The sequence below is a fragment of the Dromiciops gliroides genome, chromosome 1 (genome assembly GCF_019393635.1).
Source record: "Dromiciops gliroides isolate mDroGli1 chromosome 1, mDroGli1.pri, whole genome shotgun sequence".
NCBI classification, from domain to species: domain Eukaryota; kingdom Metazoa; phylum Chordata; class Mammalia; order Microbiotheria; family Microbiotheriidae; genus Dromiciops; species Dromiciops gliroides.
In genome coordinates, this window is record NC_057861.1 from 503,282,941 (window position 1) to 503,427,119 (window position 144,179).

The 144,179-nt window shown below is 41.3% G+C and overlaps 1 protein-coding gene and 1 pseudogene across 1 annotated transcript; one reads left to right on the top strand and one right to left on the bottom strand.

Moving 5' to 3' along the window:
• Nucleotides 1-21,266: 21,266 nt before the first annotated feature.
• PEMT (phosphatidylethanolamine N-methyltransferase) lies at nucleotides 21,267-110,789 on the bottom strand. Its single transcript, XM_043981980.1, has 5 exons — nucleotides 110,676-110,789; nucleotides 71,572-71,717; nucleotides 50,726-50,837; nucleotides 28,475-28,549; nucleotides 21,267-21,621 (listed from the first exon to the last, which is right to left on the bottom strand). The coding sequence occupies exons 2-5, from the start codon at nucleotides 71,702-71,704 to the stop codon at nucleotides 21,564-21,566; spliced, it is 378 nt and encodes a 125-aa protein (XP_043837915.1). The 5' UTR covers nucleotides 71,705-71,717; nucleotides 110,676-110,789; the 3' UTR covers nucleotides 21,267-21,563.
• On the top strand, nucleotides 57,127-58,752 carry LOC122740121 (annotated as a pseudogene).
• Nucleotides 110,790-144,179: the final 33,390 nt, after the last annotated feature.

The following is a 144,179-nucleotide window of genomic DNA, read 5'->3' on the forward strand; positions in this document are numbered from 1 at the left end:
CCAAAATATAGAGTTTCCAGGTCAAAGAAGAAATATTGTCAGACAGTTTAGGTGTCAGGATGACATAACACTATGCTGCAATTGTTATAAAGGAGAGGAAATCTTTGAATATATTTCAAAAGGCAAAAGAAAAATGGCTTACATTTATAAATAACTTAACCTGCAAAACAGAATATAATCCTATAAGGGAGGGAAAGTCCCTTTAATAAAATAAAGGATTTTAAAGTCCTCTATCAGTATTTCCAATGAAATCACTAGAGAAGGGTAGAATTTTTGAAGTGCAACTATAGGAGATGAGAAAAACCTAGAAAGAAACAATTGGAAGTGAAAGAAGATTAAAAAATGATAAGTGCTCATGTTGTAATAGGAGGAGAATAAAGTCTTCCTTTAAAATCCCACTGTCTTCAGAGTCACAGAGGGAGTAAAGAAAGATAAACACAGATCCTGAGGATTATTTGTCTCTGTTTTGTTGATTTTAAGAAAGGAAAGAAAAGGGTGGGGGAAAGAATACACTAGGGGAAAATGAAAAAGGGGGAGAAACTCATTTCTCACAATTGGCCTGAGCCAGAAGAGTATGCAAACATGGAAGGGGGAGGTGAGGGTGTGGGCATCTCATGAACCTCGATCTTATCTGAACCAAGTAAAGGAAAATTGAACACACCCTCTCTTCCCTCCTTCCCTCCCTTTTTCCTTCCTTTCTTCCCTCCCTCTCTCCTTCCTTCCTTCCTTTCCTCCCTCTCTCAACTATATATGCAAAAGGAGAGAGAGAAATAGCCTCTCTAACTGCTGGAAATGCTAAATGTGAGCTCAAGCTAATACAAAAGCAGTTTTCTGATAAGATGAGGTGTGGTATGTGAGTGGCATTCAGCCCTGTCAGAGGTAGTGGTCTCAAGCATCTTTCCCTGCTATTGTTTCTCAGGAAGAAGGTTTTTAGAATCCACTACCCTTTGGGAGAATCTGAGGATGGTAACTAGAGAGAAAGCCCCATCAGAAGAGTAGGCAGTAATAGTGCTGCCCATGAGAGAACAGGGACCAGAGGAAGGGAGAGTGACCAGTTCTCCTCATCTTAACCTTCAACAATGCTAGAAGTAGAAATTTATCTTGGGATTTTTTCCAAACTTTTTATTCAGAGTCCATATACTGTTTTAATTCTTTCTTCTTTTAAGTTTAATTTTCTGGCACTACTGCTGCAAGCCTTGAAGATACCTGTAATATGAAAATCTTAGTTTTGCTTTTTTGCTTTTTTTTTTTAGTGAGGCAATTGGGGTTAAGTGACTTGTCCAGGGTCACACAGCTAGTAAGTGTTAAGTGTCTGAGGTCGGATTTGAACTCAGGTTCTCCTGACTCCAGGGCCAGTGCTCTATCCACTGTGCCATCTAGCTGCCCCCTTAGTTTTGCTTTTTTAAATGCTCTTTATGTTATTTCATTTTTTTCCTTTGATGCTTTGAGTTTATAACCTAATTTAGCTCACTGGCCTTGCTGTCCTCGGGAAGACTTGTTAATTGTGGAATTTTTTATTTTTGACACACAATTTTGTTTCCTTTTGAAGTACGATTTTGATTCCTTTTTATACTACTTTATTTCCTTTCTCAATGGAATTTTCAGTTTGATTTTTGTTTTGAATCCTGTTTCTATTTCTTTTTCATTGGATTTTATTTGTGTTGTATTTGGTTTTTCAGTTTCCCATGGGTAATTGCCTCCATTGCAACAGCTGTGCTTTGTCTCTGTGTTATATTTGCATATGAAAAGCTGTTATTTAATAATGCTAACTGCAACACCGGTGTTGCATTGAAGGGTTATTTAGTTGCCTGTCAGGATGGGAATGGAATGTTGTTACTATCATTACTGCTAATTTGCATATTTGCTTTACTGTTATTTACTATGTATCAAAGAGAAGTACTTTCTATTATCATTGTGGTATGATACTGCTTAGCTAGTCCATTTTCACACTGTAGTCAGTCAAATTTTATCATTACAGATCAGCCTTTTGAAAATTTGTTGCTTATCAGACATTAATACCCATAGGGACTACTGATATTTGGAGTAAACTATATGTATGGGGCTAGATAGATGGCTCAGTGGATAGAGTACTGGAGCTGAAGTCAGGAAGTTTGTTGTCATCTTTTTTTCAGCCTTGTCCAATTCTGTGACCCCATTTGGGGTTTTCTTAGCAAAGATATTAAAGTAGTTTGCCATTTCCTTCTCCAGTTCATTTTACAGATGAGGAAACTGAGGCAAACAGGGTTAACTGACTTGCCCAGGGTCACACAGCTGGTTAAGTGTCTGAGGCCAGATTTGAACTCAGGAAGACTCATCTTCCTGATGCCAGGCCTGGCACTCTATTCACTGCACCACCTACCTGCTCTGGACTCAGGAAGACCTGAGTTAAAATCAGACATTTACTAGCTGTGTGATCCTGGGCAAGTCCCTTAACCTCTGTTTTCCTTAATCAACTGGAGAAGGAAATGGAAAACCACTCCAGCCAGTATCTTTGCCAAGAAAACCCCATGGGTAGTATGGTCCATAGGGCATGAATAGTTGGACATGACTAAATGATGAACAACAACAGCAACATTTGTGTGGAGCTGCAGATATTACAAAAATAGTGAAGAACACAGCAAAAGAAATTGGGATGGACTACTGTCGAATAATTTACAGTAAAATGAGAGCAGCAGAATCCACTGAGGGCATGCCCTGTGACTTCACAGGTCTATTTGACCATTCAGCAATTCTTGACAAAATTGACGTGGAAAAGTGAACAGGAATTAGCTCCTATCTGAAGTGGAGAAAATCTGTTCTAAAAACTGCAAAACAAACAAATAAATGGGGTGACAGAGTACAGCAATTGAAGGGCAGACTTAGGTCTATGATAGGGGTCTCCTCGGAAAGAGACTTCATTTGTGGGTGAATCTGATTCTGTATTTTCTATGCCAGACAGGAGGGCTTTTTTTTTTTTTTTGGTGAGGCAATAGGGGTTAAGTGACTTGCCCAGTGTCACACAGGTAGTAAGTGTTAAGTGTCTGAGGCTGGATTTGAACTCAGGTCCTCCTGACTCCAGGGCCAGTGCTCTATCTACTGCACCACCTAGCTGCCCCGACAGGAGGGCTTTAATTCTGCAGAGAAAGGGTTAGTTCCCCTAAGCCATACAGAAGAGCATGTCCTATGGAAGGGTCAAGGCTAGATCCCTTGTGGCAGAAAGGGGCAGCTCACCTATGCATAAGGCGAAGCCTAGTTCCCTTGAGGCTGGAAGCTCTTCTGTAAGGAGAAGTACGTCTTGTGCTTTAGGTAAGAGCTAGATTCTTCTTCTTCTTCTTCTTCTTCTGCTGCTGCTGCTGCTGCTTCTGCTTCTGCTTCTGCTTCTGGCAATGAGAGTTAAGTGACTTGCCCAGGATCACACAACCAGCAAGTGTCAAGTGTCTGAGACTGGATTTGAACTCAAGTCCTCCTGAATCCAGGGCTGGTGCTTTATCCACTGCACCATCTAAGTACCCCTAAATTCTTTTTTGACTAGGTAAAAGAGGCCTTTCTTTGCCTCATTTCTTAGCTAGGCTTAATCACTGAATGGTTATTGCCCCAGGTTGACTGAGACCTGGAAAAGACCTTAGCTTAAAAAGGTCAAGGTCTCCCACTGCATTGGGGCCATCTCTAGTCCCCTTGTCACTGGGCTCAGATGGCTCCAGAGGAGAAAGTGAGGCTGATGACTCTGCACAGACAGCCCTGCCCCACTTAAGTCTAGTTCACTGAAAGTCATGACAGCACCCTGATGTCACGGTCCTCCTTGAGACTCAGTAGACTAAGTATAGGAGGATGGTATAACTTGTCAGGGTCTCGAGTTCAATTCCCTTGACTGAGGTTAAGGATTGGAGACGATCAATCATTGACACATCAGCACCACATTATGTATGATTAACTATGTGCGATTTATTATTCAGGATAGCCCAGTATTTATGACAAAAAAACCCACAAAGTAATCAAATAAAGTCTCTGCAAGAATAATTCTAAGAGAATAAGAGTAATTTTTCAACCTTTCAGCCTTGACCTGTCAGAACCTGTTCTAGGCTTAAACACAGCAAGGTTTGTACAGCTGAGTCTCTCGGACCCCCGGGAGATGGCCAAGCATTGTCTCTGGAATTCAGGCCTATCTCCTAGGAGATGTGCTGCCTCAGGGACCACAGCCCAAGCATGGGGAGGGGGAACTCAGTCAGAGGGGCAACAGAGGGCCTCCTGGGTTCACCAACATAACCAAAGGGCTGCTGGTACCTAACAGGGACATGATGAATTGTTTGATGGGAAGTACCAGAAGCCCTGAGTTTGAATATGTGCTACCTTTTATTTAAAAAAAAAATAAACATTTTTATTTATTGTTTTGAGTTCCAAATTTTATTCCTCCTTCCCTCCCTCCTCCCCCCAAGGTGGTGAGCAATCAGATATGGGTTATATATGTGAAATTATGTAAAACATTACCATATTAGCCATTTTGACTTGATACCTTTAAAGAAAAGAAACTTTAGAACCACACCTCAGGTATGCTTTCAAAAGCTTTAATAGGGGCAGCTAGGTGGCGCAGTGGATAAAGCATCGGCCCTGGATTCAGGAGTACCTGAGTTCAAATCTGGCCTCGGACGCTTGACACTTACTAGCTGTGTGACCCTGGGCAAGTCACTTAACCCCCATTGCCCCGCAAAAAAACCCCACAAAAAAACCCAAAACCAACCAAAAAAAAAAAGCTTTAATAGTTCCGTGGCCCTGGTCTAATGGCTGAAATGGTCTTTACTGAGTTAAAACCCAACCCAAACCAAAATAAAACCCATTCAGTTCAAAGGAAATTGCTATCCAAATTTGTGTTGCAGGCGGATGGACACATATCGAGACCAGTAGGAAGAGAAGACATTGACCTTGAAAGAGCATCTATGATAGAATGACCCAAGTAGCCAAAGGCAAGGAGGGAGAACACTCCAGGAATGGAGGACAGCCATGGGAAATGCCCAGAGCTAAGAGATGAAGGGTCTTGTTCAAGGAAAGGCCAGAAGGTCGGCATCACTTGGCTTGTTTCCTCCGCTGTAAAAGGAAGGAGCTGGACTACATGGTTTCCAAGACCTCCTGGAACTCTAAATTCGCTTTTGCTTTAAGTACCCACGTTAAGGGAATTCTGGCTCTGTGGAAATAGAGAAATGAGAAGTCTTTTTTTTTCACCTCCAGGAGAGGCCAGCTGGTGATCCCCAAGGTGATGCTCACTAATGGCTCCAAGTGCCTGGCCATGATACTGAGCAGAGCCTAGCACAGGGACGGTATGATGTAGGGAGCTTACCTGCAAAAATTCATTTGTTCGGGGGCAGCTAGGTTGCGCAGTGGATAGAGTACTGGCCCTGGAGTCAGGAGGACCTGAGTTCAAATCTGGCCTCAGACACTTAACACTTACTAGCTGTGTGGCCCTGGGCAAGTCACTTAACCCCAGTTGCCTTACCAAAAAAAAAAAATTCATTTGTTCTTTCCCACCAAGTTGGGCAGAGCTAGGGGAAATGGACAGAGGTTGCAGTGGGCCAGGCTTCAGCTTAAGTAAGGCAACCCTTCCCAACAAGCCTAGCTTTCTGAAAGTGGAATGGGCCTTTGTGAGGTGGTTTATTCCCCTCCACTGGAGGACTTCAGTAGCTGAAGGACTCCTTTTTGGGTACAAGTCTGCTATGGATGCTGGAGAAAGGATTCCTATTCTAGCACATGTTGGACCAGAAGCTTCCAACTCTGACACCCTGATTCTGTGATGCTGCTTTTCTTTTCTTTTCTTTTCTTTTTTTTTTGCGGGGCAATGAGGGTTAAGTGACTTGCCCAGGGTCACACAAGCTAAGCTAGTGTCAAGTGTCTGAGGCTGTATTTGAACTCAGGTCCTCCTGAATCCAGTGCTGGTGCTTTATCCATTGCGCCACCTAGCTGCCCCTGCCCCTTAAGTTTTTGGGTTTTTTTTTTGGTGAGGCAGTTGGGGTTAAGTGACTTTCCCAGAGTCACACAGCTAGTAAGTGTCAAGTGTCTGAGGCTGGATTTGAACTCAGGTCCTCCTGAATCCAGGGCTGGTGCTTTATCCATTGCACCACCTAGCTGCCCCTGCCCCTTAAGTCTTTTTGTTTTTTTCTGTGAGGCAGTTGGGGTTAAGTGACTTGCCCAGAGTCACACAGCTAGTAAGTGTCAAGTGTCTGAGGCTGGATTTGAACTCAGGTCCTCCTGAATCCAGGGCTAGTGCTTTATCTACTGTGCCTCCTAGCTGCCCCGCCCCTTAAGTTTTAATTGAGAGGAAGAACGACAGAGAAGCCCAGAGATAGGCACAATCTAGAGGGAACAACATGAAAGGGCTACTTTTTTTTTTTTGCGGGGCTATGGGGCTTAAGTGACTTGCCCAGGGTCACACAGATAGTCAAGTGTCTGAGGCTGGATTTGAACTCAAGTACTCCTGAATCCAGTGCTGGTGCTTTATCCACTGCGCTACCTAGCTGTCCCAGGACTACTTTCTTAAGAGAAAAAATAAAGGGGATGGGCTCCAAGGTTATACTATTTCTTCTTCATAATTTTGCCTTGGGATATTCCTCCTCACAGGGATCATATGCCACCTCCTCCATGAAGCCTTCCTTGACCCCTACAACTAAACATCCAGAGATTCATAGATCTGGAGTTGGGAAGGGACCTTAGAAACCATAAACTCCTCTTTCTCTGAAACCCTCATAACTGCTTTGTTTGTCTCTCTCAATATCTCATTTGGCCTTGTATATATATGTGTGTGTGTGTGTGTGTGTGTGTGTGTGTGTGTGTGCTTGTATTTATCTCCTCTACTAGCCCCCTGAGGGCCAAGTCAATAACAAGTATTTATTAAGGGTCTGCCTTGTGCCAGGTACTGTGCTAAGTGCTGGGTTATAATTATGTTTTCCTCATATTGGGGGAAGGGGGAAGCTAGATGGTGCAGCAGATAAAGCACTGGGCTTGAAGTCAGGAAGATCTGAGTTCCAATCTGTCCTCGGACACTTCTTAGATTGTGTGACCCTGGGCAAGTCACTTAACCCTGTTGGCCTCAGTTTCCTCATCTGTAAAACAAGCAGGAGAAGGAAATGGCAAACCACTCCAGTATCTTTGCCAAGAAAACCCCATGGATTGTGGGGTCATGAAGAGTTGGACACAACTGAACAACATCGATTCTCCTTGGTACTTTTCATCCTTTTTGAAAACAGGCACTGTGCATAGCAGGCTTGAACAATCAATATTGAATGGAACTAGACAGAATAACACCCAAGAGAAACAAAGTATTTCCTCCACAAAGCTCTCAGGGAGGTAGGTAATACAAAAGGTGCTTCAGGTTGGAGGCTTTAGTTTGTCATGGGCCTTCAATAACCCACCATGATTCCAGAGGACTGATGAGATGATGAAGGATGCTACCCACCTCCTGAGAGAGAAGTGATGGACTCAGGGTGAAGAATGAGATGTCTCTTTTTTCCACACATAGCAAATATGGGGATTTATTTTGTTTCTCTATGTATATTCGCTACAATTGTTTTTGGCTTTCTGTTCTATTTTTTTTTTCACTGACGGCAGTGAGTAGTAGTGGGAGAAAACATTGATTTTTTTGTTCAGTGAAAAAAATTAATTAAAAAAATGGGGCTCTAGTTTCTAGCCTCGTTCACACCCACCAAAGGGGAAAAAACAAGCAATGTTTCTATGTAAGAGACTCTCTCTCTCTCTCTCTCTCTCTCTCTCTCTCTCTCCTCCCCCCCCCCCATTACTGGAGTACAGCAGCTCCCGAGGTATGGCAAGTGTCCAAATAGTCCCCTAAAAGAGTATCCCCATTATGTGACATGTGTGGGTGTGGGCTCCTTTGGCAGGAAGGGGCCCTGGGTCACCGACCTAATAGGAGCTCCTCAGCTTCCAAGAGCATCTGGTCCTAGTGGCTAATGGAACTAATGGATGACCGTCTGGTCTCCAGACTTTGCGTCCAAATTGCCCCAGCAGTTGATCTGTCACTGGGAGCATATGAATAGCACTTAAAAGACTGCAAAAATAGTCTGGCCCAAGCCAGTTCTCTCAAGCTTGCCTGGAATAATGGAAAATGCATTTGCCTTCTCCAATGACAGAGGAAGCAGATGCTTCTAGGACTAGGAACCTAGACAACCTGCTGAGTTGGCAAAACATGTCTGTCTGAATTGGGCTCAAGAGCTTTCTACCAGAGACCTATATCCAAAGGGTTAATTTAAATCTCAAGGAAAAGCTCAAGGAATGACATCGCTTGTTCTAAAACACAAAAACAAACTGCCTTACTGAAAAATTGCTGATACTTTATCCCTTGAAATGAGTTCATTTAAATGTAAATAGTTACTAAGCAACTTTAGTTGGTTATATGGATGCTCAGTGTTGTTTTTAATAAAACATTTAATTTAGAAAATACACTAATTTTGCGCAGTCCTTTATACTTTTCAGAATATTTCCATGTGAGACTGTTCTCATCTTTTCTTCCTAGCACCTTGGACACTGATTTTCACATTTTGTTGTTGTTGTTATTTAGTAATTTCCAATTTTGTCTGATTCTCCCTGACCTCTTTTGGGAGTCTTCTTCGCAAAGATACTAGAGCGGTTTGCCATTTCCTTCTCCAGATCATTTTACAAATGAGGAGGAAACTGAGGCAAACAGGACTCAGGATCAACAGCCAGTAAGAGTTGGAGGACAGGGGGCAGCTTGGTGGCACAGTGGATAAAGCACCGGCCCTGGATTCAGGAGGAACTAAGTTCAAATCCGGCCTCAGACACTTGACACTTACTAGCTGTGTGACCCTGGGCAAGTCACTTAACTCCCACTGCCCTGGGAAAAGAGTTGGAGGACAGATTTGAACTCAGGTCTTCCTGACTCTAGGCCCTGAGCTCTAACCACTACGCCACCTACCTGCCTCTGTTTTTCATATAGTAGGTACTTAATGCCGATTAATAACTATAATCCTCTTGCAGTGTCAGTCTTTACTATTTACAAAGCATTAGTACACACATTATCTCACATCATTCTCATGACAACCCTTGAAATAGATAAGGAAGGGGTAGAGCTGGGAACAAGAATACCATTGTCCAAATTCCTGATCTGATATGCTCTTTCCATTATACCATACCATTTTCTCAACTTTATGAACTAGGTAGAACAAGTATTACTATCATTATCCTTTTACAGATGAGGAGACTGAAATCTGGAAAAGGTAAGTGACTTGGCCAAAGTCTCTCAGCAAGATAATGGTAGAGCCCAAACTGGAACCCTAGTGTTCTTTTTATGTACCAAGGCTACCTGGATGGATGTCTGGATAGCTCTCTCCTGGGACAGGGCTTAAAGGTTGGAGGAATGCCAGAAATCGGCTGTCATCCTCTGGGACCTCTTCCCTGGGTCCTATGGTTCTTATTTTCTTCCCCTTGGGCATCCCACCACATAAGAGAAACTTTCCTTCCCTTGCTTTCCTTTCCCCAAGAAAGAAAGAGCGTCCCCACCCCAGCTTCCAATTTCAGCTGTGAAGTAAATCCCATTCTCCCATCCTGTTTCCTTCTTCTCTTGCAGATTGCTTCTCCAAGGGCTGCTCAATTTGGGTTAATTGGCTCATCACTAATTTGTAAGAGATTTCTTCCAAGGAAAGAGCCTGGGAGGATACAGATGCTAACGCAGGTGCAGATTGGAAAGGCAACAAGGCATAGTAGAAAAAAATGAATACTGAATGGGGGAGCAGAAAAGCTAGATGGGAGGTCTAGTTCTGCCATGTACTAGCTTTGTGACCCCAGGCCAGCCACTTGTGCTCTAAGTCTGAGTTTTGTCTCTTGTAAAATGGGTGTATCCATCTTGAAGGGTTGTTATTATTATGGTGGTATATTGTTGTTCAGTCATCTCAGTAATGTCTAATTCTTTGTGACCCCATTTGGGGTTTTCTTGGCACATATACTGGAGTAATTTGCCATTTCCTTCTGCTCCTTTTAGAGATGAGGAAACTGAGGTCAACAGGGTTAAGTGACTTGCCCTGGGTCACACAGCTAGGAAGTGTCTGAGGCCAGATTTGAACTCAAGAAGATGAGTCTTCCTGACTCCAGGCCTGGTGCTCTGTCTACTCTACCACCTAGCTGCCCTATACCTCATAATGACAGGTATCTAAAAGGAAGGGAAAGGAATAAACATTTATGAAGCACCTGCTAAGTTCCAGGCACATATATCATCTCATTTGATCCTCACAACAACCCTTCGAGGTAGGTACAATTATAATCCCCACTTTACAATTGGGGAAATTGAGGCAAACAGGGTTAAGTGACTTGCCCAGGATCGCACAGCTAGTAGGTCAGATGAGTTTTCCTGTCTCAAGGCTCAGCCCTCTATCCACTAAACCACTCACCTCCCTATTACATGACAAATATGATGAATATGGAGAAGCATGGAATGATCCACCTGAACTGATGCAGAGGGAAATGAACAGAGCCAAGAAAATAGCACACACAATGACTACAACAATAGAAATGGAAAGAATAAACACACACACACACACACACACAAAATCCATGACCCTTGCAAATGACAAAGAACAACCCCACCCTTTTGTGGAAGTGGGAGATACATGGGTGTGGACTGCTTTATTTTTTTTCTTTTTCAGATTTTTTTTGTGTACTGATCGATGATGCTTGTTTCCCCCCCCCCCCTCTCTCTCTCTCGGTCTAAAAATCCTTTTTGTTATATGGGATGACTCTCTGGGAGGGGCAGGGATACTGGCAGAATTTTTGGTGATATAAAAGAACATGTGTCATCCATAAAAACTTATTTAGAGAGAAAGATCCAGCAGGAAGCAGTAACACCAAAAGGTCGCCATTACTCAGCTGTGAAACAATTGTAAAAACAACCATGGCTGGACAACTTCTCATCTTAATGGATGCAGTCACCAAAATAAATGTGCTTTACAATATCACATTCAAGGACCATTTAGTCTCTACTCCACTGAACTTTGCATCTCTCTTTCCACACACGATAACATTTGGGTCACCTGGTTGATTTTATGAGATCGTGTTTGTATAACGGGGCGGGCATTGTGTGTTTCAGAAATCGTGGGTGTGTGAAAGATGTCATCTAGTGCCAAACAAAGCTAGGTGCAAAGCAACACGTGCTAAGTGGTAGGGTGAGGTTGGGGGGGGGGGGGGAAGGAGGGGGATACAGCCTCACCAACTCCCTTATCAGCTCTGTTCACAGGCTCTTTTCCCTGCTTAAGTTTCTCTCTGGGTTCATAAGCAGTCTAGTATATGAATTTGATCAAATTTACCCCAAATCCAGAAACCTTTTTCTCTGTTCTAACCTTTGCCACTCCCTTTTGGAACTGAGGAAAATGTGATCTCCTTTTGGGTTCACTTCCCCTCTCACAATCCTGAATTGTACAATTATAGGCTTGGACACATATTATAGTTAATTGGTCATGTTCTTTAATTGCATTATCAAATAGCATAAAACCACAGATAGGTATTAAACAAGTTAGGGTTGGTTATGAAATATGGCTTGCGGGAGGAGGGATGGTGGTGGTAGGCCTCTTTTCTCCTCCTCACTAGTCAGAGGGGAAAACAGGAAGAAAAATAGCTGGAGAAAAGTTTCCTCAGGCAGCCAAGGGAAGGGTGTGGGAATGAGAGGGGTGGAAATGAGCTGTGGGCTGTGCTTCATTCTCATCAACTGCCAAAGTTGCTGGCTTCTGGTCAGTTCTGGTCTAGTCTGTACTTTGTTTCCACTACTGGTCTTATTTCTCTGTTTTTCTGCTTTCCTGGGCAAAGGGCCAGCATGCCCACCCCAAACTTCTTGCTGAGCTTGGAAGAAGCATGGAGTTAGTTGTGAATTATTCTTTAACTGTCTCCCATCTGCCTCACTCTACCATAGTCTCCTCAAGGATAGGGACAATGTTCTGCTTTTCCAGCCTCTATTCCTCATGCTCGTCCCCCAGCTCCCTTTAATGCCTAGTGCGGGATTACCCATGTAACAAATAGTCGGCTGGTGCTATTGGCCGGAGTTGAATTCCTTGGCCCTGTGGACCCCTGTTCTCCAAAGCAGAGAGTAGAGGCCTTGGCTCCTCTCTGTCAAGGTCCAGAGTGGTGAGGCTAGGAAGCAGGATTGAAAATCTGGGGCCTCAGATACTTCTGGAGGGACTGGTGCTAAAGAATGTGGGACTAGCAGGAGTAAGAAGACCTGCTGTTTGAGGTCAGGCTCTGATGTTAATTAGCTGTGCAATATGGGGCAAGCCATATCTGAGACTTAGAGGACTTTGAGTTGGAAAGGACCTTAGAAAGCATCCAGTTCAACCCATCAGGTAGTCATCAAGCATTTATTAAGCACTTTTATTTTATTTTATTTCATTTATTGCAGGGCAATGGGGGTTAAGTGACTTGCCCAGGGTCACACAGCTAGTAAGTGTCAAGTGTCTGAGGCTGGATTTGAACTCAGGTCCTCCTGAATCCAGGGCTGGTGCTTTATCCACTGCGCCACCTAGCTGCCCCCTATTTTATTTTATTAAGCATATTTATATCAGGTGCTGTGCTAAGTGCGTAAGCTCTCAAAGAGCTTGAGATCTGAGGAAAGTAAGGACCAGAGAAGCGAGGTGACCTACCCAAAGTCACATAGGTTGCAGGTAGCTGAGCAGGACTCCCCTTTGTATTTACTTTGTATGTATACTTGCTGATTCCCCAATAAAATAAGCTCTGTGAGGTCTGGGGCTGTCACATTCTCCTCTTTGTATCCCCAGTGAATCCACATAGTAGATTCCCAATCGAGTGAGTGCTATTTCCACTCTACTGCATCTGCTTTTCAATTCATTGATTCTATCCCCTGTAGAGAGCAGGGACTTGGGTTGGACTAGGCATTGTGAACAGGGCCTGATGGGGTCCAGCCCCTAAAGTCCCTGGACTCAGGGTGACTAGTGATACAACATCAGTGATATAAGAGAAAGAGTCGTGGTCTTGGAGTCACTTTGTCTCTGTGGCCATTTCCTCATCTGTTATCTGGGGATAGGAATGCATGATACCCAGCTCATGAGTTGTTTGTGTAAAGGACTTTGTAAGACTAATGATATTGGTCATAATTGTTAATATTTGCAGATTGCAAAGTGCTTTAAATATATTTTCTCATTTTATTTTCTGACAGATCTGTGGGGGCATATATGCCACCGGGGCTATTATTTCCATACAGAATAATCAAATGAATTGTCCAGTATCACAAAACCAATTGGTGTCAGAGGTAAGATTGGGACCTGACTCCAAGTCAATCAGTCAACAAGAATTTATTAAGTACCCACTAAAGGGGAAGCTAGGTGGTGCAGTAGATAGAATGCTGGGCCTGGACTCAGACCTGAGTTCAAATCTGGCCTTACTAGCTGTGTGACCTTGGGCAAGTCACTTAACCCTGTTTGCTTCAATTTTCTCATCTGTAAAATGAGTTGGAAAAGGAAATGTCAATCCACTCCAGTATCTTTGCCAAGAAAACTCCAAATGGGGTCACAAAGAGTCAGACACAACCGAAATGACTGAACAAGAACAATAACAAGATGGGCCCGGTCTTGTGCTAAGTATTGTGGTTACAAATATAAGCAAAAAGAAAGATAATCCTTGCCCTCAAGGAGCTTACATTTAGTGAGGAAGCCAATACAGAAAAGGGAGGTAAGAAGTTGGGGAAAGAGGATGAAGGAATGGGAGTGCAAGCCGGTGAGAAATCCAGGCCAAATCATTGTTTAAATGGGAATAGTATTATTCTAGCTATTATTATTTTTTTCCCTGTGTTGATGAAGGATGATAGTGCCAGGGAGGAAGGGAGTGGAGGAGAGAAAAGGGGACACCTTAGTCTTATCGGGTGTGCTGTTGTGTTCCTTTCGAGGCCCTGAGCAGTCACACGTTCTGATATAGTTTAAAGGCCTGTAGGTTGTTCAGGATTAGGGAGGAAATGTCACTGGTAACCAGAGATGGGCTCAGCCTTGCAGCTGATTGTGCTGAAATACAGGGCACAGAGAGTACTGAGCTAAGAGCGCCTGCCTAGCCTGTCCCTGCGGGCCCCCCTTGCCTCTTCTGCTCAGTTATACCCAGCTCAGATTCCGCTCTCACTGGAGAGCATCATCTGGTAACTATATCCCTGGTTAATTTTTTTGTTTTGTTTTGTTTTCTTTGTTTTCATTTTTTTCCTGATCACTTATTGTACTTATTATTGGCTCCACACACTGATGCTTGGTCTGCCTTGAATTGCTTTCTTAAGGTGTGCTGTGTGTATGAGACTACTGTCTCCAACCAACAATCATCATAAGGGCACAGACTCTCATCTCTCGCAGTATCTAGTATGTAATAGACATTCACCAAATAGAACCTATGATGTTGGCACTGGAAGGCACCTTAAAGACCATCTTATCCAGCCTCCTCATTTGACAAGGTGGAACTGGAGCTTAGAGATGGTAAGTGACTTACCCAAGGTCTTACAGCTTTGTCAAGTCCCAACCTGGCTGGCTTCACCAAACACTGTGGCGGTTAATTAATGATAATCAAGGAAACAATCCAAACAACACAATTCAGTAGCAGGGCAGGCATAATAAACAAGTCAGTGGACTCCCCAGTCAGTCCAAAGACCCTGAAGACACTGAGGCAGATTTTTTTTAATGTATTAAAGACAAATAAAGCCAATTCATTATAAGAAAACAATCAACCAGGATACAAACCATATTAGCTAATCTGATTTCTAATTTGAGGAAAGATTAGGGACTTTCCACATTGGGAGGAGGAAAGAGTGAGTTGCAGTCAAGTTGGGAGAGGAACAAGTAGATTCCCAGAATTGAAAGATACTGATCAATTGAATCCACCTGCATTTATGAAATAGTAGATGACTTATACCATCTAGTTTTCCATAAATGTTTTGTAGAAAAACAAGATGGAGGAGACTACATATGGCAGCACAAGATGGAGTTGGTGTTCATGAGATAGAATCTAGTTTCTCTTGATTCCCACCCCAAGCTAACTCCATTTTGTAGCTGGCCTTCACTCTATCTCATCAATGGGAAATGACTTCCTCAAGGTCTCATAACCTTTCTGACTTTGTTTTCTCTCTCTCTCTTTTTTTTTTAGTGAGGCAATTGGGGTTGACTTGCCCAGGGTCACACAGCTAGTAAGTGTTAAGTGTCTGAGGCTGGATTTGAACTCAGGTACTCCTGACTCCAGGGCCGGTGCTCTATCCATTGCACCACCTAGCTGCCCCCCTCTCTCTTTTTTTAAAGAGGAAGAAGCTAAAATTAGGTAATCTACCATAATATATCTAAGTTCTAGCCTCTAAGTCAGGAAGTTCTGGGTTCAGATACAATCTCTGACACTCCCTAGCTTTGTGATCCTGCCAGAGCAAGTCATTTAATTTCTCTGAGCCTCCAAGACTTGTCTACTAAGTTCTAGATGAGTTGGAGGAGTTCCCACACCAAATGAAATCACAAATCATTGTTGTATTGGTGGAGAGCTCCAGAGAGTCCTCATGTCATAAGATCCTGAGCCTGGGAGCGTCATTCAATGGTCAACCCATCCATTTCCCTACTTCCATGCTTTTGACCCTAGGCTAGAAGGAACAAGGTGAGAATAGTCCTTGGGTCAATTGGGTTTTGGTCCTGAGTAGTGGGAAGAGGGTGACCAAGAAGCACCTGGAGACAAAGATTTAGAAGAGTGAATTCCATGGCCCTGTTGACCTTTGTTCTTCAAGGCTAGAGGGGGCAGCTAGATGGTGCAGGGGCTAGAAAACTGGTCCTGAAGTTTGGAAGATCTGAGTTCAAATCTCACCTCAGACACTTACTAGCTGTGTAACCCTGGGCAGGTCACTTAACCCCAATTGTCTTAAACATCCAGGGCCATCTCCAGTCATCCTGATGTAAATCTTGCCACTGGACCCAGATGGCTCTGGAGGAGAGAGGCTGGTCACTTTGCACAGCCCTCCCTCACTTAAATCTAGTTCACTGCAAGTCATGACATCACCTCCTAATGTCATGGTCCTCTTTGAGAATGAAGGACAAACAAGAATAATCAAGCCTAGAAAAGAGAGGTCCTGGCTCCTCTCTGTTAAGGGAGAGAATGGTGAGGGGATAGGAACTCAGAGGGTGGAGATGTTCCAAGGCATGCTAGATCATACCAAGGGGCCAGGGCCTCATGAAATAATAGGTCAGGTAGCCACCTATATGCTATGTGGTTCCCTCAGTCTTATAACTACTTAGAAAGTACCCTATAAGTAACCTCCTCATCTATTAGCTGATACTTGAAATTCCATCATTTCTTTTTTTTCCCCTTTAAGGTTTTGTCCTTTGATTTAAAAAAAAAATGCCCCTGGGAGCACACTGTAAACAATGATTAGTACCTCAGTGCAAATGACTTTCTGAGAGCAGATTTTGATAGGCAGGAGGGGATGGGGGCAGGGAGAGAGCAGCTGGTAATAGTACTTGACATTTATATAACTCTTTAAAATTAAAATGCAAAACACTTTACATATCTTCTCCCAGTTGAGCCTCACAATAACCTTGGTATTCCCAGGTGGCTCTGGGTACTATATCATGGGAGGTTGGAAGTATCAGAGACAAATTCTGCCAACCTGAAAATTCTACAGCGCATCATGGGATCTGGGAAGGCTTCAAGGAGAAAGTGAGTTGTGAACTGGACCTTGAGGGGTGGCAAGGATCTGAGTAGCGAGAACATTCCAGGCCTGGGCAATCTAGGACTTTTTGACATTCAAGAAAGACTCAGCTTATATTGAATTCCTCTTTACAGTGAGATGTATCACAAGGAAAGTCCCAGTCATCTCACATGTTGCTAAGTCGTTTTCCAATCTTGTCCAACTTTCCATGACCCCATTTGTAATTTTCTTAGCAGAGATACTAGAGTGATTTGTTTTTTCCTTCTGTAGCTCATTTTACAGCTGAGGAAACTGAGGCAAACAGGGTTAACTGATTTGCCCAAGGTTACACAGCTGGGAAATGTCTGAGGCCAGATTTGAATTCAAGAAGATGAGTCTTTCTGACTTCAGGCCCAGCATTCTATCCACTATACCCCTATTAAAAGTCTATGACAAGGGCAGCTAGGTGGCACAGTGGATAGAGCGTCGGCCCTGGAGTCAGGAGGACCTGAGTTCAAATCCAGCCTTAGACCCTTGACACTTACTAGCTGTGTGACCCTGGGCAAGTCACTTAACCCCAATTGCCTCACCAAAAAAAAAAAAAAGTCTATGACAGGGGTGGCTAGGTGGCGCAGTGGATAAAGCACTGGCCGGCCCTGGATTCAGGAGTTCCTGAGTTCAAATCCGGCCTCAGACACTTGACACTTACTAGCTGTGTAACCCTGGGCAAGTCACTTAACCCCCATTGCCCTGAAAAAAAAAAGAGTCTAAGACAGGGGGCAGCTAGGTGGCACAGTGGATAAAGCACTGGCCCTGGATTCAGGAGGACCTGAGTTCAAATCCAGCCTCAGACACTTGACACATACTAGCTGTGTAACCCTGGGCAAGTCACTTAACCCCCATTGCCCCACAAAAAAACAAAAACAAAAACAAAAAAGAGTCTATGACTAAGCAGCTATGTGGTACAGTGGATAAAGCACTGGCCCTGGATTCAGGAGGACCTGAGTTCAAACCCAGCCTCAGACACTTGACACATACTAGCTGTGTAACCTTGGGCAAGTCACTTAACCCCCATTGCCCCACAAAAAAACAAAAACAAAAACAAAAAAGAGTCTATGACTAAGCAGCTATGTGGTACAGTGGATAAAGCACTGGCCCTGGATTCAGGAGGACCTGAGTTCAAATCTGGCTTCAGACACTTGACACTTACTAGCTGTGTGACCCTGGGCAAGTCACTTAACCCTCATTGCCCTGCAAATATTTTTTAAAAAAGGGTCTATGACTGCTTCCCATAACCTTGACCACAAGTTACTCCTTCAAACCCCAGCCACAGATAGAGCCCTAATTTAGGGCAAACTATTATTCTATTTGTTCATTGGTATCCATCTGCCTTCTAACCTTGTTTACACTAATGGGTTAATGGAGCCCTAATCCCTGTCACTCAACTATCATTCATTAAGTGCCACAGTCTGAACCCCAACACCAGCAATAGATCAACTTGATCACAGACCAACCCCAGTCATGTTAGCTTTTTGTTTTGTTTTGTTTTGTTTTAGTGAGGCAATTGGGGTTAAGTGACTTGCCCAGGGTCACACAGCTAGTAAGTGTTAAGTGTCTGAGGCCAGATTTGAACTCAGGTACTCCTGACTCCAGGGCCAGTGCTCTATCCACTGCGCCACCTAGCTGCCCCATGTTAGCTTTTAAACACAAGGGAGGGGGCAGCTAGCTCAAGGGAGGCAAACAGGATCAAATGACTTGCTAGCAAGTGTTTGAAGTTGGATTTGAACTCAGGTCGTCTTGACTTCAGGCCCAGAGGTCTATCCACTGTGCTACCTGGTTGTTCTATGTTAAACTCTGGCCTCAGACACTTACTACCTGTGTGACCCTGGGTAAGTCACTTAACTTTTTTTTTTGTTTTTTGTTTTTTTTGCAGGGCAATGAGGGTTAAGTGACTTGCCCAGGGTCACACAGCTAGGAAGAGTCAAGTGTCTGAGGTCAGATTTGAACTCAGGTCCTGCTGAATCCAGGGCTGGTGCTTTATTCACTGCGCCACCTAGCTGCCCCCTTAACTTCTTTTTTGGCCTCGGTTTCCTCAACTGTAAAATCATGAAAACAGTACCTACCTCCCAGGGTGGTTATAAGGATCAAATGAGCTAATACTCTAGCACAGTTCCTCATACATAGTAGCTACTTTTTTTTTCTTTTCTTTTTTTTTTTATGGGGCAATGGGGTTAAGTGACTTGCCCAGGGTCACACAGCCAGTAAGTGTCAAGTGTCTGAGGCCAGATTTGAACTCAGGAACTCCTGAATCCAGGGCTGGTGCTTTATCCACTGTGCCACCTAGCCGCCCCCTGTAGTAGATACTTAATAAATACTTATTTCCTTTTTGCCTGATTAACTTGGGAAAGAGGGAATTGAGCCTAAAATACTTCTGACTGCTTTGAAAACTTGAATCCTTTCTTGGCTTTTTAAATTGCCCAAGAAAGATTAAATTACTTCCTTCCCCTCAGTCTCACTGTAAACAAAATGGTTCCCATGGTGATGGTGGTGTTATAACGTAGAGAACCCTGGATTTGGAGTTGAGACTCCTATCTCTACTACTTATTACCCAAGTGACCTTGGGCAAATCCCTTCCCCACTCTGGGATTCAGTTTACTAACCTGTAAACTAACTTCTTCCTGACTCCCTGGCAGGGCTTTTATTCGGGTAAAAATCCCTTTCCTTCCTTTGCTTGCATCTCAGTCTGGGGCACTGTCTGTTATCATTTTGTATAAAAGTTGGAGAGGGGAATAAAAGTGGAGGGAAAGAGGATAATGGCTGAGGATCTACCTGATGTTAAAAGATGAGCCAATAAACACCTGAGCATGGTGTGTGTGTGTGTGTGTGTGTGTGTGTGTGTGTGTGTGTGTGTGTGTGTGTGAACTGGATGCCCTTTGGGAATAATCACTTTCCTGTGGTCCCCAGGAAAAGATGGCACTTCTTCCCCACCCTACATCACCCTAATGTAATCTAGAAGAGTTCAGCCTGTAGTATATTTCACTGTTCAGCGCTGTGACTGACCATAGAGAATCTTAGGTTTAAAAAAATTATTCAGACCCTAATTCAATCTCTCACCTAGTGCAGGGACCCCCTTTATGGTTTCCCTGGCAGTCGATCACCTATACTTAGCCCCTGCTGCCATACTTTCAAAGTGGACATGGTCTTCTCTCCCTCTAGAAACTGCTTTTCCTATTGTTGAACAGCTCTCAGAAGCTTTTTCCTTTAATTGACACAAATAAGGGGCGGGGAGGGGTTATTTCAAGGTGGATGCCCATCCTGAGGTCTGAAAATAATGGGCAAAATGGGTGCATGAATGGCCTGGGAGCATCAGATTTTGCTCTTTCATCTTTGGCAAAAGGTGGAATGTCATCTGTCCCCAAACCAGGAGTTCTTCTGACTTCTTTACCAAGGTGACCCCCTCAATGGGTACCTCCCTCCCCCCATTCATTGCTTTTTCTTTTTCCCAGGGTCACACAGCTAGTAAGTGTCAAGGGTCTGAGGCTGGATCTGAACTCAGGTCCTCCTGAGTCCAGGGCCGGTGCTTTATCTACTGTGCCACCTAGCTGCCCCCTCCATTCATTGCTTTTTAGCTTCCTTTTGTGTGTTGTTTGTCCCCATTAGATTGTATGCTCCTTGGGGGCAAGGTTTTTTTTTTTTTGTATTTGTATCCCCAGCACTTAGTGGGCATTTAATCAATATCTATTGATTAACAGAGCTTGTTTGATAAATATACACTATTTGATAAGGACCAGAGAGTGGGGAGGTGGGTGCAAATGATGGTGGAAACCAACAAAAAGCCTCATTCAGTGAGATAAGACTCAACCCAAGTCATTAGGTGTTGACTAAAGCCTTCTGTCAAGTGACAGAAGGGGGCAAACATCGAAGGTTTGGGAAGGGTAAAGGACAGGAGGACCCCAGGTTGGGTTTGAGAGACAGTGGTTTCCTCTACACCCTGGAAGTTCTGTACTCGTCTTTGGCTTTGGCCCAAACATTAGGCTGGAAGACTTCACCTATCACCTTTGTTATTGTCAGCTAGATCCTGGCACAGAATTATCCGCTCATGGAACAATTCCTAAAGGCTTCCATTCTCTGTGCTGGGGGGTGGGGGTGTAAAATGTCAGGGGAGCTCTTCACCACTTTCCTGCACTGCCTCACCTAGCCCTGGTAGCAGAGGCATCTCACCTCGGTCTCCTGTCTAGTGGAACCAGACTCAGCCAATCATTGCCTATAGATCCTCAAACCATTCTAGGCCTGACTTGTCTGTGGGGGGACTCATCATTTGGCCAGAGGGTATCCAGGATTTTCATGCAGTGCAAGATGTATCCAAATCTGTCCCACCCACAATGCAGCCAGTCTTCCAGTGGCTTGAGAGCTTTGGTTTAGTGGAGGTAGTAAGGTAGTAGTTCTAGAAACACCCCTGATTCTGTGTGTGTGTGTGTGTGTGTGTGTGTGTAGGGGTTTCCCCTAGCAACACAGTCTTGCCTCTCCTGGCCTACCTTTCCCCAAGACATATATTACTCAGCAGGGTTTTACCCTGTGCCTGCTGGTTATTCAAGACACCAAGAATCCCCACTCTTACTTTATTAACGGATGGAAAGATGAATGGAGACGTAGATATGAATTAGGCTATTTATTATTGAGTTGGGAAGTTGGGGGGGGGGGAGTAGTGAGGGCATGTACCCAGTGGTGAATCCTCCCCACCTCCCAGGCAGCAGTTTCATAAGGCACCTTATGTGATCACCCCCAGCCCCTGGGGGGTGGGGAGGGACTGGAGCTGAGTACCCAGGTGGTCACCAAACATTTTGCTTGAAATTATCCAACACATGAAGTAGGGGCCAGAGCTTGGCTTCCAGCAATGCAGTCAGTCAGAATCCCTCCTTTACCCATTCTCCAACACAAATCCTGCTGGCATTTATTTATTCTTCTTTGACTTCAGCGCTTTTTGCCGGTAGATCTCCTCAGTGAAAGGCCTGTATAGATTTTGGCGGGGCGGGGAGGGGAATGGAGGAAGAGGGAAGGAAGGTTTGGAGAAGAGAGGGCAGAGATGAGAAAAAAATTATCAGCCAATTGTTTTTCAAGATCTTCTCTTCTCTCTCTTCCCAGCACCAAGGTTTGGGGAACAATTGCTCTCAGATCACCCAGATACTAGTAGTGCAGTAGGCAACAAAGCCTTCTTATCCAGATGGCCTAACTAAGCCAGAGCCCTCCAGTCTCAGGAACCAGGAGTTGCAGACTGTTTCCTCATGGAACGGAGGATCTCACAGGCCAAGGGCTTGCTTGCCTCAGGATCCAAACACTCCACTTTGTATTTGTCCACTTGTTTTCTTACTCGTCCTCTATTTGGGCATAGGGGTCTGATGCAGTCATTCGGCCGAGGAGATCCCAGTTTCCTGGAAGCCTTATCTGCCCTTTCTAATCCTTTTCTTTGCCACCAATTTGGGGGATGATACAAAACACTGGTAAAGGGGGAACATAATAACAAATTTTTTTTGAATGATCCCCCACAGCCTGCGGGATTATGCCCAAATTCTTTAGAATGACCCTCCCGGATAAGGTCCCCGAAATCTACCTTTGTGGCCACATTTCACATTATTCACCTCACCTGCAGACACTCTGCGTGTCCTGACTTGCTCAGGATGTTCTCTTTCCCTGGAATATCCTCACCCTGCATCTCTATTTACTGAAATCCCATCTCTCCTTCCAAGGTCCAACTCAGATCCCACGTCCTGTGGGGAGGCTTCCCCAGGCATGCATTGAGGAAGGAGAGTCTGCTGGATTTGGAGTGCTGACTCTGCTACTTATCTGACTTAGAAAAATCACTTGCCCAGTTTTCTCATCTGTGAAATGAGGAGGCCGGACGCCATGAGCTAAGAACTGAAGTTCTTTCCAGGTCAGAAGTCTTTGCAGACCTTTAAGTACTTACTGCATATGTGCTACTTAATGTGGCATTAGCACATTTTAGTAACTTTATTAGTTACTTGTGTCCATGTCTTGGTTCCCTTATAAAAAGCTAAGTTCTTTAAGACAGGAACACTGTCTTATACATCTCTAAATCTCCCTCAGGATCTGATGCAGGGTTTATACTTAGGCTTCAATAGTATTTTTAATACGTTTTAATATTTGCTTCTATGTCATAGTCATTTCATGCTTGTCTCCATTTTGAAACTTCCTTTGTGACAAGGAAAAACAATTAAGTAAAAATATCTGATTCATCCTCCATTTTTTTTTTTTTAGTGAGGCAATTGGGGTTAAGTGACTTGCCCAGGGTCACACAGCTAGTAAGTGTTAAGTGTCTGAGGCCGGATTTGAACTCAGGTCCTCCTGAATCCAGGACCAGTGCTCTATCCACTGCATTACCTAGCTGCCCCTCATCCTCCGTTTTTAAAGAAGATCAATGATATCATAAGTGATATCTTGACAGATGCATGAATTGGATTTAAGTGAGGAAGAGCTGAGCAAAGTCATCAGCCCCACTCTCTTCCAGGAGTCACTGAAGTCAGAAGCAGAACAAAGTTCAAGACACCAGGATGAGGTGGATGACCTTGGCATCTTGGATGTCTGACCCAAGCTCTAAGGGACTCCATGGTGTTTGCTTTTAGCTGCCTTCATGGCCACTGGAACAAACTGTTCTCATCTCTCCATTTTGTAGGGAAAAGCGTTCACATGCCTGGATAGACCCTCCCCAACCCCCCTTGCCACATACACACACACATTAACCAACAGATTTGAGACCTGCTGATATGATTTTACCAGGGTGTGGCCATTGTGCATGCTATAGCTTTTTGGAACTACATATCAGATATAGTGACAACAGCCAACAAGTATACAGTATTCAGTCCTAGTAGTCCCCCACCTCTCTGTAGTAAGAAAGTATATTTCATTATTTGTTCCTTGAGATCATTGTTGGTTTTTCAATTATGCATGGTTTGACTTCCTTTTAGTGATCATTTTTATTTACAATGTTGTAGTCACTGTGAATATTCTCATTATTTGGCTTATTTGTTTTTATTTAGAAATCTTTTTCCTTTTTTTTACTTTTTTAAAATTAATTTTTTTTATTTAGAATTTTCCCTAAGTTACATGTAAAAAAACAACAATTTTTTTCACGTTGATTTTTTGTTTGTTTTTGCAGGGCAATCAGAGTTAAGTGACTTGCCCAGGGTCACACAGCTAGTAAGTGTCAAGTGGCTGAGGCTGGATTTGAACTCAGGTCCTCCTGACTCCAGGGCCAGTGCCCTATCCACTGCGCCACCTAGCTGCCCCTTATTTTTCTTGCAGAATTCCAAATTCAAGTCCAGAATAAGTAATTGGCTCATTCCACCTACAGTGGAGAATTTTACTTTCTTCCTATTGTCTCATCTCTTCAACAGTGACCACTGTCATTTTTGTCAACTGGTCGTTAGCTACAGAGGTTCTTTTAATCTGCATTTCTATTACCTATTAGTCACTTGGGAGCATGTTTTCATGTTGTCATTTATAATTGGCAATTCTTTTGAAAACTGTTTATGGAATGACTGTCCATGTATATTTTGCATCAGACTTTAGGATATCTGATGCAGGTGGTTTCTTATCCAAGTACTAACCAGACCCAATCCTACTTAGCTTCTGCTCAGCCAAGATCTGGTACATTCAGGCTGGTATGGCCATAGACCATTTTCTATTTAGCTAACATAATCCCTTTTAGCTTACTGTATCACAATGGTATAAGGCAGTGATGCCAAACCCAAATAGAAAATGGGGGCTACTTAGCCATATCGACAGATTCCTGAGGGCTGCATATTGATTTAGAAAATCACACATGAATAATACCTATGTTTTACTGTAATTTTATGTTATTCTGTTCAATATTTCCCATTGCATTTTTACATTTTATCCCCTTTTTTGGGGCAAGGCAATGAGGGTTAAGTGACTTGCCCAGGGTCACACAGCTAGTAAGTGTCAAGTGTCCTGATGCCAGATTTGAACTCAGGTCCTCCTGAATCAGGGCCAGTGCTTTATCCACTGCACCACCTAGCTGCCCCTCCAATTGCATTTTAATTTGGTTCCAGTGCCATTGGGAGTGTGGCTTTGATGGGGCTGCAGGCCGTTTGTTTTAATACTTATCTGTAAGGTGTTCATGTAAACCTAATTTCTGCCAAATTGTTTCCAGTTTCTCAGCAGTTCTCATAAAAATAGAGAGCCCCTTCCCCCAATAACTTATCTTCCTCGGTTTATCAAATATTGGGCTACTCTCTCCCCATTGCTATGACTCTTGCTTAATTAAATAATCTAGTTCACTGATCTACTTTTGTTTTTTTTCTAACCCAACTAGTTTTGATGATTACTGCTTTATAATTTAATTTCAAGTCTAGTAATAACTATGCCCTCTTCGTTCATACTTTTTTCTAATTATCTCCCTTGAGATTCTAGGCCTTTTGTTCTTCTCAGTAAATTATTATTTTACCTTTTCATCCATCCTCAAACTTTCCATAACACCTCCTTCCTCAACTCTCTCAGCTATATACAAGTTGTCTGCATGTTGTCTCCCCCATTAGACTTTGGAGCTTCTTGAGAGCAGAGACTGTGTTTGTCTTTCTTTATATCCCCCATGCTTAGCACAGTGGTTGGGACGTAGAAGGTGTTAAATAAATGCTTTTTGACTTAATTTGTCTAGTTCTAAAAAAAGCATTCCCACAGTAATCCAATTGGTATAGCGCTAAGCCTGTAAATTAAAGTAGTATTGTCATAATTATAATAATAATAATTATTATTATTGGTGAGGCAATTGGGGTTAAGTGACTTGCCCAGAGTCACATGGCTAGTAAGTGTCAAGTGTCTGAGGCCAGATTTGAACTCAGTTCCTCCTGAAGGCTGGTGCTTTATCTACTGTGCTACCTAGCTGCCCCCTGTTATATTTATTATATTGGCATGGCCCAACTGTAAGTGGTGAATATCTTTCCAATTATCTAATTATTTAAGTCTCTATTTGTGTCAAGTACTTTGCTTTGCTGTTGTATTTATATAATTTTTCAGTGTCTCTAAGTTAACTCCTATATATTTTATATATATTTTGTAGTTATTTTGAATGGAATTTTCTCTTTTAAAATTTCATTTTTTCTTCTTTCTTTCTTTTTTTTAGTACTGTAGAGAAAGCCGCTGTTTTTTATGTATTTATTTTGTCTTTGCTACCTTGCTATATTAATTAATCATCCAATTTAGGGCGGTCTTGGGATGATAGTTTTTTTTTTTACAGGCATATTATCACACTTTTGAAAACAGTTTTATGTTCTCTTTGGGAGTTATCTATACCTTCAACTTGTCTTATTGCTACAAGTAACATTTCTCTAATTCTGTCAAATAATGGGGAAAGGGTGCTGTTTTTCCAGTTTAATATTATCTTAGTTTTCTAGAGGCACTCATATATTCTTTAAATCTTCTTTAAAAAATTGATTCCACTAGGTCTCCTTCTGCCTCTGCATTTTTGCATTCCAATTCTGCCAGACACTCTACAGATAATTACTCTTGGATTAGACTTGCTAATTTTTTTCCTTTAGGGTTCGAATTCCTTATTTCTCTGCTCTTTTTGCTTAATTCTGATTGCTCTTTCCAGCCATCCTTGAATTGTGCCGTTGTTGTTACTGAGGCCTTGCAGAGTTTGGGGTGGCATCTTCACTTTCCTTTGCAGACTGGGTTTTTTCTCCTGAAAGCTTCCCCCGCCCCCTTTTCAACCAACTTTTGTCATTCTTCATCAGTCTGTCTATTTTGCTACTTTGTCCTGGCTAAAAAGTTGCTTTTTGCCAATCTTTGTCCATCCCCAGGTCTGGCACTGGCCCTCGCTGCCTGTTCTTTCAGACTAGCAACGTTGGAAGAGGCTGAGCAGGCGGGACACTGCTATACAATGTAGGAAGGCTTGCTCTAAGCCTTTACTGTGCTACCATTCTCTCTGCAGTTGACTTTCTGGGCTGGTTGTAAAAGGATCAGAAGAGGGGGCAGCTAGGTGGCACAATGGATAGAGCACTGGCCCTGGATTCAGGAGGACCTGAGTTCAAATCTGGCCTCAGACACTTAACACTTACTAGCTGTGTGACCCTGGGCAAGTCACTTAACCCCAATTGCCTCACTTTAAAAAAAAAAAAAGATCAGAAGAGAGTCTCCAAGAATAGAAGGTAGAGAAGTGTTCTAAGAAACCTTGGACTTGGGTCTCTTCACCTCTCTCCCTCCCTCATCTGGCCTCCTGTTTCTTCCCATCCCATATTAATTAATTCTAATCAGTGCCACATTGGTGGTGTCTCCCTTCCTCCACTCTCTTGTCCCCCAGGCTCCTCAGTTGTGCCCCCTTTTCCTTCTCTTTGAACCATTCATTGAGCTCTTCTGATTCATGGCCTTTAACTCATCCTGGCAGAAGGAAATGCTCTGCTAAAGGGTTAACTCCCAAAGTCTGGTGGATAAAACTGTTTAGTCATTCAGGTCATATGGCTGTCCCAGGCCAGTATATTGACAGTAATGGGGGAATGAAGGGAAGTCAGTGAACAAGGGGACCGATACCCACTTTGGCTATGGGGATCCCTAGTAGATTGCCAAAAGAACTGAAAGATTCTGCCTAAAATTGTCACAGCCACAGGGCAAATTGTCACAGTCAGAGGGTTTGGCCTAAGCTCCAATGCTGGGGGGTGGGACAGAAGGGAGTTGGGAAGAGTGGGGGTAAAAGTGATGAAAACCATAAGAGTTACAGTCTTCAGGGATTTGGGGTCGTTTTCTTGTCATTGCTGAGTTTGCTGCATTTTGGGTCTCATACTATTTAGTTTGCCAAAATGGACATCTTTCCAGGATTTTTTTGCCCACCTGATCCTAGGTCCCAGTTTCTTTTCTTTTTTTTTTTTAATGGGGCAATGGGGATTAAGTGACTTGCCCAGGGTCACACAGCGAGTAAGTGTCAAGTGTCTGAGGCCAGATTTGAACTTAGGTACTCCTGAATCCAGGGCCGGTGCTTTATCCACTGTGCCACCTAGCCGCCCCCGCTAGGTCCCAGTTTCTAATGACATTTTTGCAAAGGGACCAACTCTTTTGATATGGACTCTGGGATAAGGGTGTCCTTCTTCCATGAGGTTCCAAGGTCTGGAGGTGTCAGTGGGACTGGTCAGTACAAACCATTTCTCTTTGCCTTCTTCTCTGCTGGGATAGGGTCATGGACTAAGGGAAATCAGAGGAGAGTCCCAGGACTGGTAAGAACTCCCTTCCATGTTGGATTTAGAGTCTATTCTGTGTATCTGTGATTATCTGACTTGTAAACTGTCCATATTCTCATGGTTCTCATTGCCTAAAGTTTCCCATTGACTGGAAGTAAAGCAATGTGCCCTGCACATAGGAAGATTGGATTGAGTAGTTTGCTGGTAGAATGATGGGAGAAAGAGATGTAGGGGGGTTAAGGGAGGTAGAGAAAGGCAGGGAGAGTTCACTCCTGAGATGACACCTAAATAACAAAGCCTTCACCCAAAGGCAGGAGAGAAGCCAGATATGTAGACAGCTGTGTCCTGCCCCAGGCAGATACTAAATCCCCTTCTTCACCACCAGTAAAAATGCAGTTATCAGTGATACTGACTGCAGTTAATGAATCTATTGAGGGCACCCCAAAGGTCAGGCTTGTTCCCTGGGCCATGAGTAAGTTCCCCAACTGTCCTCCTTAGAGGAAGAACCACTCATTCCTCTCTGAGTCAGGAACTAAAAGTGGGCCAGTGTTCTGTCTTGTCTCCCTCCTTCTCCCCTCCTCCTTAGGCCAGCATCCCAGACCATGTTATGTGATCTATGTTTTTTCACACTAAGATTCCATGTTTCAAAGCTACTTACTCTTCATACACAATGGCGACTGTGTAGGTGAGAGCCACAATGACTGTCAGCAGGAGGCCTGTAGGGCTGGCATTCCTGGAAAAGAGAGATGGGGGAGAGGAAGAGGGAAGGGACAGGGGGAGGAAGAGAAGGGGAGGAGAGGAGAGAGAATGCTTGAGTAAATACTGGCATAAAATTCTAGACCTGCCTCTGACTCTAAGTAGCTACATAACTTTGAATGGGGGGGGGGGGGGGGCAGCCTAGGAGCGCAGTGGATAGAGCACTGGCCCTGGAGTCAGGAGAACCTGAGTTCAAATCTGGCCTCAGACATTTGACACTTACCAGCTATGTGACCCTAGGCAAGTCACTTAACCCCAATTGCCTCACTAAAAAACAAACAAAAAACCACTTTGAATGGATCACACTGCTCTAGGCCTCAGTTTCCACACGTATAAAATGAAAGAATCAGATGAGATGGTCTTTAAGACCACCTAAGGTTCCTCATAATTCTGATGGTCCATGATTTCTATATGTCATTTTTAAAGCATGTGAATTTAGGGTAAAGGAGGCTCCTCCCCACCCTCCTCTTTTTAGGAAGCAAGCTACCTTGTTTTTATTATTTTGATTTCACCATAGACATTTACCTTAAAAAATGAAAGAAAAATAACTTTTGTGGCTTTCTTCACTCTGAGGCAGTCTTATTACACCCTAAAATCACTGGCTTTGAGAGCTGGAAGGGAACTCAAGGATTGTAAAAGAAGAAACAGCTCAGAGGGAAGTCATTCAGCCACGTTAAGTAAGGGGTAGAGCTGGATTAAAAGCAGGGTCTTTTGATTCCAAATTCAATGCTCCCTTCCCAATGCTACCTCCTCACACTTGATTCATATCCATAGAGTTCATATGTATTCTGTGACACTGGAGGAGATCTGAGAGGTAGCAGATCATATGATAGGTTTTGGTGCTGGACAGGACCTTGGACCTTGCCCATCTAGTCCAACCCTCTTTTTTTGTTTGTTTGTTTGTTTGTTTGTTTTTTAGTGAGGCAGTTGGGGTTAAGTGACTTGCCCAGGGTCACACAGCTAGTAAGTATTAAGTGTCTGAGGCCGGATTTGAACCCAGGTACTCCTGACTCCAGGGCCGGTGCTCTATCCACTGCGCCACCTAGCTGCCCCCCAACCCTCTTTTTACAGATGAGGAAACTGAAGCCCAGAGAGGTTAAGTGATTTGTCCAGAGTCATGCACTAATAAGCATCAGGGGTTCGATCCCAAGTCCTCAGTACAGCCAGTGATATTTCCACTGTACCTGGATTGCCTCCAAGACGGCTTTCTCACATTCATAACAAGGATGGGGGCAGGGGGGACCTCAGACTCAGAGGCTGAGAGGTTCATCTCTTCTCTAGGTAAATCACTGACAACTTTTGGCTACTGGTCACTGAGAGGCAGATAGGCTGCAGGTTGAGAGGAAAAAAACACTAAATCTGAACATAATAAAAATGTGAGGTGGTATTATTATTGTTGTTGTTGTTGTTATCCTCCCTTGCCAAACTGCTTAGGCTATGGATGACTGGACCACCATGAACTTGCCCAATCTCCTACACTAAATAAGGCCAGTTCAGATTAGTACATAGAGCCAGAAATGTGGAGTAGTTTTCTTTTCTTTTTTTTTCTCCATAAAAATATTTTATTATTTTCCAGTTTCACATAGAGATAGTTTTCAACATTTGTTTTTATAAGATTTCTAGTTTCAAATTTTTCCCCCTCCCTTCCCCCTCCCCCAAGACAGGAAGCAATCCAATATAGGTTATATATGTACAATCACATTAAACATAGTTCTGCATTAGTCATGCTATGTAAGAAGAATCAGAGCAAAAAGGAAAAACCTCAAAAAAGAAAAACAGAAAAAAATAGACATAGTATGGTTCAGTCTGCATCTAGATTCCATAGTTCTTTTTTTCTGGATTTGGAGAGCATTTTCCATCATGAGTCCTTTGGAACTATCATGGACCATTGTATTGTTGAGAAGAGTCAAGTCAATCACAGTTGATCAACACACAATGTTGTTGATACTGTGTACAATGTTCTCCTGGTTCCACTCAGCATCAGTTCATGTAAGTCCTTCCAGGTTTCTCTGAAATCTGCCTGCTCATTGTTTCTTACAGCACAATAGTATTCCATTACATTCAACTTGTTCAGCCATTCCCCAATTGATGGGCATCCCCTCAATTTCCAATTCCTTGCCACCACAAAAAGAGCAGCTATAAATATTTTTGTACATGCGGGTCCTTTTCCCTTTTTTTATGATCTCTTTGGGAAAAAGACCAAGTAGTGATATTGCTGGGTCGAAGGGTATGCACAGCTTTATAGCCCTTTGGGCATAGTTCCAAATTGCTCTATGGAATAGTTTTCTAAATAGATCTTAAGTTCTTTGAAGGCAGGGACTGTGACTGACATTTTTGATGTTTTTGCATTTATAAAGCACAGAACTTTGCATACAGTAAGTGATCTATAAATGTTTATTGGTGGTGATCATTGCACTTGATTTAGTCCCAGTATATTCCCTCAGTCTACCACAAGTAACACCTGTGTACCTGAGAGTTCTCTGGTACCCAATGTCTGAAGTTCAGGCATGACAGGAGTGAGTCAAAAAGAAAATAAGATACTTATCTTCTACTGTATATCTTGTACCTATTTACTAAAATATTTTTATTCTTTCATTTATTCATTGACCTCATTGTGTGCCCAACCTTGTGCTATCATAGGGAATATGAGAGAAGAAAATGACATGGTTCTTGACCTCAGAAAATTTAATCATAATTCATTCATTCATCGATCCTACTAATCTTACTAATGTACTAGACACTATGCTAATTGAAAGGAATACAAAGAAAAAAATGAAGTGGTTGCTACCCTCAAGGAATTTACTTTCTATTGCAGAAAAACAACATGTAGACAGCCTCTCTGAGAGCTGTTCATGTCTAACAGAGGGGAAAAAAGTGCAATAAAATTAAACACACACACACACACACACACACGCACACATACACACACACACACACATACACACACCTCTGACATTACATGCAGTGTTACAAACCCACTTTAAAAAAAATGGAGAAAAGTAGCTTCTCATTGAGGCCAAGCTTGGTTACTATCATTTCAGAGCATTCCATTTCTATTGTTTTACTGTTGTCATTCTTTCTGCTTATGCTGGTATAGTCATTGTTTTCCTGGATGTTTGTTTTGCAAAAAATTGATAGTGTTTTCTTTCTCATTTTGGGAGAATAATTTGCACAGCATAATCATCCATTGTTCTTTAAAAGGTTGATAAAATTTTCTTGTAAATTCATCTGAACCAGTGTTCCTCGCTGCCTTTGGTAGTTCCTTTATAAAACTAGTTCAATTTGTTTTTCTTAAATTGGATTATTTTAAGATCTGTCTACTTAGGGGCAGCTAGGTGGCACAGTAGATAGAGCACCGCCAGCCTCAGACACTTAACACTTACTAGCTGTGTGACCCTGGGCAAGTCACTTAACCCCAATTGCCTCACTAAAAAAAAAATAAAAAAATAAAAAAAAATAAAAAGATCTGTCTACTTAGTATTAATTTGGACATTCTCTCTCTCATATTCATATTATATATATGTATATATAGTGTGGGGGGATGACAATGAGGGTTAAGTGACTTGCCCAGGGTCAAGTGTTTGAGTCTGGATTTGAACTCTGGTCCTCCTGAATCCAGGGTTGGTGCTTTATCTACTCCACCACCTAGTTGCCCCCCGGGCATTCTATATTTTTATAGAAAAATCCCTATTGCTATTGAAGATACCACCCTGGCCTCAGTCATCCAGGACTTGCAACTCAGGAGATGTATCTCCTTGACTCCTCACTTGCCCTCAGCCCACTCTATCCAATTTGTTGATGAGTCTCGTTGACACTTCAGTCTCTCTCATAAAATGGCTCCTTATCTCCTCTGAACTGCCACGCCCTAGAATAGACTCTTATCATCTCATGCCTAGATGATTGTAATAGCCTGCTAGTCAGTCTCCTGGATCTAAGTTTCTCCACTCAGCTGTCAGAGTAATTTTTCTAAAGGTGTAAGCATAACAGCGTCAGCCTCCCTACCCAATAAATTCCAGGGGCTCCCTATCACCTCTAGGATCAATTAGAAAAGGCTCTTCATAAAGTGTCTCCCTTCTAATCTTCTTATACCATAACCCCCCACCCCAGCTAACCACCCCATGTCCTCTTTGATCCAGGGACACTGGCTGCCTTGAACTACAGACATTTCCTCTCTCCCCATGCCTGGAATGCTCTCTCTCCTCCCCTCTGTCTCTTGGATTCTCTGGCTTCACCTTCTGCAAGAAGCCTTTCCTTGTCCCCCCCACACCCCTTAATGCTAACTAAGTACCTTCCTTCTGAGGCACTTAATTTACTCTCTGTGCCTTACTATCTGCTTATCCTCTGCAGGTTCTTTCTCCTCCTCCAATTTATCCTCTGTATAGCTTGTTCTCCCACACTTGGTTTGCATATTTTCTCTCCTATTGTGAGACTGTGAACTGTGATAGGGATTGTTTTTTGCTTTCTCTTTATCCCCAGAGTTTAGCACAGAGCCAAGCATATATTCCATGCCTAATAAAGGCTTGTTAATTGTTGCTCAACTGCTCTATCAAACTATGTATATTTTGATAATGATTTTTATTTCTGTTTGTTGTGATTTTACTTTGTTCATTTTTTATTTTGCAAAATTGATTTTCCTCTCTCATACGTCAGGTTGGCTGACATTTTATGGATGTTGCTTAATCTTTTCAAAGAATCAGCTTTCAGTTTTTATCAGTCTTGTGTTTTCTGATTTGTCTCCCTAAAAAAAAAAGGGCATTTACAATTTGCTTTGATTTTCAAGATTTCTCTTATTTTGTGCATTTTGGGGTTGGTTTTCTAATTTTTAAACTGTGTATTCAATTCAACAAACCTGCCTTGTTCTAGTTTGTTACTCAGTGTTCTCAGGGATATAATTTTTCCTCTGAAGCCCATTTTCTTTATCTCAGGAATTTTGATACATTGTCTCATTGTATTTTATAATGTTATTGTTTATATGTTTATATTGTTCTTTTACCCACTCATTATTCAAGATGTTATAAAGCCTTCTAGGGTAAAAGTGCCTTAGGAGCTATAAGGTACTAGTGGGCAACTAGGTGGTGCAGTGGATAGTGCTGGTCCTGGAGTTGGAAGCCCTGAGGTCTGGTCTGGCCTCAGACAGTTACTAGCTGTGTGACCCCGGACAAGTCACTTAACCCTGTCTGCTTTATTTCATCTGTAAAATGAGCTGGAGAAGGAAATGGCAAACCACTCCAGTATCTCTGCCAAAAATACATCAAAGGGGATCATGAAGAGTCAGACATGACTGAACAACAACAAATGTAAAATTATTACTTTTATTCTTTTATTCCAAGGTAAGATATGTCCCTTCAAGGCATTCCCTTACTATAAGGATTCATACTTTATAGAATGACTAGTTGCTGAGAAATTATAATAAAAGCATTTACTTTTAATCCATCGGGGGAAAAGAATGTTGTTATTAAGTCTTCATTTAACTCTTGTCTTTTATTTGTGCTCCCTGTATTAATTACTGTTTTTATTGTGTTATGGTCTGTAAAGGATATATTTAGTGTCTTTTTTTTTTTAACACTTAATTTACTCTCTGTGCCTTACTATCTGCTTATCCTCTGCAGGTTCTTTCTCCTCCTCCATCCCCATTTGACTACCCTTTCCCTAGTTTTTGTATCTTGTTTTTATGATTGATTTTTTTTATTTGCTTAGTTATTTATCTCCTTCCCTATATTGTTTCTTCTTTTTTACCTCTTAAACAGTTAGTTAAAAATCTCCCATCCTGTCTCCTTTACATGTCTTAATTTTCTTTTACTCTACATTTTAAAAAGAATTTTTCCTTTGTTTTTTCTTTTTTTTAAATTTTGGTGCTCTCCCAGTTTATTCCGATTTTTCTTTTATTAACATGTTATACCTTTCTTTGTTCTCTCTTATTTTGTTTATGGGGTTAAAGCTTTTGAGTTACTGAATTTGAGTCCCCTCTTTTTTTTTTTTTTGGGTGAGGCAATTGGGGTTAAGTGACTTGCCCAGGGTACACAGCTAGTAAGTGTCAAGTGTCTGAAGCAGAATTTGAATTCAGGTCCTCCTGACTCCAGGGCTGGTGCTCTATCCATTGCACCACCTAGCTGCCCTGATTTCCCTCTTCTAACTAATTTCTATATTATTGCCTTAATAGATCTTACCTCATCATCCATTTCCCTCTTCTTTCTTTCTTAGACTTTAAGTTCCTTGGAAGCAGGGAATTCATTTTATTTTTTTGCCTTTCTTGGTATCCCTAGTGTTTAGCAGAGTTTTTAACACACAATAGGCACTTAATTAATGCTTGATGACTTGGCTTGCTGGTTTTCTACTGTGCCTTACAGTTAAAGGAGTATCAATGCATTAGGGAAGCAATGTTAGACAGAAATTGTCACATAGTAAAAATTACTCTGTGTCCTAAATTGTATGGCTCAGCCTTACCCTCATCCATGACATGACCAATTTCCTTCCTAAAGGTCATGGCATTTCATCTCTGGAGCAATGTCATTCCCCTTCCCACCTTCCACCCCCATTCTGGGTACCAGCCTCCCCTTAGGAGCTTACACATCCCTGCTCCTGGACCAGGATGCCACTCACAGAGGTACAGCACTTTCTCAGAAAAGGTGGTCTCCCAATGCACTCAATTTTCCCCAGACTAAATCTATCACTAGGTGTCTAGTTCACATTGCAGGCATATAGCTACTCTCCTCCCCCATGGTAATGCTCTTCAAGGGATCTCTCATATGTTGGGGCGATATACCTACTTTAAAAAAACAAATCATAATCTTACTCATTTTTTGTTTTTATGTTGTCCAGATCTTCCCCTGTATCTCTCTCCTTACAGAGAGTTCTCTTTTATTTATTTATTTATTCTTTAAATTTTCTTATTTTTTTGCAGGGCAATAAGGGTTAAGTGACTTGCCCAGGGTCACACAGCTAGTAAGTGTCAAGTGTCTGAGGCCAGATTTGAACTCGGGTCTTCCTGAATCCAAGGCCGGTGCTTAATCCACTGTGCCACCTAGCTGCCCCCAAGAGTTCTCTTTTATAATATTTTAAACATTTAAGAAAAAGAAAAGAAAGAAAATTCAGTTGATTTGACTAATTAACACATTGAAGAGATCCATATGTAATGTTCTACTTGTGGAATAACTGTGAGTGAGGCCCCTTATGTCAAAGGCTTGGCTTTCACTAGTTATATTATATGAGTTACATTAGTCTTGACCCAGCATTCTAATCTGTTGAAATCTTTTTGGAACCTGTCTCTGTGGTTCACTTTGATACCTCTTCCTTTCACTTTCATGTTATCTACAAATTTGATACATGTCCCATCTGTAACTTCTTCCAAATAACTGATAAAAATTCAGAAAAGAACAGGAGAGATTCCTAGAACTCTCTACTAAAAATGACCACTCAGGCTGATAATTAATCATCATGGATAATAAGAATAATTACTATTATGATTATAGCTCTATATAGAGAGAGCTTTTTAAGGCTTACAAAGTGCTTTACAAATATCTCATTTTATCCTCACAACAACCCTGTGAGGTATGTGTTATAATTGTCTTTATTTTTACAGATGAGGAAGCTGAGGTAAATTGTAGACAAGTGACCTGTCCAAGATCTTACAGCTAATAAGTATCTAAGGCCACATTTGAACTCATACCTTCCTGACTCCAAATCGAGTGCTTTATCCATTGCTATCCTAGCTGCCTCTAGGCAGAGAAGGATAAGAAGACTAGGGTTGGAGGCAGCTAGGTGGTGCAGTGGATAGAGCACTGGCCCTGGATTCAGGAGGACCTGAGTTCAAATCTGGCCTCAGACACTTGACACTTAACTAGCTGTGTGACCTTGGGCAAGTCACTTAACCCCAATTGCCTCACGAAGAAGAAGACGATGACAACTAGGGTTGGCCCACATCTTCTGAGCTCCAACATCTATGAGATAAAGAGCTGGTAACAAAGTTGGTAGGAGGTACTCTCTAGATTCTAGTGGGGTGTGAAAGGGAATAACCAGACTGTAAGGTTCACGAGAACAGAGATAAGGGCTGTTTCTCATAAACTCTGCCCTGTGGTAGTTCTCAGATAATTGTTTTGTGCTGTTATTTAATCCTTATTGTGTGTTAGTATCGTCATCCTGTCTAAGTGGAAAGTTCTTTGAGGCCAAAGCCTGTCCCTTCTCCTTCTGTAGAGCTTGGAACTTTTCAAAGCACTTCTGCATTAATTATCTCCTCTGATCCTCACAACAATCCTGAAAGGGAGTATTATTTCCACAATCAATCAATAAGCATTTATTAAAAGTGCTTAGTGTATGTCAGGTACTGGGCTAAGAACTAGGGAAACAAAGAAAAATTCCAAACATAAAAAGGTAGGTATACCTCCCCACATACATATGGATGTGTGTATGTATACATATCTAATTCACCTACCTTTATACATATAATACAAATATATATATATGTATAAAAAAACACATGCTTTTTAAATATATATACATACCCCTTTTTATGTTTCTGTACTGGCCTCTCTCTCTCTCATACTCACACACACACACACACACACACACACACACACACACACACACACACACACACACACACGGTACAAGGTAACCCAAGTGGCCTTAGCAGCTAAGAGGAGTGGGAAAGAAAGGCCTTTTGCAGAAGATGGATCTTGGGCTGAGTCTTGAAAGGAATCAGGGATTCCAAGAGCCCAAGGTAAGGATGGAAAGCATCCTGGCCTGGGAGATGGTCAGTACAAAGACCTAGAGATGGGAGGACGGTGTTTGAGGAGCACTAGGCAGGTCAGTATGGTTGGACTGTAGTGAGTGGCCAGGAGCCCCAGTGCCATGACTTGTTGAACACTGGCTCCTGAAGGATGCCACACAGGCCACAGGGGACAGGATATGTGCTTATATATTGCCAAAGACCCCTCTGTGTCAGGAGCTCTTAAATGCTGTTTGTTATCATAGATCTCTAGCAGTGTGGTGAAGTTCATGGATGCCTTCTTAGATCGTCATGTAAAAAAACCCAAAACACATAAGATTACAGAGGAAACTTATTATAGTAAGATAAAAGTTATCAAAATGTTTTTTTTCAAAACATGTTCAGAGATTCAAGGTTAAAAACTCGATGTTTTCCTCTGGCTGGGAGAATGCATCGTTTTTCAGGTGGCTCTAACTAGGGAACACCAAGAAACTTTCCCTTGCATCTCACCTCTCCTCCCTGTCCCCAGGGCACTTCTGTCTAAATCAGTCCAGCAGAAGCTGGGATTAGCAAATATCTGAGAAGAGAGGCACTAGGCTGCCACAGGCAGGAGTCAGACAAGGGCTCCTGGGGACAAAGTGTGTGTGGGATAATCTCCAAGCCTACTCGCTGCCCCTAGAAACACCTAATCTCTACCCCAGCCCATTCCTGTCCCCAAAGTATCAAGCAGGAACCCGAAGGAACAACTGGAGATAATAAACAACCAGAAAGAGGATGAGAAGATAAGAGGGGAAAAGGGCCCCTGTTAGTGAACATAGTAGATGATCATTCCTTGATAAGACACACCAAACAAACATGTACTCATATCTAGTGTTTATAGTATACTTTAAGGTTGGCAAAGCATTGTACACATTCACTCATCTGAGCCTCACAACTCCAGGAGGTCGGTGCTCTTATTATCTGGTAGATTTCTGTCCTTGCTTATTTCTAGGTTTCTGCCTCCATTCCATAGCTAGTTCGGATGTTTTGATTTCATGGCACACAAAGTACACACACCTATATGATAAGTTGTTGGAAGGATGAGAATGCTATCATTATTAGGGTTGTGGCACTGGCTCTATTAACAAAAACAACAACATAGATTATGCAAGGAAATGAATGACCGCTCACTCATGGCTACCTATGAAAATTTAGCACCAATTGGCTAGCGAACTGGGCATAACTTGGTGCCTAAAATGACTGGTCAGGGGCTGACAAATGACAGACCCTCATACTCCACGTACAGACATCCAAATATCCTTGAGAATTCAAGCACTGGGACATACCAAAATCTATAGGATACAATATACTGAAACCTATGGGATACAGCCAAAGTAGTGCTTAGGGGAAATTTTATATCTCTAAATGCTTACATGAATAAAAAAGAGAAAGAGGAGATCAATGAATTGGGCATGCAAGTAAAAAAGCTAGAAAAAGAACAAATTAAAAATCTCCAATTAAATACTAAATTAGAAAGCCTGAAAATCAAAGGAGAAATTAATAAAATCAAAAGCAAGAAAACTATAGAATTAAACAATAAGACTAAGAGCTGGTTTTATGAAAAAACCAATAAAACAGATAAACCTTTAGTTAATTTGATTAAAAAAAGAAGAAGAAAACCAAATTACCAGTATCAAAAATGAAAGGGGTGAATTCACCACCAGTGAAGTGGAAATTAAAGCAATAATTAGGAGCTATTTTGCCCAACTGTATGTCAATAAATTTGACAATCTAAATGAAATGGATAAATATTTACAAAAATAGAAATTGCCCAGGTTGACTGAAGAGGAAATAAAATCATTAAATAGGACCATTTTAGAAAAAGAAGTTGAGCAAGCCATCAATGAACTCTCTAAGAAAAAATCTCCAGGGCCAGATAGGCTTACAAGTGAATTCTACTGAACATTTAAAGAACAATTAATTCTAATACTATACAAATTATTTGGAAAAATAGGTGAAGGAGTTCTACCAAATTCCTTTTATGACACAAATATGGTGTTGATACCTAAACCAGGCAGAGCCAAAACAGAGAAAGAAAATTACAGACCAGTTTCCCTAATGAATATTGATGCAAAAATTTTAAATAAAATATTAGCAAGGAGATTACAGCAAGGGATCACCAGGATAATACACTATGACCAGGTGGGATTTATACCAGGAATGCAAGGCTGGTTCAACATTAGGAAAATTATCAACATAATTAACCACATCAATAACAAAACTAACCAAAATCAGATGATTATCTCAATACATACAGAGAAAGCATTTGACAAAATACAACACTCATTCCTATTAAAAACACTAGGGGGCAGCTAGGTGGCGCAGTGGATAAAGCACTGGCCCTGGAGTCAGGAGGACCTGAGTTCAAATCCAGCCTCAGACACTTAACACTTACTAGCTGTGTGACCCTGGGCAAGTCACTTAACCCTCATTGCCCCGCAAAAACAACCACTAGAGAGCATAGGAATAGGTGGTGCTTTCCTTAAAATAATAAGCAGTATGTACCTAAAACCATCAGCAAACATTATATGTAATGGGGATAAGTTAGAGGCATTCCCAATAAGATCAGGGGTGAAACAGAGATGTCCATTATCACCTCTATTACTTAATATTGTACTAGAAATGTTAGCTTTAGCAATAGGAGAATTCAAGCACGGGGGAAAACAATCTACCATCACAGGCTGAGGTGCTACCTGTCATGGCCTGGACACAGCCATGAGAGACATCATGGCACCAACTACTCAATCTCTAAACTTGGGGTGGGGGAAGAAACAAAAACCTCACACTACTGAGCCCTAGCTGAAGAAATCAAAGTCATGTGGGATCTGCATGAAGCACACACTGTCCCTGTCCTCCTTGAGTTATACCAAGTCTATTGAAGATAAACTTTCACACTAATACTTTAAGTCAAATTAAAAAAAATAATAAAGCAGCTTTTTAATCCACCTTTGCGACTGTCCATAGAACATTTAATATAAGAGAAGTAAATAGCAGGATAGTGACTTGTCCCAGGGTCATTTCTGCCTGGATTCCATTGATTAAAGATGATGATTTTTCTGTAAGCACAGTAAGAACTGATATTTACATAGCACTACACACACACACACACACACACACACACACACACACACACACAATGCCATTTGCAGGTAGGTACTATTGTTGTTATTCTCCTCATATTACAGAGGAGGAAGCTGACTTGACTTCAGACAAGTCATAGCCTCTCTTCACCAGGACTTCTCTAAGAAAAGAGGGTTGTAGCTGATGATTTCATCTTTAAGGCCCTTTCCAGCACCGGCATTCTGTGGCTCTCCAGTTCTATGATTTGGCTGCCTTTCCAGCACTGATCTGGATGGCTAATTTGGGGGGGGGGGGGAGGAGGGTGTTTCAGATGTATGATTTAATTTGGAGCAGTTCCCTTTATTGAAGTAGAATAGCATCGGTGCCTTAGTGTAGAGTTCTGGAGAGAGTTCTCTTGGTTTTTCTGGTGCCAAACCTAGCCCGCATCTAATCAGTATGAATTCAAATAGCTCTTTTGGAAAACAATACCCCACTGTACCTTCCCCTCTAGTTCCTGGAGATGTTTTTCTAGTTTGGCTGATATAATCATGCCTGGGTAACAAACTGGGTTAATGAAAACCTCCAGTTCCCATTTTCAAGGCCTTCACAGATGTTTAGTGGATAGAGTACTGGACTGGAAGTCAGGGGACCCGGGTTTTTCTAGAGTTGTCTCTGATATTAAACTGTTATTTTCCCTTGACCAAGTCATATCTCATGCAGTAAATGAGGAAGTTAGACAGAAAAATTGATGAAATGCCTTTTGGAACTAATATTTTATGATGCTGGGGGGGGGGTAGTAGGGAGATTGGTACTAGGAGCTGGAAGAGGTATGTAGGGAGAGTTGGATCCTTGACAAAGTTGTTTAGAAATTCCCATCCCCAAACCTGTCACTACCTTATATCACATACTCCCTGTATAAAGAAACCATGGGAACCCTGTATTGGGTATTAAGGAAGGGGCATTGATAAATGAGAAGGGCAAGGTATCCTTGTGCTAGGACACTTACAGTCTAATTGGAGAGAAACAAAAAGGCTAATCAAGTAAATGGCCAGCGACCAAATTTTGGTAGTTCATAGTGGAGATTCAAATCAACTGTATTCTCCATGAGCGTCACAATCCAATGACTGTCCTTTGGGACTGCCAGGCCCCATCTAGGTGCTTGTGCATGCCTTATGCCTTATGTTTAGGAGAAAACTTATAATGAAGGCCTTAGTTCAAACCTGGACATGCCATTGGGCCTGCCTGGCCCTACCTAGCTTGGGGTCATTTCATGTGACACCCCATCAGTCCTCTGATGGAATCTTCCTATAATGCCTTTTCAGGATTCTTACTACAGGACCACCTTATATAGGGGGAAGGAAACTGCCTCTTAACAAGGACCTATTAAAACTGTAGGAATTAAGCCCATGGGCATGGGAGACAGATCCATCTTAAGCAGAATTCTGACTGGTAGTAGTTTATTATTATTATTATTTTTTTTTTTGTGGGGCAATGGGGGTTAAGTGACTTGCCCAGGGTCACACAGCTAGTAAGTGTCAAGTGTCTGAGGCCAGATTTGAACTCAGGTACTTCTGAATCCAGGGCCGGTGCTTTATCCACTGCGCCACCTAGCCGCCCCCAATAGTAGTTTATTATATGGAAATTCTAATATACCGTTATTATTATGAACTTTGGTGTCCATTGATCATTGGGCCATAGGAACACAGATTAAGAGCTGGAAGGGTCCTTAGAGACATCTACTCCCACCTTCTCATTTTACAGATGAGGTCATCAAGACCCAGAGAGGTTTAGTTACTTAGCAAAGTCACACAGAGGAAGGATTTAGAGGTAGGCCCTCTGACTCCTAAATCAGACGTCTTTCCATTGAACCATCCTACTATCCAAGTCTCCTTAATCTCCAAATCTAGCAAACTTCCTCTTAGAGGAAGTGACATGAATGCATATGAGAGTTCCCTATGCACCATGGTGGTACTAATAGTAGAAGTGGCTATCCATTCTTTTTTTGTTTTGTTTTGTTTTGTTTTTGCAGGGCAATGGGGGTTAAGTGACTTGCCCAGGATCACACAGCTAGTAAGTGTCAAGTGTCTGAGGCTGGATTTGAATTCAGGTCCTCCTGACTCCAGGGCCAATTAGCCGCCGGGGGCCCCCCCCCCCATCCATTCTTGAATTTTCCATATAGCCCAAGGATCTGATGCCCAGAAACTTCATTAGCCTCTGGGTTGTGAAGAATTTGCTGCACTCTCCTCACCTGTGTCTCTTGGGGCATTATGCTCCAAGTTGGGATTTTTTGGCTAAATAAGAATGTGCTGTTAAGGTCTCAGGAGCTCTCTGGGACTCTTCTCTCCCACCCAAAAATTGCCACTATGCATTTGACTCTGCCCTTGTTACAGGAGAGGGCAGGGAAATGACAGGCTCTTCATCATCTATCTAAGCAGAAGGGCCCACATGCCTGGCTGAGCGCAGATCAAAATGAAAATCCTACTGTCTCTTCATTCAAACTATTTTTGATGGACAAGACTGACTTTTGACTTCTAAGGCTAATGAAAAAGAAGAACTTCTTGGTGACAAAGGCAGAGGAGTCATATAGCCCCATCTGCTTCCTGTTTCTAAAATAGCTGTTGTCATGCTGTTTCCCCAATTTATTTCTATAGTTACCTTCTGATTCTCAGGCTGGAATAATCTGGTTCTTACAGGTTAACAGTTAATGGGCTAATGGTTTTGGATGAATCGAGGGAGGGAGGGCTCCAGACTGCCAGTATTAAAGTCAACAGGCTGTAATCAGTGGAAACTCTCGATATCTGCTTAGTTTTGGCACTGGTCCCAAGGGCACCACAGTCTTGTAATACAAGCTCTATCCTGGAGCTGGTACACAATTGTTTCATCTCTCAAGAACTCCCTTTTAGGTCAGTGATGAGGAAAGGACCAGGAGAATATTCTCTTATATGGTGGCTTTGTCAGGTTTTTAAACTAAAGCCAATTCTGGAGACGACAGAGGTGGTCAAGGGCAGTTCTTTTTGTGTGTGTGTGTGTGTGTGTGTGTGTGTGTGTGTGTGTGTGTGTGTGTGTGTGTGAGAGAGAGAGAGAGAGAGAGAGAGAGAGGCAAATGGGGTTAAGTGACTTGCCCAGGGTCACACGGCTAGTAAGTGTCAAGTGTCTGAGGCCGGATTTGAACTCAGGTACTCCTGACTCCAGGGTCAGTGCTCTATCCATTGCACCACCTAGCTGCCCCACAAGGGCAGTTCTAACATGATTTTGCATGTCATTCAGGGATGGTGTTTTGGGTAGGTGACCGGGTAATTCACAATTTGAATGAACAAATATTTACTAAATCCCCGGGCACTGTATTAGGGGAGGGTTACAGGGAAAAATAAGACATTGTTCCTGCATTCACAGGTAAGGCAGAAAATAAGATGAGGACCTGTTCATGTGTGGAGAGCCAATCAATCATCTTCTGGAGACAATGATGTCAGTAGTAGCTCTTTACTGGGGCTGTCCCTTGCCCTACTTCTCACTTTCCCTTCCCCCATTACACTGTACACAGGTATGTGTCAGAGAATAGAGGGGGGGCTCCATACAAACAAGGTTCTTTTCTATAATAATCGCTTACAATTGCACAACACTACATTCTTTTATTTAATCAAAGAATCTTGGAAGGGACTTTACAAGTCATCTGGTCCAACCTCTTATCCAAAGAGGAATTTCTTCTACAGCAAACTGGGCAGATGCCCTCTTGCAGATTTTGTGTTTTTGTTTTTGTTTTTAAACTGGAGTTTAAAAAATCTCCTCAGTGTGATTCAAGTCCATCTCCCAGTTCAAAGACCCTATTAATCCAAATCTCTTCTTAAGGTGGAGAGAGAATGCTTGTTCCTCTGACCTATAAATTTCAGAATGTCAGTCAGTTCTCAAAGCCCTACTGCAAGATTTCTTAATCATATCTCCTTTCTATTTCCAGTCTGAATAGGGCCTTTTCTTTGTTTTTCTTCACATGGAAACACCCACCCCCTTGACCATTTCTATTTCTTCTTTAGTTCTGTCTCCCTTGAAGCCAAATGCCGTAAACTGCATGTAATTTTCTGGGATGGGTAGTAGCTTGTAGTTTGGTGTACTTCTTGGTGGTCTTTTCTTTCTTAATCCATGTCTTTGCACAAACTATTTCATCCTCTTCTCACCTTTGCTTCTCAGAATCCCATGTTTCTTTCAGTTCAGCTATATGAGGCCTTTCCTGACCTCCCTCCTACATCCCTGCCCCACCCCGCACCTACCAGGCTCTAGGACCACCCTGCCAAAATTAACCTTCTATTTATTTTTCATGTTTTGTGTACACTTATAAGCACATATTGACCCCCTAGTTCTTTGATGATGGGGCCTGTTTTGTATTGCCAGTGCCTAATAGGTACTTCACAACAACAGTATTTGTTGGCACTCCTTTCCCAGGAATATGGGTACAAGTGGTGGTTTTTGTCTTGTTTTGTTTTAAATGTGAGAATCAGAACATTTTATAGGCGCGTGAGTTGCTATTGACTTTCACTGGCTTTGTGACTGGTGGCACTGTACTATACTCTTTGGATCTCAATAGAACAGCACCAGGGTAATGGTCCCCAGCATTCCCTTGATCCTAGACAATCACATAATAAATGCCTTGGGTTCACCTTTCTTCCAAGAATCTCAAAGTATCCAAAGGGAGCCTCTCTCTGACTTCTAATAACAGCTCTAAATTAGTAGGAGGATTTTCCATTTTTGTTTTTCTTTTTGTTTGTTTGTTTTTTGGTGAGGCAATGGGGGTTAAGTGACTTGCCCAGGGTCACACAGCTAGTAAGTGTCAAGCGTCTGAGGCTGGATTTGAACTCAGGTACTCCTGACTCCAGGGCCTGTGCTCTATCCACTGCGCCACCTAGCTGCCCCAATTTTCCTTTTTTACGCATTTATTAAGAACCCATTACCTGAGAGGCACTGGGCAGCACTCTGGGGATAAAAATACAAGGAATGAAACAATCCCTATAAGTAAACTTATAAGCATATACAGAATAAATGTACATATAAATACAAGGTAGTTAGGGAGCTATACCACACACATGTGCATGTATAGATGTAAATGTGTGTTTGTGTGTGATATCTATCTGTATCTATCATCTATCTACCAATCATCCATCCATCCACCCACCCACCCACTTACCCACCCATCCATCCATCCATCCATCCATTCAGCCAGCCATCCATCTATATCCGTATCTAGTGGTTGGGAGAAATTAGGAAAGGCTTCGCACAGAAAGTGGTGATTGAGCTATCTTGAAGAGAGAGGGATTCTAAGGGGTTGGGGTGAAGAGGGAAGGAATTTTAATAAAGATCTCTAGTATAACCAAAGTTATAAGGTACTTTGGGAGGCATGTAGGGACTTCAGTCTCTTGACTAAAAGTCCTGTGATCAGTCTTCTTTGTTTTTAAGGGGTCCTGAAAACCAGTGGGACCAGTTGTATATACTATATCAGACGCACAAATCGATTCAAAGATTAGTTCTATTGTAGTCTGGGGAACAATCCTTGTGGCAGGGAGGCAAGAATGCTGAATTCTTAACCTAGATCAACTCCCAACTAACCATTTGACCTTAGGAAGCTATTTCATTATTCTAGGGCCTCGTTTTCTCATCTGTAAAATGAATGGCTGACCGAGATTTCTGAGGCCCTTTCTAGTTCTAGTATTTAAATTTTTTGTTTGTTTGTTTTAGTGAGGTAGTTGGGGTTAAGTGACTTGCCCAGGGTCACACAGCTAGTAAGTGTCAAGGGTCTGAGGCTGGATTTGAACTCAGGTCCTCCTGAATCCAGGGCCGGTGCTCTATCCACTGCGCCACCCAGCTGCCCCCTAGTATTTTAATTTTAATATCTATTTTCCATTTGAAGTGCAATGGGATTGGAAGAAAGAGATGAGGACTATATTTGTGATTTCACTGCTGTGAACTCTACCTATGAATGTCAATGGCTTCTCTGCACATTATAGTACTGGCAGTGTAGTCAGAACCAGGTTAAAATGTAATCAATATGGGGGCAGCTAGATGGCGCAGTGGTTAAAGCGCTGGCCCTGGATTCAGGAGTACCTGAGTTCAAATCCGGCCTCAGACACTTGACACTTACTAGTTGTGTGACCCTGGGCAAGTCACTTAACCCCCGTTGTCCCGCAAAAAAAACAAAAAACAAAAACCAAAAACCCCACAAAAAAAAAAATGTAATCAGGATGGGGCAGCTAGGTGGCGCAGTTGATAGAGCACTGGCCCTGGAGTCAGGAGGACCTGAGTTCAAATCCAGCCTCAGACACTTGACACTTACTAGCTGTGTGACCCTGGGCAAGTCACTTAACCCCAATTGCCTCGCCAAAAAAAAAAAAAAGAAAGAAAGAAAGAAAAAACAATCCGGCCTCAGACACTTGGCACTTACTAGCTGTGATACCCTGGGTAAATCACTTAACCCCAATTGCCTCACCAAAAAAAAAAAAAAAATAATCAGGATGGCAGGGATCCCCTTCTATTTGAGTTTGACACCACTGGCCTACAACACTTAAGAGGTCAAGTGACTTGCTCAGGGTCACAGAGCCAGTATGCATCAGAAGTGAGACTTAAACCCAGGTCTCCCTGGCTTCCAAGCTGAATCACTTATCCACTACACATTGCTTCTCACTGGAGGAAAAGGGTTTTACATTATTTTCGTCCCCTGAACTTAATTTAAACTAGTTCACTAAATTCCTTGGGAGCAGGAGGAAAAGAAGTAAATTGAAAAAACAAACTGGTTCAGTCTGGGGTTTAATTAAAAATCAACAATACTTTTTGGATTCTAGCATATTAGTAGTCTACTTCACTACAAGTTTCTAGCTTATAATTTTGCTCCAGTTTTGTTCAGTGTCTGAAAGATAGAGGTATTCTAACTTTCCACATCCCTTTCTGATGGGGCATCTTACTCCAACTTGTTCACATCCAATGGAAGGGTGAGAACATGGGCTTTTCTGCATCTATCTAAGGGTCATGAGAGGATCAGCCACTTCTAGTTTTATTCCTGTTATATAAGATGAGGAAACTGAGACCTGAAACTGGAGGGAAAGTAAATGACCCTGGCTTTCTCAGGAGTCTGAGACTAAAACCCGGAGAAATGTTGAAGTGCGGCAAGCTTCCTTCCAGTGACTCCCACCATTCCCCTCGGCATCCTCTCCTTCCTCAGGTCCTTAGCTTATATAACACAGGTCACTTTCTCTGCGTGTTCTTTATGTCTCAATAAAATCCATGACAATTCCTCCTACTTTCTACCCGTACTTTCTCTCTGAAGCCATGCAGAGGAAGGCCACTGGGGGCTGAGACAGATGGCCTTCAATGAAGATTTATGAGTGGTCCTGCTTGGTCAGCAATGTGGGGCCCTCGTGAGACATTGCCTTTAATGGGCTCCCAGACAGGCCACAATCAATCCTTCCCCCCCCCCCCCCTTCTCACTATAGCTTCATGACAGTAGCTGTTCTGGGTGTCTCTTACAGAACAGTAAATACAAATCATTCTCCTGAGAGTCCCTAAGGCTTACTTAGCAGCTCACCTGGGGATCGAGGTTCCTTAAGCACTCCCTGGCTGGTAGAAAGTTATACTCTCCAAGGGCCCCATGAGGATTTTTTCTCCTATTAACACTGAAAAAAGCTTCCTGGCTTCTGCAGGAAGGTTTACTTACTCTCACTGAGCGGGGAGTAGCTCAGAACACATCTTACGATAGCCATAATTTTTTCTTCTCCCTGAATATGTAGACTCAGCTTCCAATATGTGAAAATATTATTTTTTTAATGCTTTTTTTTTAAGTGAGGCAATTAGGGTTAAGTGACTTGCCCAGGGTCATACAGCTAGTAAGTGTTAAGTGTCTGAGGCCGGATTTGAACTCAGGTACTCCTGACTCCAGGGCCGGTGCTCTATCCACTGTGCCACCTAGCTGCCCCGAAAATATTCTTTCACACAAATTCTTGGCTTTCTTTTCCTGGAGGCTGCCAGAATCCCAGATGTCATGGGCTGGAGTCTGTTTTCTTTCTCAGTTCTCCCAAGCTCCCTCAGTGTCTTCAGCCTAATGACTGAGGCTTGTTGCTAAAACCTAAGCTGCTGTGTTATAGTTGAGATGATTTTATGGGGGTCATTAGCCATCTCCTAAATACACTCAGGATCTAGGATAGAGCAAAAGCCCCATAAATAAGTGTATCAGGGGCTGCTAGGTGCCTGAAGGACCCAGGCCTCTTCTGACTGAGCAGAGTGTCTGAACAAAGGAATTAATCAATTAACATGCATTATTAAGCACCTGCTATCAGGCAAATGAAAGACCTCTGGAGCATGGGGCAATTTGGCATAAGAGGCAGACGGCTAGACATGGAGTCAGGAAAACCTGGGCCAAGAATCTGCCTCTGGGGGCAGCTAGGTGGCACAGTGGATAGAGCACCGGCCCTGGAGTCAGGAGGGCCTGAGTTCAAATCCAGCCTCAGACACTTGACACGTACTAGCTGTGTGACCCTAGGCAAGTCACTTAACCCCAATTGCCTCACTAAAAAAAAAAAAAAAGAATCTGCCTCTGGATGGATTACTAAGTCATGTCAACTCTCTGGGCCTCAGTCTCCTCATAGGTAAAATAATACCTATAGTTTAAATAGGCTTGTCGTAAGGCTCAAATGACATCAGATATATAAACCACCATATAAATGTCAGCTACCATCAACTGAGTCCACACCTGCCCAGCCAAGAGTCAACACTGTCCTCCTTGGTCAAGAGAAAAATCAGAAAAGCACAGATGAAAGAGGCCTGAAGAGATTTTCTGTATCATCTTCCTCATCTTCTAGGGGAGGAAAGGGAGTCCCAAAGCAATTTGCCTAATGTCACTGAACCAGGTCCCCTGATGCACGGTCCTGTCCTTGGGAACACTCTGACACTCAAAGTGATTAACCAGTTGCTGATTTTTTTTTCCACTATGGGAAAAATTATGAACCTGCCTATAAAACCCCCTTCCCCACCTCTGTACAATAATGCTTACTGTCAGCACCCTAGGGACTTCCCGTGTAGGGTAACATGAGATCTGATTAGCTGTCTACCACTCCAGCATTTATCAGGGAATTTCCTCTTAATTTTTTTTTTGGGGGGGAGGGGGGGAGAAAGCAAACAGGGTTATGTGACTTGTCCAGGGTCACAAACCTAGTAAATGTCTGAGACTGAATTTGAACTCAGGTCCTCTTGATTCCAGGGCTAGTGCTTGCTCCACTACACTACCTAGCTGCCCAAGATTCCCTCTTTATTTTATTTAAAAATTAAAAAATTTTTTTTATGCGGCAATGGGGGTTAAGTGACTTGCCCAGGGTCACACAGCTAGTAAGTGTCAAGTGTCTGAGATCAGATTTGAACTCAGGTTCTCCTGAATCCAGGGCCAGTGCTTTATCCACTGCACCACCGAGCTGTCCCCCAAGATTCCCTCTTTTTTTTTTTTTTAGTGAGGCAATTGGGGTTAAGTGACTTGCCCAGGGTCACACAGCTAGTAAGTGTCAAGTGTCTGAGGCCGGATTTGAACTCAGGTACTCCTGACTCCAGGGCCGGTGCTCTATCCACTGTGCCACCTAGCTGCCCCCAGATTCCCTCTTAAAAAGATAAAAATATCATGACGGATTTCATGTAGCTGAGATCAAACAACAAATATTTATTGAGCATCTATCTCCCTGTGAAGACACTTGGCTATATATTGTAGAAGAACTAAGAAACATGAGGTTCTTCAGGAAATAACAATAGATTATTACATACTTGAGTTTAATACCTTCTCTATTATTACTAACTATGTGACCCTAGGCAAGTCATGTCCTTTCTCTGGATCTCAATTTTCGCATTTGTAAAACAACAGGATTAGAATGTGTCCTTTAAGGTCTGCCTTAGGTTTCAAATTCTAAATAAATCACGTTTTCTTCCCTTAAGGAGATTACTGTTAATCAATCAATCAATCAACAAGCATTTGCTAAACACCTACTATGTTTCATGAACTGTTTAGGCACAATAACTGATAATTACTGATAATAATAAATGAGGACATTTTCATTAGTTAGAGATTACTAATAACATTAACAATAGATTTTAAATGACTTTTTTTTTTTTAGGTAATGGGGGTTAAGTGACTTGCCCAGGGTCACACAGCTAGTAAGTGTCAAGTGTCTGAGGCCGGATTTGAACTCCGGTACTCCTGAATCCAGGGCTTGTGCTTTAACCACCTCGCCATCTAGCTGCCCCCTAAATGACATTATTAATAACAGAATTTGATAGCTTATAGTAAGATGAATAGGATCATAATTAAAATGAGACTTCTAAATATTGACTAATACTTACATGATTGACCACCCAAGGTAGTTGGCTGTGCTCCCCCAGTACATGGGATTGTCCAAGACACTAAATGGAAACTTTGTCACTCTTGCTTCCTTCAAGATTCCAAAGTAATCACCTATGGACAAAAATAGGACCAGGAAGGTCATTCATTCATTCAACAAATACTTATTACAGTCTACTACATGCCTGACACTTGCTAGCTACTGAGGAAGGACAAGGAGAGTTGGAAAAGAGCAAGCTGTAGAAGACATCTGCCCTCCAGAAGGAGTTTCCAGCATCACTGAAGGGCATGTGTCCAAGTTTAATAATAGCAGAGCAACATGTGTCCTCACTGAGCAGGATGAAAAGATGCATGGATTTGGAGACAGGGAAGATGACTTTTACATAAGCAGAGTGGATCATTTCTCTCTACCGAATTAAAAACAAATGACCTCAAAACAAACAATCCAACAGTTCACCTTGATTGATGCAGTAAAAAGAGGCCAGGACCATAGATCAGGACACACAGCTTCTCATTCTGACCTCAGAAAAGGGTCTGTGCTGAAAGAGACTCCCATTCATCCAAGATCCTGAGCAGAGGGTTGCCAAAGACACTTCAAGGTCTGCACTGCCAATGACTCAGAGATTGGGAAATCAGTGTTTGCCCCAGGTGCAGGTTGTCTTTTGGGTGTGCCTCATTCACCAAGTGGTGTGAGGCTGCAGAGCTTTCACTGAATGTGTCCTGAGGACTCAAAAACCCATTAACTGCCTCTGACAGTGGGACAGCACCTTCTGCTGCCAATACCTCACCAGAATTTGAAGTAAGCATCATTCACACTGACTCCATGCATGGACCTTGGAGAGGAAAGGCTCTGATCATTCTCTACAGCAGGCAAACTCTGAACTCCTGCTCTTTTTAATTTATTTATTCCTGAAATTCAAAGTTACCATCTGCTGAGGTGGAAACAAACCCCTTTTTCCTGCTACTTCTCTCTATCCTATTATCCCTATCCACCCCAGTCCCTATCCCTTTTGCATTCTGTTGAGCCTACATTTGACCAGGTCAACAATACATTTATTGAACTACTTGTTGCTGTTGTGGTAAGCACAATCCTGGGTTACCCCCACCACCTGACGTGTCTGTTTCTACTCACAGACTTTTTTTTTTTTTTTTGCGGGACAATGGGGGTTAAGTGACTTGCCCAGGGTCACACAGCTAGTAAGTGTCAAGTGTCTAAGGCCGGATTTGAACTCAGGTACTCCTGAATCCAGGGCCGGTGTTTTATCCACTGCGCCACCCAGCTGCTCCTACTCACAGACTTCTAAAACCCAATGAAGAAAGCCACATGACCAAGCTGAGGGTCAACTATAAATTAAACTCAACTGGCTCCTTACTGCTACATGGGATTCCCTAACTGATTTTCTAACAGTCCCCACAGTACCCCTTCCCATCTCCTATAGAGAATTATTCCATTCATCATTTTGACCCCACTCTCCACTTAGTATCTTTATACTCTCCTGATCCACTGGCTCCTTTCATATTGACGTCAAAGGTGTCCAGGTATTCCTCATTTTAAAAACTTGAGCCTGCTTTCCCTTCAAGCAATCCTCCTATATCCTGTCTCCTTTTCAGTCAGTCTTAGAACATCATCTGTACTCAACTGTCTTCGCTTCCTTACCTGATCTCTTGGGGCAGCTAAGTGGTACAGTGGATAGGGCACTGGTCCTTAAGATGGGAAGACCTGGGTTCAGATCTCACCCTCAGACACTTATTAGCTGTGTGACCCATGGCAAGTCATTTAACTCCAATTGCCTTTTAAAAAAATCTAGGGGGGCAGCTAGGTGGCACAGTGGATAGAGCACTGGCCCTGGATTCAGGAGGACCTGAGTTCAAATCCAGCCTCAGACACTTGACACTTGCTAGCTGTGTGACCCTGGGCAAATCACTTAACCCCAATTGCCTCACCAAAAAAAAACAAAAAACAAAATCCAGGGTACTATGCCCAAAGGGCTATAGAAATGTTCATACACTTTGATCCAGCAATACTACTTCTAGGTTTATATCCCAAAGACATCCCCAAAAAGAGAAAAAGACCTATTTGTACAAAAATATTTATAGCAGCTCTTTTTGTGGTGGCTAAGAATTGGAAATCAAAGGAACTCCCATCAATGGGGAATGGCTAAACAAGCTGTGGTATATTATGGTAATGGAATATTATTGTGCATTATTGTACAGAAATGACAAGCAAGATGATTTTGGGAAGGCCTGGAAAGACTTGTATGAACTGATGTATAGTGAAGAGAGCAGAACCAAGAGAACATTTTGCACAGAGACAGCAGTATTGTTTGATGAAGAACTGTGAAAGACTTAACTATTCTCAGCAATACAACGATCCAAGACAGTCCCAAAGGACTACTGATGAAACATACTATCTACCTTCAAAGAAAGAACTGATATTGACTGAACACAGACTGAAGCATGCTATTTTTCACTTTCTTTCATTATTTGTTCTTTTATTTTCTTGTACAAAATGATTAATATGGCAATGTTTTACATAATTGCACATGTATAACCCATATCTGATTGCTTACCACCTCAGAGAGGGGGGATGGGAGGGAGGTAAAGAGGGATAAAAATTGGAACTCAAAACTCTAAATAAAAATGTTTATTATTTAAAAAGCAATCCAGGGCCATCTCTAATCATCCTGATTTATATCTTGCCATTGGACGCATATGGCTCTGGAGGAAAGAATGAGGTTGGTGACCTTGCACAGTCCTTCCTCACTTAAATCCAATTTACTACAAGTCATGACATCACCTCCAAATGTCATGGTCCTCTTCAAAAATGAAGGACAGGGGCAGCTAGGTGGCACAGTGAATAGAGCACTGGCCCTGGATTCAGGAGTACCTGAGTTCAAATCCGGCCTCAGACACTAGCTGTGTGACCCTAGGCAAGTCACTTAACCCCAATTGCCTCACCAAAAAAAAAAAAAAAAAGGACAAACAACAACCCAATCTCTAACTTCTCTGATGGTATTTTCTCAGTCATCATGACCTTTTTGCTGCAGATGATGCTGTTGACCACCTTCTCCTTCTATATCCTTTCTCCTCTCTGGGATTTGGTTAATACTTCACTCTTCTGGTTCTCCTTCTACCTGTCCAATGGCTCCTTCTCATTTCTTTTGCTGGCTCATAATCCACATCACACCTCTGTCTGTTCCCTTGAACTTCAGTACCACATCACCAACTGCCTGCTGGATATTTCAAATTGGATCTCCTGGGCACATCTCAAACTCAATATGTTTGAAACAGAACTTATTATTACCTTTTCCTGAAAACCCACTCCTCTCTCAAACTTCCCTCTGGGGAAGGTACCACCAGTCAGCTACACATGTTCACAATCTCAGTGTAAACCCTACTTCTCACTGTTCCTTGACCTATATATTTTATTCACTTGCCAAGTCTTGTCCTCCACTACATCTTTTGGATTGGTTTGGTCCCTTTCTCTCCACTCAGTGCTACCAACGTAGTGTGAGGTGAAGCCTCAGTTTTAATTTGCATTTCTTTTATTAGTAGTGTTTCAGGGACATTTTTTCATATGGTTCGTAGCATTTGTTCTTTTGAAAATTGCTGTTCATATCATTTAATCCCTTATGTATTAGGGAATGTGGCTCTTGTTCTTAGAGATTTGTATCAATACCCAATACATCTTGGATTATTAGACCTTTATCAGAAATGTCTCCTGCAATGATCTTTCCCAATTTATTGCTTCTTTTCAAATTCTAGCTGCACTGATTTTATTTGTATAAAAGTATTTCAACTTTATGTAGTTTATCTCCTACATTCTCCTCTATCCCTTTAGTTAAAAATTCTCCCCAAAGTGTACTTGAGCAAGGTACATTCTGTCACTGAGCAGCCTTTCTAGGAAAAAAGGTGGCCTTTTTTTTGTTTGTTTGTTTTTGTTTCTTTGCAGAGCAATAAGGGTTAAGTGACTTGCCCAGGGTCACACAGCTAGTAAGGGTCAAGTGTCTGAGGCCGGATTTGAACTCAAGTCCTCCTGAATCCAGGGCCGGTGCTTTCTCCACTGTGCCACCTAGCTACCCTGAGGTGGCCTTTTAAAAAGGAGTTGGAGGGCAGCTAGGTGGTGGAGCGGATGTTTAATATGTGGGGGGGAAAAAAGGAGTTGGGGTTTTTTGAGCCAACAATGTATTGTTAAGTGTTATTAAGTTTTATGATTTTTCTAGATGAGAACTAAACCTGAGTCACACATGGGTGGGTGTTGTTTTTTTTTTTTAATAAATGGATTCTGGGGGAATATTTCCATCATTTGAGAAGTCATTTTCTCCTTCAAGTTAAATATGTTCTGGACTGTTCTGGACTGGCAGGTAGAGGTTTTTCTGCCCCCACAAGTTCTCCCAGAGCACAGAGAAAACACACTTTGCCAGAGTACTTCATCTGGTGGTGAAAGCCTGTCAATGTTTAGACCACTCACACGGTTGCATGACTATGGACTCTCTGTGGAGATGTGTAGGGTGTTGTGTGTGTGCCCGCATGTGCGCCATTACTATTCCCATTTTACAGATGAAGAAACTGACACAGGCAATTGTTAAGTGATTTGTCTGGAGTCACAGAGCTAGTTAAGTGTCTGAGGCTGGATATGAACTCAGGTTTCCTTGAATCTAGGTGGATTTCAGAAAAACCTGGAAAAACTTACATGATCGAAGCAAAGTGAAGGGAGCAGAACCAGGAGAAAACTGTACACATTCAGAGTAATACAGCATGATGATCAACTGTGAATGACTTAGCTCTTCTCAGCAATACAATGATCCAAGACAATTCCAAAGAACTCACGATGAAAAATGCTATTGACCTCCAGGGAAAGAACTGATAGTGTCTGAATACAGACTGAAGCATACTGTTTTCACTTTCTTTTTTTGTTTGTTTGTTTTGTTTTGGTCTGTGTTTTCTTTCACAACATAACTAATATGGACATATGTTTTATATGACTTCACATATTTACCATCTCAGGAAGTGGGGAAGGGAGGGAGAGAATTTGGAACTTAGAGAATAAACACCGGCCCTGGATTCAGGAGGACCTGAGTTCAAAATCCGGCCTCAGATACTTAACATTTACTAGCTGTGTGACCCTGGGCAAGCCACTTAACCCTCATTGCCCTGAAAAAACAAACAAACATGTTAAAAATTGTTTTCTCATGTAACTGGGAAAAATACTTAAAAAAACCCCAATAACCCTGGGAAGTAGGTGCTATTAGCATCTTCATTTTACAGATGAGGAAACCAAGGGAGACAGAATTTAACTGACTTATCCTGGGTGACACAGTGAGTAAAGAATCTAATGCTGAATTTGAACTCAGGTCTTCTTAACTTCAAGGCCATCTCTTATCTACAGCACCAACTAGCTGTCTCAGCTATATTTAAGTTAGTAATAGGCCTATGATTCACATAATATGTAACATGTCTGTTACCCTTACATTTAATAGATTTTTTCAAATATTTTATTATCCAATTACACATAAAAAGAAAATTTAATATTTGTTTTTTCAAATTTTGAGTTTCAGATTCTTTCATCTGTTCCTTCCTCCCTTCTCCCTTCAATGAAAAGGCAAGCAATTTGATATATTATACACGAGCAGTCATACAAAACATAATTTTAATAGATTTTTGAAGGCTATCCTAAGGTACAATTTAGTTTAAACCAGTTATTTCAAAAGACAGCTATATTTATAATATATGTACCTTAATTACAATATGTTAACATTTGACATTTGAAGATCACACTATAAAATGTGATGATTTTCTTTACTCAGGACTGTTACAATAGTCAGAATGAAAGGTCTTTCAATAATTGAAAAACAATATTTTAATTGAAGACTTATTATAAGGCTGTTGAGCATATGTAAAATTAGAGAATTTAAGGTGGAAAAGCCTGCTTTTATTTTATTTAAAAAAAAATTTTTTTTGGCAGGGCAATGGAGGTTAAGTGACTTGCCCAGGGTCACACAGCTAGTAAGTGTCAAGTGTCTGAGGTCAGATTTGAACTCAGGTCCTCCTGAATCCAGGGCCGGTGCTTTATTCACTGCACCACCTAGCTGAGCCCCTGTCCACCCACCCCCAGTCCCTCCCACCCCTGCTTTTATTTTAATTCAATGGATCTCCTTTAGCACTTGCCTTTGGATAGCTTGAGGTACACTGATTAGCCAAGAGGATTTTGCACACTAGGAGTAACTTATTTTATTCAAAATACACTCCAAGTTAAAGGCATACAAAACGATTATGCAGGCAATTCCTATTATTTAATAAATTTTCATGATGCCAGAATAAATATTAAGAAAAATCCTTCTAAGATATTGAAAAATGGAAACAACTATCTTTGTTTTTTAAAAATGGACTTGATCGGGTCTCTTCTTTGCCTGATTCCCCAAGCCTCTGCCCCGCCATGGCCGCCTATAAGCTGGTGCTGATCCGGCATGGAGAGAGCGCCTGGAACCTGGAGAACCGCTTTAGCGGCTGGTACGACGCAGACCTGAGCCCCGCCGGGCACGAGGAAGCCAAGCGCGGCGGCCAAGCGCTGCGAGATGCTGGCTATGAATTTGATATCTGCTTCACCTCTGTCCAGAAGAGAGCAATTCGGACCCTTTGGACAGTACTGGATGCCATTGACCAGATGTGGTTGCCTGTAGTGAGAACTTGACGCCTCAAAGAGCGGCACTATGGAGGTCTGACAGGCCTCAACAAAGCTGAGACAGCTGCTAAGCATGGTGAGGCCCAGGTGAAGATTTGGCGCCGATCCTATGACATCCCACCACCTCCAATGGAGCCCGACCACCCCTTCTACAGCAACATCAGCAAGGATCGTCGCTATGCAGATCTTACTGAGGATCAACTGCCCTCCTGTGAGAGCCTCAAAGACACTATTGCCCGGGCTCTACCCTTCTGGAATGAGGAAATCGTCCCCCAGATCAAGGAAGGAAAACGTGTTCTGATTGCAGCCCATGGCAATAGTCTTCGAGGGATTGTCAAACATCTTGAGGGTCTGTCTGAAGAAGCAATCATGGAGCTCAATCTGCCCACTGGCATTCCCATCGTGTATGAGTTGGACAAGAATCTGAAACCCATCAAGCCCATGCAGTTCCTTGGGGATGAAGAGACTGTGCGCAAAGCCATGGAGGCTGTGGCAGCCCAAGGCAAGGCCAAGAAGTGAAAGCAGGCTGCCAGCCCGCGCCAGCAGTAGCCAGGTCCTTCCCTTCTCACTGTCTCCACATCTCTCCCCTGCCTGCTCCACACACTGACCATCGCCTTAGGGATCACAACACATAGCCGCAGGTGGGGACCGATGGTTCCTTTTCTCATTTCTTCCTATTTCAGACCAATTCCTTTTTCTCCTGTTGCCCCTGCCCTCAGCCACATTAGTCAGAATGCCTCCTGGGTGGTTTGGCCCAATAAGGGCCTGGTTAGGGGTTAGGGATGGGGACATAGTAAGAAGTGACCAATGTGGGGAGTTGAAAGAAGCAATTGTTCCAGTTATTCCTATGAGCCAGTCCTGCCAGTAGGGCGGCCCTCTCCGGGGCTGTCGTAGGAAGCTGCCCATAACCCAGGTGGTCATTTAATGAATCATGAAAGTCTTGTTTGGATGTTTCCTCCCTAACCCAAGAAAAATGGATTTGGGAGGTTGGGATCATGTCCTAATGTTTACTTTTGCATTTGCTTTCACAAAAGACCCTTCTAGACTGGTTGTTAGTGGCTTTTGAAATTAACTTGTCCCACTTGGTGATTATCAGGGAAGGGAGTGAGTCCCTTGATTTCTAAGGGGTGGCTGAATACATCCCACTGTGTGTTTTATAGCCCCTGCTCTGTTCAGTGGCAGTGAAATGCCCCTAGTTTATGTTGAAATGTGTCTCATCCCATTGCCTTCCACCTCATGTCCAAGCACCTGGGTCCTCATCAGTTTGAGCATAACTGTACTAACCCTGCCCCTCCCCCCCTTTTGTTGTTCATTATAATAAAGGAGTGATGTGCAATAAAAAAAAAATGGACTTGATCAACTCGATGAAATACCAAGCTTAATAAAATCCTTCAAAAGAAAAATTAAAATGTGCCTACAATTATGACCAAAAGACTGAAAACAATCATATTAATTTAAACACAATCTTACCTAATCTACACAATTCCTTTTTTTAGGACTTCTGAACAAATTTCTTTTTGCATTAATTTTATTTTTATTTTAAGTTTTCTCTTTTCCTCCATTTCCTCTCCCACTCACCGAGAAGGCAAGAAATATGATACCCATTATACATATGAAACCATGTAAAAAATATTTCCATATAAGCCATGTTCACCCTTCCCTCCCCCAAATGGCAAAGAAAACAAAGAAAGGGAAAAAAAGATGCTTCAATCTGTATTCTGAGAAAATCGTGAACAACATTTTTAAAGAGCCACTTGTGATTCAAGTTCTCTGGTTGATGAAACCAGTTTAAATAGGATAGAGTTATAGTACATGTAAAATAAAAGAAAATCTCATCGCAAGAGACATCTTTTTGTAATAAAGAAGGCAGGAGATAATTATTATTCACTGGTAGCTTTCTTTGAGATATCTAAGCAAGTCTCTTTTTCTCGCTTTCTTTTCTCTTTCTTTTTTTTTTCTCCCTTTCTTAATGCCAGCAAATGTCAGTTTTGTTTCAGGGGTCTGTTTCTTGGGGTTTTCCAAGCATTCCATCAGTGCAGCCAGCCTCTCTACAGATGATGCTTTTGTTTCTGTTGGCATCTGGATAAAAGAATCCTGGAGCTACAACAGTCTTTCATCCAGAGTCCACTTAGATTAAATCCAGTCTTGTACTTGACTCTCTTTTCAACTGTGTGGTACTATGCACACTTCTGAACAAAAATCTTCTAGTCCTCTAAACACTGCCCATTGTGAATTTGGCTCTGCCCTACAATCTTACTTGCTAAACCCCAGCCTGTGTCTTACTTCCTCTGACTCAAGAGCATTTAGAAAAATAATATCACGGACCAATTTGACCTGCTGTTCTTCCTTTCATGAAAATAAAAATGAATTATGCTGATTGTAATGCAAATTAAGTAAGAGGGAACTTGGAGTTTCAAGAAGAATCTGAACTTTCAAGACTCTAGGAACTGATTATCCCTTTGCTCAAAAAGGGTCTGCTATGCAAATGCAAGAAAATGAGATGAAGGTGGTGGTGTTTTTTGGCGTTTTTTAAATTTCATCTCTAAAGGCTAGAAAAAGAACGCTCATTTTGTGGAAAGTGTGAACCCACAAAGAAACTCATTCTGCCTGGAATGAGGACTCTTCATGAGAAGCTGCTATCATGTGTACTTAATGTTAACATTTCTTGAACTGGGACCCATGGAAAAGTTCTAGGGGGAACACAGCCCCAGGCTCCTAACTGCTATGTGCTGGTAGGAGTAGCAGTGTGGCTCACTTTTTTTTTTTTTTGGATGATAAAGAATTATAATGAAGCCAAATATGCCCAAGACACACACCAGGAGAAGAAAATAACTCTGTATCATCTACAAGTAAAATCTCAAAGAAGAACACTGCTTGGCCATAAAGATAGCTAAAATGCATGGAATAAATGAAGTAAGAGTTTTCAAATGATATTATAAATGAAAGGAGAGGGGCAGCTAGGTGGCGCAGTGGATAAAGCACCAGCCCTGGATTCAGGAGGACCTGAGTTCAAATTTGGCCTTAGACACTTGACAGTTACTAGCTGTGTGACCCTGGGCAAGTCACTTAACCCCCATTGTCCCACAAAAAAAAACAAACAAAAAAACTCCACAACCCCCCCCCCACAAAAAACCCCATAACCCCAGAAGAAGAGAATGACTCCAAAACACTCCCCATTAAGGGAGGGATTCGTCCTAAGCAAAATAAACTCTAAGTAAGAACATACAAAAACATCTAGAGGAGCTTTTTGTGGCGGCAAATTGGAGACTGAGGGGATTTCCACTAACTGGAGAATGGCTGAACAAATTATGTATATGAATGGGATGGAATAGTATTTGCTATAAGAAATGAAGAAGGATGTGGTTTTGGAGAAACCTGGGAAGACTTGTATGAACTAATAAAGAGTGAAGCTATTATACAACAACAATGTAAAGAAGAACAATTAAAAAAAAGAAAAGCAAAAGCAAAACAATTTCAAGAGATTTAGGAATTCTCATCAATATAATAACCAGCCATAATTCCTGAGTAATGATGAAGCATATGCTACCTCCCTCCTGACATAGAAATCGTAGACTCAAGGCAAAGTATAGACATATTTTTGGACATGGCCAACGTAGGGAATTATTTTTTTGACTATGTATATATTACAGGGATTGTGGTTTTTTTTCCCTTTTCAGTAGGATAAGAGGTGGGAGGAGGGGGATAGTAATAGAAATTCGACCCTATGCCCCCACATTCCTCAAGTGAGAAAACAACAGAAAAAAGGCCAGAAGGAATCACAGACAAACAGGACAGCTTTGATGAATTTATTATATAATTAAAGAGAAAAGCAAGGTCTACATAACAGAGATTCTTACTTTTATGTGTAATCTTTTCCTGTTCAACAATGTATATAGTCGGTGTTTGTAAAATATTAAAATGGGTTGGGGGGTGCCAACCACATCAATACATTGACATCATTTTGCATTTTTTGCCACAAGGTGGGAGGCCTAATTCACCATCACTACAGTCATGCTATAGAAACAAAGCTATGCTTGTGATTGGATTTATTACGGAATATTGTATGATCTTAACATAGGCTATGGATAAGAATAGGGAGTGAACCTGTGGTTTCATGGTTCAGAGCATTCCCATTAAGGAATTTCCTCTACAATGGAGGTCAGCACCTTATCTAAGCAATGAGAAGTTAAAGTGATTCGCCCAGGGTCACACATCCAGTATATGTCACAATGGGATTTGCGCCTAAGGTTTATCTGACTCTAAGGCTGGCTCTCAATCTACTTTTTTATTATTTTTGCATTATTTTGGGATCTCAGGGATAGTTTAGGCTGGGAACCTGCAAACTTGCAGAGTTCACAAATTGTTCTGATTCAGAGCAAAGACTAACAGCTGCCCTCCTGCTCTGAGCTCTACAAGTTCCTGACCTGGGTTTGGGGTGAGCAACACACCTGTGGGCTTTTTATCTCCTACTTTTGATCCTAATACAACATGAAAAACGATTTATTCGAGGAAAAGATAGATTTTGTTCTATCCAAATGCTTTTATGTAATGCACCAATAGACACAGCTAGGTGTCACAGTGGATAGAGAACACTGGGTCTGGAGTCAGGAATGAGATTCACCTGTTCAAATCTGGCCTCAGACACTTCCTTGCTGTGTGACCCTGGGCAAATCACTAAACTCTGTTTGCTTTAGTTTCCTCATCTGTAAAATGAGCTTCAGTAGGAAATGGCAAACCAATCCAGTATTTTCTCTGTGTGTGTGTGTGTGTGTGTGTGTGTGTGTGAAACAATTGGGGTTAAGTGACTTGCCCAGGGTCACACAGCTAGTAAGTCTCAAGTGTCTGAGGCCGGATTTGAATTCAGGTCCTCCTGAATCCAGGGCCAGTGCTTTATCTACTGCTCCTCCAATCCAGTACCTTTGCCATGAAAACCCCAAATGAGTTGGACACGACTGAAAAATGACTTAACAACAACTAATAAAGAGAAGGATCTTTCATTTCTTACACTTCACATTGATCAATTATGTCACCGTAAAGACATATTCCCTGCAGAAAATCTGTGAAAAACTACCTGTTTCCCGGTCGTACTTTCATCCAGGATGTCCTCAACAGAGCATTCTCATAAAGATTTTCTGGTATTGAGAAAGTCAGGTTACGTGTAGTTGCTGATGTCACTAGCTTTATTTGGTGTTGATACAGTATTTCTCCATTATTTTGGTATCAGCCTCTCTCAGATATTTTCAGCAGGAATTTCTCCCCACCTCCCTCCCCTGTATATTTGGCTAAGTCTATCTGCTCTTCCCCATCTTATCTTCAGGGCCATTGCATCAGGTACTGTGATGTCAGAGTCCAAATGTGGCAGCTGAAGGTAGCTTATCAGTAAAGAGGACAAGCTGTTACAGAATCATTTGTTATGCATCTATTTGTTACCTTCTTTCCAATGAAATCTTGAAATGATACGACTTGTTTAGGTCTCATGCCAAACATTCATCAGGTTTGTTTTCCCTTCTATTACTTCCCATTGTTTTGTAAGGTTCTACTGCTGCTTAGAGTCTTCCTCCATCTTTATCTAGAATGTTCTGTAAGTGAGCTCCGACTCTAAACCAACGCTCTTCTCTGCTGCTATGCAGAATGGTGACATGCCAATCTAGCAAAATAATCAAGTGTTTGCTGGTTGAGGTGGTTTCTGTGCTCTTTTGGCCTTGTACTTGTAGTGTGACTAATTTACATCATGACCTACTTTAAGACATGGTGAAAATTAAAGTCCCAACTTCCCAGTTTTAAGAGTCAATAGCTTGTTAAAATAAATTGGGCTGGGAACTGTTGCACGTCGTCTTCTCATCTTCTCCTTACTTCTAATTTGGTATTGATTTTTATTTTTTCTCTTGTCTGACTGCATACAGAAAACCAATTAAGAAATGAATTCCTACTTCAATAATCAATTGTTTCTTAACTATGAGGATATGGTCAATTTCATCACTTCGATGTTGTTCTTTTGACTCTCTTCTGGATCTATATAAGGCTTTTCAGAAGACTATAAGCCTTTGTCTTCATCTTTGTACCTCCACAACATTCTTTCTCTGTCTCTCTCCTCTCTTTATATGCACAGACATATACATATATACACATACATACATACATGTGTATAATATCCTATCAACATACACCAACCAACACCACTCCAGCTCAGGGCCTTATCCCCTCTCTTTCAAACTGCTGGTCTCCTTGCTTCATTTTTCTTTCCCCTATTCCAATCTGCTCGCCTATCAAAGTGATTTTCCTAAAGCATAAGTCTGACCACATGACTTCCTATTTATAATGTTAATAAACATTAATTTAATCATTGGTATTCTTTAGGCCTGGCACACAGTACATAAATGCTTGCTTGATTGCTGTGGGACTTAAAAAAAACAAACATTTTTATTTAATGTTTTGAGCTTCAAATTCTATCCCTCCCTCTCCCCTCCCTTTCTCCCTGAGGCAGTAAGCAATCAGCTATAGGTTATATAAGTGTAAAACATTTCCATGTTAGTCATTTTGTATAAGAAAACTTGAATAAAAGGAAAACAATAAAAGTGGAAAATAGCATGATTCAGTCTGTATTCAATCAATATCATTAGTCCTTTGGGATTGTCTTGGATCATGGTATTACTGAGAATAACTAAGTCACTCATAGTTCTTCATCAAACAATATTTCTGTCTCTGTGCACAACATTCTCCTGGTTCTGCTCACTTCACTATACATCAGTTCATACAAGTCTTTCCAGGCCTTTGTGAAATCATCCTGCTTGTCATTTCTTATAGCACAATAATATTCCATTACAATCATATACCACAGCTTGTTTAGCCATTCCTCAATTGATGGGCATCCCTTTGATTTCCAATTCTTAGCTGGTGTGAGATCTTTATAAATTTCAGTGCCTCTCTATTACCTCCTAGATAAAATATAAACTGCTTTGTTTGGCATTTAATATTCGTCACAACCTGGCCCCTTCCTACATTTCCAGCCTTCTTATATTTTACTCCCTCCTATACATTCTATGATCCATGGCCTTATCTGTCATTCCTCTTATGTGATACTGCGTCTTGTTTCCATGCCTCTCCATTGGCTGTCTCCCATGCTTGAAATGTTCTTCTTCCTTAACTTCTCCTCTAGCAATCCCTGTTTTCCATCAAGACTCAGCTCAAAAGCTTTCTTCTACAGGAGGCCTGTCCTGGATCCCACCAGCTACTAAAATTTACCTTCCATCTACTTTGTTTATGACTATTTATTTACATGATGCCTTTCCTGTTAGAATGTAAGCTCCTTGAAGACAGAGACTGTTTTTGTTTTTTCCTTTGTACTCCTAGCATTTAGCACAGTGACCAACAAATAGTAAAGGAAATGATTATTACATGCTAACTGACTAACTCTGGAACTCTTTCATTTATTATCCCAAACCATATTTTCTTACTGATTATGAGGTTAGATATGAACTTGGTTTAGAAGACATATAATATTCTTCACAAAATTTGTATGCTCCTTAAGCTCCTCAACAGATTGTACAAAATTGGGGATTGTCTTATTTATACTCAGCATAAGGTGAGAGGACTAAGTATCCCAAGAAATGAGTTTTCTTATTAATGGAAGGCAAATGACAAAAATCAACTCCTTTATCTATTTGTTTCCCTGTGAAGAACCCATTAGCTACCCATCAATTTAAATTCAACTTTTTTTCTATCTTCTGGTTTCATTGATAACAAGATATCAATATTGATGCTGTTTAATTTCTCCAGTAGTTTTATCACTGTTATCAGACAAAGATCTCACATCAATCAATGTCAGTTACGTAGAATACCAATAATTAAATTCATGTTTATTAACCGTGTAAATAATTAAATTAATGTTTATAGGCAGTCTAAAAGGCATGCAATCCTCATTATCCTCTTCCCTCTTTTATGCTATTCTACCCTCATCACTGCTGAAACAGTAGAAGAAGGAGGTCATACAGGAATGAGGATGATTTTTAAAAAATTGTTCTTTGTTTCATGGGTTGCCATGGGCAAAGAATTCATTACCTAATAGGCAAATTTACTAGGACCTGATAGCCTGGCCTTCTCAAGGATATGAAGACACCTGCCAATCAAGATGACACAAAAGGGAAGGCCCCTGTTAAAATGCAAATATGGCTGCTCAAGGTGACCCATGCTTGGGATCCCTGCTGCTGGGAGAGGGTGAGGCTGGAGGATCACTTGAGTTTGAGGAGTCTGAATGTAGTAGGGCTAAAGCTAACTAAATGTCTGAGTAAAGTACAGTACCAATATAGCAAACCCCTGGGAACCCACCAAGGATGGGAGAACTAGCCTAGATCAGAAAAATGGAGCAGATTAAAGCTTTTATACTGTATCAGTATAGGGATGTATAAGTGGTTGTTGCCCCACTGGCCTAGGAGAGATAGGGAGACCCAGTCTCAAAAACCAGAAAAACAAATGTGTAATTTGGAAGAAGAAGATGTCTTCAACTTCCCAGATTAGAGAAAATGTCCTTTTATAAGGCAGAGATTGGGGCCTTGAGGGGATGAAGCAGAGAGTAAATTAGGACTTGGGCAAATCACTATAATGGGAAGTCCAGGCCCGTAAACAAGATGGTGGTAATGGAATCAAACTATGCCCAAGTTTACCATTTCTCCAAGAACTAGCTTTGCTAAATTCTAGGATTCTATCTTGCCCCTTATCTATATATGGTGAACCTGATCTTGATCCTCAGAAACTTTTAAGATTTCATCCTGGCTACAGAACCTAGAGGCATCCTGTTCCCATCTAGAAAAATCCTAATTTGTCTCCCTTCTAAATGACCAATTCTGTTTAATCAGAGGTGGAAAAATAGGGCAAAAAGCCTTTACAATGGGCACTGCTTTGGGATCTAGGTAGAGTGAGTTTGGGGCCCTTTGCTAAATGCATCACAGCAATTGTCAAGGCACAAAGGGCAGAGGAAACCCTGAGGTGCTGGCCCCGGGGACTGCTAGAAAGCTTATTCTTCCATGGAAGCAGGAAGTGGCATTGTGGTGGTAGGGATGAGATGATAATGCCAACACTGCTGTGCAGGCAGAGCTGCCTGGCACAGAAACCTTGTTTGAAAAGAGTGACTCACAGCCCTTGGGTAAGCACCTCACCCTACATTTGATGCCAAACACAATGTTCCTCCAGCATTTCTAGGCCAAATCCACTCAGAATAGGCAAATCTAAACATGGGCCAAGAATAGTTTTAATGGGTTCCTTCCTTCTCCACAGAGGCTATAGGGTCTTCTACTGTGGCCATGTCCCATACCAACTGGATGGCAAAGTGAGGGAGGGCAAGGAGGGACCAGGAGATGGTGTTTGCTCTGTGAGGTCACTGGAAAAGGTGCCAGATTGGGCAGCAAAGATTGGCATATTGGCTTTTCCACTAATTCCTTTCCAGCTCGAAATCTATGATGTCATGATTCTATGATCCTAAGATTAGGACCCCACTCATTTTCACATGATTTTTATAAGTCATTACTGCCAAGTAAAACATTATAAGGGGAATGGCAGTTGGGAATTCCCATAATCCAGGGGACAAGGGTGGCAGCAGGTGATTTGGAGATTAAACAGATGAGAATTAGAATTGAATGGCAGAACAAGAATATTTAAAGGAGTCAGGGAGAAAAGTAGCATTGCATATTGAGACATACTCATATGAAGAAATTCAGTAAGCACCAATCAATCATCAAGCATTTATTAGGCGCCTATGTTTTGTGCTAGGCATTATGCTCAGTACTAGAGATACAAACACATAAAGAAAATAGTCCCTGTCTTCAAGGTGTTTACATTCTACCAAGAGAGACAACACAGCCACATATTATAATATCCCAAATCCATACATAAAAAGTATAAGGTAATTTTGGAGAGGAAGGCATTAGCAGCTGTGGGGATCAGGAAAGGCTTTGTGTAGAAAGTGCTACTCGAGCTAAGCTTTGAAGAAAATGAACTCTTATACTTGGAGACTTCACATTCTCCATAGCATTCTTCTCTAAAGCTACCAACTCCTACCTTTCCCGACTGCTTCTTAGCACAGGACCTTGACTCATACTTGGCTGAAAAAAAAAACCTTAAGATTATTTTTCTGCAAGCTCCCTCTCCTGTCCAATTCCATATTTCAAATAATTTCAGCATCATCCCTAATCTGATCCTCCTCTGCCCCAGTCTTAGAGGGTTCAAAATCAGCCCACCACGTGCCCTTCTTTATCTTTAATTGTTAAGACATCTGAACCAATCCACTTTCTTTTTATCCAACACACAGAGACATATAGTTTTGTCCTCTTTTTCTTACTTCAGGCACTGCTCTAGGGGATTCTGATCCTGAATTCTTCTACATCCCAAAGATCACTCCAAAAGAACTTAGTTTTGTTAAAAGTTTTTGTGCAATGGCACCGAGTTTTCTTTTCTATGCCCATACCCCAAGAAATCCAACCATTTCTTCATATCCAGCATGAGCTTCATAGCTCATCACAGGCAGTTATGTTACCCCCACCCCCCAACTCCTGACTAAGTCTTTTCTTCCCCAAGCTGTAATCATTTTTGAGGTCCAAGGATAGAGGAAGGGTTGTAGGAGGCTTATCTAATTTTCCCAGGTCTCTTTCTCAGGTTGTAAGCTCTTATAGGGCAACTGCCTCTTTCCCTTGTCTGTTATATGTGTCAAATACAAGGCAAGCCGGTCTACTTCCCTGTAGACATGTGGTCAAAGGATATGAAAACGTTTTTCAAAAGAAGAAATGTAAACTGAAAAAATGCAAAGCAATATCAACAAATATCTGAAAATTGTTCAAAATCAAGGATGATCAGAGAAATGCAAAATATCTTAAAATAACCCTGAAGTATCACTTCACATCAAATTGCCAAAGATGGCAAATGTCAATGTTAAAAAGGGCTGTTGGAAGACAAGAACATTAATTCAATGCTAATGAAGCTATAAATGGGTTCAAATGCTCTGGAAAACAATTTGGAATTATTTAAGAGAAGTTACTAAATTATTTACACCCTTTAATCCCATGAGACTACTACTATGAGTCTGAGAGCCATTTACACCCCAGTGAGGTCAATGACAGAAAGAAAGACTCCTGCTTACCCAAATAATTTTAGTAGCACTGTTGTAATATCAGAAAGTTAGAAACAGATTATATGTCTCATGATGGGGCAATAGCTGAAGAAATGATGATTTATAAATGTCATTATTGAATAACAGATAGGAAGGATTCAGAAAAACATGGGAAGATTTATATGACTTGATAAAGCAGAGCCAAAGAAACAATAAACACAGAGACCATGGGCTACAAAAATATAAATGAAAATAACACCAAAGGCAGCAAAAGTCAGGTCAAAAACAAGGGACAAGGTTCAAAATTATTCAAGGATAGACAAAATAAAATTATGTAAGTCTCCTCCCCTAAGATTTATCCTTATTCTTTCTGACAAGTTCCCTGTTTCTCCTTCACCCCTAGACTCCCCAGGGTTTTTACCCCCCACTCTGGTTTCCAAGACAGAAGGACAAGCTGACGTCATTGGTGCAGGTGCCTAGTCTAGCTTTACAAAGCCTGTGTTGTTGATTCCGGACATCAAACAGTGGCTGCCTGATCTGAAAACCAGGACCTGTGAGGAAAGGGTATTAACAGTAAACTATGGCAAGGGAGCCCTATGCCAGACCTGTTCAGGCTCATTTTGGGGCTGGAATCTCCATCCAGAGGCAAAGGATGTCATCCAAGGCCCAGACTCATCTAGTCCATAGGAAACTGGAAGGGCCTATTCCCAGGCTAACTTCAAGAGGCTTGCTAGGACAGGAGCCTTTCCCAGAACCGATGGGGCTGGAGGAAACCTCCACTTCATGGGCTATTTGACTCACGTCCTTTGCTTTCCAGTAAAAACAAAGAAAGCTCCAAAGGTTTTGTGGAAAGCAGTAAATCAGGTTGAACAGAAATCATTCTACTCTAAACTCACTGCTCTGCTTTCCAATTGGAGGTAGAAGCAGCAGAAGAAGAAGACCAATCCAAGTCCCTTGTGCTACAGGAGAGGAAACTGAGACAAGAGAACTAAACGATGGATCCAGAGCCACACGTCTAGTTAGTGGCAAAACCATGACCAGCACCAGTCACTCCTTCATTCCAGGGCTCAAGGCCCATTTCTTCATGAGCCCTTCCCTGAAGGCAAAGTCAATAGGTCAAGGTCTTCATGGAGACAGCTCTCAGCTTCCTTAGAAAGAACCTCTCTCAGGGGGCAGCTAAGTGGATAGAGCACCGGCCCTGGATTCAGGAGTACCTGAGTTCAAATTCAGCCTCAGACACTTGACACTTACCAGCTGTGTGACCCTGGGCAAGTCACTTAACTCCCATTGCCCCACAAAAACAAAAACAAAAAAACAAAAAAGAAATGGAGCTGAATACCTTGCCTTGAAACATTCAAGGAGTTCAAGCAAAGGCTAGGTGGCAACATGTTAGATATGTTACAGAATGACTTTCACTTTTGGGAGGAGAGCTAGACACAATGGCCTCAAAGGGCTGTTTCATCCCAGGTTCCAGCAATCTCTCCTACATCTGACCTAGTGTACCTAATGTCTATAACAATAATTTAACATTTAGTGCTTTATCCTGCTGGCTATCTTTCTATGTATTCTCTCTCTCTATTTTTTTTTTAAGATAAGATGGATGTAAAAAAAAGACCAGAGGCTTTTTTCCCCATGGTCTGCTAGCTCTCTATTAGTCAAGAATGTGACAAAGAAGCCAAAAAAATGAATGCAATCTTGGTCTCCATTAAAAAAGACCGCATCCAGGGGCAGCTGGGTTGCGCAATGGATAAAGCACTGGCTCTGGATTCAGGAGGACCTGAGTTCAAATCTGGCCTCAGACACTTGACACTTACTAGCTGTGTGACCCTGGGCAAGTCACTTAACCCTCATTGCCCTGCAAAAAAAAAAAGAGAGAGAGAGAGAGCATTCAGAATGAGGGAGATTCTGGGTCTTCTGTACCCAGATCTTACCACATCTAGAATGCTGTGTTCAGTTACAGGGCTCACATTTTAGAAAGCCTGCTGACAAAATGGCATGGCCAAGGAGACAGAATGGGAATTGACATGGTACATGAACTTGAAGCCATACCAGGATTGGAAGCCTGTTTGAAGGAACTTAGTGGTGGAGAGAAGACTTAGTGTGAAAGGGAAGGGGAAAAATTATGACTATATCCAAATATTAACATATGAAAGTAGGATTAGATTTGTTCTATTTGGTCTCAAAGAGGAAGTCTAAAGAACAATGTGCTCAAATAGCAAAGGAGATTATGGTTTGATATAAAGAAAAACTATCTCACAATGAGAGCTTTCCTATCGTGGAATGGGCTGCTCGAGAGAGTGATTGAGTTCCCCATCACTGGAGGTCCTGATTCAGTGGTTAGATGATCAGCAGTGGGGTAAGCAGGGGAGAAGATTCCTGTTTGGATGTGGGCTGGGCTATGGCTCTTTTATAACCCTGAGGTTCTGTGATTTTATTAGGCGGTATTCTCTGAGAGGTCAGGGAGCAGGTTTTACTCAGCTTTCCATTTCCCATGACACCTGGATACTAGAAGAATATTCTATCAACATATTGGGTGTTTAAATATTTATACAAGGCATTCATGGAATCACAGAATGCTTAGGTTGGAAGCAACTTCAGAAGGTATTTAGGCTAACCTCCTTTTTTGACAATCAGGCTCAGAATAAATTACTCCCTTAAGCTCACATGTTTTTTTTAAAAAAATTAAATCTGGAAGCCAGAATTTTTGATTCCCAGTCTTATTCTCTTAGGAGTCTTATTTTAGGGAGCTTTTTCCTACTAAGATAAGGTGGTAGAGCTAGCTATATGGTGCCATTTGCAATGAACCTTAAGAATGTATATAGCTGATACTGAATGAACAGGACAGCTTGGTGGCACAGTGGATATAGAGCCTTGGAGTCAGGAGGACCTGAGTTCACATCCAGCCTCAGACACTTACTAGCTGTGTGACCCTGGGCAAGTCACTTAACCCCAATTGCTCCCAAAAAAAAAAAAGATACTGAATGGACAAGAGCTCCACCCCCCCACCCCCACCCCCCAGCTCTGGCAGGGTGAGATAGGGACAAAAACTGTTCCTCAGTGTCAGGTCTTACCTAGATATGTCCCAATGAATCCAAGGGCATGGAAACTGGAGAGCACAAAGACGATGCCAATTCCCAGGATGACAAGGCCTACATAGTAGGCCTCTAGGCAATCCAACCTTTCCATCTTCGGCTGGTTCGACATAGCCTGGGTAAAGCTAGCAGGAAAGAGGAGAAAAGATAAGAAGAAGAGAGAAAAGCTTTAGCTGTGGCCTGTAAGAGCCCTTCAAATTTACCAAGTCCATTAAAGCCATCATACCTAGATTTTTGGGCAGTAGAATCCTATGAAGATTCAAGCTACTAGATTCAATTCAAGTCAATAAACATTTTGGGGGCAGGGCAGGGCAATGAGGGTTAAGTGACTTGCCCAGGGTCACACAGCTAGGAAGTGTCAAGTATCTGAGGCCGGATTTGAACTCAGGTCCTCCTGACTTCAGGCAGGGATGGTACTTTATCCACTGCGCCACCTAGCTGCTCCCTCAATAAACATTTAATAAGCACCTAGTCTGTTCCAGGTACTGTGCTAAGTGCTGGGGATACAAAAAGAGGCAAAAGACAATCTCTACCCTCAAGGAACTTAGGCTCTAATGAGGAAGACAAGATGCAAACAAATATATACAAAGCAAGTTATACAGGGGATAAATAGTAAATAATTAAGCTTCCTGTAGTTGGGATTTTAGTTGGGAGTTAAAAGAACTCAGTTATTCAGAAGGGACTTTAGCAATCACTTAGTCCAAAGTCCTCATATAAATATGGGTTGTTATTTTTATTAATAATAAGCCACTGTTGGGGCAGCTAGATGGCGTAGCGGTTAAAGCGTTGGCCCTGGATTCAGGAGTACCTGAGTTCAAATCCAGCCTCAGACACTTAACACTTACTAGCTGTGTGACCCTGGGCAAGTCGCTTAACCCCATTGCCTCACTTAAAAAAAAAAAAATAATAAGCCACTGTCAGGGGCAGCTAGGTGGCGTAGTGGATAAAGCACCAGCCCTGGATTCAGGAGGACCTGAGTTCAAATCTGATCTCAGACACTTGACATTTACTAGCTGTGTGACCCTGGGCAAGTCACTTAACCCCAATTGCCTCACCCCCCCCCCCAAATTAAATAAATAATAAGCCACTGTCAGACATTAACACATTAGCCTTATTTAGCTTATCAGGTTACTCTAGGTAATTGGGGCTAATCTTCTCTGAGGGTCGAGGCCATAAGATTAGGAAATTCTAATAGAATCAGCATATAACTCTGCAGAGAACTTCGGTTATGATAAAAAAAAAATAGATGCCCTATATGCATTTATCCTAGCCTACTTCGGTATAGAACCAGAACATTTCATGATCAGAAGGGATTTCAATGGTTATGCCAGTCCAACTTTCCACTCATTATATACATCCCTTCTTGAACATTTGAGATGCCTGATATCTGTCAAGACAGCCCATTTCAATACTGCACAGCCCTAAGGGTTAGAAAGTTCTTCCACTTATTAATCCTTGTTTTACCCTTGGAACCACTCAAAAGTCTAATCCCTCTTCCACAAAATAGATCTTCCAATATTTAAAGACATATATTTGTTAGTCATTTTTTTTTCTATCTTCTAAACATAGTATATAAAGGCAGCTAGGTGGTGCAGTGGTAGATGGAATGCTGGAATCGGAAGACTCATTGGGCCGAAGACACTTCCTAGCTGTGTGACCCTGGGCAAGTCACTTAATCCTGTTTGACTCAGTTTCCTCATCTGGAAAATTAACTGGAGAAGGAAATGACAAACCACTCTAGCATCTCTGCCAAGAAAACCCCAAATAGGGTCACAAAGAGTTGGATACTACTGAAAAACAATTGAACCACAACAAAAGCAAAGTATTCCCAGTCCTTTAAGTATCCCTTATATGACACTGCCATCATCATGGTCACCCACCAGCTCATCATCAATCTCCCCTTACACCAAACAAAGAAAACACTTCAGATATGCTCTGATCAGGACATTGATCTAACATGGTCAAGTCTTGATTCTAATACCAATGTACTGAAAGTGTTGTCCCCAGAAACTGGTTTGGGTGTTTTCTCTCCTAATTTGATCATGTCGACAAGATTTCTTATTTTGTGGCACAGTTCTGATGTTCCTGTTCTTGGTAGGAGGAGGGAACTTGGTTCTGGGCTATGTATTGCAGGTCACTTTTCTTTTTCTACTCTCTCAAAGGTTGTTTGAAAATTCAACATGCTCATCTCAAGCTTCAAGAGAGGCCAAAGAGGGGGCAGCTAGGTGGCACAGTGGATAGAGCACCGGCCCTGGAGTCAGGAGTACCTGAGTTCAAATCCGGCCTCAGACACTTAACACGCACTTACTAGCTGTGTGACCCTGGGCAAGTCACTTAACCCCAATTGCTTCACTTGAAAAAAAAAAGAGAGGCCAAAGAGAGATGACCTGTAGATTTCCAAAGGCAGAAGTAGGAAGATGAATCTGGCAGGACAGATGAGACACAGACTGTAGAGGTCCACCCACATTTACTGTCTAGGGCCCTGAGATATGGAGACTCATATACTCTTAGTGGTTCTCCATGGTTTACTGGGGAAAACCTAGACTCTCCAGCTTGGCACTGAGAGGTCCTCTAAATCAGTTCTCAACCTACTTTTCCAGCTTTATCTCCCACTTCCCTAATACACATCCTTGGCTCAAGAGAAGCTGGTTTTCTCATTGAACTTAGAATTAGAGTTTGCAGAGGGCAGAGGTGTGAAGTGAAGATAAGGAAGCAAACCAGAGCCTTGACTTAAAGTTAGGACAAGAAGCTTTTATTATAAAATAAAATATCCTCCAGGGAAGGAAAGGATGGACTGAAAAGGAGAGAGATTTAAAGTATAGATAATAGTTTGGAGGCTGTTCTAATAGTCTAGACAAGAAGTAATGAGAATTTGGATAGGTTGGTAATGGTAACAGGTAGCCATTTATGTAGTGCTTTAAAATTTCCAAAACACTTTATAAAAAATTGGCTCATCTTATCCTTATGACAACCTTGGGCAGTAGGTGCTATTATCTCCATTTTATAGATGTGAAAACTGAGGCAGAGGTTAAGTCACTTGCCACAGGTCATAAGACAAGTAATTGTCTGAAGCTGGATTGGAACTCAGGTGTTCCTGATTCCAGGTACAGTGCTCTCTCCATTGCAGCACCTAGCTGCCTAATAGTTAGTGGGAGTAGAAAGAAGGGTACTAATGTGAGTTATCTTATACTTTAGAAAGAAACAATAGGATTTGGCAACAAAATGAGGGTGGAGGGAAAGAGAAGAGTAAAAGCTAACTTCGTGTTTTTGAGCCTGGGTACCAAGAAGGTTAGTGGTGCATAAATAGAAATAGGGAAATTTGGAGGAAGTGTGGGTGTCAGGAGATGATAAATTGAGAGCAGGACATGCTGAGAGTGAGGTGCCATTGGGAAATCCATGCGGAAGGAGCCAACAAGCAGCTGGAAATGTGGCAATGGGGTCAGGGCTGCATATGTATGCATTTGGAAGTCATTTGCATAGAGAGGGTAATTAAAGCCATGAGAATAGACAAGATTGTCAAGGGAACAAACTAGAGGGGGGAATAAAAAGAAAGCTAAAAATGCCAATACTTTGTGGGCAGCAGGTGGAGAAGGAGGAGGAAGAAGTTAAGGAGACCTTCTGGCTGCACTAAGTATCTGGGGACCCAGGACTGCACATAAGGAAGGCAGAAATAGGAAAAATAGTCAATAGGCTTAGCCTGAGGTTCAGATGTCAACCCTGCTTACTAATGGTCTAGCCAGACTCCGGACACTTAATCTATATGAAAGCCACCTGCTAGTTCCTCCTGTCTTAGCTGAGCCCCTCTTCCTCCCCTCACCCCACTCGATTCTTGGCCTGGGTTATCTTGCCAGACATTTGTGATTGTCTTAATCACTGGTTTTGGCCCATCCTGTGCTATCCACAGTGAATTTGTTTGGGGGAGGATGAAGGCTATGACAAGATCACATTAAGTCCAAATGTTTTTGCTTGATTTTCAAGACTCTCTTCAACGTTTCCATTCCACTTAGCCAATGTATAAACTCTCTTTCAGTTTCCCAGTTCACTTCCCAGTGCTAACACACATTTATTTCTCCTTCCTTATTTTACCCTTCCTGTATCCTCTCCAATCTTTACCATTCTTGAAGGTCCATCTAGGAAGACTTTCCTGACAACTTCAGCCCAAAGTCATTTCTTCTCTCTGATCTTTTTTCTTTACCCCATACAATATAATTTAGCACTTAATGATAGATAGTAGGTTCTCCATTATTTCTTTTTGGACCAGACCTGTGACTTCATTGCTATAGGAAAATTCTCTCTACCAATAAAAATCAGTGATTGTTTTGGAACATCAAGTCTTGGAGAAATCCCCAGGACCCAGAGAGGATGGTAAATAGCCACTATGTGCCACAGGTAAGTAAGTGCTTGAGCTCAGTGAGGGAAGCTTTTTATACTTTGCATCATGGGCCCCAAAGACTCTCCATAAAGACCTTTTATTGATTAGTTGGGGGAAGGGGAACAAAGAAGGAAATAAAAGGAAAGCAAAAGGGAGAAGAGAAAGGTTTGGTGGGAAGGGAAGGTGGGAGGGATGCCCCAGAGGAGTCAGTGTTCCTTCTGAAGTGAGGATTGAAATTAAAATGGATAGGACACAACCCAAGTCACTCACCTAAAGAGTTCTGAATAGCTAGCTCCCAGCCTTAAGGGAAAAAAGGCAGAGAGAGGAAGGAATGTTAAATTATCTTTCAGCTAGATAATGATTTCTTTGCTTTGGATCAAACATCAAACCAGTATCATTTTTCTTCTTAACAGATAACTACAACCTGGTTGAAGATAGGATAATGGATGGGCAGTGTTGTGGTCAGAAAAGACTGTTTGACTGGGAATCTGTAGATCTGTTTTCTGGTTGGTCTCAGCTCTGCCATTGGGTGACCTTGGGAAAGTTAGTTTCCCTGGGACTCAATTTTCTCATCTCTCAAACAGAAATATTATTTTGGGAGTATAAGAGGTTAGTGGTGGTTGGATTTGAGTTTGGGGGAGTTGGGGAATTCCTCAAGAGTAAGAGGCTAGGTGGTGCAGTGGATAGAGCATCAGCCCTGGAGTCAGGAGGACCTGAGTTCAAATCCGGCCTCAGACACTTAACACTTACTAGCTGTGTGACCCTGGGTAAGTCACTTAACCCCAATTGCCTCACCAAAAAAAAGAGTAAGAGAACAGAATCAAAGAATTCTAGAATGGGAAGTTACCTCTGATGTAGCCTAATCCGGTTAACAAGAATCCCTTTTATAACATACCTGACAAATGGCCATTCATTCAGCTTTTGTTTTAGATCCACTAGTAAGGGAGAAACTGCTACTTCTGGACGTAGGCCATTACTTTTAGAACCATTTAAAACTATCCAAATTCTAAATGTTGGATGTTTTTTCCCTTACATGATGAAGCCTAAATCTGCCTTATTGCAAACTCTATCCATTACTCTTATATCTGCCAATGGGTGTCAAGTCAAGTCTGCTTCTTCTTTCAAATGGTGCTTCTAATATCTGCCGACGGCTATCATGTCTCCCCTAAATGATTTCTATTTTAGGCAAAATATCCTCTTTTTTTCCCATTTGTTCCTCATGTGGCATGATCTCAAGGCCCTTCACTACCCTGGTCACCCTCTTTTGGACATTCCCTAATTTGTTTAAGGCCTTCCTAAAATGTGGTTCAACATGATACTCCACATGGGGTCTACCAAGGGCAAAGTGCAGCAGGTTCATCACTTCCTTGTTCTTGGACGCTATGTCTCTCAAGGCAAACTAAGATCACATCAACTTTTTGGGCTGTGATGTCCCACTGATGCCTCACATTGAGTTTGCAGTATACTAATATACTCAGATACTTTCCAGAGTCATTGATATCTAGCCATCTTGTCCCCATTTTGGACCTGTTGATTTTTTAAAAAAACCAAATATAAATCAGATTTTACATTTATCCCTAGTAACCTTCATCTTCTTGGATGCGGCTCAGATTTTAAGCTATTGAGGTCTGCTTGTCTCCTGAATCTGTCATCCAGTATCTTAGCCAGTCTCGTCCCCCTAATTTTTTTTAAGTGAGGCAATTGGGGTTAAGTGACTTGCCCAGGGTCACACAGCTAGTATGTGTCAAGTGTCTGAGGCTGGATTTGAACTCAGTCCTCCTGAATCCAGGGCTGGTGCTCTATCAACTGCGCCAACTAGCTGCCCCATTGTCCCCCAAGTTTTTTATAAAAATGTAAAACAGAAGAGGCAAACACAGATCCCTGGTTACTCCATTAGAGACTCCTTCCAAGTTGACATCGAACCATTATAATGACTATTCTTTGTTTTACATAATCATACATGTATAACCCATATCTATTTGCTTACTGCCTCAGGTTGGGGAGGAGGGCAGGGAGGGATAAAAATTGAAACCCCAAACTATAAATAAAAATGTTTATTACATTAAAAAAATGACTATTCTTTACGTCTGGCCACTCAGCCAGTGCCAAACCAATTCCATCTTATTATGATAAATGTGCAAAATGCTTTGCTAAAATATGGATCAATCCAGCATTTTCCTAATCTACCAGCCTGGTAACGTTGCCTAAAAAAGTAAATAGGCTAGCCTGGCATGACCTGTTCTTGGTGATCATTAATTACTCCTTTAATAATATGTTCTAGGGCACCTAGGTGGCGAAGTGGATAAAGCACCAGCCCTGGAGTCAGAGCACCTGAGTTCAAATCCGACCTCAGATACTTGACACTTACTAGCTGTGTGACCCTGGGCACATCACTTAACCCTCACTGCCCTGCCCCACCCCCAACCCCAAATAATATGTTCTAGAAATTTTACCAGGAATTGAAGTCAAGTATACTATCCTATAATTTATGGATTCTATTTTCTTCCCTTTTTTGAAAATTGAGATATTTGATCCTTTCCAGACCTGTGGCACTTTTACTTGAGTAGCTACAAGGTAGACGGATAGACCTAGAAATTCACTACAGATAAAATCTAAGAAAGAAACCAATACCAAAACCCATGGTTTCAGACATCCATACACAAATACACAGGGTATGGGTAACAAGCAAAGGGAATCAATGATTCTAAGGCCAGGAAGCAAATTTTGACTTTGTAGGTCCATTGAGACTTGGCAGAATTAAACCTAGTTCTAGAAAGGTAAGCCTTATCCAGAAGGAATATAGAATAGGTAGAGGAGAGAAAAGGAAAGCACACTGAATTTTAGAAACACACTCATAGGGGGGAGGGGGAGTAAGCACAGTGGACAACATATGAGTGAAGATCAGCAGGGGCCGAACAGAATTGACATCATCATCATATGTTACAGACCACCTGGACAGGAAAGGAAATGCATTAGACATTTAGGAAACAGATCACAAGCCTGGTATGGAGGCAGAATATTGGGAGTAATGGGGGATTTGAATTATCAGAACATCTGTTGCAAAAGCAGTACAAACAATAATGTCTGGACTTGTATTAGTGATAATTTCATCCTTCCAAAGGTAGAGAAAGTAACCAAAAGGGAACCGTGTTTTGTAGCTCATCTTCGCCAACAAGGAGAAATTGGTTGCTTGCAGTGGAAATGACGAGAACTTTGCAGAAAAAAGTGGCAGCTTCATCTCAGAACTGGTAACAGAAAAGGAGAGAAAATCAGGGCACAGGAAACAAATACATGCCAGATTTTAGGAAAGCCTATTTTAAAGCATTCAGAGAAGACAGGTAGGCTCTCATGGCCTACAACTCTATCAGCAAAGTTAGCCCTGTAAGGAAAGGAAACTCTCCAGAATTCTGGAGACACTAATAGAAACAACTGCAAAAGGAGGGAAAATGACTTCATTTAAAGAGGCCAGTGTGGATGTGTGGAGAATTTATCAATCAACTTGTATGGAGAGAGACAGAGAACAAAAGACAGAGAGAGAGACAGACAGACAGACAGAGAGAAAGACAGGGTGACAGAGAGAGCAAGAGTGAGACAGAGTGAGTGAGAGAGAAAGGGAGGGGGGTAGAAGATAGGAAGCAAAGGGGATATATGGTTGTGTAAGAATATCATCAGGGGGGCAGCTAGGTGGCACAGTGGATAGAGCACCGGCCCTGGAGTCAGGAGTACCTGAGTTCAAATCTGACCTCAAATACTTGACACTTACTAGCTGTGTGACCCTAGGCAAGTCACTTAAACACAATTGCCTCACCCCCCCCCCAAAATATATATATATTATCAGGAACTTATAATGAGATAAGTTTGCTGAAAAAAATGAAAGGACAACTCCCCCCCCCACCTCTCCCCAAAACCTATATATTTGGGAAAAGAGACAGCATGGTATAGTTAATAGTTGGCTTCAGACTTGGAAAGATCTGAGTTCAAGTTCCCCTTCTGGCTCACAAACTGGCTATGTGACCCTGGGCAATTAATTTAATCTCTCTGCGCCTAAGACAATTCTCTAAGACTTCAGAAAAAAAGGTGCAGATCCCTTGCTTATTTACATTGGCACAAGGAGTTTTCTTGACTTGTTCCCTACATCCCTAAAATCACATGTCTATATTCTCTTATTCCCTGAAAAATTGAGAAAAAAAAATATCAAAGGGCAGAGAGGATCACAGTTCATGGCATATGACACTGGACAGAAACAAAACAAAACTACTCAATTCTTCTTTATCTTGTTTCTTTTCCTCCAAGGAAAATAATCTTTGAACTAGAAAAGAGAGACTAAAAAATGACCATCAGGGAGTTGAGAACCAAGGTACGTAGGAAGACGGTAAGGCGGTGCTTAGCTTCCAATGATGAGTTTGAGTCATCCGACCCAGATGAATAATATCTTAGGGTACTGATGAGCCACCATTACTGATCTCTGAAAAACTGGAAAAAAGGGAAGTGATGAAGGATGGGATAAAGACAAATAGTGTCCTAATTTTTTTTTTTAAAGGACAGGGGAGAGGCCCATAAATTATAGTGTCCAGGACTAGGAGGTGATAGTACCATTGCAGTCTATCCTATCCTGGTCAGACCACATGTGAAATAATGTGTTCAGTTCTGGGTACCTCATATTAGGAAGAACAATGATAATCTGCAAAGCATATAGAAGAGAGCAGGCAGATAAGGTGGTCAAAAGTCTTGAGATGATAAAATGTGAGCATTAAGTAAATAAACTGGGGACATTTGGGGCAGCTAGGTGGTGCTGTGGATAAGAGCGCTGGGCTAGGAATCAGGAAGAGCCATCTTCATGAGTTCAAATCTGCCCTTAGATACTTAGTAGATGTATGACCCTGGGCAAGACTCTTCACCTTGCTTTCCTCAGTTCCTCCTCTGTAAAATGGGCTGGAGAAGGAAAAGGCAAACCACTCCAGTATCTTTGCCAAGAAAACCCCAAATGGGGTTGTAAAGAGTAGGACATGACTGAAATGACCTAACAACCACAACAACAATTTAGGTGAGAAGAGAAAGAAAAGAGAAGCCTCTTTTCAAGAGGAAACGAAAGCTCTTTTTTAGTATTTGGGAAAAAAAAAACACATGGAAAGGGAATTAGTCTTGTTCTGCTTGGTTAGTAAATAAATAGAAGTTGCAAAAAGGAAGACGTCAGCTCCATGTAAGAGAAACTCTCTAACAACTGGAGCTCTCTAAAACTGGAAAGGGCTGTCCTGAGAAGTAGTGAGAGCTCACTGGAGGTCTTCAAGAAGAGGCTAGTTGACCGTTTGTTAGATATGTTACAGAGATAAGTGGTTCTAGATAGCCTCTAAAGTCTCTTCCAATTGTGAGATTCTGTGAATGAGGGGCAGCTGGGTGGCGCAGTGGATAAAGCACTGGCCCTGAAGTCAGGAGGACTTGAGTTCAAATCCAGCCTCAGACACTTGACACTTACTAGCTGTGTGACCCTGGGCAACTCACTTAACCCCCATTGGCCCACAAAAACAAAACAACCAAAAAACCCCAACAAACTACCTTGAGATTGTGTGACACAGCACCAAAGATAGGGCTGGATCATTATGAGGTCACATCAGCAGAAGCACAGAATTCATAATGATTTAGGTGATGGTCCCACTCTACTCTTCTCTGGTCAGATCATATTGTGTTCTGAATAACACATTTGGGGGCAGCTAGGTGGAGCAGTGGATACAGCACCGGCCCTGGAGTCAGGAGGACCTGAGTTCAAATCCAGCCTCAGACACTTAACACTTACTAGCTGTGTGACCCTGGGCAAGTCACTTAACCCTCATTGCCCTGCAAAAACCAAACCAAACCAACAAACAAACAAACAAAAACCACAACACATTTTAGGAAGGGCACTGACAAACTGGAGAATACTAATTCTCTTTCCTTATCTGTAAAATGGGGCTAATCATAGCACTTACCTCATAAGACTGCTGTGAGAATCAAATAAGGAAACACATGGAAAGCACTTTGCAAACATTAAAGCACTTATATGAATATCAAATGTTATATTAAGAAAAGGGAAGAGGGGTAAAATGATTAGAGATCATGGTTTGAAGAAAAGATGAGGGGGCTAGGAGTAGACCATGTCTTCAAAATACTTGAAAAGTTTTCAGGAGGAAGAGGGATTTTTCTTTTGCCCCCAGAAACAACAGACCAGAAGTCCCAGGGAGGCAAGTTTCTGCTCAATCTAAGCAAAATCTTTCCATAACATCAAGAGTGTCTAAAAGAAGAATGGGGGGGGGGCAGTGCAGCTAGGTGGTGCAGTGGATAGAGCACTGGCCCTGGAGTCAGGAGGACCTGAGTTCAAGTTCAGCCTCAGACACTTGATACTTACTAGCTGTGTGACCCTGGGCACATCACTTAACCCCAATTGCCTCACCAAAAAAAAAAAAAAAAAAGAATGGGCAGCTTCAGGGGATTCCCCTGAGTTTCCCATCATTGGAGGTCTTCAACTAAAAGCTGAATGACTGTTTTTCAGCCATGTTAGAAAGGATTCCTGCTTAGGCACAGGTTGTGCTAATGACCTCTGAGGTCTTCCTTACTCTGACGTTCTGGGATTCTTTCCCTATGAGCAGTTAAGCTCTTTTGTCTCCCACATGGTTGGGACGAGTATACTCCGTGGTCATAATTTCTGGTTTATGGGAATCATATATTTCAAATCCAATTAGTCAATATTTGGTGTCCCCAGTTCTGAAGAGAAGGTACAGTTCTTTCCACAGATAAAATTAATGAAGGAACAAGTAGCTCTTTTGGGTCACTAGCTCAGTAATACAATAAAGTAATAGAAGGCAATTTCCTTTGGAAAATAATCTGTAGAGGGGCAGAGAGGTGTAGTATATGGACACAGAGAGAGTGATTATGTATTGACTTTTAGTTCTATTTTTGAAGTTTGCATGTTTGTTTGTTTGTTTTTCTCACTAATGAAACCTTAGTACATTAGAACTACTTTCTTGGTCTTATGAAATTCAGGAAGTCCTGCAATGGAGGCTGGGGGGAGGGAGGGGGTGGAGAGGTGGCCTTACCAAGTAGCTCCTACCCAGACTCCTTGAATTAGAGATGCTCAGGCCATGACTGCCTCCACTTAGCCAGGCCAACTGCAGTGTTTAAGCTATCTAATCCTGCCTCTCACTTTGCTTCAAGCTTCATAAAACTCCCACTACAAAAAAAGAAAATAAAATTCCACATCCTGACTAAAGTAGCTGCCAAAATAATCCCTTACATTTGTATGACATTTTGCCCTCTTTGAAGTGCTTTCACGGTCATTATTTCATGAAAGTTTCACTAAAGCCCTGGGAAGTTGGCAGGTCAGAGATTTTTTTTCACTTTCCAAAACTGAGGAAACTGATGATCAGAGAGCCATGGCTGACTTCCCCGTGGTTGTGTGGCTATTTCATGGCAAGGCTAGGGTGTCTCCTAACTTCCAGAACCGCATTCTACCCACTGCAACACACTAGCTCTTTATCACCCCTTAAAATAAGGGAGGATGGTGTCCTCCCTGTCTTTACAGGGAAGTTGGTGACCTTGGATGTTGCACTGGACTCAAGAGTCATAAAATCTGGGCTTTGGTCCCTTCTCTGCCATTTACAAGCTATGTGACCATGGCTAAGTCACTTGGTGAATTCCAGTTTCCTTTCCTGTACATAAAGGCAATGAGGATTTTGCTATGACAACAGGAATTAGACACAATTGTTTGTGTCCTCCTCCCACCGGTGTTTTGGGACCTCCTTCAGGTTTATGAAAGATAATTTTACATGGCAGTGCATGATGGGGGTAGAAAGGAATAGGGTTCATTCATGCAGAGAGGAAGACTTCCAAGTCTTCACTGCTTCACCCGAGGGGCAAAGCAACAGCTCTCTGGGGCTGACAGTGACAGAGATGGAGCATGCTATGAGGCAGCCTCCCTCAGTAAATGGTGAGAAGGCAAAGAGCTGCCCAGGAGAACTGTTCAAGCAATAACTCAGGGCAGTTTTCTCTTTAATCTCCTCATAGGCATACTACTACTAGGCAAGAAACTGCCCAGAGGCATTCTAGCAACAACACAAAGAAGGCCTCCCTCCAGGGTCTTTAAGAGTGAGTTCCAGGGCAGCTAGGTGGCACTGGCCCTGGATTCAGGAGGACCTGAGTTCAAATCCGGCCTCAGACACTTGACACTTACTAGCTGTGTGACCCTGGGCAAGTCACTTAACCCCAATTGTTTCACCAAAAAAAAAAAAAAAAAAGAGTGAGTTCCTGTACCCACTCCAAAACTAGTTCCCTGAGTGGGAGTCTGGGGGGGAGGAGATTATTTTCAATTGATTTATGAGTTTCATAATAATAATAACAATAATAATAATAATAAAAGCTAACATTTACATAGCACTTACTATGTGCCAAGCATTATGCTAAGTGCTTTACAATTATTAGCTCATTTGATTCTCAACACTGGGAGGTAGGTGCTATTATTGTCTCCATATTACAGATGAGGAACCTGAGGCAAATCAAGGTTAAGTGATTGCCCAGGGTCATACAGCTAATAAGTGTCTGATACTGGATTTTAACTCATGTCTTCTTGACTTTAGGTCCAACACTATCCAATGTGCCACATAGCTGTCCTTTTAATTGCATAGATTTTGCTAATATTGTTAAAAATTTGATTTCTGAGATTTGCCATGGATAGGTGGTCAAGCCAAGAATATATTTCCTTTTCCTTTATGATGAATCTAATCATAGTGAGGTCCTTTGGGGTGGAAGACTCCCCATCACATGTAAAATGGGGCTAACAGGATTGCCACCACCTGCTTCACAACATTGTTTGCAATTTCCAAAGCACCACTGGAAGGTGGGCTACTCTTTGTTTTTTGTTTGTTTGTTTTTTGTTTTTTGTGGGGCAATGGGGGTTAAGTGACTTGCCCAGGGTCACACAGCTAGTAAGTGTCAAGCGTCTGAGGCCAGATTTGAACTCAGGTACTCCTGAATCCAGGGCCAGTGCTTTATCCACTGCGCCACCTAGCTGCCCAGTGGGCTACTCTTATTATTGTTATTGTTCTAACTGCTACCCAAGAGATGGTAAAGATGAGACTCAACAAAAAGGTGAAGTAGGAGAAGTTTTTGTCTCTTTAGGCTCCCGTTTTTTCCTTCCTCCTCCTTCAAGGCTGCCAAAGTTCTCCTGTTGCCTGAGTCTCTTGGGTCAAGGAATATTGTTGAAGCAATTTACAGTGTGTATTTATTAGGGAATACTGTGTTTTCCTTCTCAGGGGGTAGCTGTACTACAAAGGAAGAGTCTCCTCAAGGAGAGAAGGCAATTTTAGGCATCAATAGAGGGAATCCACTGCACAGGCTACTCTACCAAGCACAAGGCTGCCCTGACAGGCTCCTCTAGTCAAGGGTGGGAATAAAAACAATTCACACACATACCCCCACCCCACAGCCCACGAATGAAGGCCAGGCCACACTGCTAGGGCACTGCTTAGTTAGGTCAGTGCCAGACCTTTAAACTCATCAGTGGGATAAGCTCTTAGTAACATCCTGCTCCAGGTGATAAGATGTCACAGGAACACCTAGCTGAAGGATTTCTCTCTTTATCTGCCTTGAGAGGGTGGCTGGGGTATGAGGATTATGGGTGAGGGTGTGTGAGCTATATGTACTTTGTTTTGATAGGGAGCCCCTGCCTGAGCCACTAAGCCACCATGCTTTTCCCTTTCACGGTTTGTAGGCAGTACAAACACATCCCACTGTAATCCAGGCGTCTGGCTGCAGTCTCCTGTTTAGGTTACAGGGAGGTGTGGTACTGTTTGCTCTGAGATAACGGACTATCTCGAACCTTGGCAACAAGGCCTCCTTCCCCAAACAGAATTTCTATTTACCATGCCTGAATGTGAGGGGTTTTTGCAGAGTTGCTAAAGATGCCTTGGGAACTGCCCTGGGCTACCAGCAATCACAGTAGGCAGAAGGATTCCATAGCCTCCAGCTACTGTTGCCTTTTTCATATATACAAAGCCACTCTTCTGGGTTCATTTAGACAGACTGGATTAAACACCTGGGGAATCCTGTTCCATGAGGCAGTTCCTGGTCTACATTAGTCCAGAGAGCAAAAGTTTTACTTCTGACTCCACTGGAAACTCCCTGGGTGAGCTGTGGGCAAGCTTACAGAGCAGAGACATATTTTTCTCTTTTTTTGTAAGGCAACTGGGGTTAAGTGACTTGCCCAGGATCACACAGCTAGTAAGTGTTAAGTGTTTGAGGCTGGATTTGAACTCAGGTCCTCCTGAATCCAGGGCTGATGCTCTATCCACTGTGCCACCTAGCTGCCGAGACATATTTTTTAAAATTATCATCATCTATTCTTTTGCAAAAGTAAATTCATTATTTATTTATTTTTAATCATTCATTAAAAAACTTTTTTGAGTTCCAAGGTCTCTCTCCCTCCCATCCTGCCCCCATCCATTGAGAATCCAAGAAATGTGATTTTATTTACACAGAAGAAAGGCTATCTAAAACAAGGAAGCTGGACCGTAACAATCTGAATCTAACATTCCATGATTCTAGTCATACTATCATATGGGTTTCTTTTAATCTGGGTTAATGCTTAGAGACAGGCATCAGGCTGATGCCCGGTATGTAGCAGGTGATGATAAATTCACGTTGAATAAACAAAAGAACAAATTCTTATCACTATATTGATTTATTGTTGCTCCAGGCTCTTTACAGCCTGGCCTACTTTACCTATCTGACTGTTAATTTCATAAGGGCAAGGAGTTTCTTCAACTAGAAAAAGAGGATAATAAGCATCTACCTCCTGGGACTGCTGGGAGGATCAAATGAGATAATCTTTGTAAAGCACTTAGCATGGTGCCTGGCACATAGTAGGAACTATATGTAAATGCTATGATTACTGTGCTCTTTGTAACTCTTCCTCCAACCTGTCTAGTGCTTAGTATAGCAGTAGGAGTCACTCCAAACTAATGAATCCCTCTTCCTCAAAGCAGACACTCTAATCTACTCCATGCAGCTTGGTCTCCTGGATGTCCCCTCCATAACTCATGCTCATTCTCACCTTTATGTCATCACTGTGCCCCCTACCTGGAATGCTGACCAGAAGTCCATTTCCTTCAATCAATCCAAAACTTTCAAAGCACAGCTGAGTTTTTAGTTAAAATGGCTGCAAGAAGAATCATGGAGGAGCTCAGCCCTGACCTAAAGATCTCCAGCAAAGATCTAAAAAACAAAGAATAATGGAGACATCCAAAAAGAAACCACAGTATGTGCCTTTATCGAGTCTAAGACTGCACAAAAAGAGCCAGTGCCTGGTTCCTGTGGGCACTAGAAAAGGAGGACTGCCAGAAAAACCAGCATGCGCACAGATAAACAAGCCAGATGCCCACTGCTGGAACAGAAAAGGACACCTGAGGCTTAGACAGTTCAGTATCTGAGGGTTGGAGGGCTAGAATCCTTTCTCAGGATTCTAGGAAGTTCCAGGGTGCAGTGTTCAAACCAGGATCCCTAGGGACACCGGAGGTTTGAAGCACTCTGACCTGAGGCACTTCAGAAGACCCCAAAGACCACATATGAATGCAATCTGAAGTGGGGGGGGGGGAGAAGGGAGCAGGTAAAAGAGACAAGGATTCTGAAATCAGAACTCTTGAGAGCAGACACAACAGGGGAAGTGGAAGCCAGCAATAACCCACACAATCGATATCCAAACAAGGCCTAACTAACACAGCTAAGAGTGTAGGAAGGGGGTGAAACCTGGTTGTGGTACAGGTTTTAAAATTAGAAACTGAGACTGGGGGGGCAGCTGGATGGCGCAGTAGATAAAGCACTGGCCCTGGATTCAGGAGGACCTGAGTTCAAATCCGGCCTCAGACACTTGACACTTACTAGCTGTGTGACCCTGGGCAAGTCACTTAACCCCCATGGTCCCACCAAAAAAAAAAAAAAAGAAACTGAGACTGGAGAAATGAATAATAGAAAAAAAAATTCTAAACACTACAGAGAAATGTTGTTGCTTGTCCTTCATTCTCAAAGAGGACCATAGCATAGGGAAATGATGGCATGACTTGCACTGAATTGAATTTAAGTGAAGGAGGTCTGTGCAAGGTCATCAACTTCACTCTCTCCTCCAGAGCCATCTGGATCCAGTGGCAAGATATACATACACACACACACAAAATTGGAGATGGCCCCAGATGTTTAAGGCAACTGGGGTTAAGTGACTTGCTCAGGGTCACACAGCTAGTAAGTATCTGAGGTGAGATCTGAATTCAGGTTTTCCTATCTTTAGGGCCAGTGAGCTATCCACTGCACCACCTAGCTGTCCCAATAAACTAATAATCATGAGTCTCAGATGTAACGATTGGAATGACGCCACCTGCTGGATACTTACTGTAGAAGAGTTCTGCCCATGAAGGGAAGGTCTTTGAGGGCAAGACCAGGCATCAGGAAGTGACGCGGATGAGTGGGAGGAGGAAGGAAGAGACTGGCGCTCGGTCTCAGGCTTTTTCCTGAGGACGCTGGCGGAGAAGGGAGCTAGAAATGTGCTCTCCCTTTAATAGATAGAAATCTAGGCCTTTTTCTCTCTCTTTACCAAATTCTTATTCTCCTTAATAAATGCTTAAAAGTCTAACTCTTGCTAAAGCTTATAATTTATTGGCGACCACTCATTAGATATTTTAGACAGTTTAGCTAGAATTTTAGCCCTTAACACAGACAAAGCAACATAAAAAAGAGATGGTTAAAAGCTATAAACAGGGAAAATGCATTATATTTAAAGGTATCAAAGACAATGAAATATCAATAATTAACACATGTTCTAGATAGGAGAGCATCTAAATATTTAAAGGAAAAGTTAATCCAATTATAGAGAGAAATAGTAAAATCATAATATTTAGGGACCTCAATGTGCTCTCTTTCAGACCTAGGCAAATCTAACAATTATATCAATAAATACAGAAAAGGTTCTTGACAAAATACAACACTCATTTCTGTCAAAACAACAACACTACAAAGCACAGGAAGAAAGACCTTTCTTTAATATGGTAAGTAGTATCTATCTAAAACACAGAGACAGCAAAGCACTAGAAGCCTTTTCACCATTATTATTTTATACCATCTTAGAAATGATACCTGTAGTAATAAGACAAGAAAAATAAATTGAGGGAATAAGCATAGACAAAGGAGTAAAAAAACCCCCCATTTTGGAGACTATATAATCATCTATTTAGAGAAACTTAAAAATTTAATGACAATTGGGGGGCAGCTAGGTGTCGCAGTGGATAAAGCACTGGCCCTGGAGTCAGGAGGACCTGAGTTCAAATCTGACCTCAGATACTTGACACTTACTAGCTGTGTGACCCTGGGCAAGTCACTTAACCCTCATTGCCACCCACCCCCCAAAAAAACAAAACAAAGATTTAACGACAATTGAGTAAAACTATTAATGTATGCAAAGGATACACAAACCCATATAAATCAATGTGTTTTTATATTACAAACAAAACCCAGGAGGAATGAATAGAAAGAGAAATTCCATTCAAGAGAATATATAATGTGCAAAATATTTAGGAGTCCACTTACCAAGATGCACACAGAAACTACATGAATACAACCACAAAACACCCTTTATGGAAATAAAAACAGACCTAAATAATTGTAGAACAGTGGGGTCAGGCAATAAAATAAAAATTGAATTACTATCTAAATTAATTTACTTATTCTAGGACACACCAAATATTAAATTACTTTGCAGGGCTCAAAAATAACAACAATGAAATTTGTTTGGAACAACAAAAGGTCAAGAATAACCAGGGAGGGAAAGGCAGTGAGCTCCCAAACTCACTCCAAAAAACATCCAAATAAGGTCATAGGAAAATGCCCGGAGCAGCAAAACTCACAGAAGAATGTGCTGAAATCATCTTCTAACCAAGAACGGCTTGGAAGGTCAGAAGGAGGGAGCTGCTGTGCTGATACAGGAGTTGGGCCCAACCCCACAGTCACCCTGACACAGATCCAGTCTCAGGAAGTCCTCACCAGAGAAAGAGACCCCCAGAGCCTCTGAATCAGCTGAAGCACCAGTGTCGTTTGGAACTAAGCTCACAGTCTGGTGATTGGGCTGAGCCCTGGGCAGGGGAGAGACTACAGGGGTCTATGCTGGTGCTAAGGCAGAACTTGGATTCTACACCCCTACTGAGAACCAGGTGGTAGGCTCGAGTAGAAGTGGCCCAGGTGGGACAGGGGCACAGGCTCATCGGAGCTAACAACCACAACACACAAAACTGGTTGATTGGCAAGTTGGTCTGGGGTCATCTGGGACCAAGAAAGAGGCCAGGCAAGGGAAGAACCTGATTCTCCTTAAATCATACCACCTGGGACTTCTTAAGCTTGGGATACTGCAGCCTGGAAACAGTGCTCCACTTTAAGGAGCTAAAAGTCTAGTAAAAGAAAGGCAAGATAAGCTGACAGAGAAAGGTGAGGACCATAGAAAGTTTCTTCAGTAACAAGGAAGACCAAGGGGCACCCTCAGAGGAAGATGTCAACATCAGGGCCCCTATATCTAAAGCTTCCAAGAAAAATACGAATTGGTCTCAGGCCATAGAGGTGCTCCAAAAGGACTTTGAAGATAAAATTAGAGAGGTAGAGGAAAAAATGGAAAAAGAAATGAGGGTGATGCAGGAAAGACATGAGAAAAAAGTCAACAGCTTGAAAAGTCAAGTGGAAAAGGAGGTACAAAAACTCTCTGATGAAAATAATTGCCTAAGAATTAGGATTGAACAAATGGAAGCCAGTGACTTTGAGAAACCAAGACACAATAAAAAAATAGAGGGCAATGTGAAATATCTTCTGGGAAAAACTGCTGACCTGGAAAATAGGTCCAGGAGAGATAATTTGAAAATTATTGGTCTACCTGAAACCCATGATCAAGGAAAGAGCTTAGACACCATCTTCCAAGATATTCTCAGGAAAAATTGCCCTGAAATTCTTGAAGAAGCAGCTAAAATAGAAATTGAAAGAATCCACCAATCACCTCCAGAAAGAGATCTCAAAAAGAAAACTCCTAGGAATATTATAGCCAAATTCCAGAGCTATCAGGTCAAGGAGAAAATATTGCAAGCTGCCAAAAAGAAAGAATTCAAGTACTGTGGAGCCCCAGTCAGGATAGCACAAGATCTAGCAGTTTCTACATTAAAGGACCGGAGGGCATGGAATATGATATTCCAAAGGGCAAAGGAAATGGGATTACAACCAAGAATCACCTACCCAGCAAAATTCAGCATAATCTTTCAGTGGAAAAAATGGGACTTTAATGAAAAAGACATTCAGATATTTGTGATGAAAAGACCTGAACTGAATGGCAAATTTGACTTTCAAATACAAGACCCTAGAGAATCATAAAAAAAATTGGAGCTGGGGTACATACCTGGGGTCGTACAGTGGGCAACTGTCTTGTGTCTGAGGCAAGGTTTTGGCTGGGATCCCCCTGGGTCCAGGGGTGATGATTTGTCCACTGTGTCACTTAGCTAGATGATAACATCTTTAGAGTTAAATTGAGGGGTGAAGGGAATTCATTGGGGGAGGGGGAAGGGCAGAAGTGAAATCCTACATGAAAGTAACAGGAAAAGGCTTATGGAGTAGGGGAAGAGATGGGAGAGGAGCAGGGCAGTAAATGAATTTTACACTCATCAGAAAAGACTCAAAGATTTAAACTCATCAGAACTGTCTCCAGGAGGGACTAATAGACACACCCAACTGGGTGGAGTAATCTATTAAATTTATAATTTAATTATAAAATTGGCTCAAAGACCTCAATCTCATTAGAATTGGCTCAAGGAGGGAATAATGTACACACTCAATTGGGTGGAGTAATCTTTATAACCCTGCAGGAAAATAGGAGGGGAAAGGGATAAAGAGAGAGGGGCAAAAGAAGGAAGGGCAGAGTGGAGGAGGGGACAGACAGAAGCAAATCCCTTTTGAAGAGCGATAGAATGAAAGAAGATGGATAATAGAATAAATATCATGGGGAAGAGAATAGGATGGAAGGGAAACAGTTAACAATAGTAATCATGAAAAAGAGAAAAGGGGGAAAATCGTACAAAAAATATTTATAGCAACTCTTGGTGGAGGCTAAGAATTGAGAATCAAGGGAATGTCCATCAATTGAGGAATGATGGAAAAAGCTGTGTTATATGATTGTAGTGGAATGGACTTGTGCTACAGGAAATGACAAACAGGATGATCCTCGAAAAACCTTGAAAGACTAATGAAGATCGATGTATAGTGAAGTGAGCAGAGCTGAGAGGACATTGTGTGTAGTGACAGCAATATTGTTCAATGAGTAATTGTGAATGACTTGACTACTCTCAGCAGTGCAATGAGCCAAGACAATCCCAAGGAACTAATGAGGAAGCTTACTATGCACCCCTATAGAAAGAACTGATAAAAAGAACACTTGTGGATTGTACATATATAACCTGATTGTGATCTTGTGGAGGGGGGAGGAAAGGGAGGGAGGGAGGGAGAAAAATTTGGAACTCTAAATCTTATGAAAATGAATGTTGAAAACTACCCTTACATGTAACTGGAAAATAAAATAAATGTTTGTTGAAAGAAAAAAAAAAAGAATATCCAGGGAGACGATAAATGGTCAGAGGATATGAACAGGCAGTTTTCAGATGAAGAAATTAAAGCTGTCTATAATCATATGCAAAAATGCTCTAAATCACTATTGATCAGAGAAATACAAATTAAAACTACTCTGAAGTATCACCTCATACCTATAAGATTGGCTAATGTGACAGAAAAGGAAAATGATAAATGTTGGAGATGTGGGAAAATTGGGACACTAATGCATTGTTGGTAAAGTTGTAAACTGATCCAACCATTCTGTTAGCTGGCCCTAGAGGAGTAATTTTGTTTACAATCAGCCCAATTTGGGGGATCCTGCTGCTGGGTTGCTATGGTAAATGAGTCCCTCTGCTAGCAGGCCCCGGAAGGGTTGGTGCCCCCTGCTGCTGGTTTGCCCCCCAAAACAGTCTCTCTGCTGGGAGGTCCCTGGGGCAGGAACTTGCTGTTGACCAGTCTTGGGAGGGGCTTCACTGTTACTCAGCAGTGGAGTCAAAGCCTCCCTGATGATCTGTGCTAGCTGTGAGGTGCCTGGTGAGGGTCCCACTATGCTGCCCAGACTGCTCACTTGCCTTTTGCTAGTTTGCAGGAGGATGGAGCTCCAGTGGTGATTTGCCTCAGGCCCCTGCTGTGAGCTCAGAAACTACTGCTGTTGCTGCAACTCTTGGACCCCACTTCCCTCCCACCCAGGTATGACACACTTTTCCTTCAGGGCTGGTAGGCTGCTTCCCTGCTCCTGGAACAATTCAGAGACAGTTTTATATTGATTTGGAGGGGAAATTTGGGAGAACTCCAGAGGGTTCCTTCTTTACTCATCCATCTTGGCACCGGAAGTCTCCCCTGATCCAACCATTCTGGCGAACAATTTGGAATTTTGCCAAAAGGGCTATAAAACTGTGCATACCCTTTGACCCAGCAATACTGGGTCAAAGACTACTAGGTCTATATCTCAAAGAGATCATAAAAAAGGGAAGAGGACCCACATATACAAAAAATGTAATAGCTTTTTTTGTGGTAGCAAAGAATTGGAAATTGAGGGGGATGCCCACTAACTAGGGAATGGCTGAAAAAGCTGTGGTATATGAATGTAACAGAATATTATTGTGCTGTAAGAAATTATGACCAGGTGGATTTCAGAAAAACCTGGAAAGATTTACATGAACTGTTGCTGAGTGAAATGAGCAGAACCAGGAGAACATTGTACACAGTAACAACAACATTGTATGATGATCAACTATGATCTTCTCAGCAATACAATGAAGTAAGCAGAGGTTAAGTAAGTCGCCTGGGGTCCCATAGCTGTTAAGTGTCTGAGGTCACATTTGAATTCAGGTATTCCTGACTCCAGGCCCGGTGCTCTATCCACTGAACTACCAGCTAACCCAAAGACCCTAACTAGTAGGATAAATGCTCATTATTCAACAAAAACTACTAGAAAAACTAGAGTGTAATTTAACAAAAATTAGGTTTAGACCTACTCATACTTATATATCATAATAAGCTTCAAATGGATTAATGACCTAGATATAAAAGGAGACAATCATAAACAAATCAGAGGATCAGGGAAAGAGATGCCTTTCACAACTATGGATGGGGGAAGGGTTCTTGACCAAAGAAAGGATAGAAATGAAGGACATAAAATGGACAATTTTGATTATACTAGGAAAAATCCTTGCAGGGAGTTTTTCTGATAAAAGTCAGTTATCCAAGATATATAGTACTATTTCAAATACATGAGAATGATGGTAAAAAAAAAAAGAATGATGGTCAAAGATATGAACAAGAAATCTCAATGGAGAGAAATCCAAGTTTGCAGCAACCATAAGAAACACTGCTTCATCTTACTTCTAAGAAAAGAAATGCAAATTAAATTAAATCAATACTGAGGTTCTACTTCATACCTATCATACTGGCAAATATGAAGAAACAAAAGGAAAATGATAACTGCTGGAGGGGCTCTGGGAGAGCAGGAACACCAATGCATGTTGATGGAGCTGTAAACTGGAAAGCAATTTAGAATTATGCCCATAATGTTACTAAACTGTGCAAACATACCCTTTGACTTAAAAATACCACTACTAGGCTTATACCTCAAAAAGAGAACAGAAAGAAGAAAAGGAATCTACATGCACAAAAATATTTATAGTGGCATTTTTTGATATAGCAAAGGACTAAAAACTAAGGGGGTACCCATCAAGTGGGGAATAGCTGAACAAATTAAGGTATATGAATGTAATAGAATATTATTTTGTCAAAAGAAATTATGAAATCTGAGAAGACTTATATGAACTGATGCAGAGTGAAATGAGCAGAGTCAGAACAACTTCTACAATGACGACAACTCTATAAAGAAAAATAGCTAGAAAAACTCAAGACTTTCTGGCTCTAACTCTCCTCTCTGAACTACCTGTATTTTAAGAATCACAAAATCACTAACTCCTGATGTTGGCACTCCTTGCTTTTTTAAGCCTTATGCTAACCTACAGAACCTACTTTCTAACCAAATTGGACTACTCTCCTTAGCGAAACTTTCCCTGACAATTGTCCCTCAAGTGACAATGCTCTGTCTTCTCAAAATAGCAACGAAACAGAAGGAATTCAGTGCTTATAACACTCTCCATTGTATCATAGTTGCTGATGTATAATGTATATCCTTGAGAGGAAGGTCTGTATTGTATATATTACTGTATCTCCCCAGCCTATGGCTTAATATATGAACATTTGTTGAATGAATTGCAGAAATGAATCAAAGGAAATACCAGAGGTTTAGGTCAACTTTTTTTTTTTTTTAGTGAGGCAATTGGGGTTAAGTGACTTGCCCAGGGTCACACAGCTAGTAAGTGTTAAGTGTCTGAGGCTGGATTTGAACTCAGGTCTTCCTGAATCCAGGGCTGGTGCTCTATCCACTGAGCCATCTAGCTGCCCCCTAGGTCAACTTTTACCCAATACAGGAATATATATACTCTACAACATCCCTCATAGCCTTTGGTGGAATACATCAAATGCTGGGGAACCCACTATCTTTCAAGATAGCCCTTTTCATTGGTGGATAGCTCCAATGACTGGAATGTTTTTCTTTATACTAAATCACCTCCCTGTGTCCTAGTCCTGTCCTTAGTTAAAAGAAGTCTTTGCCTTCTATAACATAATGAACTTTTAGGTATTGGAAGACCAAGATCAAGTGCTACCTTCCCACCACCACCAAAGTTTTCCTTCTCTGGGATAAACAGATCTAATCTAGTTTCTTTAGCATCTCTTTTGTGACTACAGTCTATATTCAAAGTCTAGCACTTAATTACATACCATACCATTATTATTACTTTATCATCAAGTTATCTTGTTTGCCAATCTGTCTCTCTTTATGTGTGTATGTATGCATGTATGTGTGTATATATATATATATATATATATATATATATATATATATATATATATATGCTTTCTCCCACCTTACTATGTGCTCTCTGAGGGTAAAAACTCTGACTCCTACTTCTATCTTCCATGGTACACAGCATGGAATCACCATATAGTCAATTCTCAATATGAGCCTTAAGTAATATGCAATAACAATTTTATCCTAATTTACTCAATCTATGTGATTTTGCTAGGCTGTTTGTTTTCCAGAAATAGGTTCAATTTATTGCCTCTTCCTCTCTCTCAAAATCCAGTGCCCCTCACTGCAGTCCTTCTGAGTCAGCATCCGTCTCCCCAGGTTTCAAACAATGTGGGCAGGCTGTCATTTTTCCCCTAAAAGATAAAGGAAAGCAAAAGTCCTCTAGCCTTTCATGACCTCCATCTTTCTCCATATTGAATCTCTCCCCCAGGTGGCTAATTAGTGAATTTAAGTGTGAGGAAATCAGAGGACTGAGGAAAAAAGAACCCTAGGCTAGGCACAATGGTGACATCCAAAAAGTTTCCAGAGTAAGAAATGGATAGGAATATAGATTTTGTCATCAGTGTAGAAATATAATGATTCCTTCTCCACTACCTTAGAGTCAGACTTCTGAGAGTCTGAAACTGACAATGAATCAAACTGTTCTAAGCCACAAACCATGTGTTAGGAATTGGGCTGTAGGTTGATCTGTTCCTTCCATTTCCTTGGTAATCTCAGGTTGAAGGTGGGAGTGAGGGGGTGGAAGAAATCCTCCCATTTCTCTGCTTCCAGCTATAAGCATCACCCTGGCATTCTGACCACTGGTGATGGAAAAGCTGCCAATCAATCCCTGTTAACAAGGAGGATCATTAATACTGACAGCCAGCATGTTTTTATTTCCTTTTGTTAGTTTCATTCAATATAAGATGTGGTAAAAAAAAATTTTTAAGGGAGCAGAAACCTGTGAATAATATACCACTGAGAATGATTTTCAAGAGTCAAAATTGGAGCCAACATGGTGGGGGAAAGGCAGCAAGCTCTTGAACTCAAGACATGACCGCTCTAAAAAACCTCCAAATAATGCCATAGGACAATTCCTGGAGCAGCAAAACCCACAGAGGAACATGCTGAGATCATTTTCCAACCAAGGACAGCTTAGAAGGTTGGAAGGAGGGGGCTGCTGTGCCAAGACAGCAGTGGAGAATGACTTTCAGCTTCTTTGATACTTTGTTATACAATAGGTATGCCTTCTTAAAGTCTAACCTCCAAGAATTCCTCCTGCTTAACTTCAAGTGACCTGTCTCTATTCTTCTCAACCACCTACAGCACACATCATCTATTCTATACCGTAGGATGCATGTGGCACTTTCTAATTCTAATAACCTATCAGCTGATTCTGTACTAGTCTGTTTTGCCCCGTTTCGTGTGACTAAGCTCTGTCAATCTAATCAAATAACAAGTAAATTGAGTGCTGGTACTATCATATCACAGGACAAAGCACACAAGGGGAATTCAATACATATTTGTTGAATTAAGCAGAATTAACTGAGGGCCACATAGACAGAGATGTACTTGGCCTGGTGTGACATCCAAGAGGTTGGTATGGGAGGGAAGTGCAGACAGAGAAGGGAGGGCCAGGGTCCACTTTCTCTGTTTAGAAACTTTAACTCTATCTGCTTTTAGCAGACAGACCCTCTTAGGATCCCAACCATTCCAGAACACCTGATTTGCCCACTTTTCTGTTTATATCAGGGTTACAGACATGTGTAGAGCAATTTTGGGGGTAACAGACACTCAATGTTCCTATAAGGAAGAACATTTTATTTCCTTTGCAACACGAGTAACTCATCCCTGCCTCCAACACACACACACACACACACACACACACAGGCTTCTCACTATTTCCCTTCCAGATGGTAATTCTGTACATGTTTAGTAAGCATATTTTCAGTTTAAGATGTGGTAGTCCTAGAAATTATGCCTTTCATTAAGGTATGCTGAAGCCTGGGTTAAGGGGCAATTCAGGATGCCAAGATCACAGATTTGGAACCAGAAAAGAGTTTAGAGATCATCTAATCCAACCCCCTCATTTTATAGAGGTTTATGAGGCTCAAAGAGATTAGGTTACACAGAAAGTAAAAGACAAAGTTGTAATTTGAACCCAGATTCTGCATCCAGTCCAGCGTACTTTCCACGACACACTGCCCCCCTCTTCCTCCACAGCCTGATTGATTCTTCCATCCCAGCTGCAACTAATTCATGACCTTCTCTGGGATTCATATGTATCTATGGGGAATAATCAGAAACCAAATTCTAAGGGCAGGATGCAGTCAGGATATGAAGGGACTGAAATGACATCCTAAAGAATTTGTCATTTATCTTAGAGGCAATAGAAAACCGAGGAAGGTTTTTGAGCAGCAAAATGAGGCGACTGGACAGATGCCTTTGCAAATGTTCATGTTGAAGCTTCAGTAACAATAGATTGGAGAGGGAAGAGACTGGAAGAAAGGTCAGTTAAGAGACTAATGGAAGAATCTAGGCCAGAGGTGCAGAAGGCCTAAGCCAGGGTGTTGACTACATGAGTAAAGATAAGGGGGTGGGTGCAAAGTGGACAAAAGGTGGCCAGGAGCAAAGATATAGAACAACAAGTGACTTGTGGGGCTGCCTAGTCTAACTTCTTTTTTTTTTTTTTGCAGGGCAATGGGGGTTAAGTGACTTGCCCAGGGTCACACAGCTAGTAAGTGTCAATTGACTGAGGCCGGATTTGAACTCAGGAACTCCTGAATCCAGGGCCGGTGCTCTATCCACTGCGCCCCCTAGCTGCCCCCAGTCTAACTTCTTTTTACAGATGAAAAGACTCGGGTGGATGAATTTGAACCCAGGTCCTCTAATACCAGAGCCAATGAATGTTGCTGTTGTTCAGTTGTGTCCAACTCTTCATGACCCCGTTTGGGGTTTTCTTGGCAAAGATCCTGGAATGGCTTGCCATTTCCTTCTCTAGATCATTTTATAGATGAGGAAATCAAAATAAATGGTTAAGTGACTTGCCCAGGGTCACACAGCTAGTGAGTGACTGAGGCCAGATTTGAACTCGGGACAATGAGTCTTCCTGACTCCAGGCCCTGCACTCTATGCACTGTGCCACCTAACTGCCAATGAATGTTCCACTAATATAAAGGGCAGACAAAGGAAATCAAAGAAGCTTATAAACAAGCTCACGAATATGTGTGACTGGGAGGACAGTTAAAGCCCTTAACAAAAATGGGAATGTCTGGAGAATGGCAGTCCTCCAAATCAGTTCTGTTTTGGGCACGGTGAGTTTCAGGTGCTAGCAGGACACTGAGATAAAAAAGGCTAGCAGGCAGCTGGAACTGCAGGCCCAGAGCTCAGGGGAGAAACTGGAACTGAACATAGAGTTGGGAGTCATGAGATGAATTCACCAAAGGAGAGTGAATAGGGAGATAAGAGACCAAGACAGAGCTTTAGGATGCAGATGATGAACCATCAAAGGAGCAGCCCAACAGGTAAGAGGAGAGACAAGAGAAAGAAATATCAAATTCCATACAGTTGAAGAACGAGTGAAAAAACAGTCAGTGAATGGAGGCATATTTAAAGGAATGGGACAATAGTTTATGGGGAAAGCAAAATGTAGATTTTAAGGATGTGGGATACTCAGGCACGTTTGAAGGCAGCTGGAAAAGAAATAACTGATAGGTAAAGGTTGAAGATTTGAGGTAGAGGATGACTGAAGATGTGATCTGCTGGAGATCAAGCAAGCATGTAGAGGGGTAGCTCAGAGACTGGAGGAAAAGGAAAGGTGAGCAAAGATATAGAGAGGTTTGAAGGTACACAGAAAGAACAGATGACCTCTTAAAGAAAGAAGCGAGAACAGGGCTGGGCTGGCATAGTGGGGCTTAAGGAAAGAAGACTTTTCATAGCCACTCTGGGGAGTATGATAGTAGGCCAGGGAAGAATAAAAGGACTGCTGTGTAACAATCTCAGATGAGATTAAAGGACATGAATTTATGATGAACTTGTCAAGTTCTGTAGCACAGGAGTAGGAGCAAAGATGGTAGTATCGTTCCCTATTGGTTTATGTTTTGTTTTGTTTTGTTTTTTTGTGGGGCAATGAGGGTTAAGTGACTTGCCCAGGGTCACACAACTAGTGTCAAGTGTCGGAAGCCATATTTAAACTCAGGTCCTCCTGAATCCAGGGTCGGTGCTTTATCCACTGTGCCACCTAGCTGCCCCCTCCCTATTGGTTTATGGATTAGAAAGGTTTGAAATAAATCAGACCCAAGTAAGAGAAGGGATTCAAGGGTGAAGAAGAGTATATAGTTGAATATAACTAGAGGAACAAAACTGAAGAAAGGAAAGTGAGATCAGATTGGGGGAAAAGGAGATGGGAGTGAACAAAGGTCAGAGTAAGGATTAAAAATGGTTAAGAGAGGCAGCTAGGTGGCGCGGTGGATAAAGCACCAGCCCTGGAGTCGGGAGGACCTGAGTTCAAATCTGGCCCCTGGCACTTTACACTAGCTGTGTTACCCTGGGCAAGTCACTTAACCCTCATTGCCCACCCCCCCAAAAAAAGAATTATTAAGAGATACAAGATAAAGTGAGGATGGAGACATGGAAAGACAACTGCAAGTGATGGTGAGATCTAAGGTTTGACCTGTGGGTGACTAAAATGAAGTCTTCTAGCTCATGAGAGGTGCAAACGTTGAAGAATTTAGAAGCCAAGGTGTTTGAGGATACCTTCTCCCACTGGTGAGTTCTTCTTGGAACCTACATTTTTGAGGAAGGATTGAGACCAGCTACTCTTTATTCTGCAGACTCTTGTCACCACTGCATGGGTAACTTTCCCTAATCTCCCATTTTCCTGCTACTTTTCAGCTCCCTTTTTGTGTTATATTTTCTGATTAGAATGTAAGGTCCTTGAGGGCAAAGGCTGTCTTTCTTTTTACTTCTATTTATAAGCACAGTGGATAGCTACATGGCATAGTGGATAGAACTTTAGGCTTGGAATCAGGGAGAAAGACCTGAGTTCAAATCTGTCTTCAGACACTCAAAAGCTGTGTGATCCTAGACAAGTCACTTAGCCCTGTTTGCCTCAGTTTCCTCATCTGGAAAATAAGCTGGAGAAGGAAATGGCGAACCATTCCAGTGTCTTTGACAAGAAAACCCCAGGGGCAGCTAGATGGCGCAGTGGTTAAAGTGTTGGCCCTGGATTCAGGAGGACCTGAGTTCAAATCCGGACTGAGACACTTGACACTTACTAGCTGTGTGACCCTGGGTAAGTCACTTAACCCCCATTGCTCCACAAAAAAACAAACAAAAAACCCAAACAAACAAAGAATTGGGGGCAGCTAGGTGGCACAGTGGATAAAGCACCTGCCCTGGATTCAGGAGGACCTGAGTTCAGATCTGGCCTCAGACACTTGACACTTACCAGCTGTGTGACCCTGGGCAAGTCACTTAACCCCCATTGCCCCACCAAAAAAAACAAACAAAAACCCAAATGGAGTCTTAAGAGTTAGAAACGACTGAACAGAGTAAATACTTAAGAAATGCTTGACTTGACTTGACTTGACTACATCAGTATGAAATCATGGATAGGTAGGAAATTGTTAATAATAGAACAAGGTTTCTAGAGCACTGAATGGAACAGTAAGGTGGGGAGGGTAGCAACTATGGAAGAGTAGGGCAAAGGTGGATAGGAATGAGAGTATGGTAAGAGGAAGTAGGGGGCAAATGTTTTGCCTCAGGAGACATAGAGCTTGAATTAGTGATTAGAGGAGCAAGAGTTAGGGGAACCTGCCTGTCATTGGTCATGGAAAGAACCAGATTTGAGATGTTCTATCCTCCTCCTGTAATAATGGAACACAGCCCAAGTGTGCATTGTCACTCCTGATACCAGGGAGCTAGACACAAGGCAGAGGAGAGCTCTAACAGGATGTCTTGGTCAGTAAATCAATTACTCAGGAGCTGGACTGAACTCAAACTCAGCATCAGTGATATGGTCTCATTCCAAGATGTCAGGAGATGAGAAACATCCAGGATATATCCTACACATAGAACTTGCACAGTTCTAGTTTCTGTAGTTCCAAGTACCCGGAGGCAAAGGTCCTTTAAATACCTGTGCCCCAGTGAAAATCACAAGCCTTCTCAAGTTATGGACTCAGAAATCTAAATCTACAAAGTGTCCATAATGTCACGCACAGACTACATTCAACAATTTAGTGTTTGGTTATTCTTTTGTGGATTGTCTAGTTCCAGGTTATAGAATTTAAAGCTTTATGAGATGGGGCAGCTAGGTGGCGCAGTGGGAAAAGCACTGGCCCTGGATTCAGGAGGAGCTGAGTTCAAATCCAGCCTCAAACACTTGACACTTACTAGCTGTGTGACCCTGGGCAAGTCACTTAATCTTCCTTGCCCCGTGCAAAAAAAAAAAAAAAAAAAAAAGCTTTATGGGAACTTGGCGATCTTCTAGTCTGTACCATAACACCGCCCCCCCCCCAAACACACACACACACTTTTTACAGATGAAGAAACCGAAGCCAAGAGAGGTTAAGTGATTTGTCCAAGGTCACGTGGAAATGGCAGATTTGGGATTGAATATTGCTTTCAATGATCAACAATGGTCTTGTGGGGGCAGGAGACTGAGGGAAAAAGCTCAGTGAAGATTTACGTTATCTGAAGTTTTCAATTATTTTTCTTAATTTTTTCCCCTGTTACTCATGAAAATTCAAAAACTGGCTACATATCCCTTGATCTTGTTGTTAAGGGAAGTTAAGGTAATTTGGGAGAGGTGATTATTGTATTTGTATCCTGAGGGCCTAACACAGTGCCTGCCATATAATAAGCACTTAACAAATACTTACTGATTTATTATGAACCTTATGAAGCATACTCTGATTCCCTAACACAGATTATTAAAAGATCAACAATTGAATCAGTGGAAGATATGAGAGAAAACAATTTATATTGACAGAATCTTGTTATAAAATATATTCATTTTGGGATCCTTAACTTCATAATGAAAAAAGTAATAATACTTGTAAGAAAAAATTTGACAGTAAGGCAAAACTTTAATAATGCAAAAATGTCAGAGAGGAAACTATTTCCATCTTGTCTTAATAACTTCTTTGTCTTAATCTTGGTAGAGGTCATGAAGAAAAAAGGAGGATGCCATCCTTGGTCAGAAACGTGGGTATAAGACAATCTTGCTCTCTGATTACCTGTTCTTCAGAGCCCTTGCCAGAGAGTGAATCCAGGTTTGCAGGCACTATGGAGCTGCCCCAGAGAAGATGTTATTACATGTCTATACAAAAAGAACTTAAAATACCCTCTAGACAGGTCCTTCCCAATGGATAAACCATGACCCTCAGAGCAGCATGGAACAGGCTCTGCAGAGCAATGCCTCTGTTGCTACCCCCATCTCTTCCATTTTTCTTAACATGCAAAATGGTGGGAGGTAGCAGTGACTACAGCAACATGCAATTATTTGAACTACCAGTTCAGGAAAGAGGGCACCTGCCTAGAAATAAGCAGAAATATTTTATGGTGCTAGAAAAGCTCTAGGCTGGAAATTCTGAGCTCTGCCCAAATTAGCATGTCTCTTTTCTTCCTAAGGGCAGCTAGGTGCCACAGTGGATAGGGTGACAGGCCTGAAGCTGGGAAGACTCATTTTCCTAGGTTCAAATCTGGCCTCAGTCACTTACTTAATCAGCTGTGTGACCCTAGGCAAGTCACTTAACCCTGTTTACCTCATCTGTAAAATAAGCTAGAAAAGATAATGGCAAACTGCTCCAGTGTCTCTGCCAAGAAAACTTCAAATGGGGTCACAAAGAGTCAGACACAACTGAAAATGACTGAACAACAAACTTCTTCCCAGTGTCCAAGAAGTGTTTCACCTGAAAGGCAGTGATATCAAGCAAGCAGAAGGGAAAGTTTAGGGGTAGATGGGTCATTTGTTCTACTTAGTTTGTAGCCTGCCAGGAACATTGTCAGGTTATATAAGATGAGTTCAATAGTACAAAATGTTGGGGTTGGTAAGGAAAAAAGCTGTTACAATTTCCTCACAGCTGACTCTCAAAAAGCAGCACTTTATTGAGGAGTAATTGGACAAACAGGACTGACTGGCAAGAGGCAAACCAATTGCACTATAAACAGCCAATCCAGGAAATAAGGTTTCATAAAAACAGAATTACATACAAAGGTTTCTTCCAACAAGACCACTTTCTCCACTGCTTCCCGTCATCCACTGAGCTTTTTGCTTTGCCTATCAAAGTCAATTATTCACAGGTTTCTAGGTTATCATGCAAATACCTCCTTCTCTGCCCAGTCCCTGTGTTCCAGGGCTGCTGAACCAAAAGTGTTCTGTGCTCCCCAAAGAAACAGTAAAGGAGTGAAAGATTGAAGCTCTGAATAACATAGGAAAGCATCGACAACAGACATTTGGTTCAACAGTACTCCCGTTTTAATAGCATTCTACACAGCTTGTCATCCCCATGCAGAAAAATCTTTAAACTGTTGCCCTCCAGGACCCAGTCTAATCTGGATTTCAGTACCCCATTTAACCTACTCAGCCTTATCTTTCACTGCTCCAACCAGGGTAGCTGCCTCACTATATATACCAAGATCATTCATGTTCCCTCTTACCTCCACTTCTTTGTGAAAACTATTCTCCTCCCATAGAACATGTTCCCCCCTCTCTTCTCTGATTATCCGAGTTTGATCGTCCATCCTCAGCTCAAGTTCCCTCTTCGTGAAGTCAGTGAGTTAGGGTCTGGGTTTTTGTGTTTGTATTCCTAGGCTCTAACACAGTGGCAGGCACCTAGTAGATACTAAATAAATATTTGTTGATTTACTGATTGATTATTCAAGATTTTACTGTATACTTACTTGTTATCACCTACCTATATATGTAGGCATGTGTATGTATCTATATGTATGTAGGTGTATATGCGTGGGTGAGGATGTGTGTATTTACATACAAGCACATTTCTAGTCAAAAGGGGCCAAAGGGGAGGGACAAACCTTAAGGCTTTTTGATGTGCCAGGTTGTACCTTCTGGGCATCCTGAAGCGTTTCATGCAAAGACTGGGAAACAATAAACAAGACCTTCTATGTACGTTTTGTCATCCCTATGACAGGCACTAGGCTGGGAGACAAAGCTCAGACCCTCAGCAAAGTAGCCTCTTACCTCTCTCCTGCCATGTGACTTCACCACCTGGTGTTCAACTTGTCTGGGGCAATTTAGCACTTCCTTCAGGCCAGTAGGCAAGAGGTGGGTGACATGCGATTTCTTTGCATGTTGGCTCCGTTTTCTTCCTTTTTTTTTTTTAATAAGTTAGCCTTTTTCATTACTGAATTAACACTAGCAAACCCAACCCTTTCAACATACAAATCACAGAAGAGGATTTTATATAAAACTGTTACCTTTTTAACTTCTCTCATCTCTACCCAAAACTAGCACCAGAACTGAGATCGGGAGAGAGACTGGTTTTATCTACATAGCAGGAGGAGCTCTTAGCAAACTTGGGAATCTAGAAAAATTTGTCTTTGGGGCTGTCCTCCCCCCACCCCTTAGCCTTCCAAAGCTTAGGATATCACTTTTTTTTTTTTTTTAGTGAGGCTATTGGGGTTAAGTGACTTGCCCAGGGTCACATAGCTAGTAAGAGTTAAGTGTCTGAGGCCAGATTTGAACTCAGGTACTCCTGACTCCAGGGCCGGTGCTCTATCCACTGCGCCATCTAGCTGCCCCCCCCCCTTTTTTTTTAAGTGAGGCAATTGGGGTTAAGTGACTTGCCCAGGGTCACACAGCTAGTAAGTGTTAAGTGTCTGAGGCCGGACTTGAACTCAGGTACGATTTGTCCCTCCCCTTTTGGTGGACTCCAGGGCCTGTGCTCTATTCCACTGCGCCATCCTAGCTGCCCCAGCGATATCACTTTTCTAATGGTACAAATTTTGGCACTGTGGCAGTGAGGGAGGCTTTTTCAGCCTTCAAGCATACAGTGGAGACATATTCTGCCCTCAAAAACTTATGATCCAATTGGGAAGACAAAATTTGTGCACCCAGAACAAGGAAGAACATAAAAGTCCTCCATGACTAAAATCTACATTCTGTGGTCTAACCACAGGTACTATAGAATTCAGGGGAGAGACAGGAGGCTAGGCAAGTAAATCAGAAGGAGCTGGGCCCTGAAGGACAAGTAGGATTTGATTTGCCAGAGAGAGATAGTGAAGAATTCAGGATCTGCCCCTTACTCCCTGTGTGACTTTGGGCAAGTTACCTCCCTTTTCCAAGTCTCTGGTTCTTTTATCTCGAAAAAGAGAAGGTCAGATTAAATGATCTCTAAGATCCCCTTCTAACTAAATTCCAATGTTCCTACATGTCTTTTTTTTTTTTTTTAGTGAGGCAATTGGGGTCAAGTGACTTGCCCAAGGTCAACACAGCTAGTAAGTGTTAAGTGTCCGAGGCCAGATTTGAACTCAGGTACTCCTGACTCCAGGGCTGGTGCTCTATCCACTGCGCTACCTAGCTGCCCCCCTACATGTCTTTTTAAGGCTGTGACAAGACAGTGAGCCTATTCCACCTTCAACTTTGTCACTTTGAAATTTTTCTTCCTTATTCTAACAGAACATATAGTCACAGACATCAAGGAATTGCTTTGTGGCCTTCAAAATGACCCAGGAAAAAACTTACATGAACTGATGCAAAGTGAAGTGAACAGAACCAGGAGAACACTGTACACAGTAACAGCAATATTGTGTGATGATGTACTATGATAGCCTTAGCTTTTCTCAGTAATACAATGATTCAAGACAATTCCAAAAGGCTCATGATGGAAAATGCTTTCCACATCCAGAAAAAGGACTATGGAGTCTGAATTGCAGATCAAAGCAAACTATTTCACTCACTGTTACATTTTTTTGATGTTTTTTTCCTTTTGGTCTGTTTCTTCTTTTACAACATGACCAATATGGAAATATGTTTTACATGATTGTACATATATCACCTATTTAAAATTCTTATTTCTTGGGGCAGCTAGGTGGCACAGTGGATAAAGCACCAGCTCTGGATTCAGGAGGACCTGGGTTCAAATCTGATCTCAGACACTTGACACTTACTAGCTGTGTGACCCTGGGCAAGTCACTTAATCCTCATTGCCCCACAAAAAAAATGAATGAATTTAAATTATTTCAATGAATAAAATTCTTTATTTCTTGAGGGAGGAGAAAAAAGAGGGAGGGAGAGAAATTTAGAATTCAAAAAACATTTTTAAATGAATGTTAGAAATTACCTTTATATGGAATTAGAAAAAATAAAAAAACTATTAAAAAAAAAGTTACCCAGGGTCAACTTGGGCATTCTCTCTCACTCCTTACTAAGGACTCTACTATTTTCAGCCAGCACAGACACAATACGGAAGAACATGAATGTCACAGAGTCATCTATTAAAACCAATATCTGGGCAGAACAGAAGAGAACTCTCAGATTTGCACTTTCTTGGCAACAACGAGAACGGTTAGGGAGAACCAGATCCCTAATCCCTACCCCCACTGGCTGCACCGACTCCTGCTGTGACTGAGAATGTTCTGTACAGCACTGTGGACACAAGAGAATGTTGTACCTATGGGAAGAATTCAGCTTAAACTCTCCGGCAAAGGCTTTTAAAAACATAATTGTATGCCTTGGTCAAAAGATATCTGTACTTCATAACTGAATAAAACAGTCCTGTTGAGAAACCCCCTTAATAGGGCTGACTCACATAGGGTACTTCACATTCAGTTTTTCTGGACACAGGGGAACCTTCTTCCTAGACCCATCTTCTCTCATTCTTTCCCTCCCTTCATTCCGGGGAGATTGAAATAGAAGAACATGTAATTGAAATCAGGACTGGCTTAATGCTATCTTCTGAAGTTAAAAAGCAACAAGTTTCTGAAACACTCTGTACCTTTTGGGCACAGCACAACCCTCAAATGTCAGAAACTGGGCCGAAGGTAGGAATGAAGAGAAAGAAACAGGAAATCTTAGTAGTCCAGGGGAGTAATGAGAGAGAAGTGAGCCCAGGAAAACAGTGAAGTGAAAATGTATGGTAAGCTGCAAGAGACCCTTTTAGATTATCTAATTCAGACCTCTCATTTTATTGAGGAGGATACAGAGACCCAGAGAGGGGAAATCAGCTGCCTAAGGTCACGCAAAGGTTCTGAACATAAGAGGACTAAGTCTTCCTCAAAGACAAAGAGCTCTGATATCCTCATTCAGAAAAATGTGTGTTAGTGTCCTTAAGTTACACCCTCCTAGTAATATTTACATTTTTAAAATAGAAAGCAGAGAGAGGGCGATGCTTTACTCAAAGGAAAGGATCATCAGTGGTGGAATTCTTAGCTTTAACAAAGGGGTCCTGATGCTACTGTCCAGTACCGCACTATCCCATGCATCCTTAGGCAACTTCAAAGGACCTGAGATTCCATTTTCGAGGGTACCTGAAACTACAGATGTACACTTTGTTCTTCCTGCTCATGCATGTTTATATTTTATTATCATAATAAACTGCAAACGAAAAAAAAGAAACCTACAGCTCTGGGACAGGTGACATTCTGTATGGGCGATAATGGGAATGACATCTTGAGATTTTTCAGTCACACTGAACCTGCTCTGGGCTAACCTGAGTAGTATAGAAGAAATATACATTTATGAACAATTAAATTCTTTCCACCCAAGGTCCTGCCTCTACCTCTAACTCCCAAATAGGTAGAACTAGCCCTACACATAAGCAGAATATATGGTCACCTACATTGGAGAGGCTTATCTACATTGGAGGCACATATCTGAAAATCTCCAGCAGGCCTGAATATTCTACTACCTCTACTTTGGGTTAAGATACTATGCCCTCCCTTTTAAAATTGGCTTGTTACACATTAAACCACTGGCCTCAAGAGTAGATTAGTCTTGAATTCAGTTACCAAATTACACAGCTGTCTATCTCATGTGGCTTGAGGAATGGAAGAAGTACAGTGTTGGGTATGCAGAATAAGAGCCCCTGAGTACCTGGGGTGGGAGTAGAGGGGGAACAAAAACAGGACAAGAACTGATTGTGACCAAAGAAGTAGTTGGAGAGACTGCAAGGACAGATTCACTCCAGGTAACACAGAAAACCCAAAACAATACACCTGGAAGGGCTAAGTTCAGGTTACCTTCTATTGCCAGAGGGGTACTATTTTGGCTCATCTTTCTGAGGTGATTGGAGGGCCAGAGGTTTCTAGAAGCAGAAGAATGGAATGATTTCAAAAGCCCCAATATTCAGTAAGAAGTTGTGATGTTCAGATACAAAAGGAAAGATTTATTCAATGGGTAGATTATTTGTTTTTTCCTTTGATTTATGCGTGTACCTCCTAGGAGATTGCCAGAGGGATGGAATTGAATTTTTTGTTTTATTTTGTTTTGTTTTTAATTTTATCTGGATTTTGTTTATTCACGTTATCTATCTCTGGCCCTATTAGCAAGACCATAATTAGGAATATAAATATAGGGATACAAAGAAATCCTACTGTGAATGAAAGAGACCAAGTATTCTGCTACTAACTAGTGGGTGACCTTGGAGAAGAGAATTTCTCCCTGGATCTTGGCTTCTTCCTCATAGAAGAAGAGAGCAGCATTCGGTGGTCCCAAGGTCTTTCGGCTCTCATCTTCTAACTCAACATCAGCCCTGAAGCACCTTCATTCCCAAAGAGCACTGTCATGCTGCTTATCTTCACAGTCTGGCAATGGAGATCAGAACAGCTATAGCCATTTGACAGAGAGATAAAAGGGAAGGCCCAGTATGAGTGGAGAAGCTAAGATTTGGATGTTTCTACATTTTGAGCCTCCTGAGTGCTCCGCTTTCAAATGTGAGATGACAGCAATGCTTTTTACATTATCGATGGCCAACCCTTGTGTTTGTCACATCTTTCTATTGCTAACTATTTTATTTTATAAAGGCAGCACTGAAGAAGGGAAAAATAATTAGATTTGAGTCTAGGATACCTAGATTTAAATCTTGCCATGAACATTTACTGGCTATGTAATCAGGAAAGTGTAGTTTAAGTTTCTGAGCTTCAGTTATCTCATCTGTAAAATGGAGTGATGAAATTCTCCATCCTCCAGAACAACTATGCTCTATCTACCATACAGACTTCACTCTGAGGAGTGCTTTTTTAAATTTTTATTTATTTATTTATTTATTTTCCAAGTGAGGCAATTGGGGTTAAGTGACTTGCCCAAGTCACAACAGCTGGGTAAGTGTTAAGTGTCTGAGGCCAGATTTGAACTCAGGTCCTCCTGACTCCAGGGCCAGTGCTCTATCCACTGCACCACCTAGCTGCCCCCTGCTTTTTTTTTTAAGAGTGCTTTTTTTGTAAACCTTAAAGCACTACATAAATGTGAGTTATTATTTATATATATACCCTATATTTGTTTCGGTACTGTGCCATTAAAAAAAAAGTCTTTTTTGCTATTTAAATTAAAGCCAGGCTTGTTTGTTTTTATGGGAGAAGAGATAGTAACAACCAGGGGGCAATTGGGAATAATTTCACCTTTGAGGAAAAGCTGAAGCACACCAGATAGGCAGGAGAAGAGATTACCAACCAGGTCGGTAAGTTCTATGCTGGGAGATCTAGAAAAGAAGACCACTCAAGAAGAAGTCAATGGCTTACCAGTGAGACCTGAGGAAGTTCAGCAGCAGGACGATTGTACCCAGACAGTAACATGCCACATAGGGGATCCAAAGGCCTGCTCAGCTTTCGTGTTTTGTGTTCCCATCTGCAACCTACACATGTAAAAGAAGAAAAGAAAGAAAAAGGAGAAACATTTCAGGAAATCCTGCTACTCCACTTTATCTGAAACATTCAGTGACTTTAATAAAATATATTACATATTCAGAAAGGCATGGAAAGACTTGTATGAACTGATGGATAGTAAAGCAGAATCAAGAGAATGTCGTGCACAGAGACAGCAATATTGTTTGATTAAGAACAGTGAATGACTAAACTATTCTCAGCAAAACACTGATCCATGACAATCCAAAGGACTGAGATGAAGCATCCTATCCGCCACCAAAGAAGAACTGATATATTGATGATTACAAACTGAAGCATGCTAATTTTTCAGTTTTTTTCTTTTATTCAAGTTTTCTTATACAAAATGACTATAATATGGGTAATGCTTTACACAATTGCATGTGTATAGCCCACATCTGATTGCTTACCAGTAGCCTCAGGGAGTGGGGAGGGGAGGGAAGGAAGGAGAAATAAAATTTGGACTCAAAACCTATAAATAAATATTATTAAATGAATAAATATATTCTACATAAAGTGATAGGCTCATCATCAGGCATGTTTATTCATGGAAAACAGGTGACATAATGATTTCTATTATGGTAACACGATGTATGGCTGGGGATACTTCTCTAAGAGGAACTGGACTATCTAGGACATAGCCAAAGACTAGAAAGGAAAACAAAACAAGTCCTTGAAGCAGCCAAGCAGAGCTAAAGTTCATGCCTTTCATTCAGAGGTCTTTCTTTAGTCAACTGGCTCTTAGGTATAGACAACATTAAAAACTCTAGTTATCTGTTTTCACAGAGCAGAGCAAATTAGAAAGGGGGAGATCAGTTGCCTACAATAAATAGTACTGTTACATACTGCAGTTAAAGGAAGCAAAAAAGCATAGTCCTTTGGACAAGAGTTGGGTTGTCTTCACTCTATCTGTGAAATAAATGAACAGCTTAAGTAAGTTGTATGGGAGTAGCAGTATATTAAACTATTTAGGAATACTGATTATTTCCAAGTACTTAGAATTCACCATTTATGGGGCTGGCTAGGTGGTGCAGGTGTATAAAGCACCGGTCCTGGATCAGGAGTACCTGATGTTCAGATCCAGCTTCAGACACTTGACACTTACTAGCTGTGTGACCCTGGGCAAGTCACTTAACCCCAATTGCCTCACTTTAATTAAAAAAAAAGAATCACCATTTACTATACAGAAATGGGATATGCTAATTACAAATCATGTTTATCTATTAGAACAGACTAAGGACCTTCATTAAATGATGCAATGTTACTTAAAACAAAAAAAATTACTTAAAATGCCATATTTCATAATTTAGACTTCATATTATATTCAGTCTGGTATCATGGAAAGAGCTTTGGACAGACTAGATTCCACTTCTTGCTTCATGTTTTACTAGCCACAAGATATTGAGCCAGTCACCAAAAGGATCAAAGGGCTGGAAGGCACCTCAGAAGCCAGCCAGTCCAACTCCAAATCTGATCAAGAATCCTTTTGTTAAAGTCTCCAAACAATACAGCCTTTACCAAAGACCTCCAGAAAGGGATAGCCTAGTATCTCACGAGAAGCATCTGTCATACATCTCTAGTGATCAAGTGTTTTCCATACATCATTGAACTCACCTTTGTCTCATTTGTTAAAAACACTTATAGTACCAAAGTCTTATGGATGCTCTGAAGAACTGCATGTTACATTAACTTCTGGATTCAACAAATCTGAACCTGAATTCATTTTTCCTCTCAAACTCACCCATCTTCCTAACCTTCCCTATCTCTCATGAGGGTGCCTCCATCGTTCTAGTCATCCATGTTTGCAACTTGGAGTCCTCTTTAGCTCTTCACTTTCATGATCCCCTGAGATCCCAGAGTTCATCAGTTGCCAAGGTTTCTCAATCCGACCCCCTCCTCTCCACTAACATGACCACCACTATGGTCCCTATGACCCCTCATATGGATTATTGCAGTTGCCCCCTAATTAATTTATCTGTGTCAAGTCTCTTCCCTCCCCAAATTTAATCCTTCACACAGGCACCAAAGTGATGTTCCTAAAGCATAGGAACATTCCCGTTGTTCAAAAGCTTCTTGTATAGAGCTAGGATAAAATATGAACTCCTCTGCCTAGGACATTTAAAGCCCTTCAAAAGCTGCCAACCTTTTCAAGCTTATTAGCACATTACTCTATATCTATCTCCACTCTAGCCAGGTTGGGACTATGTGACATTCCCCATACAGAACAATTCCATCTCTTACTTTGCATATGATGCTTCCTTTTTCTCCCATGCAGCTGGTGGTGGTGGTGGATAGAGCACTGGGCTTGGAGTCAGAAGACTTGAGTTCAAATTTAGCCTCATTTTATTAGTTGTATAACCCTGGGCAGGTCACTTAACCTCTGTCTCCATTTCCTCAAATGTAAAAAGGGGATAGTAATAGTACCCACTTCACAGGGATGTTGTAAAGATCAAATGAGATGATTATTTGTAAAGTACTTAGCACCACGGCCTTAAGACACTTGACACTTACTAGCTATGTGATCCTAGGCAAGTTACTTAACCCTCATTGCCCCGAAAGAGGAAAAAAAAAAAGCACTTAGCACAATGCTTGCTTGGCACATAGTAGAGACTATTTTAAGTGCTTCCTCCCTCTTCCCTTCCCAATGAAATATAAGCTCCTTGAGGGGAGAAGCTGTTTTGTTTTTGCTTTTATATCCCAAGTGCTTAGCATACTACTTCCCACATAGTAAATACTTAATGCTTGTTAAATTTTTGAATAATATTTCTACAGACTAAATAGGGATACACATCTCACAAGATCTGCATTACTATTTTTTCAAATGTAACTAGATGCTCCTGTGATAAATAAAATACAAATTAATTTGTAAAGTAAATGCTGAATCCCTAAGAGCATTTAGTCAGCATGTGTTTTCTCTTTCTTTCCTTTTTTTTTCTTTTTTCGGTGAGGCCAATTGGGGTTAAGTTGACTTGCTCAGGGTCACACAGCTAGTAAGTGTTAAGTGTCTGAGGCCGGATTTGAACTCAGGTCCTCCTGACTCCAGGGCCGGGTACTCTATCCACTGCGCCATCTAGCTGCCCCCCAAGCATGTGTTTTTCTCAATAGCAATTATCATGAGGAAGGTCTGAGAAAAGTTTGGGAATCACTGCTATAATGAAAAGAACAGATGAGTGGAAAGAAATCAAGAGACCTGTGGCTGGGTCCTATTCACCACTAAGTAAGTGGCTGTATGACCACCTTTCTGAGTCGTCAGTCTCCTCATCTGTAAAATTACACTCTCTGGAGTTCGTTGGGGCCCTCAGAGGTCATTCTCTTGGGATGATACAAGGTGAAATTCTTTGAACACTTTGGTGACAAAGGAATCAACTGCACAAATGTAGAAAGATTGACTAGACAACAGTTAATGTAGAAAAAAAAATTGGACCTTACTAAAAAAATCAAAGAGATTCGACTTTAAACAACTCTGATGTGCCACCTCAAAACCTCAGTGTAAGGCCAAATTCTCAATTAGAGTTATCCAAAAGTGGAAATAAGTACACATATCACTATATCACAGATTTGTTTTAATATTTTAATACTTTTATTTCAATATAATTAGTTTCTTTTGTAATCCTATGCATTTTATTTTATGCATTTAAAAACATTATATTGAAAAGACATTGTTGAGGCATCACCAACCGGTGAACGCCACAAAAAGTGATTCTCCCCTGGCTTACAGGAAGAAAAGAGAGGTGTAGCCTGAGGCCCCTCATCCTACTGATTTTACTAGTAGGCGCGGTAATCCTGCCAATCTCCTGGGGAATGGGTAATAATAATAATTAACAGCAGCTGGTATTTACAGAGTACCTACTATATGCCTGGCAACTGTGCTACATGCCTTACAAATGTTTTCTCTGGCTGTTCCATAAGCCTGTAATACTTTCCCTTCTCATAACTCCTCCTCCAACTACCAACCTCCTTGGCTTCCTGTAAATCCAACCAAAATCCCACCTTCTTCAGGAACCCTTCCCCAACCCCTCAATTCCGGTGTCTTCCTCTCTATTAATTATTATATAGCTTGCTTTACATATATATTTGTTGTATGTTTTCTCTCCTGTTAGACTGCAAGTTCATTGGGGGCAAGGACTGCCTTTTGCCTCTTTTTGTATCCCTGGTACATAGCACATAGTAGGTGCTTAATAAATATTTATGGATTGTTGATTATCTCATGTGAATCTTACAGAAACCCTGGGAGATAAGTGGTATTATTTCCACTTAACAGTTGAGGAAACTGAGCTTAGATTTGAACTCAGGTCTTCCTGACTCCGAACCCAGAGCTCTATGTCACCTAGCAAATGTATGCAGTGGGGAAAGTACCTAAGTGATCGAAAGGCAAACAGAAAGACAGAAAAGCATAGTCTGGTGTGGACTCAGCCAAGTATAGTATAGTAGGCAAGTTTGCACTCACTTAGATATCAGTAAGAGCCTATCTTCAGTAAAGGAAAACCAGTGGAACAGTCAATAGTGTTGTCTTTGGATGCAAAGGGCTATTGTTGTTGATGATTGTCCTTCATTCTCAAAAAGGACCATGACATCGGGGGTATCATTACTTACACTGAATTGGATTTAAGTGAGGTGCAAGGTCATCAGCCTCACTCTTTCTTTCCCCCAGAGCCATCTGGGGGTCCAGTGGCAAAACTGGAGATGGCACTGGATGTTTAAGTCAATTGGGGTTAAGTGACTTGCCCAAGGTCACACAGCCAGTACACATCTGAGGTGAGATTTGAACTCAGGTCCTTCCAACTTCAGGACCAGTGCTCTATCTGCTGTGCCACCTAGCTGCCTCACAATGCACAAATGCTGTGCATTTTAATAGAGCACGTCACGGTATCTATGACAGGGGCTGTACTAGTTTTCTGTGCACAGCAAAGTGGGGTGCTAGAGAGCTGTTGAAAAGGAGCCATCAGGTTGAAACTAGTACCCCTTATACCACTTTTCCCTTTGTTTGTTTGTTGTTGGGGTTTTTTGTTTTGTTTTGGTTGTTGTTGTTGTTGTTTTGGTGGGGCAATCAGGGTTAAGTGACTCGCCCAGGGTCACACAGCTTGTAAGTGTCAAATGTCTAAGGTCAGATTTGAACTCAGGTCCTCCTGAATCCAGAGCCAGTGCTTTATCCACTTCGACAACTAGCTGCCCCACCCCCTTTTTATCAGATCCCTTACTTCGCTTCTCTTTTCTCCTAGTACTTCATACACAAGGTGGTTGCTTCAGCAGCAAACTAGGCTGGCCCCTTTAAGAAGGGTGTGATAGGTGACAGGTTTGAAAACATACTCCCTACCTGAGGTTTCTTTGAAGAATGCCTTGAGCCCTACAGAAATTAGGATTATAAAACATGAAAATAAAAGCTGGGGTAATCATAAATGGGAATTAGAGCAGATGGTAAAAGAGCCCCAGGCTTGCTCTATTACTTACCCCACCCTCCAGATTAATTCTTGGGGGGGGGGGGCTGACTTCAAGTAAGAAGTCTGAAAGAGGACAGGTTTTTAACATTAAGGAATTGGCAACTGTAAAACAAATTTAAGCAGCAAGTCAAAGAATCCTTAAAACAATAACTACTGAGGGTGTGGTCTAATGGGTGTTTATTGGTTACAGAGTTCCATAGTTGGAAAAGCTTAGAGATAATTTGTTCTTATATAATGAAAACAACTGATGGAGTCTGAATGCAGATCGAAGCATACAATTTTCACTTTATGTTTCTCTGGGCTTTTTCCCTTTTGTTCTGTTTCTTTCACATGAATAATATGGAAATATTTTTTACATGATTACACTTATATAAACCTATATTAAACTGCTTCCCACCTTAGGGAGGGGTAAGGGAAGGGAGAAAATGTAGAACTCAGAATTTTATAAAAAAAAATGAATGTTAGAAATTTTCATGCAATTGGAAAAAATAATATTAAAAAAAAAGACTCACTGGAGTCTTTGTATTTATATTTGAGGGATGGCTGAATGAATCCCCCTAGCTTGAGGGTCAAAGTTCCCCTAGGTTAGTACTGTTCTAAGTGCAGCACCCCAGGGCAACTGGTGACTGAAAGGGACTCCCCTTTTTCAGGGGATGAGACTACCAAAAACTAGCCACCATGTTGTTATTACACCACAGGTCCCTTAACAACTTCATAGAAGTACGCCAACAAGAGGAGTACCCTTGTTCAAAGGAAAGTGGGTGAAAGATGCCTTGTTTGGGCCTTAGTTGTGGTGATTATTCAGGGAAAGTATATTTTTGGCATTGATAGTATGAGTTCTTGGGAGTCAGTACCTGGATTGGAACTTTTGGTGGCTTCTGTGATGGCTGTGGGTAGGAATAAATGGAAACCCTTGAAGTTACACAAATCTCCCTGTGTAGTTAGTATTTTTGGGGGGTGGGGGAAGACATTTAAGCTTTATTCTGTCCTTTGTTCCTCCTCCCAAGAAGCTCTTCTTTTCCCATCTTAATTCTTTTTTTTTAAAGTATTAAAAATTTTAATTTATAATTTTGGGTTCCAATTTTTATCCCTCCTTCCCTTCCTTCCATCCCCCCTCCCTAAGGTGGTAAGCAATCAGAAATAGATTATACATGTATGATTATGTAAAACATTATCATGTTAGTCATTTTGTATAAGAAAACTTGAATAAAAGGAAAAAAATGAAAGTGAAAAAATAGCATGCTTCAGTCTGTATTCCAACAATATCAGTTCTTTCTTTGGAGGTAGACAGTGTGCTACATCATTAGTCCTTTGGGATTGTCTTGGATCATTGTACTGTTGAGAATAGTTATGTCTTTCATAGTTCTTCATCAAACAATATTGCTGTCTCTGTGCACAATGTTCTCTTGGTGCTGCTCACATTTCACTATACATCAGTTCATACAAGTCTTTCCAGGCCTTTCTGAAATCATCCTGCTTGTCATTTCTTAGAGTACAATAATATTCCATCACCATTATGTACCACAGCTTTTTTTTAGCCATTCCCCAATTAATGGACATTCCTTTGATTTCCAGTTCTTAGTGCCCCCACAACAAAAGCTGCTATAAACATTTCTGTACAAATAGGTCTTTTTCTCTTTTGGGGGATGTCTTTGCGATAGAAACCTAGCAATGGTATTGCTGGATCAAAGGGCATGCACAGTTCTATAGCCCTCTGGGCATAGTTCCAAATTGCTCTCCAGAATTGTTGAATCTGTTCACAACTCCACCAACAGTGGATTAGGGTCCCAGCTTTCCCATATCCCTTCCAACATCCAATATTTTCCTTTTTTTGTTATATTTCCCACTCTGAGAGGTGTGAGGTAATCCTGTGTAGTTATAATAATATCAGCTCCTGGAAGGAAAAGGGTGAAAGAAATGTCTTCCCTAGTAATGGAGATGAAGGAAGCTAGTGTACTTCATTATACAAGCTCCCTTTTATGAATGGTGACTGATAAAATTATACCTATTGATGTGGTCATTCCTGACTTGGTTACATGGTAGACTAGGTAAACCAAGCACCTGGGCAGGAAGTATAGGCCAAGGCCTTTTCCGTTCTTGTGGCTAAGGCCAGTCAAAAGCAATTTGCTTTTACTTGGGAAGGAGTTCTGTATACTTTCACTATAGTTCAGAAAGGCTTTTAAAATTCTTTATTTTGCCACAACTAAGTGTGGAGAAATCTAAAAGAGGCCTCACTTCCTGATGGCATTGATGTCCATCATTATAATGACAGTGTAATGTTACCTGGATAAAGCTGAGGTAGCAGAGGTCCTAGACCAGATGGTGCCTCATATAAGGGACATAGTATGGGAGAGACCCTGCCCAGGTAGGTTTTTAGAGATGTTGTTGTTCTTCATCATTTATGAAAAGGACCAATAGCATAACTATATTGGGGTAGTGGACTGGTGATGTCTTGACTTGCTTGTGAATTAGATTTAAATGAAGCTGAGTTGCACAAAGCCATCAGTCTCATTTTCTATTCCAGTCATCCAAGTCTGGTGGCAAAAGTTAAAACGACTGGCAATGGCTTGGGATGTACTCGATGTCTGACCAAGCTCTAAGTCTTCCACAGAGCCTGCTTCAGCTACCTTCATGGCTGGTGGAACAAATTGTTCTCAAATGCCCATTGCCCTGGAGGAAGTCTTCACATGCTTGGGGTGGGCATCCCCCTAATTCACTGACTGGTTTGAGGCCTGTCATTTACTCATCTGCTGAGACAGTTTTTTTGTTTGTTTGTTTGTTTTGGTTTTGTTTTTTTGCAGGGCAATGAGGGTTAAGTGACTTGCCCAGGGTCACACAGCTAGTAAGTGTCAAGTGTCTGAGGCAAGATTTGAACTCAGGTCCTCCTGAATCCAGGGCCAGTACTTTCTCCACTGTGCCACCTAGCAGCCCCTGTGCTGAGACAGTTTTACCAGCATGTGGTCACTGCACATGCTACAGTTTCTTGGAGCCAGAGAAGTTTTTAGGGATACACTAGATAGGGAGATCTAAGATGATTCAGGATGTGTTCTATAATAAGTTATTGATAGATTTCTTTGATTCTTCATATTTTGGAAAACCTCCATCTATTTATTGAGTTACTTCAAAGTCTGCTTCTTTTGAGTGGGGAAACATGCTTACATGATATAAAGTGGACCTTCCTTTTGGGCCTTTGATTCAAATAGCAAATATCTTTCAGAGACAATTAGCTAATCACTTTTCGAAACCACATTTTGAGGTATATGTATGTAATGGAATGTTATTATGTTATAATTACTGGCAAATATAATAGATTCAGGGAAACACAGGGAGACTTGTACAGACTGATGCAGAATGAAATGAGCAGGACCAGGAAAAAAATTATGTAATCATGATAACAATAATAACAACTGATCAAAGCAGTGAACAATAGTGATTTCAAAAACTGATGATGAAACATACCTCTCACCCCTTGATAAAGAGATAATGAGCTCAACATACAGCATGTGATAGACATTCTCAGACATGATGAATTTGTTACAAGGGAGGACTTCTAATGTTCCAGCCAGAGTGGTAAATTAGTGGATGGTAATTGGCACACAAAAACATTCAATAAAACATTGTTTAAATGCACAGAAGAAAACAATAATTCAGAAGAGGACATAAATAGAGCAGTTCTGTTACTACCAAGCATCCTTGTTGTTGTTTTTAAAATTTTTTTCTATATTAAAATGTTTGTGCTTGTTGATAACTGCTAAGTTCATAATAAAAAATAAAGGTAGGAAGGGTCTACTTTAACACTTTGTTATAACATTATGTAATGCTGTCTTATTTCCTGCTTGATGTGTATACATCTTTTAAACAATATTCTACTGGTATTTCTTCTTCTTGCATTTCCAAATAACAAAGAATAAAAATGAAAGGGGGGGCGGGTAAGGGAAGCCATTCAGCTAAACTAACCAAAACATAAACTGGGTCCAGTAGTATATGACTTGTTCCATAGCCACTGCTCCCCATCTCTTCAAAAAAAAGGAGGAAGGTCCATTTTTTCTCATCTCTTCTTTGGAGTCAAATTTGCCTACTAGGTTTATTTGTTGTGGTTCTTTTTCTTTCAACTTACATTTCTTTTTTTTAAATTCAGCACTCTCCTTTTTTCTATTTACTTATATGGATTAATTTACATTCTGATACTTGTATATATTTTTCTGGTCCTGCTTATATCAGTTTGCATCATATTAAGTTTGTGCATACTTATCTGAAGTCTCCATATTAATAAATTCTTATAGCATAAATAATATTCTATCATATGAATGTGTCACAGTTTTTATTTTAGAGGAGGGAGGGAGTGTCTGAGTTTATTTATTTTTTAAATTAATAAGCATTTATTTTAGTTCCCTCCCAACTCCCCTTCAACTGAAAAAAGAAAGAAAAAAGAAAATCCTTCCACTAAATATACATAGTCAAGTAAAACAAATTCCCACACTGGCCATGTCCAAAAATGTTTGAGTCTATTTCTTCTTGACGGGGAGTGGTGCTTCATCGAGGATCTTCTAGAATCATGACTAAACAGAGTTTTTAAGTCTTTCAAAATTGTTCACCTTCACAATGTTGTGATTGTATAAATTGTTTGGTTCTGCTCATTCCACTCTATCATTTCATAAAAGTCTTCTCAAGTTTCTCTGAATCCTTCCCTTTTGTCATTGCTTGTGGCACAAGAACATTCATAGCATAATTTGTTCAGTCATTCCCCAATTGATTGATGGGCACCCCTTCCCCCTTAGTTTCAGTACTCTGCTGGTATAAAAGGAAATGTTATAAATTTTTGCAGATATGGGTCCTTTCTCACTTTGATTTCTTTGGGGTCTAGGTCTAATAGATGTATCACTAGGTTAAATGATATTTCATAGTTTACCAACTTTTACATCATGGTACCACATTGCATTGTACATAGCATGTAATAAATATCTGTTGAATGAATAGAGATTCAAAGTAAATGATCAGATTAGCAAAACTGTAAGGTTTGGAGGAGGTATAATTTTTTTTTAGGTTTTATATATATACACACATATATATACATATATATATACACACACATACACATACATAACAACATTAAACATATTTCTGCATCAGTCATGCTATAAGAGAAGAATCAGAGCCAAAAGGAAAAACCTCAAAATAGAAAAACAACAGCACCAAAAACAAAAGAAACAGTATGGTTCAATCAGCATCCATATTCCATAGTTCTTTTTTTTTTTCTGGATTTGGAGAGCCTTTTCCATCATGAGTCCCCTGGAACTCTCTTGTACCATTGTATGGTGAGAAGAATCCAGTCCATCAGTTGATCAACACACAATGTTGATGATACTGGGTACAATGTTCTTCTGGTTCTGCTCATCTCACTCATCATCAGTTCATGCAAGTCTTTCCAGGTTTTCTCTGAACTTCTGCTCATTGTTTCTGAAGCACAATAGAATTCCATTACATTCATATACCACAACATGTTCAGCCATTCCCCAACTGATGGGCATCCCATAATTTCCAATTCCTTGCCACCACAAAAAGAGCCAGCTTATAAATATTTTGAAACATGTGGGTCCTTTTCCCTTTTCTATGATCTCCTTGGGGAAAAGACCCAACAGTGGTATTGCTGGGTAAAGGGTATGCACAGCTTTATCACCCTTTGGGCATAATTCCAAATTGCTCTCCAGAATGGTTGGATCAGTTCACCGCTCCACCAACAATGCATTAGTGGTTCCAATTTTTTCCACAGCTTCTCCAACATTTATTATTTTCCTTTTTTTGTCATTTTAGCCAATCTGACAGGTGTCAGGTGGTACCTGAGAGTTGTTTTAATTTGCATCTCTCTAATCATTAGAGATTTAGAGCATTTTTTCATATGGGGATAGCTTGGATTTTCTTCATCAGAAAACTGCCCTGTTCATATCCTTTGGCCATTTCTCAATTGGGGAATGACTTGGCATTCTATAAATTTGATTTGGTTCCCTATATATTTTAGAAATGAGGCCTTTATCAGAAGTACTGGCCATAAAAATTGTTTCCCAGCTTTCTAGCCTCCCTTCTAATTTTGGATGCATTGCTTCTGTTTGTACAAACCTTTTAATTTAATGTAATCAAAATCATCCGTTTTGCATTTCATAATATTCTCTATCTCTTGTTTGGTCATAAACTGTTCTCCTTTCCAAAGATCTGAAAGGTAGACTATTCCTTCCTCTCCTAATTTACCTATGGTATCACCTCCTGTATGTCTAATCATGTACCCATTTTGACCTTGTTTTAGTATAAGGTGTCAGATGTTGGTCTATGCTAATTTCTGCCATACTATCTTCCAGTTTTCCCAGCAGTTTTTGTCAAATACTGAGTTCCTATCCCAGAAGCCGGAGTCTTTGAGGTTTATCAAACACTACATTACTAATGTCATTTATTACTGTGTCTCCTGTGCCTAGGCCTATTCCATTGATCCTCCACTCTATTTCTTAGCTAGTACCAGATAGTTTTTGATGACTGCCACTTTATAGTAAAGCTCCAGATTTGGTACCACTAACCCACCTTCCTGTGCATTTTTTTTCATTATTTCCCTCAATATTCTTGACTTTTTGTTTTTCCAGATGAATTTTGTTATTATTTTTTCTAGCTCTATAAAATTTGATTTGATTTGTGTGAAAAGCATTTGGTAATTGTGTTCATAGAGTTCCTGGGTTTGTCTTGGCAAGTAGACTCCCAAGTATTTTATATTATCTACCGTTACTTTAAATGGAATTTCTCTTTCTATCTCTTGCTGCTGGACTTTGTTGGTCATGTATAGAAATGCTGATGATTTATGTGGATTTGTTTTATATCCTGCTACTTTGCTAAAGTTGTTAATTGTTTCAAGTAATTTTTGAGTTGATTCTCTAGGATTCTCTAAGTATACCATCATATCATCGGCAAAGAGTGATAGTTTTGTTTCCTCCTTGCCTATTCTAATTCCTTTAATTCCTTTTTCTTCTCTGATTGCTAATGCTAACATTTCTAGTACAATATATAATAATAGAGGTGTAATGGACATCCCTGTTTCACCCTGATCTTATTGCGAAGGCCTCTAACTTAATCTCCATTACACATAATGCTTGCTGATGGTTTTAGGTAGATACTGCTTATTATTTAAGGAAAGTTCCACCTATTCCTAAGCTCTCTAGTGGTTTTTATTAGGAATGGGTGCTGTATTTTGTCAAAAGCTTTCTCTGCATCTATTGAGATAATCATATGATTTTGGTTAGTTTTCTTATTGATGTGGTTCATTATGTTAATAGTTGTCCTAATGTTGAACCAGCCCTGCATTCCTGGTATGAATCCCACCTGGTCATAGTGTATTATCCTGGTGATCACTTGCTGTAATATCCTTGCTAATATCTTATTTAAGATTTTAGCATCAATATTCATTAGGGAAATTGGTCTATAATTTTCTTTCTCTGTTTTTGCTCTGTCTGGTTTTGGTATCACCACCATATTTGTGTCATAAAACGAATTTGGTAGAACTCCTTCACCTATTTTTCCAAATAATTTGTATGATATTGGAATTAATTGTTCTTTAAATGTTTGGTAAAATTCACCTGTAAACCCATCTGGCCCTAGGGATTTTTTCTTAGGGAGGTGAGGTATAATATTATTTTGATTGGAGAGGACCCTAGATTACTTTAGGGCTCAGGAGGGCAGTGGGCAAACAAAAATGCCACCAAATGAGACATGGCAACTTCATATTTTATCACTCTTGGATGGCCAGGGAGCCAGGATGATCATTACCAACAGTTCCTCAGGGACTTTAACTCCATTTAAACTCTGATTGTTCTTTCTCAACTCCACCTCTTAGAACACCTTGCTTTCTTTCAAGTTCAGCCCAAGGGCTACCTACCTTACAAGAGGCTTTATCTGAAGCCCAGTTGCTGATGTCTCAGCCCCCCAAATTACTTTGTATTTGTTTTCTACCTATCCTGTGTATACTCATTCGCATTTATTTACGGGTTGGTTACCTATGTAGGATATAAATTCCGTGAGGGGAAGAAACCATTTCATTTTTTGTCTTGATAGCCCCAGTTGCCTAGAATAGTAGGCATTAGTAGGCCATGGTGCATTGCAAGGCATTTAATAAATGAATCAAAAAACTATGTCTAGAGAAGAGAGAAAATGTTTCAATAGTGTCCGCCATGGGATTCTGCTGGCGACAGTTCTCAGACCCCAGAAGTATTTATTTTAAGCTTCTATTGCTTAAATATATGCAATGAGGCAGCTGAGCCCATCTGGAAGCTGTTATGTAAGCAAAAGATAAATGTCAATGTGACCCTTACCAGAACAACCTCATTAACTTGGTGGTGTTCAAGTATAATTTTACGTTACATATAAGAACGAATAAGAAATGTATCAGCAGGGATTTTGAGTCATACAAGTGATGAGGATAACACAGGAAAGTACTACAGAATGTGTGATAACCAGATAGGAAAACGGAAACATCACACTAATCCATGCTTTGTCAGCATCATGGTAGGGATATGAAAGCGGCTTTAAGCTAGAGAGTCATGCCAACAGCTTACCTCAAGAGTAAGCTTTTGTAATGGAAACAAAGGTGAAATCATTCTCTGGTTCTAAGGAAAGGTAGAAAAGGTAAAGTTCCATTCTGGGCTGTTAGGATCAAGCTCCCTAGAACCCAAGGAAGTCCTTGGTAACTCCCTCTCTTGCAAGGGACTTAATGACAGAACCCTTCCTTGGGGTGGGATGGGGGCCTGATTTTTTAGAAACAAAGGCCAACCTCTTCCCATGTCCAGAGTGTTCAATTCTGAAGGAGAATATATCATGTAGAATCGTCACAGCATTATGAGGGAAAGCAATGAATTTAGAACCCCAAAAGTTGGTTATGATCTAGTCTCTGCTACTTCCTAGCCAAATAACATTGGACAAATCATCTCAATTCTCTGATCCTCCATTTCCTCATCTTTAAAATTAGGGTCATTGTTACGGCTCCCTTAAGTTTCCTGGGAATCCCTCTGAGTAAACCAAAGTCTTCATCCTAGTCCCAGATGTGGTGGTGTAGACAAGTGGTTGTGATCCCCTGAGAATGAGTGCCTCTAACTCCAATCCATCTATGTACCCTCCCACTAGAAACCTAGCAGTGTGTATTGCTAGATCAAAGGGTATGCACAGTTCTATAGCCCTCTGGGCATAGTTCCAAGATCCCTCAGGTATCCTTTCCCAGAGCTGCATTGAATGGGGAAGTAAAAGGAGTCACCCAGATGCGAGGGAACTAAAATTAAGACTTGCAGCAACACGACAGAAAGACCTATGTGCTTTACCTGCTGAAAAAGCAGAGAAGACTGCAAGTATCACCCACATCTCTCAGAGAGTGGGAAATATAACAAAAAAAAGAAAATATTGGATGTTGAAGGGATGTGGAAAAACTGGGACCCTAATTAACTGTTGGTGGAGTTGTGAACAGATTCAACCATTCTGGAGAGCAATTTGGAACTATGCCCAGAGGGCTATAGAACTGTGCATATGCCCCTTTGATCCAACAATACCACTGCTAGGTTTCTATTCCAAAGACATCCCCCCAAAAGAGAAAAAGACCTATTTGTACAGAAATGGTTTATAGCAGCTCTTTTTGTGGTGGCTAAGAATTGGATATCAAAGGAATGCCCATCAATTGAGGAATGGCTAAAAAAAGCTGGTCGTACATAATGGTGATGGAATATATTGTGCTATAAGAAATGACAAGCAGGATGATTTCAGAAAGTCCTGGAAAGACCTTGTATGAACTGATGTATAGTGAAATGTGAGCAGCACCAAGAGAACATTGTGCACAGAGACAGCAATATTGTTGATGAAGAAGTGTGAAAGACGTATCTATTCTCAGTAATACAATGATCCAAGACAATCCCAAAGGACCATTGATGAAACATACTAATCCCCAGTTCCAAAGAAAGAAATGATTTTGATTAAATGTAGACTGAAGTATGCTATTTTCACTTTCTTTCATTTTTTTCTTTTATTCAAGGTTCTCTTGTTCTGAAATGGCTAATATGGCAATGTTTTACAAAACTGCACATATATAACCTATATCTGATTGCTTACCACCTCAGGGAGGGGGAGGGGAGGACATTCAATTAAAAAAGGACAGAAGAACTCAGAATAAATGTGTGACTAATCTTGGTTCCAGAGGACTGATGAACACACTTTGTTCCTCTTAGTAGAGAGATGGCACAGGATGTGTATATGCTGTCGTATGACATCTATTTCATGTTTATTTTTGCTTAACTGTTTTTCTTTTTGAAAGGAAAGGTTCTCTGAGGGTTTTACCTCCATCCTGCAAATTGGGCAAAGATGACAAAAGATGGGAATAGTGATGTTGAGGAGATCGTGGGAGGATAAATACAATAGCACATGGTTGGTAGAGCATTTTAAACAGTACAAGCATTTGGAAAACAATTTAGAAGCATGTAAATAAAATGACTAAAATATCCATAGCCTTTGACTTAAGAGATTACACTACTAGGGTTTATGTCCCATGGAGGCCACTGACAAGAAGAAAAATCCTTATGAACACCAAATAACTTATAGCAGCACTCTTTTGATAGCAAAGAATTAGAAACAAAGTAGATGCTCATTGATCAAGAACTGGCTAAACAAGTTGTGGTACGCAGATGCAATTGTACTGTTTTCTAATAAATGAGAATTCACGAATACATTATCATGAAATGCCATCTATACAAAGAAGAGTGGAAAGATCTACATGAACCAATGTAGGTTGTTTTTTCAATTCCCTTCTTTGGTGCCAATCTTCATCATTATAATTTCACATCAAGTTTCAACTGGTTTGTTATTGGTTTTCCATTTATTTTGTGGTCACAGAATGTATTGTTTTCCTGGTTTTACTTCTATCACTTGCATCAGTTCATATGTCTTTTCATGCTTCTTTGTATTTATTGTTTCTTATCGTTATTGTTCAGTCACATCTCTCTGTGATCCCATGGACCATACTGTCCATGGGGTTTTCTTGGCAAAGGTACTGGAGTAGTTTTCCATTTCCTTCTCCAGTGGATTAAGGCAAAGAGAAGCTAAGTGACTTGCCTTGGGTCATGCAGTCAGTTAGTAAGTGTCTGAGGCAGATTTGAACTAAGGTTTTCCTGACTTCAGACCTAGTGCTCTATCCCCTGAGCCACCTAGCTTCTTATAGCAGAGTAATACTCTATCACATTCATGTAGCATAACTTGTTTAGCCATTCACCAACTGATAGGAATATACTTTATTTCTAGATCTGTTACTACAAAAAAATACTTGTTAGGATGAACATTTTGGTAAATGTAAATCTTTTCGGACTGTTTTTAATGTCCTTTGGGGGTCTATAAAAACTCATCACCATGCAGACTGACTCAACTTTGGATATTTGATACTTTCTCAGCTGCCTCTCCCCTTTGATTGGAGGGTGAGTAGTAAACTCCTCCTGAAGTCTTCCTTCATAAAGAGCTCAGAATTTTCCAGGTAACTCTCCATTTTCCATCTACAGCTCCACTTACTCCCTGGTGAAAATAATCCTCTCTACCATGTCTCCGCTCTGCTCCACCCCACAATATCATCCAGTCTTTTCCAGCTTGCTTTTGTATACAGTCTCCCCCCATTAGATAGTAAGCTCCTTGAGGCTAGGGACTATGTTTCTTTTTTTCTAATTCATATCCCCAGGTCTTAGTACAGTGAGTGGCACACAGTAGGCATTTAATAAGTATTTACTTTTCAGGTCAAACTTTAAAGTCCTTGGAGGTATATGTCTAACAATGGAATCTCTGGGTCAAAGGGTATGGATATTTTAGGCACTCTCTTCATAAAATTGCAAATTGCTTTTATGGTCTGTGATGTTTAAAATCTAAATTGTGGTCGCCTTAAATTAGAAGCTTTAGAACCAGTCTTTGGGCATTAAACATTTATTAAAGCATATAGGTATTAACATGGAGTTCAGAAAGTTAAGAAAAGGTCTATCTAGCCTAGAGTTCCAGCCTAGTTGGGTTCTTCCTGAAGTCCTCCTCCATGAGCCTGCTTTAATCAGGAACTCCCCAGCAAGCTGATTGTGGAAGCTTTTTATAGGTCTGGAACAGAGGCGGTCCTTACACACTGCTTCAAGCTGATTGGTTGGCATCATCCAAATCCATTGGTTTTGAATGTGTTCTCAAGTTGAGTTCACAGTCTAGCTTCTGAGAACAATACCTTCTTAAGGGAGAGCCAGATGTGATTACAATCCAATTAACTTGAAGTAGGCTTAATCAGCAGTCATCACTCTCACTTGATTCAATCAGTATAGATTACTCTCCAGGTGGGTCTTTGAGTATCTGCTAAATCCCATTATTTCATCACAGGTCGTACCAATTCACAACAGTACATTAATGTCCTTTCTTGCCTCTCCACAAATCCTCCAACACCAATTATTCTGATCTTTTGTCATCTTTGCCAACTTGGGTACAAGGTAAAAACTTCAGAATTATTTTGATTTGCACGTCTCTTATCATTAGTGATTTGAAGCATTCTTTCACATGGCGTTTTAATTTTGTTGACAACTACTTGTTTATATCGGTATCAATGGGAGAATAGTTGTTGGTTTCATATATTTTGTTATTTACCTGTAAATTTTGTATATCAGATCCTTATTAGAAACATTTACTACAAAGTTTTGTTTTGGCCGGTACTCTCCTTTTATCCTAGATGAATTAAGGTGCAAAGCTTTTGTGCAAAACCTTTTCAACCTCATATAACCAAAATTATTTATATTTTGTAGAGAATGCATTCCATAGTCATAAACTGTGAAATGTACCTGAACTGCTGTTCTCCTAATTTTTTTCAGGTCGCATATCCATTTTGAGTTTGTTGTGTTATATAGAATAAGATATTGGTCTACACCGAACTTCTGCCAAACTACTTTCCCCTCTTCCCAGAAATTCTTGTCAAATAGGGAATTTATGTTTTCAAGTTTATTAAACTTGAATCTGGGTTATTAAGTTAAATAGTTTGTGAATCTTCCTTATACAAACTGTTCCACCGATTTTACTTTTCTATTTTTTAAACCAGTGTCAAATAGTTTTGATGATTATTATGCCATCATATAATTTGACATCTGGAATTGCTATTGCCCCTTTATTCCTTTTTTCGGAGGTGGGGGTGGGGGGGTGGTGTCAATGAGGGTTAAGTGACTTGCCCAGGGTCACACAGCTAGTAAGTGTCAAATATCTGAGATCAGATTTGAACTTAGGTCCATCTGAATCCAGGGCTGGTGCTTTATCCACTTCGCCACCTAGCTGCCCCCATATTCCTATTTTTCATTGTTTCCCTTTATATTCTAACTCATTTTTTCTTCCAAATGAATTTTGTTAGTCTAGCTTTGTGAAGTATCACCTTGATAGTCTGATCTATAAATCTATAAATTAATTTTGGTAGTATTGTCATTTTAATTTATTAGCATGGACCACCCAGGAATACTGAATATCCCTCCATTTTTGAAAATTGTTCTTCATTTTGAGGGTTTGTTTTTTGGGTGTTCTGGTTGTTATTGGGGGGAGGGGTATCTATACAGGTGTTGCATGTGCTTTGGTTGATTGACTCCCAGACATTTTATGCATTTTGTAGCTCTTTTGAATGGGATTTCCTTTCCTTTGTTTGCTCCTAATAATTCTGCTGTGGTGATTTTAAAAATCTTTAGATTTTTGTGGATTTATTTTGTATACTAATACTTTACTTGGAAAAGGGAGCATGCTGATGGTTTTGTTTTAAAATATCAGCATAGAGCATTAGGATGAGGTCCAAGGGAGGGCATAGGAATTGAGGGTTATAAGCATGAGCTCTGCCTGCTGGCTGAACAGGGAATTTATTAGTAGAGTACACTATTTGAACCAGGCAGCCATATAGGCATCCCCCAGGGGAGAAGAAGCTGCCATGAATAACCTTCTGCTGGCACTGGGCAATAGAGATGGAGACAGGAAGTATCTCCACCTCTTTCACCTTTCCCTTTCCATCTCCACTGCCATCACTGAATTTCATGCCTCTGCTATTTCAATAGTCTCCTAACAGGCCTCCCTCTCTCCCGTCTCAATGAACTCACATATCAATGTCACATAAATTTTGTGAAAATAGCACTTTCATTGAAGTACTTTCCTTCTCAAGAATTTTCAGTGGCTCCAGCGTCCACAGAATAAAATCATGGAGTGCTATAAATCCAAACCCTTTAACCAGACATTGAAGATTTTTCAGAGATAAACATCTCTGAAATACATCAGCCTTGGTCCTGCTGTATTGAACACTTTCGTTAGTTTCTGGAATGAAGGAATAAATGCCATACTTATCAAATGTGTAAACGACATAACACTTTGAAGGCTAGTTAATGCGCTGTATGAGAGAATCAAAGCTAAGAACAGTCATGTAGTATGGTTCAAAGAGTTGACTTTACAGGGTAAAAGAGATAACTAGAAAACAGTTCCTTTTTTTAAAAAAGTTTTTAAACCTAGAACTCTACTTTTTTACTCAACTGTAAGCTCAATAGAAATCAACTCAGTGTGATGTGACGAGTAAAACAAAATACTATCTAATCTTTTGTTGTTCAGTCATTTCAGTTATGTCCAATGTTTCAGGGTTTTCTGGGCAGAGATACTGGAGTGGTTTGCCATTTCCTTTTCCAGCTCATTTTACAGATGAGGAGACTGAGGCAAACAGGGTTAAGTGACTTGCCCAGGGTCACACAACTAAGAAGTGAACTTGGGGAGATTACTCTTCATGACTCCAGGCCAGGTACTCTACCCACTGGGCCACCTCGCTGCCCATTGTCTAATCTTGGGCATCATCAATAGTATTATGCAAAGACAGGGGAGATAATAGTCCCCACTGTACTCTTCCAATTTAGCCCATACCTATGGAATATTGGCTCCAATTCTGGGAACTGTATTCTACAAAGGACACTAACAAACTGAAAAGTATCCAGAGGAAAGTGACCACAATAGTGAGTAGTGTAGTTTGGTTGTTGCAGTTGAGTCTGACTCTTTATGACCCCAGCTGGGGTTTTCTGGGCAAAGATACTGGCTGGCTTGGTTTGCCATTTACTTTTCCAACTCATTTTACAGATGGGGAAACTGAAGCCAACAGGGTTCAGTGACTTGCCCAGGGTCACACAGCTAGTAAATGTCTGAGGCCAGATTTGAATCAGGAAGATGATTCTTCCTGACTCCACACCTGGTATTCTATCCACTCAAAACAAAACCTCCTAAATTAAAGATATTCAAAAATGGAATGGGTTATACTGAGGACCTTCTTCAATCAGAAAACAGATGATCACTTAAATTCACTTAAAGCTTATCATGTAATCCAACCCTATCTTTTTTTTCTTCCCCTATCATTTTATAAATAAGAACATTGGGACCCAGAAAGGTTAAATAACTAGTCCAGTGTCACACAGGTCATAAGGAGGAGATCAAGGATCTGAACCCAAGACCTCTGACTTCAAATCCCAGTGCTCTTCCTACTAGATCATGATACTGTAGAAGAGATGCACACTTTGGGCAGAGGGTTGATTCTGATGTCCTTTCAAGCTCTGTCATTCCTGACTTCTGTGAAACTGCAGTCAATTTTAACCTTACCCTGTACTTCTGACCTTCTTTCCCTACCACCCTTTCCTCCCCTATACAAATTCTCTGTCATCCAGCATACATAATCTACTCTATCGGCTAAATATCTTACCTTCTGCCTACTCTAGCCCCCTTGCCACTTTCCCATCTGTTACCTTGTGTTCACATTTTTTTTTTTTTGGTGAGGCAATGAGGGTTAAGTGACTTGCCCAGGGTCACACAGCTAGTAAGTGTCAAGTATCTGGGGCTGGATTTGAACTTAGGTCCTCCCAAATCCAAGGCCGGTGCTTTATCCACTTCACATCTTCCTTTTAATACTTAAAATGCCTCCTTCCTCTTAACCATTTATCCAAATTTTGCCCCATCTTCAAATCCCATCTTCTCTGTGAAACTTCTCCTGACCACCTATGCCATCCCACCCTCCTCTGAGCTCCTAGGGTATTCTCTATCCATATTATGGGGCAGCTATATGTTGCAAGTGGATAGAGCATTGGGCCTGGAATAAGGAAGATGCATCTTCCTGAGATCAAATCTGGCCTCAGACGCTAGCTATGTGTCCCTGGGTAAGTCACTTTAAGCCCTCTTGACCTTAGTTCTTCATGTATAAAAAGCTAGAGAAGGAAATGGCAAATCACTCCATTATCTTTGCCACAAACAAACCCCACAAAAAACAAACCAGGAGGCAGCTAGGTGGCGCAGTGGCTAAAGCACCAGCACTGGATTCAGGAGGACCTGAGTTCAAATCTGGCCTCAGACACTTGACACTTACTAGCTGTGTGACCCTGGGCAAGGCACTTAACCCTCATTGCCCCACAAAACAAACAAACAAAAAACCAAATGGAGTCATGAAGAGTTGGATGCTAGTGAAAAACGACTGAAGAATGACAATGTATCATTAATATACTGCCTTATTTTTCATTCACTTTTATACATGTCTTATTTGAACACAGTGGAAAAAAAGGCAGACACTCTGTCTTATATCCATCTCTCTTTATATACCCCATAACCACTAAGACAGCACTCTCCAGGTGCTTAATAAATCCTGGGCTAACCAAATGAACTCAATGGCTCCTGGCTTAAAGTGCTCCTGAGTCTCCAAACTGTGCTGTTTATATAACTTCTCTCATGCAAACTCACTCACATCCTTTGGGACATTAAAATGAACATGATTCTTTCTCTAAATGGATATGGTAGATGGCTGGAGATACGGGTGAGCTGCCCTGAGGTGTTTTAGGCCTCTTTAGCTCTGGAACAGGGGAAGAGAAGAGTGGAAAAGGGGGAAGGGGGATGGGGGGGGAACTGAAACAAAGTGGTAGCAAGTCCTCATACAAATGTCAGGAAGGCCATTAGTTTAGAGAGTCCTTTCCCAAAGGTAATAGGGTGGTAGTGTTTTCTTTCCCCAAAGGAAAGCAGATTGTAACTCAGGTTCTACTGACACTGCTAGAAATTATCTCCAGAGCAAAATGGCCCCAGGAGTCCTAATGCTCCATTCCCTGTCCTTCCTTACCTTATTAATGACACAATCTAGTTACAAAGATGAAGTATTCAATATGCCTGAGGTAAGCTAACAACTAAGACTAGGGAGGTGGGGTAAGTTTTCAAATGGAGTCCTGACTTGCACTCTACTCCCCAGGAAAGATGGAGGTTGTGAGACTATAGGTACTTTGCCATCAAATGTAAGTGCTTGGACCCTAAGCACCTTCATCACAGACTCTGAAATGTTGTGATTATGTTTAGGGGAAGGAGGGAAGAGTGAAGAAAGGAACTGTTTTTACCCCAACTTTGGGGAATTTGTAGCTGATGAGATTGAAAAACCTGGACCAATGAACAATTTGTGGTTAAAGGTTAAACAACATACCAATCTGTAATACAGACCCTATCTATGTCCCCATATAGTTTGGCCAGAGATCAGGATTTCCACCAAGCTGAACTGTGCTTGGGAGAATCTGCTGCAAAAGCACTGTCATTCTTTCCGATTTTCCCCTCCCACATATGGATGACAGGCGAATTTTGTAATCACCTGGGGGGGGGGCGGGGCAGGAATAATTCTAAAATCTCCATCTCTAACCTTATGTCTCCAACTCCCCATATGAATCCTTTAAACTAGATCCTTTAAGATGCCTTCCCTGACCACAACCACAGGATCTCAGATTTAGAAGGCACCTCAGGAACCATCAAGTTCAGCCTGGAGTTGAACATGAACAAGGGTGGGTCATTATAGCAGTGAGCAATCTGCCTCTGTACAATTTCTACCGACTACCTTAGTGGACTTAGTCCACTAAAGAGATAGATGCCATTATTGTCCCCAATTTACAGATTAGGCAACTGGTTTTCTGAGTTGCCCAAGATCACACAGCTAGTAACTGTCTGAGGCAGAATTCAAACCTCAGTCTTCAAGTCCTACAATCTAGCCACTATAACACCACAATACCTCTAAAAATGGGGGCAAAACCAAAACTGAAAACAAAAAAAACAGAACAAAAAAACAAAAAAGGACATAGCAACAGCTAAACCACAGGAAAGGTAGAAGGACTGAGGAAAAATTACAATGATAAATTGCTGTGGGGATAAGAGAATCACAAGATGAAACACCAAAAGAAAAGAATTCTGCCATAAATATAACTAGAACCACAGAAGAGAATATCTAAATGGCCTACTAAAAGAATTGAAGGAAAAAATGAAGAATGAAATCAGAGATCCCAATAGGGAGAAAACCCCTAAATTTTAAAGGAAAATTGAATGCTTCAAACTAAAGCTAAATATCTTTAGTGTGTCCTAGCCAGGAGTTCAAAAATTCAACAGGAAAAAAGAACTATTAGAGGTAATTTCAAAGACAAACTGGTAGACATGATATATTAATTTAAAAATTGATACAGTTATCAGAAGCAACCATTATTATGATTCAATTTTATTATAAAACTAAAAATATTTTTCATAAAAAAATAAGTAAAAATAGAAGAGAAAGAATAGAGAAAAAATATTCCCATCAAATTTCACCAACAAAAATCTGATATCCAAGAAATGTGGGAAATTGATATAATACTGATACCAAGAACTATTCTATAACACATAGTTATATACAAATAGTTATCAAAAGAGGAATCACAGACCATAAATGGTCATTTAAAATAGGTACCAAATAGTGATAGTTTAAAAAAAAAGATGCTCCTTAAAACAACTCAGGTTCTTCCTCACACCCTGCAAATAGGTAAGGGTGACCATCATGTCGTCAGGAAACTCATCGTCAGCAGATTCCTTTAGTTCTGGTACTCACGCCTCATCTTTCCCCTCTGCTCCCCTCTGAATAGAGGGTGCAATGGAGAGATCCTGCCCAAACTTCCACTTCAGAAGGTCATCCAAGTCAGCTATCTCTTCATTTCCCAGCTGGCTGCACTCCTTTGGATATCTTCCATGCTGAGCATCTTCCTTACCCTGCCTCCCCTATTTTCTGCATCCTTTTGTGTTTTTTCCTCCCCCTAATAGATTGTAAGCTCCTTGAGGGCAAGGTCTTTCTCTTTCATATTTTTATGAAAGTACTTAGCACAGGGGTAGCTAGGTGACTCAGTGGATAGAGCACCGGCCCTGGAGTCAGGAGGACCTGAGCTCAAATCTGGCCTCGGACACTTAACACTTACTAGCTGTGTGACCCTGGGCAAGTCACTTAACCCTGTTTGCCTCAGCTCTTCAACTGTAAAATGAGCTGGAAAAGAAAATGGTAAACTACTCCAATATCTTTGCCCAGAAAAACCCCAAATGGGGTCACAAAGTGTTGGGAATAACTGAAAAGGCACTTACTATGGAGCTCACAGAGGGAAAAGCAGATAAAAATACAGTAAATGCAAAGTAAGGGGAGGGGACATTAGCACTGGGAGGCAGGGCTGTTGGGTGGGGAAAGCCTCCTGCAGAAGGCGGTATTTGAGTGTACCTCTGAAGGGTTCTAAAAATTCTAAGCTAGTCCCAACCCAGGAAGAGAGAGCCTGAAGAGTTAGGGGTTCCATGCTCATCTCTCATCTTGGCTATACTTAAAAGAAAAAAAAAAAAGCCTCCTTCAACCTAGAAACACCATTGCTGTAGACTGAGGATAATTATGGCAACCCACCCTCAAGTCCCTTCCCCCCTCCCCAACAAAAAGGAATTAAAGACATTGCCACCATCTGTCCAAAGAAACTATACTCCATTTGCCTCCCTTACTCAACTGTGGCCAAAAGACAGGTGAAAACGAACAGAACAAACTGAAAATTAATTCATCCAAGCTGGGAACAATAATAACCACCTGGGTGCCCGCCTCTAATGAGATGATTTAAATGTGTTCTCCCCATGGCCAGCTCTTCTAAAATATCATCAAGGTGTTTGGGCAGATGATATAATGGTATGCAAGCTGTCTGTGTCCTGTCTGGGGAACCTTAATTAGCTGCTGAAACAATACTTGACTGTTGCTGCTTTCGCCTAATTACGAACAATCTCATCTCCATCACATTCGGGAGACGCTAGTAGTGCATCTATCAAGGTCCCACTGACACTTCTAGTGTTCTTGAATTGATTTAGAAGAATTGATTTTGCAGATTAATGCTACCTCCATTAGTTGGAAAGGCTCAACTTTGCCCATTAGAACAGCTGATTCTGGAAACAAACCAGGACAGGCTTGGAAGTTGGGACAAAGTCTGTTAGTCTTGGGTTTTGGTTTTTTTTAATTATTTCTTTATGATTACAGTCTTAGCCTGTAGCTTGCAGCTGAGAATAACAACAACTTGGGAAGGCACAAAGGTGCAGTATTTACAAAATACTTGGAGAAATCCACCTTTCTACCTGTCTTTAAGCAGGCCTTAATCAACATACCCTGAGTAAGAGAAGTTGTGGATGCACCCTAGGTGGTGGGGCAGACTAGGTGGCACCAGCCCTGGATTCAGGAAGACCTGAGTTCAAATCCGACCTCAGACACTTGACACTAGCTGTGTGACCTTGGGCAAGTCACTTAAACCTTCACCTTCACTGCCCCACAAACAAAGAAATAAATGAAAATGAACGAATGGCATTTATTAGGTGCCTTGCACTATGTTAGGGCCAAAAATAAAATTTAAAAATGACAAACCTTGCCTCTAAGAAGTCTGCCTTCTAATGGGGAAAACAACAACAAGAAGGGGACTTGGTTGCCGGGAGGGAATTATTGGTCTAGAAAAGTACAGGAAAGGGTAAAGCTGATCCATAGTATAGTCAAATGACATCCTCTTTCCAGAAGCAATTTATTTGATTCTGTGCCCAGATTCATTGAGGAAAGTTGAGAAGGATGCAGCTTACTTGTAAAACAGCAGGGGGAGGCAAGATGGGATGTCAAGATGAAGCACGGCCTGAATTTTGGGACCAGCTAGACACAGGGAACTACCTGTGCTACTTTGTACTCATTCAGTCACCAATCAAGATGGTTGGGTCCCAGGGCAGGAGTTCCAAGAATGAGTTATTCATCATCTCTCCGCCCTAAATTTTCTCCTATACCTAATCATCTCACTTCTGCCAAGGATAAACTTCTTCCAGGGGATGTTACTAGAAATACTGTTGCTACCTCGGGTTCTTCCTTCTTTATTTTCTATATACATTCTGTCACCAAGTCCTGTGTTTTTTCTCATTAAATGACACTTGCATTTGTCTCTCTCCTTCTCCTTCTCTCTCTCTCTCTCTCTCTCTCTCTCTCTCTCTCTCTCTCTCTCTCTCTCTCTCTCTCTCTCTCTCTCTCTCTCTTTTTGCAGGCAGTAAAGGTTAAGGTGACTTGCTCAAGGGCCACACAGCTAGTAAGTGTCAAGTGTCTGAGGCCAAATTTGAACTCCTAAATCCAGAGCTGATGCTTTATGCACTGTACCCACCTAGCTCCCCATTCTTCTCTCTTTCTATGGTCATCAGCCTAGTCTAGGTCCTCATTAATGCCTAGATTAGTGCTATGATTGGTCCTCTTATTTCCATGTTCTTCTGCTTCCAATCTGTCTTTCCAGTGAAAGCAATGGAAGCTGTGGTCCAGAATCCTATGCTCTGAGTTTATAAAGACTAGTTCATCTTAGGGGCCTGTGTCCCAAATCTTATCCTTCTGAATCAACTGTGCCCCCTTCCTGATTTTTCCCTGGGAACCTCAGAATAAAAGTTTTGTCTAGGTCTCCACAATGTGAGTAAAAAGTCCCCAGGTATGCCACAAGCACCAAAGCTCACACTACTAGATACAAAACAATTTTATTCTCACCCCTCAGAAAAAATGCAGAAAACACAAGGGACACATAAGCCCATCCTAAATATTCCATAAGTTCTACCTTCACTTCCAGAACCTAGGTAAGCCTCCAGTCTTTGTTTTTGTTTTTGCAGGGCTATGGGGGTTAAGTGACTTGCCCAGGGTCACACAGCTAGTAAGTGTCAAGTGTCTGAGGCTGGATTTGAACTCAGGTACTCTGAATCCAGGGCCAGTGCTTTATCCACTGCACCACCGAGCTGCCCCCATGCTCAGTCTTAAAGTATTACCCTAAGGGTTTAAATTCCTTATGGTAGAAAAATGAATTTAGCATTGTTTACCAGGCAACCCTCTCTTCAACTGACCTACACCACCCAAACTAACTCACAGTAGTAGCAAAGGGCAAATTCAAGGTTTTGTCCTTCCTCATTGTGCATCAGTACCTTACTGACCCTCCAGTTCTAGCCTCACGTACTCAGTGCTCAGTCCTCAGCCCAGAATACCTGACGCTTCTCCAAAAGGTTGAGCTTCAGGATCTCTCACCACTCAGTGATGTGGTTCTCCTCTCTACAGCTGTCATCTCTCAGGCTTAGTACTCACACCACTGCTTCTCCATAGTTGGTCCAGGAACTCAAGGGCCCAAGAACTAAAATGAATCCACCATAACTCATACTCAAGATGCAGCTTCAAGAAGAAAAGGCACTGATGTTGACTCTCCATGACTGCTTTCTCCAGGCCCAGGATGGGCAGCGTATGTGGTCCCTGGAAGGCTGTTCCAGTGCCAAGGCTTCACCACCACTCCTCTATCCAAAGGGACCAAAGTCTACTCAAGTCTCTAACCTGTTCTAAACAGTTCCTGGGTGTTCCCAACAGACCATTCAACTCTATACAGAACATATAGTTCTGTGTGCTTCCTTTCATAGGCCTAACACAATAAAGGAGGCCTCTAATCCACAATGGCCCTAAGTCAATCAGAGTAACCCCAATGCTGAAATGACAATGTTACTCATCCTCAATGAGGTATGAAAGGGTCTGCCAAGCCCAGGGTGCCTAGCACAGTCATTTCAATTCCATTTTCTCCCCTTAGAGGAGTCTTTTACACATAATAAAGTCCCAAACAACAGTCTAATCCCTTTAACCTCAATGAGTTGGTCCCCTTGCCAAAATTCCACAGTGAAACAACAAAAATTCAAAATCACCATCCATAAACACTAGAATTACCTACCTGGTCTAAGCCCTGCCCTCCATTAGCTGAAAATATCTTATCTCTTCGATTTTATTTCCCATCCTCCTCAAAAGGATCCCTGGGCCCCAACGCAGGAAGACTTGAGTTCTACTCCCAAGATCTAACCACTACTCAGGGAATTAACTCACTTGATCTTTTTTTTTTTTTTAGTGAGGCAATTGGGTTAAGTGACTTGCCAGGGTCACACAGCTAGTAAGTGTTAAGTGTCTGAGGCCGGATTTGAACTCAGGTACTCCTGACTCCAGGGCCAGTGCTCTATCCACTGCACCACCTAGCTGCCCCCTAACTCACTTGATCTTGATCCCATTTCCTCATTTACAGAATGAGAGAATTTTGTGGTACACTGGTAAAGAGCATTGGATTCAAAGTCAAGGAGATGAGTTTAAATCCCAAACTCTGCTACTTACTTTGTTAGAAAGTCATACTCTAGATGCTGAATGAACCATACTATTTCTTTTGTTTTTTGGTGTGTTGTTTTTTTCTATTTTGAGGTTTTTCATCAATGCTCTGATTTTTTCTCTTATAACATGACTAATGCAGAAATAGAATAATGTTATATATATATATATAACATATATCAGATACCTGCTGTCTAGGGGAGGAGGGAGGGCGGGGATGAGGCGAGGAGAAAAATCTGAAATTGGAAAGCTTGTATAAACAAAAGTTGACAACTATCTTTATATGTAACGGAAAAAACACTTTATTAATTAAAAAAAAAAGAAAAGTCATACTCCTCTTGGCTTTAGTTTTCTCATAAATAAAATGAATCTCCAAAATCCCTTCCAGTTCAAAATCCTAAAATCCCCTATCTCAAAGCGATGTTGAAAGACCAATGAGCTAATCTCATTAAGCCACGGAGACCCACAGTGTAATTATATATGCACAGTGCTGTATGCAGTAGGCATTCAATAAATACCTATGATTTCGATAAGCTTCATGGTGCTGTGTTGTTGTTATGATTATTGATATTGTGACAGAATGCGAAAAGTACATGAATCCCCCAATCTAAACAAATAAAATCTTCTCTTAATTTATTTAAGATCAGAGTGACAAAGGTCCTTAGAACTCAAAGAACCTTGGAGATCATCTGGTCAACTCCTTCATTTTACAGAAGGATAATTGAAGCCCAGAGAAATTAAGTGACTTGACCATCCACATAACAAAAATGACCCACCTTACAAAAGGATTGACCCCTAAGACTGCTTTAAAAAAGCAAATCTCCTTGTTGCGTTTAACATAAGATTTGATGTACAAAATTAGGTTTCAGGATAAGGGCAAAATGCCTTTGAGTAAGGCATTAAGGACTGTTTAAGCTATCAGAATTAGAAATGATTCTTAGGGGCAGCTAGGTGGCGCAGTGGAAAGAGCACTGGCCCTGGAATCAGGAGTACCTGAGTTCAAATCCAGCCTCAGACACTTAACACTTACTAGCTGGTGACCCTGGGCAAGTCACTTAACCCCAATTGCCTCACTTAAAAAAAAAAAGAAATGATTCTTTAGCTATTATTTAATAAGCTGAAAAAATGATCCACCTTCTTAGGTAAAAATGTATCATGAGCCCCAGCGTGTCTCTGAAAGGGAAACTTCAAGGATGCCTGAAACAGACTGGGGAGCTTTTCTGGTTATCTGTGGGTTTTTCGATAAATGACACCAACTCATGTTTCTGAACCTGCTTTTATTAGAAGACCAGTGAGCACAAGTAGAGCTCTGACGTTGATTCAAAAAGACAATTTTGCCTTTGCCTCTGAACAAAATTGTGTTCTGCTCTCCCCAGAGTCATCTCTATATTTACAGTGATAACAGTACTTCACTCCCACTACTCCACATTGCTATAGGAACCAGGAACCAGGAACCAGGCAGCTGACAGCACTGAATCAGAGAGAACCTGGTGGGGTGGGGTTCAGTGGGATGGAGAGGAGGCAGCCACATGAGTGAAGCTAATGAATTCCAGACTAATTCAAAGGAGTAAAATGGTGGGACAATCTCTCCTTCTTACATCCCTTTTTTTGTGCCTTCTTCCTTCCAAGGTTACCTCTGATAATCACTAACCCGATTTCACCTACACACAAGTCTAAGAGGGAGGGGAAGAGTAAGTACACAGTGTGATTTCCCCCACTACTCCCCAGAGCATCTCCTCAACCAGTCTAAGTGGCTCCATGCAGAGACGAGGACAGATACATGGCAGGCAGCACCAGGACTTGGGCTTCAAGTTGTCAAGCAAAACAGTATATAATATCTGAGGTGTGTGCAAAAGACACCCGGGACATTTAAGACACTTCCGGAGAACAGCATGAATATGGTACTTACATTCCAGGTTCAGGGAGACGCGTGGAGCATCATGCAAGCCACTGCCACATGTGCAAGGGAGGGTGGGACAGTGGGAAGGAGAGGGAAGAAAGAATGAGAACACTGTAAGGAGGTAGAAAGAAGCACAAGTCTGTAAGAGAAGAGGCTTTAGGGGGTCATCTAACTCCAATCCCCCTCATTGTACAGAGGAGCCTACTGAGGCCCAGACAAAGGAAATAACTCAGCCAAGATGACAAAGTGAGTAGGATAGGATTTCAACCTAGGTCTCCTGACTCCAATATAGTACTCGACGATGCCAGAGATTCAAGTGGGTAAGTTATCATTGTAAAGCAAATAAGCATTGTGGCTTAGTACAAAAAGACTTGTGTTCAAGTACCATTTGAACTAGATAACCTCTGAGGTCCCTTCCAACTCTGAGAGTCCATGTAGTGTATGTCTGAAAGGGCCAGAGAGACGGGGATTGGACCTAGCAGGACTTCTCTGAAGAAGGTGAGGAGGCATTTCTGCCACCTCTGGTCCATGGCTGGATTAACCTCATGGAGCCCTGAGTGTCAGGAGGTTCCAACCCCCATTACAAATCCCTCACTGGAAAGCATAAGACTTAGCAGCCAATGAATATTTCTCACTCAACAGAAGAGTTTACAGCAGAAGCCAGAGGAAAGATATACTGGTAAAGGAGAGCAGAACACAAAGGGAGGGTCCCCCAAATAAGCTCCTTGCCACTAAGACATTTTTGTTCCGCTTAATGTTGCCTTTCAGAGTTGAGGCAAACTCTGCAATGGGAATAAGGAGACTTGAGTTCTAGCCCTGGTTCTCCCACTAAGTAGTGAGAGGACTTTGTACACATACTTTCCCTTCTCTAAGTCCCTCCTCCCCTTCTTCCCCTCCCCTCCTCCTCCTTTTTTTTGGGGGGGTGAGCAATTGGGGTTTCAGTGACCTTGCCCAGGGTCACACAGCTAGTAAATGTCAAGGGTCTGAGGCAAGATTTGGAACTCAGGTCCTCTGAATTCAGGCCTGAATCCACTGCGCCACCCAGCCTGCCCCCTCTTAGTCTCTTCTTATATAAAATAAGAAATAGACTAAACCATTTCTAAGTTATATGATTTCTACTCTCAATCTCGGGTTTTGTCCAGAGTACTTGTTCCCTTTCAGGTCAGAGTGCCACATCAAAGGGTGCTAGCTTCCAGAAAACCAGTGCTCTTGTGTTGAGTCCCTACTGTCTGAAGACAAAGCTTGCTCTCCTCATAAATGCCTGTGCTCTTGACCTCTTCCCACTCCTCCCTCCCCCATCAATCTGGTATGTCTACTCAGTATTGGACTTGAATTTCATTTTCCTCACAGGCTCAGCTTTTTGCCAGGCCTAACACTGCAGTAGAACGATAAGAGCACTAGATCTGGAGTTCCAGGACCTGAGTTCAAATCACTGCCTTGCCATTTACAATATGTGTGATCTTGGGTAAGTATTTAACCTCTCTGAGCCTCAGTTTCTTCATTTATAAAATGAGGTAGTTGGATTAGATGATCTCTAAAGTCCTCTCCAGATCTAAATCTATGAGCTCAAGCATGAAAAGGTAATCTGCTTGACTCATTTATTAGAAAGTATTAATTTGTGCTAATGGATAATATATTCCAGGTCCCATGCCATTATTTCCCTACAATCATGTATTTACCTGCCAATAATCAGTATAATAAGAGTCTTTTTGGTGTGGGGTGAAGGGGAAATCATGATAAATTGTTTTGTTTATATCAAAATACACTGAAGGGGGGCAGCTAGGTGGCGCAGTGGATCCACTGGCCCTGGATTCAGGAGGACCTGAGTTCAAATCTGGCCTCAGACACATATGACACTTACTAGCTGTGTGACCTTGGGCAAGTCACTTAACCCTCATTGCCCCACCAAAAAAAAGAAAGAAAGAAAAAGAAAATTATACTGAAGGGGCAGCTAGGTGGCAAAGTGGATAAAGCACTGGCTCTGGATTCAGGAGGACCTGAGTTCAAATCTGACCTCAGACACTTGACACTTACTAGCTGTGTGACCCTGGGCAAGGCACTTAACCCTCACTGCCCCACAAAAAAAAATACACTGAATGGTTCTCCAACAGAATGAAGCTATGGCATAAAAGTCAAACCCATAAAGAAACAGTACAATTTCTGGCCATGATTCCTTTTTTTACTTTTAATGTTTCCTCACTTTAAAAATATAAGATTTTATTAACATCCCTACATTCTCTAATCTATTTGAATTAACTATTTTAAGTGTGTTTGATAACACACTCATTTAAATTACTTTGGAGAAGGGCAGAATAGAAGTGAATAAATACTATTATCTCTGAGAACATGTATAAACTTATTTTGTGGTTTTGAAATAACAACTGTTAAATCACATTGTCCTTTAGTTGAAAATGTTTTAATTTCTTACCGAATTTTGTAAATTAAGTGCAGTAATAGCTAAGGTACAGTATCATTTAATAAATTCCCTCATTTGTCTCTCCTTGATACCCATACATCACTCAGGAGCTTCACATATA

What these genes read in the sequence shown, in the direction of transcription:
- PEMT (XM_043981980.1), bottom strand. Translation starts at nt 71,704, where the DNA reads ATGTCGAACCAGCCGAAGATGGAAAGGTTGGATTGCCTAGAGGCCTAC. An exon ending in ATTCATTGGGACATATCTAG is followed by an intron (nt 50,838 to 71,571) that starts GTAAGACCTGAC and finishes TTTTGTCCATAG; the next exon opens with GTGATTACTTTGGAATCTTG. An exon ending in TACCTTGGGTGGTCAATCAT is followed by an intron (nt 28,550 to 50,725) that starts GTAAGTATTAGT and finishes TCTCTTTTCCAG; the next exon opens with GAATGCCAGCCCTACAGGCC.